At 45.0% G+C, this 144179-nt stretch overlaps 1 protein-coding gene and 1 pseudogene across 1 annotated transcript; one reads left to right on the top strand and one right to left on the bottom strand.

Annotated features, from left to right (window-relative positions):
- The first annotated feature begins 46254 nt into the window (after nt 1-46254).
- IL12B (interleukin 12B) lies at nt 46255-126555 on the top strand. The gene is made up of 9 exons (XM_078653738.1): nt 46255-46447; nt 59364-59445; nt 67833-68108; nt 71527-71635; nt 97808-97983; nt 100545-100699; nt 102007-102120; nt 119954-121642; nt 125467-126555. The coding sequence occupies exons 2-7, from the start codon at nt 59364-59366 to the stop codon at nt 102118-102120; spliced, it is 912 nt and encodes a 303-aa protein (XP_078509864.1). The 5' UTR covers nt 46255-46447; the 3' UTR covers nt 119954-121642; nt 125467-126555.
- Nucleotides 54715-56060, bottom strand: LOC144769577 (actin, cytoplasmic 1 pseudogene; annotated as a pseudogene).
- Nucleotides 126556-144179: the final 17624 nt, after the last annotated feature.

The raw sequence follows: 144179 nt of genomic DNA, 5'->3' as shown, positions 1-144179 counted from the left end.
TTTGGAATCCAGACAGGTCTTGCTGGGACGGATGGTTTCTCTTCAGTGGTTGTTGGCTTCTGGAGTACGTTACTTTGTCTGGATCTTATTTCATGTAAGTCCTGCAAAACAGCCAAGCGATCTTTGATATCAAAGGGTTTTTGCTCCACCACTGAAGTGTGACAATCAAGGTCCTGCACAATCATTCTAGTTCCAAAAAGGATTTCATATGGAGTGATACCCCCTAGAGAACTTCTTGGCAGATTGTTAAGACTACGTTAGACACTTATTAGATGTTTGATCCACCCATCACCCGAGCCTGGAACCCTAGCTGTTATAGATTGCTTTACGTCCTGGTTTTTTCTCCCCACTACCGAATTTCACTCAGGATGGAATGGACTAGAATACTGCAATGCAATGCCCATGCTGGCCATGGCCTCTTTGTAAGCTCGAGAGCTAAATTCAGGACCCTGGTCAGAAGGTAGCGTGCCGACTGCGTATGTGCCGATAAAGACTCGCAAATCTTTTATAACATTTCGAGCGTCAGCCGAGCGCTGAGGCCACATCCAAATGGATCTTGAGCACGAATCCACTGCGATCATGATATATTTATAATTACCATCCCTCTGTAAGGAACCGCAGTGATCCAGGTAAACGCAAGCTAATGGTTTGTCTGAAATCAATAGGGGTGTCTGCGCAGGACGTTTCTCTGCAAGGACTTTCATCTTTTGGTAGATTTCTCATTCCAAAACATAGTTTCTGGACTGTTTCCTCATGCGCGGCCACCAGTATCGCTGTTTTAATAATGACACTGTGGCAGAAACACCTGCGTGTGCAGAGGCAAGCCCTTCATGTGCTGCTAAAATTAGTCCTAATCTATGTTCCATGTTTGGGATTACTCTATCCCCCATTCCAGGGATTCGAGCAAACTGAACATTATTTGCATCAGTTATGTATGATTATTTCAGTGGAAAGCCTTTTGGTAGTGTGTTACCACTGTCTTTGCTTGAAACATTGACAGCTTGCATTATTTTGCCGTCTATTTTTGTTTTTGAACGAGAGATTGCAGCTACGGAAGCCGTTTGCACAGCTGCCTTCGCTGCTTCATCAGCTAATGAGTCCCCTGCAACGTGGACGCCATCACGTTGATGACTCAGTGTATGGATCACGTGAGCATTTTGTAGGTCTTGCGTAACTGAACTACTTGTTCCCATAGCAACTTATGCTTGATTGTGCCACCTTTTGTATCTTTGAAACCGTTTTCAATCCAGTTCTGCAAGTATTCATTATAAGATTGAACGCAATAATATGAATGCACACTATAAGTGTGGGGAATTCGCGATCAGTATTTTCATGCGCCATCTTGAATGCTTGCAGTTCAGCTCGCTGAGCTGTACAATCTCCTAGAGATTGAGTTTTAGAGACCATTCGTCGGATTTTTGCCATCTCGCCAGCGACCTTTAACGATCGCGCACGCAGCACTATAAGCTTGTTTACCCCCCAATTGTGGGCTGTGCTGATCCGTCAATATAAATGATACATTCCTACTGCTCTGGAGGCAGAATTTCAGTAGGCAGAGGACATTCATGTTCATATTGTAGAAATTCTTGTGTTTTCAAATAAGGGTCAAAAACGTATCCAACGTCTGTTGCAGCAAGAGAATTAACCCATTGTATCCATCTTGGATGTAAAGCCTTTGCATTCGGAATGCTCGCTTTTGTCACTGCCTCTAAGGCAGGTACAGGAGTAACAACCATTATGCGCTTACCCTGTGCGAGGGCTCTCTTTTGCTACTGCAGTTTGAACCGCTGTCAGAATTTTTTCTGTAGAGATGAATTTCATTTCTGCTTGTGTATACAAGTGCGATTTGTAAGCTATCGGAACCTTTTCTCCTTCATTAAAGGTTAAGTATGTGAATCCGCATTTTCCTAGAATGATTCGGATTACTAAGTTGCGTGCGATTACGCGTGTTTGCAAATGTTTTATTGCCAACATGTCCATTTGGACTGAACACAACATTTCTGTGTGTTTTTGTGTCCAATTAATTTGTTTGAAATCTGGTTTGATTAATTCGTAGAGAGGTTTAACCCTTTCTGCATAGTTTAGAATGCAAGTTCTTCCGAAATTTAGGAAACCTAGAATCGACTGTAAGTTTTTCAGCGTTTTTGGAGGTTGGAGCAGCGCACATTTCTCTAGAAAGTTTGCTGCCAGGCTTTTGCCTTCACTTGATAGCTCGTATCCTAGGAAAAGGACGTTGAGGTGGGCAATTCTCGATTTTTTTAATTGAATTTATACCCTTCAGAGGCGAATCCCAAAATAATGGTGTTCAAGTGCCTATCCAAGTCATCATCTGTTAGATAGATTTCATCTACATATGATAATGCCTCATCATCATAGGTTTGTAGTAACTCTGTTACTCTGGCTGAAAATAACGCTGGACTATTCTTGAATCCCTGGGGGAGACAATAGAATTGACGCTGTGTCCCCATAATTGAGAAAGCGTTCAAGTACCTACTTTCTGGTGCAATGTTTTGACAGAAGAAACTGTTAGAAATCTCTAATGTGGTTTTGTATTTTTTATGCACAATGTTATTCATTAGTGCTGCACTATGTGCATTTTGTACTGCAAACGTTTTGCAACAAGAGTTTAGATGTCTGTAATTCAAAACTAGACGATATGTATTGTCTGGTTTGGAGACAGGAAACAAAGGATTGTTCATGGACGAGGTGCATGTTTCAATTCACCTCTTGGTATTCAAGTTGATCTAATATCTCCCTCATCCTGTTTTTTAGTTTCTTGCTTAACTGGATATTGCCTTTGTGCAGTTGGTTGATTTTTTAACTGGATTTTATGTTGTGGAGAATCCTCATCCCATCCTATATAACTTTTATATAATGCAGGAGCCTGGGCTACTGCCCATTTCCTGGCATAGGTATATTTTTTATGAATTGGAATATGATTGGAGAAAGGTGGCATAATTATGACTTTGCCATGTGGGCACTCCCTGACAAATTCAGGTAGCCAGTCTTGTTCAGCTAAAAGTATGTCATAACCCTGAGAGAGCTTCTCCCCTAAGAGTGCTCTTATTTTTCTGGTTATGTCCCCCTCCATCCGGAGTGTTACTTCATATAACTTATGTGGGACACTAACCCTGGTATCTGCAGTTTCAATTTGAATGTACTCATTCAAGTCCACTGTCTCCAGATGATCCGTCAAGTTCTTGCGAGCTATAGTGACTTCTGCTGTGCTGTCCAACATTGTCTGAGCCCATTCCCCGTTCTTGAGTTGTGTCCTCAAGACCTGCTACCTTCTTTTTGGTGAATTGAGTTTTCTTATTTTTTGGAACATGTTGATCGTCTTTGGTCTTCACGAGTTCTTCTTTTTGTTCTGATCGTCCTCTTCTTTACGATTTCTGTGAGGAAGTCTGAAAGATACGAGAGGAACATGTATCAGTATCTTGATATCTACCAGGTTTTCTCAAAATATCCCTATTTCTGAGGTTTTACCTCTTTTCAGAGGGCTCTTTTTGAGGAGACCTACCTCTGGATTGAGAACGCTTCTCTTTAGAAGTTTGTTTACTACTCTCCCACTTCTTTTTGGGAGCAGTAACAGTGTTTTTAATAAAGACCTTTAACTATATAATTCTACTAAATTCTGTATATTACTTAGTAATTTATTGTCTGACATTGTTTCAATGTCAGGGTCAGGTCTGTAGTTGGCTAAAGCTAGCCATGTTGCTCCTGGTCTACCTAGTGGACCCAGCCTGGTAATGTGATGTGTATGTTTTAGGGCGCCTTTAAACCAGAGTGCATTCTCTTGGTATGTTAGTGGAACTTCAACATCCTCGAAAGGAATGTATTCCTCTGGAGCTTCATCTTCTTTGTAAAAGTGAAACACTTTTGATACTGGATTTGCTTCAGGGAAGCTTATCCATGAATAGAATACCTATGTCTGGTGATATTCATGTGCCTCTATCACAAAAACTACCCTACCACTTCTTGCTGATAGGCCATTTCTTATAAATTTCATAGTGATGGCTTTTCTTAAAGTTTCTGGGAGGATTATAGCATCCTTGTCAGTCTCTTGGAAACCTGTAAGGTTTAAAGCTTGTATGGCATTGCTGCCTGTAGCTCCACCGGTTGGGGTGTTTTCGTCTTCGGTCATTTTTGGTTAATGAAAGTTTGCAGAGCAAGTTTCAAAGAAACAAAGATAAGGTGCACAATATTTTGGTACACTGTATCCTTCAACGGTGAACAAACCAAAACTAATACATAGGATTTTCGTCCTACTCAGCAATGGCGGATACTTTATCCCTTTACCCACTCCAGAAGTTTATTGGAGTATTTTACGGAAAAGGGGGGTCTCTGAGAAAAGCATGACTGAGATACTTTTAGTATCTAGCGTTAAATTAGTGCCTTACCAAATGTTGGGCACCATGTAGTGTAGTTCCTATATTCCCAATAGGCTCTGCGCATTGGAATAATATTTCCTATAGATTAGATGTAGGACTGAGGTCGACTAGGTCTCTATCGAATCTACTAAACTTAATAGTGAGTGCCAGCTAGCTCAGAGGTCACTAGAAACGTTCTCGAATTCACAAGAAGGGATTAGTTTCTGACAACCGCATAAACATGACAACTTTGTTTCCCAGAAATGAGAAATATATCTCTAGAGTCGCGGAAGCAATAGATAAGTATTTCACTCAGTCAATTGTGCATGTTTCGTTTCAACAGAGTTTGTAGAGAAATAGAGAGACGGGCATTTTCAATAAAAAGGTTTATTGAACAGTTTTCTTTCTCATACAAGAGAAGTGAACTGCTACAATCGTTAAGCAGACTGCAAAGTATAATGCGTACAGCGAGAATAGCATTATAAAATAATACTGTAAAAGCATTGTATGGTTTCTAAGCCATATACAAATACATACATAAATAACATTGACTAAAAATACTCAACTGGTGCTTCTAAATACGCCTACCCCAATGTGCCTAACCTAAGTCTAGTACGCAGGAAGAAGTAAGTATTGTGTAGCATAGATTTAGTCATTTTTGCCAAGAATCCACCAAAGGTTTCTCTAGGTTCTAATCGGGCTCCATACCTTGGTTTAGAAAGAAGGAGTCTGGTATCTCTGTCCCAGGACTCGATTTCCCAAAGCCCCGCAAGGGGAGCTTGGAAACACTGGAGCTTGATTCTCGGCGAGAGAAAGGCAGCCTCTTGATCAGTGCGTCAGCTGGAGGGCCGGCTTCCTTCAGCACTTGCTATAGCGAGCTGCGTTGGGCAAGTAGATAATCAAACTGCTCCGAACCACTGTAGTTTGCTATAGCAAGTGAAGGTATATTTATACCTTGAAGGTGTTTAGGAATGCCATAGATTGGCGTAAAGTCAGGCATAATAACCTCAGTAAAGAACCCCTGGGGAATAGTTGTTCTTTGCAAAGTACATGAGTTCTTGGACAAATCAATATTTAAGCAAGGGGAAGTTCCCTAACTGCTTAAGCCGATTTCCCAAGAAATGGTTGTGATGTTTGGTACGGGTGGAAGTAAATGTAAATGTGTTTGTATTTATATAGCACACTTCTACCCAGAGGTCTCGTAGCGCTGTATTCATACCGCTGTGGAACCCATCCTGGCTTTCCTGTGAAATATCCACTCCTGGGCACCCCCAAGGTGAAGCCAGGCATCCAAGCGCTGCTGGGGCCAATGTGGAGATTAAGCAAGCTATTGCCCAGAGTCACAGAGTGGGACCCATGATTAGACTAGGCACCGAGTCGAGAATTATCAGGTCCGGGGAAATTGAGTCCAAGACCCGCCGAGGTGGGAATTGAACCCTGGTCCCGGGCCAGACCTCTGCATCAGGGTCTGCCGCTCTAACCATTGAGCTGCATGGGCTATGTCTAAATAAGGGATTGATTTCTATGCCTATATAAGGGTAATATGAATTGTACCTAAATAAGGGCATGAATCATGACAATTCACTCGGAGCTCTAAAAGCCACACAACATGCTAAGAAGGCATTTTGATAGGTCTGCGTGTGTATGTGTTGGAGATGGTGTTTGAGAGTGAGTTAGAGTGCTGTGTTGCTTTTGTGGTGTAACATTGTTGTGAAGTAGACATGGGGAAGCAAAGTTGTGAGGTGTGGCATGTTGCTTATATTGTTTGTGTGTGTTTAGGGCGGAAGGTGCATGAGTCAGGGGAGGTGGTGCAGCATATTGGTCATGTAGTAATGTTCTGAATTGTAAATTGTCCAATAGATGAGAGGCAGTTAGAAGAGAGTTGCTGTATTGCTGTATCTGTGTTAGGTGTGGTGGAAGAGGGAAAGCTTGGCATTGGAGTTTGATCCTTTGTGTGGTTTGAAAGGTGGGTATATGTTTGTATTTTGTGATGGTAAGTATTATGAGGTGTTGCGCTTTGAAGATCTTGTTGTGCTGGTGTGTGTGATATGTTTTGTTTTTGAGTAGTGAAAAGGGGTGCTGATGTATATGTTTCATGCAATGGATTTGGTTGTATAGTATTGTTTGTGAGAGGAGGTTGTTTAGTAGAGGGGGTGGTGATGTGTTTATGAGTAGAGTGTATGTTGAGTGTAGGAGGGAATGAAGTAGAGGTAAGAGTGTTTATCTTAGACTGGTTTGTTCCAAGAGTTCCAAGTGTTGTGGTGTGCAGTGTGTGTGTTGTGCGTTAGTGTTATTATGGTAGAAGGGAGAGGAGGGTGTTTGTTGGACAACTGATGGAAGGATGTTTATATGTTTGTTAGTGATAAAAGGTGGTCTGGTGTAATTACAGCAGGGAGTGTGTGTCTGAATGGGATGTAGTTATGTATGGTGTTGATTGACGCTGTGTTAGTGATGAGTGTATTGGTTAGTTGTATAGGATAGAGTTGTGTACTGTTTGCAGGTGATGGTGGATATGTGTGGTAGTTGGGATAGTAGGGCGTGTAGATGTGGTTTGGTTAGGTTTGTAGTGCATGCTGGTACATTAATCTGTGCATAGTGGATTAGTCATGCTACCCGAGCTGTAGTTGAACAACATCGGCCTAAGGGGATTGGCACGACCGGTCTGATTGGTTTCACTTTCGGTTTCGCATTCAAAGTGACCTGTGACTGGGAACGAGCCTACCGCTGTGCCTACAGACAGCCACCTGATCACCCACGAATGTAATTCTGATTGCTTTCGCCGGATTTGGAGAGCATTTGACTTGGGCCCTCTGGCCGGGGCTGTTTTCGCCCGTGGAGGCCAGGGGTTGCCATTTTTCCTGCTTGGCTTCATCGAATCACACTGACCCATCTCCCCTAATGGCGGGGAAACCGGAGGGTGACAGGCTGAAATCTAAGTACACTCGGCGAGGTGGCTCCACTCAATCTAACAATATGGATCGCTGTACCCAGCCTAAGGGTTCTCCCGGTGGAGCTGGCACGGGAGAGCCGCATACTTCGGTGATCGAGCCGACTCTGCAAGATGTCATGGCCGCGATCGATGGAATCAAGTCCTCATTAGGACACCAAATTGAGGCTCTCGCACATAAACTTGACACTGTGGCCATTGACGTCAATTTGATCTGGGCAAAACTAATGAGAAAGTTAAATCTTTGGACATTAAGACATCCAGTCTGACGGGTGATGTCACTGATTTGCAGACTGATGTCCGTCGCTTGAAGACCAACTGCGATCTCATTCTACGTCGTCTCGAGAATTATGAAGGGAGGGCCTCGACGGAACAATGTCCGTATCATAGGGGTTCCGGAAAAGGCAGAAGATACGGCAGCTGACCTCTTTGTTGAGGACTTAATTGTTCGCCATCTTGCACCTAAGGGACTGAGCAAGTTTTTCACGATCGAACGTGCTCACAGAGTTCCGGGTGGACAGCCAAAGTTGGGAGCCCCGCCGCGGCCTATAATAGCCAAAATCCTCAATTTTTGAGACAGAGACGCTATCCTGCAGGCCTCACGGACGAGTGGCCCTACAAAATTTGAAAACACCACTGTCAGCTTCTACCCGGACTTCACCCAATCGGTCCAGAGGCAAAGACTCGGCTTTATGGGTGTGAAGAGAAGATTGCGAGACATGGGCCTCAAGTATGCCATGCTTTTTCTGGCCAAGTTACGAATTGAACATGCGGAGCGGACTTATTTTTTCGATCGTCCGGAGGTGGTGGTGGACTGGCTTGACACTCTCTCGAATCATCCTCCATCGGAGAAGCAGTCTGGTGGAGCGGAGGGGGGCCCGACAGAACAAGAATAGGAGCCGGCAGATGGTATCCTGGGGCCTCGAACTGTGGTTCGATAATCCTGACAATTGACTTGATCTATATTTTGGGGGTGGCGGGGTCAGTAGCGGGTCTCAATCCTCCTCTGTGTTTCTTTTTGTAGCCTAGTTAGATGGGCGGCGACAGGCACACTGCAAGTTTGGGTGGTTTTCTACTATTCTGCAGGGGTGCAGGGTGGGGGTGTTGTAACGGGATGCTGCTGGGGGGGTTGGGGGGTTTTGTTGGGGAATGTGTGTGTTTCTTTGCAAGGCAATCTATTCATGTCTAGTTTGATCAAGGTGCTGTATTCTGCTCGGGGTTTGATCCTCTTTCTTTTTCGGGATGGGGGTAAAGGGCTGAAATTGCTGAGTTGGAATGTAAATGGTTTGGGGGATCGGATAAAACGTAGTGTCGTGTTGCAACTGTTGAAGCGTCTTTCCCCAGATGTGGTCCTCCTTCAAGAGACGCACTTGATTGGAAATACTTGTCGTGCTATGCACAGGAGGGGGTACCGTTTGGCCGCGCCTGCTGGGTTCTCCTCAGGCTCCAGAGGGGTAGGTATCCTCTCCCACTTGCAATTGATTCCACGGTCCTCGACGATAGAGGGCGTTATGTTGCTCTTACGGGTAGGTTGGAGGGCCGGACCATCTCTCTGGTCACTGTGTATGTTCCCCCTGGCATGCAGTCAACTACCTTTGCGGATTTAGGGCAGGTTCTCCTGGCTCTCCCTGAGGGATCACTGCTCATGGGTGGTGACTTTAATGCAGCGGTCTCTGGTATTTTGGATCTGCACCCGCCCAGGGATTTGAGAAGTGCACAAAACTGGCTATCTGATTTCCTTGATACCCTGGGTCTGGTTGATTGTTGGAGAATGTTGCACCCTGCACAGCAGCAGTATACTTTCCATACTGGTGCGCACGGTAGCCTTTCCAGAATTGATTATGTGCTGGTACCGGCGGCGCAGGCCCTCTCCGTCACCGAGGTTAAGCATTTGGCCCGTGGTATTTCCGACCACTCTCCTTTGTGGCTCCGGCTGGAGCTGAGCTCTGAGACTGAGGGCCGGGTGGCCCCGATCAATCCCTGGTACCTCCGAAACCCCAAAACTCGGACGGCCTTGGTAAAATCCCTTGACCAATATTTCTTAGAGAATGAGCGTTCAGTTTCCTCTGCCATATCTCTCTGGGAGGCTTTCAAGACCGTCCTCAGGGGGCAGGCCCTGTCATTGATAGCGAATGTTAAAAAACAGAAGGAAGAGGAAGTGGTTAAGATAGAGGCGGAGATAGCAGACTTGGAGCTAGAACTTGAGGGGGGGTGACCCACGCTGCGATGCATGTATTACGATTGAAGCAACTTGACTACAGGGCTTTGGTCACCGACGCAGCTAAGGCCATGAGTAAAGAGCAGCAGGGACGCCTTTATGATGTGGGGGATAAGGCTGGTAAATTAATTGCGTGGTTGGATAAGAAGGATAGGGCTAGTCGGTGGTGCCTGTGATTGAGACGGATGTTGGTGATCGGGTTTCTGACCCTAAAGAGATTGTTCAGCAGTTCGCAGATCACTTCCGGACGGTGTACTCCTCGGTCTCTGATAGACCGGAGGAGGAGTCACATCTTTTGTTACGGGATATCTCCTTGCCGCGACTCTCTGACATTGATAGGGAACAAATGGATGCTGTAATAACAGCGGATGAGGTAGCTTTAGCGATTCGTTCCTTGCGATCAGGGAAAGCAATGGGTCCTAACGGCCTACCTATTGAACATTACAAACTGAAACTTGATAACATTGCTCCCTATCTGCGAGATATGTTTTTGGAGTCACTGGAGTGTGTCTCTCTCTCCCGTGATCAGCGTTTAGCGACCATTGTGGTGATTCACAAGGAGGGGAAGCCCCGAGACAGGTGTGCGTCGTATCGTCCTATTTCCCTGTTAAACGCCGAACCTAAGATTCTTGCAAAGGTCCTAGCTAATAGATTGATCACCATCATTGGTGAACTGATACACCCGGATCAATCCGGTTTCATCCCACATAGGAACACCGCCCTGAATCTCCGGTGCCTACATGGTGTTCTCGCGAGAGCATCGACGCTGCGTGAGCCGGCCATCTTGGCGTCGCTGGATGCCACGATGGCTTTTGATACCGTGGAATGGTCATATTTATGGGCCGCGTTGGCTAAGTTTGGGTTCGGACCAGGTTTTATTGGTTGGGTTAGATTGCTCTACGAGAGCCCCCTGGCGCAAATTGTTGTTAATGGCCGCGTCTCAACTCCGTTTGGTCTCGAGAGGGGGACGCGTCAGGGCTGTCCTTTGTCGCCTCTCCTGTTCGCCTTGGCCCTTGAGCCCCTTGCGGCGTGGATCCGGTGAGAACCTTTGATGAAAGGTATTCGGTGGTCCTCTGAATTCGAAGATCGGATCTCGCTTTATGCGGACGATATATTACTGTATCTGACTTCGCCGCGGAAATCGTTGATAGTGTTATGCGATGTCTTGAATTCATTTGGTCGGAACTCGGGCCTCATTATTAATTGGACGAAATCCTATTTATACGTCCTTTCGAGCGACGTCCCTCTTCTCCCACGCAACTGTCCCATTCAAATAGCACACACGGGGTTTAAATACCTTGGTATTTATATCTCATTGGACCCCACAGTTCGGTACGAAAGTAATCTCCTTCCGCCCTTGTCCAGATTTAAGCAAGATGTCGCGGGTTGGCGTGGGCTTCCACTTTCGCCGCTCGGTCGTGCTGCCCTTTTCAAAATGATGTCTTTACCTCGTTTTCTCTATGCTCTTCAGAATACTTTCGATATCGTTCCCGCTAGTTATTTTCGGGCGATAGAGGATCTTCAAAGGAAATTGATATGGGATGACAGACCTCGTATTTCGCTCGCTAAACTAACACTCCCGTGGTACGACGGGGGTATTGCTCTCCCGGATATCAAGCAATACTATTGGGCATCCCAATTGGGAGCGATTAATCATGGTATGTTTGGTGCCGACCTGAACTCTGCCTTCGCTATGGATAGGTGGCTTCTGCCTGGTGGCAACCATTATAGGGCATTATATTCTAAATCGGTGATCAAGGCTTTGTCGGGACCTACGAGGATAGCAGTACGTCTGTGGCAGGATGCAACTAGCGCGACGGAATGGACGGGTCGTTTGACTCGGGCGACCCCGCTATTTGGTTCTGATAAACTTGGCAAACTGTGGAATACCAAGGGGTTCGACAAATGGGACATGATTGGTATTAGTAAGGTTGGTGACCTCTGGGTCAAGGATCAGGTGAAATCATTTGAGTCTTTGCGGGAGGAATTTGACTTAAGCAACTCGGAATACTTCCGTTATATCCAGGTTCGCCATGCTTTGAGGTCGGTTTTCCCGGTCGGGGAGGTAATTCCAGAATCGTCTCCACTCGAAGATAGATTATTGGATAGATATGTACCCGATAGCACCATCTCCCTAGTCTATAAAAAACTCATCAATGATAGATCAGACCTCCTATTGCATCTTCGAGAATTGTGGACACGTGACGGTCTTGAACTGGATGACGAGGACTGGCAATCTGTGATCTCCTCTCCAAAGGAGGTCGCGATCCCAGCTCGACTCCGGTTGATTCAACTTAAGATTCTGCATAGGATTTATGTCACGGGCCCTCGCTTGGTCCACATGGGTTTCTCCGAGGATGGTCTGTGTAAGCAAGGATGTGGGCAGGTGGGGACATTCCTTCATATTATCTGGGAATGTCGTGAGGTTGCGACCTTCTGGAGCGAGGTACATGAGGTGATGAATGAGGTGACGGGGATTGCCCTCTTGCCGGAGGCTAGACGCTGTATACTTAATGTTTGGGAGCCGACGGACCACAATGCAGCGCAAACACAATGGGTGACCCTGGGGACCATGATTGCTAAAAGGGACATTGCTCAATTGTGGGGGTCCCCGAGGCCGCCTACGGTCGCGGCATGGAAAGACAACATGGACTGGTGCATGTTCAGGGAAAAGACTGTGTACTTGGCCCGGGGCCGACCCCGGAAATGGTGTAAAATGTGGGGACCCTGGAATGGCTACCGGGGAGATATATGTACGCCACCTATTGTTGATGTCCCAGATGTCCCTATTTCCCCCTAACCCCACATTCCACTTACTGTGCTGTATATGCTCTAGCTTTGCCTTGCCCTCCCCCCTCCCCCTCTCCTACATTGATTGCTGATTTCTTTGTATTACTTTTCCTTCCCCGTCTTGGAATCGGTACTGTATGTAATATATTTTTCTGCCTTGCTGTTTATATAAAAGTTTTCAATAAAAATAAATATAAAAAAAAATAATCTGTGCATAGTGTTGGGGTTGGTGTACATTGAGTGTGTTGCTCTGTTTGTGGATGTGGATGTGGGCTGGGTATTGCTAAATGGGAAAATGAGCAACATATCTGGCCCTGGTCCTGGACAGTCTCAAAAAGGCTCAAACAGGCAACTGCCCTTGTCCTGTCCGCCCTTAACAGGCTCAGACAGGCAATTGCCCTTGTCCTCTCCGCCCTTAACAGGCTCAAACAGGCAACTGCCCTTGTCCTCTCTGCCCTTAGCCTCGACGCCCTAAGGCTGGCCTTTTATAACCCTAGTAATCAGCAGACTCCTTCAGCCAATGGGAACCCTAGCCCTAACACTATCCGATCACAGCACTAGCCCTAAAATCTAGAACCAATAGGAGACCAGGACCTTATAGACAATCTTAGCCCTAGTCCAAGCACCCAATCAGTTCAAAAACCCTGATCTCTACGTCCAATAGAGGCCCTAGCCCTACCAGTAGTCCCAACCCAAGTCCAAGCAACCAATGGCACAGGAAGCCCAAGGCCCTACTTCCAATAGAAAGCCTAACCCTACTTTTAGTCCCACAACTAGTCCAGCAACCAATCACACTAGACGCCCTAATCGCTACTTCCAATTAAAGATCTAACCCTAGCCCTAGTCCCACCCTACTCCCAACAACCAATAACATAGGAAGCCCTAGTCCCAAATTCCAATAGAAATCCTAACCCTAGCCCTAGTCCCAACCCTACATTGATTGAATCATAGACCCAGAAACCAATCAGAACCCTCAAATACCCAACAAATGAGGACACCAATCCTAATCCAATAGAAACACCAGATACAACCACCAATCAGTGTACACATGTACCAACCAGTAGCAGACCATATAAGGTCCCAGCGACCACAGACAAGGTTTGCTGGCCAGAGAGTTGGAAGCTGCTTCTCCTGTTCAGAATCTCCTAGGAGACAGACAGGCTCAATTCACACATTGGACTTCTGCAGGTAAAGGCCTCACTAACTTGAAATCTAACAATACTGTTTGAATAAAACTTTACTCCCTCTCCTGGCCAAAAAACGAAGTGCACAGGCCCTAGTAAGCACAGTTTAAACAGCTCATAGAAGCACCCTCTGATGTAGAATATCCCTGTCGCAAGGGAGGGCAGGGGAGGCTGGTTTCACTGGCTTGTGAACACAAAATGGTGGCTGGGGATGCACTGTTTTAACATACAGGTCTAAGCACAGAGCAAAGGAGAAATTTGGAGTGAAAACTGAATCTTCTCCAGGAATGAGAGGGATAAACTACAGAGGTTGGACAGCAAATCCCACAATTCAACACGTTAAATGGAAGCAATCATGGGTAGGGAAAACCACAAGTTTAAAACTCAAAACAGGTGACAAAATATGCAATTACAGGCAGGTTAAAACTACAATTATAAACTGTGACAACCACAGGTACAAAACCAGACAAATTCCCCCGTTATAGTTAGTTCAGCTAAATATAACTAACTAACGGTAACTCGCGCCCCCGCAATGCACTGCTGATGACGTCACATATTATATCACTCATGACATGGTCAGTGACTTCACTGATGACATCTCAAATGACATCACTGATGACATCACCGATGACATCATCAAGTGACTGTATTTCTGTAAAGTTTAAATATCTTTAATATATATAGGGAAAGGCATATTGAAGAATGAGTGGGTGTATAAGTGTCTGAATGGATGATTTAGTAGGTGCGTGACTGACTCTATAAGTGAGTGATTAAACTTATCTTACTGAATGCATGGGTTAGTGACTAAACTGTGTGAATGTCTGTATCCGTCTGTCTGTTGGTAAGTAAGCGGCTGCATGGGTTTGTGAATAGCTACTTTAGTGTCTATATGGGTTATTGTTTGGTTGTCTGAGTATCTGTATGTGTGCCTGAGTGTTGATTGGTGAGAGGTAGACAAAGGCCATGCCCCATTTCTCCACCACTCTGAAAACGCGCCATGTGGCAGTCAGTCTGGGTATTATCATTACTATTAAGTGAATTTGGACTTTATAGCTTACTCTGAGTGAGCCTGGACTTAAGAACTGCTTCTGAATAAGGATCGGTGTTAGGAATATATCTGAGAAAATCTTGGATTTATCAATAGCTGTAATGAGGTGTCGGCATTACCAAATGCTCTGAGGGATTTTGAACATTATTACCAATAGTGGCTTAGTCAATGCTTTCGTAATGGTTCTGGGATAGTTTGGACACTATCAACAATGCTGAGTAAGCCAGGGCCTGAGAAATAGCTCTCTTGGCCTGATTATGAGTTTGGCAGTGCAGGACTGAACCTCCAGACCAGTGGCCCGCTCCTGCATGGCCAAACCCATGTGCCCATCGCCTGCCATATTATGAGTTTCCTCATGTCTGGTGGGCTTTCTTTGGCGGTTCCACGGAGGTGCCTCTGAAAATGAGCGCTGCAATGGGAACGCCCAAAAAATGTCCTGCATGGCATGGCATGGCCTGTAAAGTTCATGCCATGCAGGAGCTGGGGTGCATGCACCCTGCAAGCATCCCCATGCAAATTGGCAACAGTGTGCCCAGTAGCCTTTTCAAGGAGTAAAGACATCCAGGACTCCGCTGGCGGTCCTGAAACTCATAATATGCATGGCGGTGCCGCAGCAGCACAACCAGCATACTACTGAGAACCTGACCTCTGCGCCACCTCTAGGAACGGTGGTTCCCTGGCGGCTGTGAAGGTGCAATGACGGTCCAACCACCAAAGTTGTGATATAACTGGCTATACTGCAACCATCGTGCCCCCGTGAGTCTGGCATTCCTTGGACTCGTAATTAGGCCCTTAGGGACAGATTCACAAAGGATTACTGAGACAAAAGTCAAACTTTACGACTTTCTGCAGTCACAAAGGGCATTTACGAGTAGTAAAGTTAGACTTTTGTCTCAGTTAAACTTAAGTTTTGGTCTTAAGTTTAACTTTTTTAGTCTCAGTTAATCTTAAAACCAAAACATAAGTTTAACTGAGACAAAAGTTTAACTTTCCTACTTGTAAATGTCCTTTGTGAATACCGAAAGTTGTAAAGTTAGTCTTTCGTCTCAGTTTACCTTTGTGAATTGGGCCCTTAGGTTTTAAGGCATTATTAGAGCTCTCAGCCACTCTAGAAATGATCTTAATCCAAGTCACTCTTGGCACCATGACCTTTTCAGCTCCTACACTGCTGAACTGATTCACATTTTGTCTCTCAGAGTCGACTGATAGAGAAGTTGAGGTTTTCTTTAGTCTGGGGACAGACCACAGAGAGGAAGAACATTCAGAAATACTTCCTCAAAGCAGTTATGAGGATCACCCAGTTCCCTTGCCCCATGGAGTTGTGGAACGTAACGCCTCCGCTTGATGGTCTACTTCTACAAATCTCACCGCAGCATTATACGCTTTCCTTATGACATGGAAATCACTCTCTAATGGAGACTGAAAAGAAAGGAAATATGGACTGCACTTGGGGAGAATAAGGAGCACACAGGGAGAGAAAGTGCTATTGCATCTGAGGAGAATAGGTAGACCACAGGAAGCAGGAAGGGCGCATCAGAGCAGAAGTGGCCACAGATGACAACAGTTAGGAGAACACACTGCTCAGGGACATACCCCGTGTGATAGTAGTAAAGGCAAAGTCTGTAAAAAGTCATGGTGCTCATTTGAGGTGAACCAGGAATGGTTTGGGAGTGTAAAAAAAACTTCACAAGTGAATTTACTTTAATTGTAATTATTGTTGCAGTGACACTGTCATATACCTTACAGTAATAATAAAAAAATAAAAAAATGAGATTGATATGGTTCGCAATGATGTATGACTTAAAACAGCAGATAGTGTTTACCATTTAAAACCCGCTGAGGACTTTTTTTTAACATATCAAACATTTCTGAATGGATTGACATCAAACCAAAAAAAGCAAGCTTTCTAAGTAGAGTTATGTTTTTCATGCCAGGTATGGTGTTAAGCTGTTCAGCGATTTTTTATAGATTTTTTAGATATTTATTTTTGTGAGAGTTAAAATGGGAAATCACAGCTTTTGTAACCCCTTCTTAACTTTTTTCCTGTGAATGGATCGTCATGGAACTTGTAATGCTGTAACCTAGCTAACTGAGTGAATAGATTACTCAGTGTCGTTCAAATTCAACAATGGTATCACAAGTCGTAGGTAAATCAAACAATGCTTTTCCGTAGGTAAATCAAAAATGATTTACCAATTGAAACACAGCCTCAAACATAACTACGTAGTAGCTATTGTCAATATATTTACTGAAAAACCACACTCAAAATTAATTTATGATCTGGATTGGTTAAAAGCAGGGTCACTGGAAGTGTTCGCTTCTACGGCCATGGTGTTTATGCATATTTATTGATTTACCGAATTTACCACATAATACATAATTTGCTGTATAATCTGCAGATTTTCACCAAAACAAATATTGATTCTAGATCAAACAAATCAAAAGTTACTAAAACATAGCAACATGTGTTGCTGAGTAGTAGAAGACCCTTCGCAAAGGTTAGGTTAGCCACCTTTCACTTGCTTATTGCTGTATCTAGGTGCCCGACAATGTTAACCTTAGGAGAAATTTCAAAACAATAAAGTAATAATATTGCAATATATAGTGGTTCATGCTGCATAATTTGCCAGTTCATGACGCATAATTAGCCAGCCCTCTTGCACAATTTGGCCCTTAGCTACCTCATAATTCCAGTCGCCCTGGTTGTAAGAACATCATATATTTTTAGAAAAGTCCTGAAAATAATTTTAAAAATACATTCACACATACAGTTATGGCTACAAGAAAATACCGAAAATCGACAGTTATGGTTAGAACAGCAATCCTCCATACCTCTCGCAACAGCCAGGCAACCCATGACCTGCAAACCAAATGTAATGCCGTGATGTAACAGATCAAATTACAAATGTTATAAATGATCTAAGAGATCAGACTACATTAACTATCATAAACAGTATCAATGAGATGTCTATGAATATAGTATTATTTGTTGGTTGGATATGTGTTCTTTTTTTAATCACATTGTGTTGTTATGTTACAGTATAAGTATTGTGAGGTCAGCCATTGTTTGTTTAATTAGCAGTCTATTTGTAAAAGCGTATCAGGAACTGAACATTTTAAATGCAATCAGAGTCCATTGTTAGATACACGTGGCAGGAGTAGATTCTAAACATCTGTGAGCATAACCACTGTGAATTGCTTGATCAACATTCCATTCAAGGAAGCTGAACATTCTTTTTGTAGTCAGCGCTAAAGTTAGATCTGCCTTGCTGGCAGTGGCTTCGCCGATCTCTGACTTCTACAGCTAAATTGTGTTTTTAATGAGGTAAAATCTGTTTTATCTGACTTCCTGTATTTTTAACTACATAATACAAAAATTTCACTTCTTTATACTACGTATCATCAAACAGCATGGTCCAGTATTTTGCTTACTTTTTTCAGTTAATCTTTCACTGTCTGAAAAAAGAAGTTTTCGTGTTAGTTGCACCAAAATAAACATATAAAATAAACAATATGTAGCGGGTAGCATAATTCTAGACTGCATTGTTAGGGTTCTAGTGATAGTGGTGCCATCATGTGACATTTGTAGATAGCTTTAGAGAGTCTTCATCCATTCATAGAGACTTGAGCTGCGTAGTTTTCCACGTCCAGCTGTGTATTCCTGCACATCCAATCATCTGAGCGTACCACAATTGTTGCATGTTGCATCCTCCTCTATTGTATAAAAATATGATTTAATGCAACAAAGAATATTACCTTGCACGTGCCCTTATCAAGTAAGTTGAATTACATAAAATGTGCTATCAGTGAATACAGTGACCTCCAATGGCCCATCGAGGTGTGATCTAATGCAAAGATGTGCTCTGGTCGTCTCCTTTGAGGTGTGATAACCTACATCTGTGGGAGTTAGGCATGCAAGTCTTCAGTATCTCCTAGTACTATCAATGCTATATCAATATTGTTAACTACTCTTTAATTATGCTTTCCCCCTTCTACAATCATGCTCCACCGCAGTGCATGAATCGCTCAGCACGCTCTGTCGCCTACATATTTATTCATCCCAGTCTCACATGCAAAGTGTCTTAGTTTCATCACCAATGCAAACCTGTCTCTAAATAATTCTATTGCAAAACTAACCAGGTGCACCTCCTACCAACCCCATCTGCTTAGGAAGATGAAATCAACCAAGACAACAGTGAATGCTCCTTAGACACTTCAGGGCAACAGGACCCCCCACCCCACACTTAGCATGCATCCCGCAAATAACACACTAGACACCAGTGTTAGATTGGGAAGAAACTGCTGCAGGTTTATTTTATTACATACAACGTTATGTAATCATAGTGGGTTATCTTATGGGCAATCGAAGGGCAGGCCGCATTCTCGCCACCTGCCCGCCTGATGAGCCAGGCAGCACCGTGGCGAACCACCATGTGCTGCCCCTTATGGTAAACATAATACTCACGCCCCTTGCGGGGCGTACTAGGCAAACCCCCGGTTGCACAGGCCCACAACCGCCCGAAGGACAAATGGGGCGCCGACACGTGTTCCCAGAACCTCCCATGAGGCCCCAGGTCTTTCTTAGGCTCTGGCACCCCTATATGCTCGCTGAGGTCCAGTGCTGAACTTCTCTGCTTCCGGATTGCCCTGTAACTCCGCCTGCAACGAAAATTAGAACATTAAAACGTTCAAACTGTCCTCCACAAGCTGACACACAGGGTGAGAGGTCGGGAGGGAAAATGTGTGTCCCCCCACGAGGACACTATGACGCGTCCGGTGCGGCAAAGAGGCAGAGAAGATGGCGAGGGGAGCTTAAGTACCCCTCGCCCTGCCTGCCGCACCGGACGTGACCGCTCAGCTCCTCCTAGCTCCCCTCGGGACTCCGACTGTCCGGGGGAGGAGAGAGGCTAGAGAGGGGTGGAGGAAGCCCTCTGTGTCTAAGGGGCCGCCCTCCTAATGGCCACTGCGTGGCCTCAGGCAGCCGCATAGACACTTCAGGGAAACAGGACCCCCACCCCACACTTAGCATGCATCCCGCAAATAACACACAAGACACCAGTGTTAGATTGGGAAGAAACTGCTGCAGGTTTATTTTATTACATACAACGTTATGTAATCATAGTGGGTTATCTTACGGGCAATCGAAGGGCAGGCCGCATTCCCGCCACCTGCCCGCCTGATGAGCCAGGCAGCACCGTGGCGAACCACCATGTGCTGCCCCTTATGGTAAACATAATACTCACTCTCCTTGCGGGGTGTACTAGGCATACCCCCGGTTGCACAGGCCCACAACCGCCCGAAGGACAAATGGGGCGCCGACACGTGTTCCCGGAACCTCCCATGAGGCCCCAGGTCTTAGGCTCTGACAGCCCTATGTGCCCGCTGAGGTCTAATGCTGAACTTCTCTGCTTCCGGATTGCCCTGTAACTCCGCCACAGCCCGGCCGGCGGCAACCGTCGCCGGATGGGCCCCCCACTACTTAGCCTCCTTCCTACCTGCAACCTTTGTATGTATGTCTATACAATAACCTTTCTCAGTTAGTAGTGCATCCATATAACCGGACTGCTTCCTGCCGGTCAGAAGAAAGGTCCCTCCCACAAGAGGGCAGAGAACCTATCCCTGCAAAATAGGCTGAAGCTGTTACCCAAAACATTCTTGCCGTCCAAGGCCACTCAAGCTGACATAAAAGGACTATGTAGATCCTACGCTGTGCACACTTTATTTACATAAGACTGAAGGGTTAATGCTATCCCTCTGCGCTAGGAAGTTATGCAGCTGAGTTCCATAAGGATCATACTCTGACCCCCGTGAGAAGCTTGTAGCACACCCTGTCATCTCTAACATAACTGTGAGATATACGGCATAACCTACATTTTTTAACGTTAATGCCTGCACAGGCATCTCACTTATTCCAAGGCAAACGGCATAGAAAGTCCAAGATATCTGTCAGTCCACGAGAGCCAGGGGCGTCATGTACTCCTGCTGCACTCGAGCCTCGTACACATCAACAGCCAACCACGCTTGCTTGATTCCTGCTAAACAGACATTATCGCCGGCCAAGGCCCAGACACAACTGCTTCAGGGTGAGGCTGGCGTACACTGTGCTTTAGTTTAAACGCTTGTGCTTCTATACCCAAAGAATACAGGCGATTATTGTAGGGATAAATACCAAAGTATTATGATAAATAACTAGTGAGGTGTACCTCCATTAGATATAACAGGATAGAAAGGAAAAAAACAGCTGGCTCCACATGCCCTCTTGAGTTTCGCCTGGAGACTGCTTAGTCCATGCTACCTCAAAGATAGCTTGTCTAAAGTTGACATACAACCACCCACGTAAGGGATTGCTTAGACTGGTACAAGGTGCCTCCAGGAATTGGAGACATCAAACAACAGGCCAACAGCTGACATTGGGAGGGGCTCCATGAGAATCTAAGGATACTCCAGTATACACACGAGGCTGTTCCGACACAGGCCAGGGGAGCCCAGCCACACATAAACGTGTTCGTGACGCCGAGCGTCCCATTCCTGAAAGAAACACACTGAGCAAAGCCACCCCCCCCCCTCTGAGTGAAACAAGCAAAAGGGGTGAAAAGTTACCAGACCGAACAATCAGATCCCCCGCAAAAGCTGGGAAAAATGTGATGGCCACTTCCCAATGAGCGCCACAGGCAAAACGCCCTGACGGCAAGTATGAAAAATGTATACTTTAAGGTGGCCAGGAAATTATCGCACAGCAGTAAAGGCTTCAAAAAGCTGATAAGAGCAATACCAATAGCTAAATACACAGGAGTAACCAGCATTAAATGAACCTCCATGTACACCTAGGAGAAGACCGCGTGGTGTCCTAGGGGATTTACAGGTCCAGGATGGCCTACCGTCTGCTCAGGCAAGGACGCCTCACACTCCGTTACTCATAGTTAGGCTGCCTGAGTCAGCATGCTTGGCCCCAGACAGCGCTGCTTACCGACAACAGATGCAATAATGCCCAGTCAAGCAGCACCAGCCCCGATACATACAATGTACTATAAGAGCACACATAGAAATATAGTACAGGAGCTACCTCTGAGCTCCGGGCCCAGATGACTACTACTGTAATACTTCCAAGGGGTGTAACCTGTTTATCCCGCCACATGGACCTAATGACACCTGGGGGGAACCATAGATAGACCCAAACCCTGGGGGGCTGCCCCAAATGCGCAACCTTACACCGGATGGTGGTTCCGTTGGCCCCCCAAGGGTGGGGCAGTTCTCCAACTTTGGTCCTGTATTGGAGAGAAAAACATCCATTAGAAGCCCCGCCCCCCTCATATACCAATCTGTAACACAGTAGCGGGAAGGGGGCCATGGATGCCCACACGCCACCCAGGCCAGTCCTGATTGTCAGTTACAAGTACAGCAGTACCACCGACCCTCCCGCAAGGAGATAATTGGGCAAGTGCTTACGTACCTCCAGCGCCTGAAGAAGAGGTAAAGTAAAGGCGTGGGCCTTAAAACTGACCTAAAAGATCTCCCACAAAATGACACCTCCAATGATACTACCTGCCCTCACCAATATCTGATGGCAGACCTTACAATCTAGGGAATTCTACTTGCCTTGAGTGTAGAAGTGTCTACCCAGTAATACTTGTTGTAACAGAGTCCGTAAACACGCAGAAATACTCTTCTACCAGTCAAAAGAACTCGTAGTAACATGCCATATTACTAATCTCTTGTCACACCTGTGTGCTACCTATGCAATGAGATGGTTACCTGCAAAGCACCAGTGACACCAACACCTGCGTAACCTTCGATCCTGGGTGTGCCTGTCGCCAGCAGTGAGGATTGGAATCACTATGCGGCCCAGGAACCCCTCGAAGAAATGGCCCACATGCCTGGCCAACAACCACAAAACATAAGGCTGTTCTCGCAGGGCTCATAATTAGGAGATGATTGATACCTATCAAATTTTAAAGCTCAGGAGCAGCCACATAGGGGAAAGCCAATGCACTACTTAATGGCTGGTGAAGTGAAGGGCGAAAATGGCTGGAAGCCGGGGATGCAAATGTGGAGCCTGCCAGACATGCGCTTGAGCTAATTAGCAACTTGTATGCCAAGACTACTCATAGTACAAGTCGCCGGGACTTGCCCCGCCAATCTACAGTGCGCTATGCTATACCCGCCGTCGTAGAGATGCCCCCTGGTGCAGCCGGGCAGAGGTAATAACAATATTGTTGTCCGGGAGACAGTACTCCCAGCATGCTCCAACCATGCGTATTGCTTGGTCTGAAGGAAAGTGAAAAGTATGTTTAGTCTTCCCCTGTGAAGTACAAAACCCTGTTGCAATCCCGTTGCGGAAGACAGAGGCAGCCACAGTCTCCCATGGGGGTGTTTGGGCCCAACAAACCCCTAAAGCTTTACTTGCTGTGGTCCTACCCAGGTAACCCTACCTGCTGCCCAAGGTCTCACAGTGTCTGTTCCATGCAACTCTTCTGCCTGGCCACTCATTAAACTGCCCTCCTCATGCCACAGCATGCAGGGTATGGTGCGTCGCACATCCCCTACAACATGCACTCAGTCACATGTATACATAGATCATGCAGTGGACGGCTTGCTCTAGTAACGTCCCAAAAGATGGGCACTCAATCCCATATATAGTTTAGCCACATCATACTTTGAGAGTACGCTGGTGGCCTGAAGTACTGGGACATATGTTATGGTCTCCCCCTGTCAAGTACAAAACCTGTTGCAATCCCTATAACAAGGACAGCGGCAGCCAATGTCTCCCATGGGGGGGGGGCACAATCCCTTAAAACTAGCTTGCTGTGGACCCACCCAGGAAACCCTACCCGCTTCCCAAGGGGGACCCTAGTTGAGGAACCACAAGTCCTGGTGCAATGATGGCCCCCGGAAGAGCTAACCCACCCGTGGTGTTGAAACGTGGGCAGGCCAGGACTGGGAGGTACGGTGTGCGAGTGTAGGATGCACCTGTGCTGATGTACCCTGCCCTTCCAAACATGCATGTGTTTGCATGCTGGCGCAGCAAGGAGCATGCCGGCAGCTGCCCGTTGCGTTGAGAATGAGGAGGACATGCAGGATAGCACTCAGGGAGTTCGCAGCCAGGGGATGGCCGGTGAACACGAGAAAGGTGCTCACAACTGGACTCGTCCCAGTACCACACTACCCAGAACACCTCAACCATGGCTTCAACCCGACCTCAACCAAATACGGGTAGTGCCCTCTAATGAATAAAGGGAAGCCCGTAAAAGCTTAGAAATATACACTCGGCTAAGAAGGTGTCAAACCAGTGAGATCTTGAGCATAGGTGACTGCCAACGAGTGCAGTGGAACCTACTACCTGCAGTTGGTACTTTATGAACCAGCACCCGTCATGTATCGCTTAACGTGAATGGTGCTACCTCTGAACATAGACTATGTTACCAGTAGTTGGACATGTGCCACCATAGCATATGGAATCTTTTGAACATGGCTTTGACTGCCTGCCAAGCATTCCTGAAATAACCTCTACTGGAACATCTGCATACCCCAAGTCACTTTTCTACCAGATGATGCCCTTCTGCTACTTCTGGTGTAGCATAATAAATTAAATCCAAGGTCGGCCTGGTACCTCACCAAGTACCACCAACCGAAGGCCGGTGACATAAGTACACTATATACTTTTATAATACTCGGGGATAAACTTTTTATTTTTGGATTCTGAAGCGTACGGCATCCAAGTGCGAGCTGGTTCAGCGATACTGACCCCCACACTGGAAGCCCGTCTGTCACCCATGGCCCAATAGTGAAACATGCTAACGAATTGCTAATGTTGGTTGCTCAGAGCACTTTCTAAGCTGTGGAAACGTGGCACTGCATGATGTAAGCACCTGTTAGTAACTAATTCCCAATAACCTCCTAGAGCTACTGCGGTGAAGACGCAAAGTTCCTCCTCAGTACTGGTCGTACTGTCACCAATACTAGAGACACCTCACAGGCCAGGGCAACGAACCAAAAACGCACACCTGCACCGAATGCCGATTGAAGGCCGCGCCCGGTCAGCCTAACCCCTGCCAAGAAAACAATACCTCATACAAAAGACCAACACTGTCCTCCCCACACCTTGCGCAAAATGGGGCACCATAACTGATACACTGGCCTCGAGTGGGGCCATAATGCCTACGACTAACGAGTGCAGCTAGGCTCTCATGGGACGAGGTCGCGGACGAGCCAGCGCTGTGAAAACTTTATGGCTTGTATGGGAAATTGAGAGACAAAATCGTCTGAACCATTGAACATGCACGGGAAACAAACACGACCCTCAATGCGAGTTCAATAATATCCCAGTGCTATGAATGAAAATGCAGGGGTAAAACCATAGAATGTAAATGCAAAACACCGGCGTGTACGGGGAAACTGTGAAACCGAGGGACAGTGCCCCCCGATGCCAAGACACCTCACTGCCCGAGATGCACACGAGCAAAATGTTCGCTAAACATCATTGAAAAATTATGCCCGGAAAATGCCGGAGGGCGGAGCCGCAGAAAGCGGCACAAGGCCGGCAAAGAAACCCGAGAGCAAATGCGTGTCTCTCCGCTCCCGGTATAGTCCGAGTTGCGCGGCCCAAGGCAGGTCCGTGCACCCTAGATCCGCGACAGTGACCCAGAGGGCGGCCACACAAGGAACCACGCATACACCAGTCTGATAAGAGTGGCAAAGGCGACTCCGCAAAACTGCAACCTGAAAACGCGCCTACAACATCGCATATATATAATGCCACATACATGTCCCCCATAAATAAAGAAAATTAAAAAGCAAAATGGCTGCACCGGTCGCTATACCCACATGCGCGGAACTTCTCGCAAGATATAGCCCCTGAAATGGCCGGATCCGGACGCCATTACCCACGTGCGCCGGACCTAAAGAGCCATACTTCCCCTGAAAATGGCCGCAAGCGGATGATGTTACCAGCAGACTGGGAATATACCTTCCTTTCACACTAATACAATAAAACCAGGAGGCATACATAGTAAATTAGTATAGTCATAATCCGCCTACAACCTGTTTTTAAAAAAGCGAGCAAAGACTACGCGAAATCATCGCATTACAAAGGCAAACCTCTACCATACCGTCTTTAAATTAAACTCACATAAGAACAACAAAACAAAAGAACAACAAATGTGTCGTATGGATTAAATGTACAAAAACTGCCGCGAACTATGGCAGGAAGCTCCTAGTGTACAACAGTTCTTGAAAGCTGGTCGGAAATACAAACGATCGGATGGTCACCTCACCCTTCTCCCTCCTTACGAGGGAGACATTAACAATTAATAAATAAGTAAAGCAGCGCCAACCACGGCAAAACCTCTACATAAAAATTGTATTTTCCGTTTAATTAAATATCTAATTGGTCACTCGTACAGGTAAGCAGTTTACTCAAAGAAGCTGACACCGATCCGCTCGCAGCGCACACTTACATATCTTGGCACAAGCCCCGGGCTGTGTTCTGCTGAGGAAAGGTTCACCGGCTGAACGTTCTACATCCATTTGGGCGGCCGCTCTACCGATGCCGGGTACTGATCACGCACAAGACATGCCGGATAGTGTTAATCACCTTGCGGGGTCCCACGCGTGACAATTGCCCGAGGAGGCATGTAAACAGATGGCGTAGATGCAACCAAGTGATAAAGCAAGCAGCGCGCGGAACGGCGACAACGGGTCACCCTAATAAAAGCGAAATCTGGCTGATAGACCTACGGCAGCTACTGTACCCGTTCTTGTAGGAAGCGCTGAAAGTAAACCTATAGCAACTTTCAAGGCGCAATGTATGCGCACATAAACACAATAAGTATTATGTCTGAATAACTCCAGTCTGGACTGTAAGAAAGACCGAGCGGCCACGGCAGGCCTGGGACACGGCAGCCCTGACCTCCACCATCCTATTAGGGGTACACAAACCAGAAGAAAAGGCATGCCAAAATAGAAGACACCACCCCCGCTGGAGAACACATTGTCTCAGCCCGGGCGGTGCAACAGCTTCACGTGCCTGCCCCCGAGCCCCGACGACCCTCTCCAAAATGGCCACCGGTGGGGGGGGGGGCACTCTGTCACACTCCTTCCTGACCGCAGCAGTCTCTGCGCTAGACAAACGTGACCCAGTCCCCCGAGCTCGATGCCACTGATTCCTCTGCCGCACACCACCACCCCAGCCATGAGGGGGTTCGCGGACCACCCCGGCCCCAACTCCTGCCCAACAAAACCAGTACGACCCGACTCCCACACGGAGCCACAGGCAGGAGAGGGGGGGAGACCTACGGCTACAGTGCCCACACTCACCGGAACAAAACCGACGCCAGACCAGGAAGGACGCGTCACAAGGACGATCCAACGGCATCAGAACAGCGAAGAAAAATGTGTGTACCCCCACGAGGACACTACGACGCGTCCGGTGCGGCAAAGAGGCAGAGAAGATGGCGAGGGGAGCTTAAGTACCCCTCGCCCTGCCTGCCGCACCGGACATGACCGCTCAGCTCCTCCTAGCTCCCCTCGGGACTCCGCCTGCCCGGGGGAGGAGAGAGGCTAGAGAGGGGCGGGAGGAAGCCCTCTGTGTCTAAGGGGCCGCCCTCCTGATGGCCACTGCGTGGCCTCGGGCAGCCGCATTCCCTACACACCCTCATGGAGGAAATGCAGTCCTAGCAGGCTTCCCAAATCCTCTGTTGTGCTGCTTGGCGCCACCCTGCATGCTACTGTTCTGCTGGACTTCAGTGCACTGGTGTTGTACTAACAATCAGAAGTGCGTGGAAAGGGTGTTGGTGTTGTGTGTGAGGGCCAGAGTGGCGCTTCTGTCCTGTCTTGGGTAGCAGTGCTCAGCATTTGGATGGAGGAAAGATGAGGGAGGAACGGATCCTGTCCACTTTATGTGACACCGCTGTGGTGGGTTATTCAGCAAGTGAAACAGGGATTTTATGTTTTAATATTTTTATTTTAGTGCCAACCAAATCTTCATCTTGCAGTGGGGGCAGCGATTAATATATCTCTTCTGTAAATCTTGCGAGGTCTAAAGAGGAGAGTGATGATCGAACTCTACCTGGGCGGTACAAAGGGTTTCTGTAAAATGCTTCAGAGTGTTTGATATTGACAGTGGTGTGGGTGCGGGAGGGGCCTGCAGGGATGTACTATACCGACGCCACCCACAGTGCTTGGTTTTGTTCGTCAGGTCTCTTCATCCAGTGGGTGAACGTGCTCACTGGTTTTGAGTAGCTCGGGTAGGTGGGGCGATGGTAGCTGTCTAGTAACAAAATTCAAATCTGGATTAAGCCTTTGAGCCTCCGTATGAGTTGGCCATACTGTAAATACCGTATGCTTGCAGCGGTATTACCGCTCTGGCTGATGCCAAGTTTACCTCGGAATGAAGACACCGCCCATGGAGCGAAGTCCAGATTGCCTATGATGGGATTAGCAGGGTTGGAAATGTTGGCCCTTTCTTCTCCACCCTGTGTCCGACACCTTCATCGAGGCCCTCGCTACTGAGTTTAATCCATCATCATTCTTCTGTTCACTAAGCCCCCCCACCCCAGTTTGGACCCAGCCATATGCAAATTAGTCTTGACCCTGTGCCTCATGAGAACAGTCCAACTCAAACTGCCAGGCCAGGTCCTCCCTGTACCGGAAACAAGAATCCTGGGACCGGTTTCGGAGTTTCACTCTTCATCAGCCAGGTTAGCTTGAACCCAGTGGCAAAGTGAGCAAGGGGCCCACGTCTGGGCATACCCTGGCCACTTAGGGCAAACATAGCAAACACAATAAGATGATGGACGGAGTGCTGGAACGTTTCAGACACTTACCCTCAGTCACAGATCTGGGTTTAATCCATCATCATTCTTCTGCTCACAAAGCCTCCCCAGTTTGGACCCAGGCATATGCAAAAATGACTTGACCCTGTGCCTCATGGGAACAGTCCAGCCTGAGCTGCCAGGCAAGCCCCTCCCTGGATCAGAAACAAGCATCCTGGCACCGGTTTCAGATCTTCACTCCTCATCAGCCAGGTTAGCTTGAACCCGGTGGCAAAGAGAGAAAGTTGTCATTTTCTTGCCTTAGTCATTTGATGCCTGCAGCCTGTCTCTGGATCACATAACTGGGTGTAGCTAACAGCTGGGCTTTGTGTATTCCTCCTAGACAGTCACACACTAGGGAGCTTAGGTGTGACTGGATAGGCCATCAATGGCAGGATGGGGGGAGGAGCTGGGCCCAGCCACACTTACAATAAGCTGTGTTCTGTCTCCACACAAGGGCCAGGAAAGCAGGGCATCTGGACACTTCAAAGACATGTCACTAGAATATTCATCCCACTTAAATGCACAACTGTGTTTGAAAGAAGGATCTCAGACACCAACTCTTCAGTTCACATCTGGAATTGTGTATACTGTGCCAGGAAGAAGGACTGTTGTGCTGCTACAAGAACTGCCACTCTGTTGGAATGCTGCTCTAAAGAAACTGTTGCCCTGCTGTGCTAACCTGCTGTCTGCTGTCCTCTTGCCTGGGGAAAAATAACTGGACCTGCAACTTCATTTTGAATCCAGGAATCACGAGTGACTCCAATGGCTAGTTTGCTGGCCTCCTGATCTGCGCCTCAGGGACATAAAAGGCTTCCCAACCAGCTCCAGGACCCAGCTGCAGCAGGTTCCGGACCACCAAGTGGTGCCTCTCAAGAGCTGGACAGTTAGGTGTCTGTTTTATGATGCCCTGAGTTTATATTTCTACCATATAGTGTTGAAGAACAGCTAGCATATTTTAATTCCATTGTCCAAGTCACCATAGATAACGTAGCCCCTATGAAACCGAAAACCCACCCTCCTAAACTCATTCCTACTATCCGGTATTCTCCTACCCTACGAACTGAAAAGAGTCAATGTAAAAAATTGGAACGGATATGGCGACACTCACACAGTGTACCTGACAAAGAGAGATACAAAGTCGCACTGTCCTCTTACCATAAAAATCTAAAATCCGCACGTTAGCTACATATTGCTAATCAGCTAGAGCTTGCTGGGAACAATTCTAGGACTCTCTACCAGATCTTGAAGACCTGCACAAACCCCAGGGCTTGCGACACTGCTGAAAGTCCCTCACAGTCGCTGTGTGATAATATAGCTTCCTTTCTAACCGAGAAAGTTGAAGCCATTTACCAGAAAATTATCATCTCAAATGGAATTCCATCTTATCACAATACAGGACACCCTGCCTCCCCTACCAGCACATTGCATCTTCAATGCTTTCCCTCACTCACCCCAGTAGAGGTTGAATCTCTCCTTACCAAAGTTAAATCTGGATCCCCTCTAGATGTAATCCCTGATAAGATCTCTTCCAGACTATCTAATCAACTAGCTATACCCATGTGTATCATTCTCAATAGTTCCCTGAAGGCTGGCAGACTCTCCCCGGAATGGAAAGCAGCTCAAGTTGTACCCATTCGTAAAAACCTTAAGATCCCCACTGCCGAGCTGTCCAACTATCGCCCCCATCTCTCTGCTCCCCCTTCAGAGCAAGCTTCTGGAAAAGCATATAAACAGGCATCTATCCGAATTTGTTGCCTTGATGTATCCCAGTCAAGTTTCCGGGACAAGCACAGTACTGAGTCCGCCTTGTTAGAGGTAACTAATAACATCAGAATGGCCCTGGACAATGGTCAGGCGGCACTGTTGGTGCTGCTTGACCTGTCGGCGGCGTTTGACATCATCTCGCACCATATCCTACTGGAGAGACTTCAGGGCATTGGCGTACAAGGGGTTGCACTAAAATGGTTGACGGACTTTCTAACAGACAGAATCCAGACAGTCACACAGGGCACCTTTATGTCTAAAGCCACAAAAGTTACCAAGGGAGTACCGCAGGGCTCCTGTTTGAGCCCTACCCACATAAACATGTATGTTACTCCCTTGGCCAAACTAATGAGGAACTTAGGGTTGAGTCCTATTTCCTACGCGGAGGACACCTAACTCCTCCTCACCTTTGATAAATCAAGCCCTGAAACACAACTGGTCTTTTCTGAGGGTATGAAGACCATTGTCGCCTAGATGAGGACCAAATTCCCCCAACTGAATGCCGAGAAATCGCAGGTCATGTTGTTTGGAGGAGCAGCCATTAGCTTGTCTCCTAGGTGGTGACCAGAGGAGTTGGCATGCTTCCTCTCCTAAAGAAGAGGTCAAGAATGTAGAAATCCAGATTGACCTGAATCTTACGCTTACAGCTCACGCCACTTTTACAGCCGGTACCTGCTTTCACACACTCAGCCTACTCAGAAGAGTATTTCCTTTGTTACCCTCCTCTACACGTAAGACACTCATGCAGACCCTGGTGTTAAGCCGTCTGAACTATTGTAATGCATTGTTGGTTTTGGCTAATGAGGTTTCCTTAAACAAGCTACAAGAAGTCCAGAATACGGCAACCCGACTAGTCACGAATGCCCCGCCAAGAATGGACTCGATTTCATTTCTCAACAAACTCCACTGGCTTCCTGTAAGAAACCCGGTGAAATTCAAGATCAGCTGCATTGTTTTCAAAGCCCTCAATGGTTTGGGGCCCTCCAACCTGTCCAACAAACTGACAAAGTACAATCCCCCTCGGCCCCTCCGATCTGGATCCAAGCTTCTCCTTTGCACTCTAAGAATTAAAAAGGCCTGTAGGGGTGGCAAAGCATTCACCCATCTTGCCCCGACCTTTTGGAACAAACTCCCCCTCCAGCTTCGAGACTGCCAAAGCCTCTCTCAATTCAGGAAGCTTTTAAAAACTGATCTTTTCTGAGGTCCTCCGGGGTGGCTGTAGCATACCATCCTAAGCGCGGAGATACCCCTTTGGGGTGATTCGGGCGCTATAGAAATTAATAAATATCAAATATCAAATACCATGTCCATCAATTGATCTTTTTGCATTTGTCATCCTGAGTGGGACATGTATGCCCTACCATGCTCTCAATGCCACTGGAGTCAAGCAAGCCTGGCTGATGAGGGGTGAAACCCCAAAAACCGGTCCAAGGATACGTGTTTCCAGCACAGGGAGGACCTGGCCTGGCAGTTCCGGCTGGACTGTTTCCATAGGGAACAGGGTCAAGACTGATTTGCATATGGCTGGGTTTAAACTGGAATGGCATGAGGAGCCAAAAAAAGATGGATTTAGGCCCAGATCTCTGTACTGGGGTGAATGTTTGACATTGTTCAACATTCTGTTCATCAATTGATCTTTATCCATTTATATTTCTACCATGTCACATGGTATTTATATTTCTGAGTGGATATGTTTATAAACTCCTATGAAACTGTGCACAGGTACAACATGGAGGACATGCCTACATGTATTAGGGAATGTCAAATTGCGGCATTAATCAACATCATTTCCCTGTCTTATTTATCTGTCAGTGGTAGAATAATGTGTCTACTTACCATGTTCACTGTTTCTTCTAGCTCCTATACCATCAGCAATTTCCTACAGGACTGTTTGGTTGATTATTGTGTTCATTCTCTCCTCACAAGGTTCCGGCTTCAATTTTGGTGCTGATCTCCTGCAGTGGCTAATGTGTCTCAATGGTATTTTAGGGAACTTCCCAACCCTCCTCTTTAGGTCGCTTTTTACAGTCTTCCACAATCCATGGATTGTGGAGACTGCATTTACATATGTGACATTGTGCCACAATTGTGTTGTCGCCTTTCCATTTGTGCTCTTTCCTCAAGATTGTATCTGCATGAACCTGGTGTTGCTGTTCTGAAAATGTAATTTTACACTTTTTGTCAGATGTCATCATGTTAGTATGACCACCAGTGTATGCCTGCATGGTGCAACTGGTAGGAGTATAGTGATGGATTAAACGTCAGCAATAAGTGGTCTTTCCAGTAGAAAAAATGGTTGCCAAGAGTTGCAATCTGGAATATTTAGTAGGGAATATCATTCCACCTTAATATGGCAGTCGAAATGTTGAGAACAAACATATTGAAAGGTAAGTGCATTAGTGAGTATAAATTTACTATTCTTAATGCCACATCTACATACATTGAACATATATATATGGCATGTGATCAAGACCGGGGAGACCCGGTCAAAATGCGTCATGCTGTCGTGGTGAGTCTGGAAATAAACGCACCTTATTCTACAAAGCTGATGTGGTCCGTACCTGTTACTTCCCTTGCCCCTGGTGGGCTATTGGAGTGCGTCCACAGGAGTTGTTATATATATATATATATATATATATATATATATATATATATATATATATATATATATATATATATATATATATATATATATATATATATATATATCACCAAGAACTCCTTCCTTACGGACGGAGCAGAGGCCACACAGGGGAGTACCAGGGAAACACTATTTAATGACGGCAAATGCATTTCGGCCTCACGGCCTTCCTCAGTGCCAAGCAGTGTTCAGGAGGTATTACAAACCCAGTTTTAAAAGTCCCACTTCATTGCCATTGGACAACGGCAGCTCCTCCCCCAACACAGGTGTTTCTGCTCACCGATGGTAGCTCACAGGTTTGGAGTGAACTACTGGTCCCAGAAAGCTGTTCACCTTCAGGTAAGTGATGCTGGGGGGAAATATGATGCCATAGTGATCAGGGCCGGCGCTAGGCATGGGCAGTATGGGCAGCCGCCCAGGGCCTCGCGCTCAGGTGAGAGGCAGGGGGGCCCCGCAGGGGGCCTCCCCCTTCACTGTGAAATGAATTACTTTCACAGATTGCCCCCCTGCTCCACCAGGGCCCCCTCCCCACACAATTAGAATATACATCAGAGATGTCTGGTGTCAGGCATTCCTGGGGGTGCAGGGGGGGGGGGGGGGGGGGGAGGGACAAACAGAGTGGGGAAGTCAAAGCGGCAGGGCCAGCAATTAGGGCTCAGAGTGTCAGGGGCGAGGGCAACACCTCTCTTAAGTACCGGCCATTCCCTGTCTGCATTTTGTTGCTAGGTGACAGAAAGCCCCTTTGTTTCCAGGACCAGCAGGACACAGGTAAGGAGCAGTGGGTGAGGGGAGGAGGGAGCAGCCAGATCAACTGATGCTGGGGCAGTGTTTTAAGAAAGGCCTTGTTACTGCTTCGAAGGCCCAGGGGAGGAGGCCCCCTTTCCCTGGGCCTCGATGCACTAGAGCAAGCTGCAAGGTCCAGGTGTGGGGCCCCCTTTCCCTGGGCCTCTAAGCACTGTAGAAATCTGCAAGGTCAGGGTGTGGGGGGCCCCTTCTCAGTAGCCACTACTCCCTCTTTCTTTTCCTTTCCTTTATTTGTTCCCCTGTGAAATGAATGCAAAATGAATACATGAAATGAAATGAAATGAATGAATGAATGAATGTGAAATTAATACAAAAAAGAAAAACTTTTTTGCTGGAAAGGTCATCTTTTTTGTGACATTTTTCAATTCCAAAGTGCAGCCTTGGGAAAGACAGAAATAAAAAATTCAAAATGTAAAAAATAACTAAAGCAAGACAGAGTGGGTCGAAAAGGGGCCAGATTGATTTTATTCACAGCCAAAACACATTAGTGCCACTACACAGAGTTTACCAGTGAAGCGTTATTTTTGTTTTCTTGTCTTTCTCTAAACAGCATTGTTTTCCCCGGGTGGGGAAGTGCACCATTTCTGGATGTACTGCAATACCTGCTTGATGGGCGGACTGGAAAATAAAGTGCATACCGCTGCACTGTATTCACAAATGTGGTCTTTTTAAACCATATTGCTTTCGTTTTGTAAGGATATATTCAATGGACATTGAAGCTGGTCCGTTCCAGCCCTGTAGTCATGGCCTTAACTTTTCATGCAAAAGCACTCATTCATTTCTGAATAAGTGCAAAAGCGTTAAGGTAACCATGTTGTTCCTGCTTACATTTCACATGCTTTAATTAATGTTACATTCCTTATGAGTGTTTGCTTTTTCCAGCATGTTGTCACTTTTTTTAGGCAGCATATTGCTCTTGTCTAGTGCATAATTTGAAATGAGTCGCCTCTAGGTGTTTGTAGCTGGCCACAATTGGGTTGTAGTTGACGGCAGTGTGAGTTTCTCTCAGTGGGGTAGTATGGTGTTCAGTGGGGAGAGGATGTGGCACTATGGTCAGAGCTGCCGAATTTGGAACTGGGGAGCCAGGTTCAGCCTTCATGACCAGTCCACCAGACCAATCTCCTGAGGGAGAATATTTCCATGCTAGACATTGGAAGGACCCGCAAGACCTTAGAAGCCCTGGTGTCTTAGCATCGGCAGGTGAACCCTAACAGTGGCAAGTGTGGGTTAACCTTGAAGGCCTGTCTACCACAATCCCTATTGAAGCCACCGCAAGTCTTTTGGGCAGGCCTACGAAGCAGCACACCCTAGAGCAACAGTGACTCTGTCATTGAGGTCACAGGACCCTTGAGCAGGGAGGCTCTAGGGTGGTACAAACGGTGAGATCGCATTGAGCGCTGACTTTGGGTCATGTGTGCGAGTATATTATGTTTCTAGAAGCACTTGCTGCCTCCTTCCTGGCGTCCAGGAATTTTCGGCAACAATAAAAATGTCATGAAAATCCGGTGATCAATGTTCTTCCTAGAGAGAGATGGAGGTTTGTCAAGTGGAAGTTTTGACTCATGGAAAGGTAGCGCAGAGGGTTAATGTGCTCGCTGCAAAGAACATGTCCCATGCAGATCACCAAGTCCACATAATGTAAATAGGCCAGTGGATTACTGCTTTTGTCAGAGAGATCCTATTGGTACTTGCAGTTTATAAGTCAAAATCCGAACATAGAACAATGAGCTATTAACTGTCATCTAAGAGCTGCATGCCAACTGCAAGGTATAATTTACATCGTTATGGTTTTTTCCCCAGTCTTTGATTAACATAATGTTGCGAAAAGGGTTCACTTGAACAGAAATCAATTCTGGTTATTAAAGAGTACTTCCAACCATGGTATTAAGTTCTAAATTCAGAGTTGGTGTTTCTCCAGATCAATCACTATTAAACTATACTGCCTACTAGTACGATTGTCATGTGATTCCTAGTCCTTTGTCTTATGTAATATTACCTATTGTGATTTCCACACGTATTATTGATTATCTCTGTGTAATGTGTGATATAAAGTTCTCTGACACTCTAAACTGGTATCAGTGGTGCTGTTTATCAAATTAAAGATTTTTATAAAGCAAAATGATGCCTTGGACTCAATTAGCACATAAATTAATTCAAGAATGGGACCACTCAATTATCTCATTCTCTACCTGATATATTGTATTTGCATGAATCTAATTCTTATATTCTAATTCTTATATTTCATTTTTTCAGATAACCCATGTTGGTTGGGTTATCTGAGAAAATGAAATATAAGAATTAGATTCATGCAAATACAATATATCAGGTAGAGAATGAGATAATTGAGTGGTCCCATTCTTGAATTAATTTTTGTGCTAATTGAGTCCAAGGCATCATTTTGCTTTATAAAAATCTTTACGTACCCAGATGCCATAGGTTTACCGGGTTACCCCTGTTGTTTAAGGAGTTTATCAAATTAAATGCATCTGAGAGAGAGTGTAGTTATGGAGACTTGAGGGGCACTGTTAAAGGGTGGTAGTGAGGGAATCCGTGGCAGAGCAAGTCATTGGGGGCACCAACATTGTCGCACAGGGCTCCACCAGTGCTAAATCTGGCCACATCTACTTCCTACAGTTCTAACACCAAATCAAAAGCGTTGATTTGACAACCCCTTGAATCTGTAGCATACCTTCAAGTCCACGTTAGGTCTCTTCAGGGATGCCAAATAAGATCAATAGTCCTGCGATGTCACTTTCTATGATGTCACTTCTTGTGATATTACCAAGGGCGGCTCCTTCACTAGGGCGGAGGAGCGACGACCCATTACTTTCTCGCAAAAGCAGAAACACAAAATGCTAAAACTACCATTTTATGTTTCTGCTTCTAGCACTGCGAGAAAGCAGAAGTGTTTCGTTGGGGGCGGGCGGGTCTGTTTTAGGGGAGGGGAGGATTGCCTTGCCAACTGCTAAGGGCGCTGACTGTTCGGCCAAACCAGTCTTGGGCACTCTGGCCATTCTCTATGTAGGCTGCAATGCAACCTACATGGGGAAAATGGCCTCCCCATAGGCGCCTGGCTGGTCGGCTTCCTGTTCTCCCCCCCCCCCTTTCCGAACTCCCGCGAGATCCTCCACCCGCGAGTCATGCCGGCTGCGACTGGAAGATACATGCAAATTAGAGGGGCCTCACATCTTCTCTTTCGCCCGGGGCCCCAGGAGTTCTAGGACCGGCCCTGATAGTGATCTTGCTGCATGCTGGACAGTCACTGGTGATGTTAGGACCAATATCCTGCTGCGATGTTTGTCACGCGTTTCCCCGGGTCCCCAAACCACATCAACCTCCGTGCCCCGGAGTCCATCCAACGGGGGCAGGTATGGCCGTTCATCCCGCCCAGTGCAAAGTGGAATCACTTTCTTCTCTCCATCCGACGCGCAGAGGTGGGCACCAACTTTTCAAAACCTTGAAAGACGAGACAAGCTGCTGAGGCAGCAACCAGATATATAATTGGGGCCAGCTTGCAACGTGGGGCCCTCTGAAAAGCGTCTCTGGTCGACGCCTAAAACATCACCAGGAACTCCTTCCTTACGGACAGAGCAGAGGCCACACAGGGGAGTACCAGGGAAACACTATTTAATGACAGCAAATGCATTTCGGCCTCATGGCCTTCCTTAGTGCCAAGCAGTGTTTAGGAGGTATTACAAACCCAGTTTTAAAAGTCCCACTTCGTTGCCATTGGACAACGGCAGCTCCTCCCCAACACAGGTGTTTCTGCTCACCGATCGTAGCTCACAGGTTTGGAGTGAACTACTGGTCCCAGAATGCTGTTCGCCTTCAGGTAAGTGATGCAGGGAGGAAATATGATGCCATAGTGATCTTGCTGCATGCTGGACAGTCACTGGTGATGTTAGGACCAATATCCTGCTGCGATGTTTGTCACGCGTTTCCCCAGGTACCCTAACCACATCAACCTCGGTGCACCGGAGTCCATCAACGGTAGCAGGTATGGCCGTGCATCCCGCCCAGTGCAAAGTGGAATCACTTTACAACCGTCTTCTCTCCATCCGACACGTAGAGGTGGGCCCCAACTTTTCAATACCTTGAAGGACGAGACAAGCTGCCGAGGCAGCAACCAGATATATAATTGGGGCCAGCTTGCAACGTGGGGGCCTCTGAAAAGCGTCTCTGGTCGACGCCTAAAACATCACCAAGAACTCCTTCCTTACGGACAGAGCAGAGGCCACACAGGGGAGTACCAGGGAAACACTATTTAACCCCTTCAGTGCTAATGACAAGGGTAACTCGTCATGGAGTTTCCATTGATTTCAATGGAAAGTCAATGGAAGTGCATCATGTGCCTTAGCAGCCAAGTGGTTAATGACGGCAAATGCATTTCGGCCTCACGGCCTTCCTCAGTGCCAAGCAGTGTTCAGGAGGTATTACAAACCCAGTTTTAAAAGTCCCACTTCGTTGCCATTGGACAACGGCAGCTCCTCCCCCAACACAGGTGTTTCTGCTCACTGATCGTAGCTCACAGGTTTGGAGTGAACTACTGGTCCCAGAATGCTGTTTGCCTTCAGGTAAGTGATGCAGGGGGGAAATATGATGCCATAGTCAAGTCAAGTCAAGTCAAAGAATTTATATAGCGCACTACATACCCAGAGGGTCTCAAGGCGCTTAGGGAGGGGAGGGGGATTACTTGTCAAATATCCACGTTTTAAGTTGCTTTCTGAATGCTAGGTGGTTCTGGGTAAGGCGAAGGTAAGTGGGGAGTGAGTTCCATGTTTTAGCAGCCAGGTATGAGAAGGATCTGCCTCCCATTGTGGTCTTGTTGATGCGAGGTACAGTGGCGAGGGCTTGGCTGGAAGAACGTAGTTGGCGGGAGGGGGTGTAGAAGGACAGTCGTGAGTTGAGGCATTCTGGTCCGATGTCGTAGAGTGATTTGTGTGCGTGGGTTAGCATTCGGAAAGTGATCCTCTTATTGACGGGTAGCCAGTGGAGGTCTTTCAGGTGACCATTGATGTGTTCGTTGCGCGGGATGTCTAATATGATCCTGGCTGAGGTGTTTTGGATTCGTTGGAGTTTCTTCTGGAGTTTAGCGGTAGTGCCTGCGTAGAGGGTGTTTCCGTAGTCCAGTCGGCTCGTGACCAGAGCATGGGTGACTGTTTTTCTGGTTTCGGTGGGGATCCAGCGAAATATTTTTTTGAGCATGCGGAGAATGTTGAAGCAGGATGAGGATACGGCGCTGACTTGTCTGTTCATTGAGAGTGAAGAATCCAGGATAACGCCTAGGTTCCGTGCGTGGTCTGTCGGGATGGGTGCTTTTCCAAGAGCTTCCGGCCACCAAGAGTCGTCCCATGCAGAGGGGGAAGTACCTAAGATGAGGACTTCTGTTTTATCTGAGTTCAGTTTCAGACGGCTGTGTTTCATCCATTCGGCAACTTCTTTCATTCCTTCGTGTAGGTTAGTGATAGTATAGTGTAGTGTAGGTTAGTGGTAGTATAGTGATCTTGCTGCATGCTGGACAGTCACTGGTGATGTTAGGACCAATATCCTTCTGCGATGTTTGTGGCACGTTTGCCCGGGTCCCCAAACCACATCAACCTCCGTGCACCGGAGTCCATCCAACGGGGGCAGGTATGGCCGTGCAACCCGCCCAGTGCAAAGTGGAAACACTTTACAACCGTCTTCTCTCCATCTGACGCGTAGAGGTGGGCTCCAACTTTTCAATACCTTGAAAGACGAGACAAGCTGCCGAGGCATATATATATATATATATATATATATATATATATATATATATATATATATATATATATTATATATATATATTGTCAAGGTACATATGTGAGGAGTTATATGTATATAAAATCTATGCATACTTATCTGTCAATGTTTTTGTCCCTCATATTATGCCTACATTATTAAGGTATAATTATATTCCCAACTCGATATTCATGACCCACAATGTTCCCAGGAGGATTTCATGAGCCTTGTTGGGGAACATCCATTACAAGGCTGTCATTACAACGACCTACCTTTATAACGCAACTGTTACAACGCAACTGCCTTTACATCGCATGCCATTACAATGCATGAACTTGCAATGCATGTCACTACAACGCATGCCATTACAATGCATACCATTACAACGCATGCCATTACAACGCATCATAAGGTAAGTAATGGAGATTTTTTAGTATTAGTGTGGGTATGGGTTTTGGGGTATATGGGAAAAGTAATTTTTACACCTACACTATCCAACATTTTCCCTACTGTTGCACTCACTGGAGTGGGAATAATAATGTTTATCCCTACACTATCCAACATTTCCTCTACTGTTGCACTCACTGGAGTGGGAATAGGATTTTTTACCCCTACACTATCCAACTCTTAGTAATTTTTACCCCTACACTAGCCAACACTTACCCTACTGTTGCACTCACTGGAGTGGGAATAGTCATTTTTACCCCTACACTATCCAACACTTACCCTGCTGTTGCCCTAGAAGTATTATGCGTTGTAATGGAATGCGTTGTAATGGTAGTTTTAAAAATGTGTTGTAATGGCATGCGTTGTAAAATCATGCAATGTAATGGTAGTTGCGATGTAAAGACTGCATTGTAAAAGCATGCGTTGTCATTGAATGCTTTGTAATGTCATATATTCGCCTTGTTCCTGATGATTTGTTCAGGAGCCTGACCAACTGTACTGAGATGGCTGAAAATGTTTGTCCAGGAAGTAGTGCGTATTTTTGCCTGCTTTAAAAAATCATGCATTTCCTATTCATGAACTGATAACATGCATGTGCGGTCATTCCAGGTCTGCCAACAACGCACCCAAAGAATGCAGGTCCCTCAAACACCCCAGGTTTGTGATTATGGGTGTAAAACCCAAATACCAATGTTTTAGTGTACCCCAAAATTTAGAAACCTTGATATTTTACCTCATAATGTTTTCCCACAGGAAATAAATATGTACAAAGCACCCCACACAACATCTGTTTAGCAGAATATTGAAACAAGTAACTGGGACCACTCAGTAACTGAGTTCTAGATCAGGGAAATTGTAAAAGGTTGTATTACAGAAATTTCAAAGTCAAGCGGTACAGAATAAATGCCATGAAGGCTCAAAGTGCAAAGTTAATACATAGAATTCAAAACTCAGAATTCACTCAAATGGCCTGATTACGATCTTGGCGGGCGGGTTACTCCGTCACAGCGGTAGGATATAATGGGATTTTTTTTGGGCGGACGGGATATCCCTCACAACCACTGTGACGCAGTAACCCATCAGCCACATTCGTAGTCAGGCCCCAAGTCTCAAATGAGCAAGAAAATCAAGAATATGTTGGACAGCATTCATAAAAGAATGGGAAGGCATATCATCTGGCTCAACCCCAGAATTAAGGGCTTCTTTTACAAAATTCTTGCATAAAAAAATTAACTAAAATACAGATTCAGCATGGTATAATCCCAAGTAACATTTTTTTGGCAAATCAGTGTAATTCACATGAATGGCATTATACGTGAACACTATCCCATTTTTAGGTCTCGCTGATCAAGCGCGCATGCGCTGTCAGCGAAACATTTAGTAACTGGCTTTTTGAAGGGCTTTCTTCTGCCACAAGCAAGTGGTTAAGCGCGCGGGCGCGCACTTAAGAGCACAGGTGCCATCTCGCGGGCACCCTTACAGCCGCAATTACTTTCACTTTCACGTCGCCGATGGCCGTGCAGCCAATGCTTGTTCATATAAAGATGGTGGTCACTCCGTTTCAAAACAAGTCTTCTGAGAACTGTGTCTCTCCTGCAGCTACTATTCCACTAGATAAAAAGAGGGAGAGATAGACAGAGTGTGCGTCTGCGCATGCGTGTCTCTATTGTTTGTCACAGGTTCCATGCCAGGGGCTGCTTTATCAGCCATTCATCCTTCCTAGTGTGAAAATGCGAATATCTCATGATGCGGAAAGAAACAACTACTTTTATGCACCAGGAGAGTTTTACCTTGCTGTGTGCACTAAAAACCGAGGATATATTTACTTCAAAAGATGCGCATCAACTTATATAAACAGTTTTCGACTCTGACCTTGCTCTACAACTCTCTACTGGGTCAGTGGGAGAGTTCTTTGACCACGACATTTATCCTGACAGATTTCCTTGCCCCGGGCGCCATCACTCACCAGTAGCACATGTCTCAAACCATATGCACGCCTGTGTGCTTCAGTGCCAGCGAGAAGGCGAACCCTGCCTGCCCCATCTATTCGGGGCCTCTTGCTAGCGGTTTCGGAATGTCACAAGCAAGGCCCCGAGGCCCGCACGTGTGGCTTATTTGACAATTATACTCGGCTCAATTAGCGGGTAGGACCGCAGGCGTGCACTGGCTTCAGTGACAGACTCTGGAATCCTCTGTGTCAGAGAGTACGGCGTTCCTGACATTCTTCCGGGAAGTCTCCCATGTCTCACCACATGGAGATGCCACTCCGCCTTTGAATCAAGAGCGGGAGAGGCTCCGATGCATCCCAAAAAGCCCTAAGGCAGTGGTGCTCAGTGAAAGGTCTGTGCCACATTGTAAATGACAGTTATTATATTGTATTACTTATCAATCGGGATGTGTACTCTTGAGTGTTATATCATGGTTCGTAATAGATCACTTAAACACTTCACTTCAGTGCTTAAATGATGCAATTCGATCTGCAGTCCAGGTAGTTGTTAGCGTTAGCGGCTTCAAGGGTAATAACAACGTACTGAATTTATTTTAGGACATTTGCAATGGAAGGACAGCGTTGAAAATGAGGCTGGAATGCCAGAAACGCCCCTTAAATTTTGGGTCTCCAAGATTCTGCAGTCCCTGCACTTTATGCCGAAGTGAAATCGAATCGACTGATCTCGGCCGGGCATTTGCAGATGCGTTCACGATAACTCAGAACAACCTCCATTTTAGGAGTCTTGGAACCTCTGGTTTACAAATAAAAGTGGTTCATCGGAGATCCCTTTTGCCAAATCTGGACGCGGTCAAAGGTTGTGTTAAGACGTGGATGTCCCATGCACGGTGTATAGGTGACTTGCACAGCCCTGAATGCTTGACTACATGTATCTAGTGTCCTGACTTTTGATTTTTGGCCCTGCATCATACTAATCTAGCATGTGAGTAGGGGTTTAAGCCCGGTCATGAGGATCTCCTAAACTTGTCCTGTGACCTGGAGGGCTTCAACAATTACATCCTCATATGCTGCCAATATACTACTGTCCCTTTCTAGGATTTAAAATATAGATCGGCGGTGGCAATTCTAATCTATAATGCGTAGAGACCAATTTTAACTGAGTTACTGGTCTGGAGGCCTACTCCCCTACTTTGGTGAAGCTCTGTATCTCTGCACTTACCCAGTTACTTGTGCTAACATCACTCGGGATAGCCTATAAAGTCTAACATGCATTTACTGTAAAATAGCAAGAAATAAAAATAACCAATAGGTCAAGCCTTTGGGATATTATAAGTGTTTAGTTATCCAGCACAATATCCTTGGTGCAACAACATCAACTGTTGCATGGCTAAACACTTATAAGGTCCAAAGGCAAGACCTATTGGCTATGCCAATGCTTGTTTAAGAAATCATCCCACTTTTCCGTGTCACTTACATCTGGAGATGTTTTGAGACAAAATATTCAACATTAAACAATGGCAAATTATGAACGTGCAAAACTGAACTGAGATACGGAAACACAGTGGAATACACCTTGGATGTTGCAAACTATCTAGTACACTAAAGATTTCATTAATAAGCTTTTGTATTCATATCTGCAAGATAAATATTACATCAACTGTCTTCACTTTCACAGAGCCTGTGGGGAGAGAACATGCGCAGGGAGCTCTATTAGGAGGGGGTGAATGCAGGAGTGGAAAACAGAGAAGGAAACAGCATCCACGTTATTCAACATGGTGGTTTTATCAAAATGTGTCAAAACTAAATCAAGCTAATAAATACACATATGAACCTCATATTAAATTTGTTTAATTGCATGTATACTAATTCATAATTTGAGTGTGTTAGATTCAACATAAACATCATTAGCACTCAATGGTATTTGTCACAAAAAATATGAACTCTTAAAAATACTCTAACATAATGTCTCACGATTCTGAGTGAGACATTTGTGACACCTGGATTTTGCTGGTGATTTTCGAGGTCCATTGAATCCGACACTACAAAACCTCATGTAAATGCCTGAAATTACGGCCTGAAGTTCTAGCGAGAACGGTATATTCCAAGGCAGGATTTAATCATCTTGTTTACGAGCCAGCTCATACTGAGGACCTCTGTGGCAGAGAATGTTGGACATGAGACCAGAAGAGGAGTAAGAACGGGGCTGGTGGGTGTTGATTCAATTGCGGCTCGCATTGTCATGGTTAATAGCTACCAGCAGGGGCATAGTTTGGTTAGTAAGATTGAGGGGGGAGGTTTGAGTTTCAGATTTTCCAACAATCACTCTAAAGTGTTGAAATACATTATAGGACAAGCAGGGCACATGATTGGGGCAAGGCTCTAGGGTGGTGCGACTGGTGCCACCGCACCCGGTGCTGACTTCGGGTGGGGGCGCCATATTTGCAAGTATATTATTGTTTGACAATCACCTGCTGCAGTGTTCCTGGCCACCGGACATTTTCAGGCAATTATATAAATGCCAAGATAACGTCTGTGATTAATGTTTTTCCTGGAGAGAGATGAGTTTTTTCTAGTGGAAGTTTTGACTTGTCCAATGGTAGTGCAGAGTGTTAATATGCCTGCTGCAAAGAACATGTACCATTCAGTTTACAAAGTGCAAATAATGTAAATAGGTCAGTGGGTTACTGCTTTTGCCTGAGAGATCCTTTTGTTACTTGCGGTTTATACATTATAATCCTAACATAGAACAGGGAGCTATTACCTGCCATCAAAGAGCTGTATACAAACCGCAAGGTATAGTTAAAAGTGTTATGATTTTTTCCCCACTGTCATTCATCATCCTAATGTTGCAAAAAGGGTTCATTTGGATAGAAATCAAATCTGATGATTAAAGAGAACCCCCAATCATGGTGTTAAGTTTTACATTCTGAGTTTGTGGTTCTCCAGACCAAGCACTGTTAGATGATACTGCCTACCGGTATGGATGACATTTGATGGGACTCCTACACCTTGTAGTCCTCTGCCTTATGCCACATTTTGTATTCACTGATGTACACACTTATCATTGATTGTCTCTGTGTGATGTAAAGTGCTCAGACACCCTACACTGGTAGGAGTGGCAGCAGCTCTATAAAACTAATTAAACGCATCTAAGAGAGAGTGGTTATGGAGACTGAAGTGGCACTGGTAAAGAGCGGTAGTGATGGAATCCATGGTGGAGGTGGTCATTGGGGCGCGCCAACAAACACTGTCACATTGGGTGCCACCAGCGCTAAAAGCCGGCCCTGATTGGGGCTACAGCGTCAGTGGAAAGAGAGACGAATGCAGTCTGGTAGTGGTACTAAGTGAGAGAAATCAATATATAGTCAAATAACCAACATTTTTGAAGTCTTCCAAAGTAGAGAGGGAGAGAGTGTGTGTGTGTTTTGGTCTGTGTCTATGTAACAGTTCCTGGTGAAATGTGACAGACGCCTCCCCATACCCGACTGAAAGCAGCTATACCCAACTGTTTACCAGAGAATACATTAATTAGGAAGGTGTAACACCCAAACACCCCCCTTAAAGCGACGCCGCTGGCTAGCAGGGCAGGATATGAGGAGAGAAGCTCGAATAAATCAGAAAGGGTAGCCCTGCTAATTGCAAATCACAGGTTTGCAGCTCCAATATTCAACAATACTGGACAGGCAGTACAAGGGAGGAAAGGGAAGATGAAGGGCAGAAAGGCAGAGGCGCAACACAAAATGAGGCTGCAGAATGTAACGAGGGGCCCCCTGAGTCTCCCGTATCTCACAGATATTCGTTAGTCTTGGGCTCAGTAGGGGGGCCTGGATGGAAGCCCCCCCCTGCGCCTCAGGGTCCTGTGTTACGCTCCTGTGAATAGTAAAGGAACAGCTGAGAAGTGAACTGTAGGGTAGCGTAGGGTAGGAGAGGGCACATCATGCTAAGATACATGGCGTTCGTAGTGGGACTGAAAGGCGATGCAGGTAAGGACTGAGGTGCCTCGCCAGGGTTACCTGTGACCCTTTCCCTGGACCAGCAGTGGACGAGGCAGGTGAGGGCTGAGAGCATGCATGAGCAGGACTGAATGAAACCTTAGCATTGCATGAGTGGGGCGCTGGGTCAGCAGGGCGCTGGCAGGTCTGTGCTGTAGCTTTCAATGCTGGAACGGCACGGGGCGCGGCAGGTGACAGTAGAGGTGCGCTGGAAGGGCTGCGTGAGAGGTCAGTGCGAGTTTACCACGTTGCGTTTTTGTTACGTTACTTTCAGTGCGCCACACTCCACCTCACAATGGAAAGCACGCTCTCGTGTACACGGCTATTGACATCAATTCACAATCACCTGAGGTGACGAGGTCCTGTGTCTGCACCTAAAGCAGAAGATGAAAGGGGAAGAAGGAGAACTATTGAAACCCTGCGCTTCCTCAAACAGAGATTTTCACTTTTAACCTCGTGATGTCATGCGCGGGCATCCCCCGCCTGTCTGCTTCTGAGAGATGAAGACAGAGCCCGCCCCGCCTGGGCCTGGGTTCAAATCTGCCCGGGGCATGGCCAGGTATAAAAGCAGCTCCGGCGGGAGCTGTCACAGGAGTTACAGGAGGGCGAGGTGAGCGCCATAGCCTATGAGGTAATACCACGAGCTATCCTGAGACACAGAGGTCGGACTGCGTGCCTGTCAGGTCCTAGGTCGCAGACACCGTGACAGTACACACCTGCAGGGTATGTTATGTTGTTGCTACCATAAGTTGTCATTTTACATTGATTTATGTTATTATTGTTACTTTTTCCATAACGTGAACCCCATCATTAAGCATGTTTTTTCTTTTCACTATGTCACATGTATTTATATACCGTATTTGTACCATTTTATGGTCCTGCGTTATTTATTTAATAATTCTATAAAAAAAGAGCCCGTTCATTAAGGTACCGGCATTGAAGAAAGTATTATTTACAGCAAGAGAAATAGGTGAGAACTGTGTATGAAATGCTAGCGATCTCTCGATCCTGTTAAAAAGCGTGCCTATTGTTTTTGCATACATTAATACACATACCAATGGATCCGATTCAGGCGGGAGTCTACCGACCTTTGAAGCCACAATTAGCTTAACTTTAGCTGTCTACCGCCTAAAATTGCCTGGAAAAATTAATACCCCGATTTTTTTCAAAATCTCCCATTTTCCAGTTTTAAAATTTTGGCTTGTTTGTACATTGTAAATTAATTCAGAGTGTATTGCAGAAAGAAAAAGCAGATAGGAGCAGTTAACGCCCTGAGCAGTGGCTAAAAGTCTGAAGGAAACCAAATATCTCGTCTGCTGTGGTGCACTTAGGCAGTGTTTGACACATGAAGGGCCAGATGTATGTGCAATGTATTTGGTAAAAAAAATGGTCGCAATTTGTGCACCCACTTTTATTAAATGAATTGCAATTTCGCGGTCCCTTGAGTATTATTTCAGTTGGTGAATGGGTAACCATCACCTTTGAGATGTTGGTAAAATATTAATGTTTTTCAACCTAATATCGGTCACAAAATATTAATACATACCGAATGGAATTGGTATTTTGAAGGGACACTAACCCAGGCTTCTCCAATGAGTAGCTTGTGAGCTACTGGTAGCTCTCCAGCTACCTGAAAGTAGCTCTCCTATGTGCATCCTTGTCATCTAAATTAGAAGCATTTGCTGATTTGAATTTAACATATGTATACCAAATCTGGAAAGCGTGTGTTTGAAACGAAAATGTGGGCATTTTGAGAATTCATAAGCTGATATTTGAACAGCTAAATTTCCAAACTATATTCTGAAATGTGAGAGATAAAAATCAAATGCACACATACAAACATTAGATGACTATAAAAGTTTTTACCTTGGTGCCAAGGCATTTCAGTTATGGCTTTTATCTACTATCCATGTAGAGGCATTCCACATTGGGAAAGCATTTTTTACATTATTGCTGGCAACCATGCCTGAAGCACGGAGGTGATCTTGCATATGGTGGCCACTTATGCATCTAGTCTGATGTGGTTGCTACTGCATTTCTAATAATATTAGTAGCTCAAGAGGATTTTCATTGAACACCAGTAGCTCTTCCTACAGAAAAGGTTGGAGACCCTTGCACTAAACACACCTCTTCCAAATACTAATTCAGAATGGTTTCCTAAACCTAATTAGCTATTCGGAAAAGCTTAGTAATGGGCTTAGTACATTTGGAAAAGGGTTTTACTGTTTGCAAACCCTCTGATCTACCAAATCAGAGGATTGTCAATTTAAAAACCCTTTGTATGTCCCTTAGTTCTAGGCTACAGTCACAAAGGGATCTCAATTAGCGTATGGGCTAATAGCAAGGAAAATAGTCAAAGTGGCAATGTTGCCCCTGCAGTAGTGAGTTATACAAATGCCACTGCATTTGAAGACCTTCAGCCAGGCCTTGCTAAAATATGAGGTAGAATAATACAGGTGCTAATTCTGTGTCTCATTTTCTACATGTTCTCCCCAAGTGGTATTCTGTACTGGCATCTAGTAATTACTTTGACAACTGGTCAACAATAGCGGTGCCCTAGGACTTACTTGCGACATTATGAGATATTATGTTATGATATTTGCATTTGTATACCTCTATCCTCCATTGTTGTGAGTGAAATTTGCTTCTTGCTGGAAAGAGGGCCTACAAATTATGTCCAACATCTTGCTCACCTCGGAACTTACGGGTGCTAACAGGCGAATCAGTAGGTGATGTAAAGCAAAAAGACAGATGGGAAGTCTGGAGCTGCCCCACCAGTGGGATGTCCTAGCACTGGAAATAAGCAATGTGCAGAGGTGCAACGGCTCAGAATTTGATATGATAACAATGTAACTAGAAGGGAGAACTTGCAGTATCAGAGGTGACCTAAATGGGCCATATTAGCAAAAGGTTTACCTTAGAGGTTCGAAAGAAGAGGAACGTAAAAGCTGAAAATGAAGAAGCACTAAACCAGAAGGCAACCTACCTAAAAACTTCATTTTAGACAGATTCCGATAATAGCCATTCAGCCTGGGATTTCATGGCAAATAAGGGGGCAAAAGTCCTGTGAAAATGTGATATGTCCAAGATCAAACAATTTGGTCAAGTAGGAGAACCACAACTCCAATACAGGACTTCGTGTTTTTAGCCCTGTTACTTTCCCCTCTATGCCTCATTTTGCTATTTAAAGATGATAAGGGATGAAACCCCCAAAATAACATTTGCTTACCCCCATAACAATGTCTTCTTGGTAAAACCATGAATATGCCGTGTTCTTCAAAGTGATAACCCGAAAATTGGCTATTTCACAGGGAAGGAAGCCTTGGGAATAGGGTGGTTGAGGTTTTTAACCTGTTAGGTACTTTTAGAGCTTAGTGACAGGAGGCCTTGGGATTGATTTGTGTAATTGAGGGGTTTTGCCATGGCCCAGCACCACAAGGCCCAGTGGAAGGAAGTTCTCTCCATGGGGTTGTACAGCCATGGGCAAGTACTGCGAGAGCCAGTGGTGGGGACGCGTGGGTATCATTTGAGTACTTCTGAAGTTCAAAGAATAATTGCTTCCAGTTAAGTTCCAGTGGAACATTAGCTTGATGGCCCTAGATTCCAGTCCACTGGTGCACAAAATCCCTCCAACTGTTGGCTGCAAAGTGACTTTTCAGATTGTACAAGGCTAATTTCTGTTCAACAAAAATCCATTTTTTGTGAAGGAGTATCTGAGCATTAGTTTTATGCTTTAACAACCCACATGCTTTTACTGCAAATGATTGATTGAAATTGTGCAATCTATAACTTATTGAACCTACCATGCGATCTGGCTTGAGTTGACGGTATGGATTGAACAGCAGAACTATCCTGCCTACCCCTTCCCAACTTTCTTAGTATCCTTTTCCTACATGGTCTTCAGTTTTACCCTTGCATTCTCGCCACTTTTGCGGCCCATTCTTATTGCAATATATATATCTGGAGATAAAATAGATAACAATGATAGTTTTTTGAGATTTTTGTTGCACTGAGAAAAATAAAAAGTAATGTGACGAATGCTTAAATTAATCTCAGACATTGGCAATTACTTGGCCAGAATTCCAGTTCATATTTCTGTTCACTGTATCACCTCTGTCAAGTACAAGCCTTATACAAGTAGTCTTTGTCCTGTTCAGATAGCAGCAGTCAGCCGGCACTGTTATGTCAGATCCCGTCTCAGTGTGCACAGAAGCGTCTACTCATTGAGGTGCAGAGGGCTTCCCATTTCCCAGTGAGCTACAGGGCCCATGCACGGGCATGTCCATTGCATTTCAGGAGTTTTACCGAGAAGAAGAAACTGGTAAAGGCCGGAATGCTTGGCTTAATTAAAGCCGGTGGTAATTCTTAAGGTTCCTATCTCTCTCAGAGAAAAATACTGGGCATTTGTGCATGTTTGGAGTTTGTGTTGGTCAAAGAGCTGATACTGGAACTGGAGTTGCTGTAAGGCCTGCAAGGCTGCAATCCTGCCTCGACTTGCTTTAAATGCCATTTAGGAATAGTGTAAGCAGCATTCATATTATTTGCCATGTTTTCATCTTGATTTGTTACTCTCATTTTATATTTGAAATGGAGGAAATTTTATATTTCAATGAATTTTGTGACATTTTATCTATCTGTGTATGTAAATAGTAGCCAGGCCAGTAAAATACTAGTCAGGTGGCTCCAAGGCTGCCCCCTCGGCACTGAACTCTGGCCGGGAGAGCTCCTGATTGAGCCCAGAGGGGGCCCCCTAAGTACCGTGCAGGGAGGCCCCCTCACTTTTCGTTACGCCGGTGCTCCACATCCTGTGATTCTGGGCAAATCACTTAATCTCTCCGTGCCCAACTAAATAAACGTGTCCTTGTGTAACGCAACTGGTGCTCATGTAAAGTGCTCTGATACCCGATACCTTCGGGTCAAGTTCGCGCTATATAAAATACTCTCGATTTTATTAATGGATTTGGTGACACTGATGAAAAGTGAACGCTTCTAAGTATGAATTTAAAAATGTTCATGACCTCTGGTTAAACAGTGTGCAGCTTTACCAACAGATTGATATTAGCGCCATTCTTTGACTTAATAAATAGAAGGATTTAGAGAGTGGCTCAGCACCTCAGTAAAGACAGTTAGACAGAGAAGCAAGCAAAGGTATGCTGGAGAGCCCACAGATGTGGCGCCCGTGTTATTCAGTGAGATACATAGAAGTGCTCCTTTGCAGACAGACGTTTTTAGGTCGAGCCTGGAATTCGCATCCGAAGGATGCGTCCAGGTGGAGACTTTTAGCTAGCTGACTCGGGGGAATGAAGGACAAGAAAGTGTTACGAGCTTTTGCTGCCAGATTTGGGTGCGCGAACGCGCACGTTCCGTCCCGCGCCGTGCACATGCGCACACAGACACACAGACACTCGCTCACACACACACCCTCCCCCCCCACAGTCACACACACACACACACACAGACTCCAAGACACATGCACACACGCACGCACGTTCACACACATACATACACAGCCCCCCGCCGCCGCACGCGCGCGCACACACATGCCCCCCGCCCGCCGGCTCGTCAAGAAGGCAAAGCCCCACTCACCGGCTTCCTTGGTGCAGCGGCGGCTCTCCTGTCATCGGCAGCTGCAGGGCCCGGCAGCAGGACTCTTCCTCCCTCCTTCGGCACCAGGGCGCAGGGTAGGCTCCTGCCTGCTCCGGTGCTCAAACAGCCGCGACTCTTCCGTGGGAGGCGGGGTAGGCTCCCGCCCTCCTACTTCCTGTTTCCGGTTGTCCCGCCCGGCCTGCCTGACTTCCTGGTCGCAGGCCGGCGGCGATGCTCGGTTTGTACCGGGCTGCGGCGGTGATGCGGGGGGGGGACACACGAGGGGTAGGCTCCCTCCAGAATTTAATTACTTAAGGCGCCCGCAAATTATGGGGCAGTGGCGCTTTTGCTCGCACGTGATGGCAATTATCAGGGCCGGGTGTACAGTACATGCTGCTGCACGCAATTTTAAACTTTTTATGTTTGTGCAACTGGTTTGCTGGTGTATTAGTGTGTTTGTATCCCCTCACTTAACTTGGTACCCTTTTTGAAAATACGAATAAATAATTGTTAGAAAAGATTTCATTAAAATCAATGGTTTTCTAAATAGAATGCAGCCGTTTCTTTATTTGTGTTGTTTGTTTAAATTGTTTGCATCTCATTTGCAAGTTATGTGTGAACACATTCTCTGAAGCAAATATTGTGGTAACACAAATATTTTTCAATGTACGCTTTACGCAGTTTTACCAAAATTTGTCATGGCGTGTTCCTAGACGTACTTTATCTTGGGAAGACGAGGGGATGAGTTAACCTTACTGGTATTTAACTCTTTGGGACGGTTGCCTTGGAATAATCAGAAGTGGTCTGTGTTACTCTGTTCTTTCAGCTTCTCACATTCTTTCAGCATGTCATTCTTTAAACAGCTGAACGTATTTCACATGCCCTAATATTTTTAATCTTTGACTCCATAGCAATATCTGAATAGGGAGATCCATGTTTGGAATGAATTTGAAGTCACTTTTTTTCTCCGTCTATACCTCAAAAGCATAAATATGATTAATATAAATATGTGTTAAGAAAAAACAGTCGTGCAGTGTGTTCAGTACAGTGTCTGCTAGATTCTCTTATCTGATTTTGGTTTCTTCTATCAGATCTCATCGGGTCCCCACACACAATATTGTCATTTATACAGCCCTCATGGTTGAGATGTGTTATGTTTTCGGGTAACAATAAATCTCTTCAAACCACTTTGTGTCTTCATGTTTATCGTAACAAAAGGTCACTACTACTGTAAGCCCAAGAATTCACCAACACTGCCCCACCTCAAACAAGAAGATAGCTGGCAGACGGCCAAATCACAACATTGCCTAATTCATCTTAAGACATAGATGGATACCGTTTACCACTGCCAGAGCAGCTTACTACAGATAAACAAGCATTTGCAATGCAATAGGTCTCGCTTTTATGTGAGTTTAAGCTATTAGTACTGTAAATGACAATGCCTTCTATGTATGATTTTAAAAATGAAAAAAAAAAGGCATTGCTATTTTTTACTTTTGTTACCTCTCCCATCAAACTGCAAGTCCGTGCTTCTTTCCTACCTTTCTTAAGCGTCTCATTTAACTATAGCTTCGTGCCCGTCTGCTCTACCTTTGCCACAGCTCCCATTAAATTACATATACGTTCACAGCTGCTCTACTCTCTAATACGCCTCCTATAAAACTATAATAGCAAGTCTTACAGTTTGCTCCTTGTCATCATTCCTATAAAGCTACCATTTCCTATTACAAATGTCACAAAAAGATGTTAATATTTCACTTCTGTGCTTGGATTTTCATCACAATAAAATACACTGAACATAATCTTCACAAAAGTTATTTACAAAAGTTTAAGCTATTGCCATTATAAATTACAATAACTTTTATTTAAGTATTAATTATTAAACAAAAATAAAACCCATTGTTATTTGTAATATCAATACATCTAAGGCACGTAAATACAACACATATTGCATTACAAATGCTATAGGTGTCACATTTGCGAAAGTTAAAACTATTGGCATTATAAATGACAAAGCTATTAATATAGCTATTTTCAAAACCAACACATAAATACAAAATTTACCATTTACAATACCAATAGCTCAAACTTTCCTAATGCGAGACCTATTGCATTGCAAATGCTTGTTTACATGTATGTGTATGTACTGTCGAAAAAAGCTGAAACATGCCCTTTTGAATGTTATGTTTGCAATCACCAGCCCTATGCATAGTAATTTGGTGTTTAAAAAACTGCATTAGGGAAGTTAAGAGTCCGGATTTGGGATGTCTGTCTGGCTGTCTTTAGAGGAGCCAATCACCATGGTCAAACACCAAGCTAGAGCAAGACAATTGGTCCAAGTCTGCCTCGACCCTTGCTAGGCCCACCCACTGAAAGGTGGAGTGCAGGGGATGTGTCAGGTACTCTGACTGCAAAGGCTGAAGCTGCATTTTATTTAACCCTATGAAGCTCACAAATTTTCATAAAACTGAAGTTATGAGTCTTATGACTTCTCAAATGTTTCCATCCCTTCGTACAGGATTAGTGCCTTTCATATAAATACAATCTACAGTTACAATTACATGGCAAATGATTTTTCACAAGTCACATCTCCTGGTTGAAAAGGCAGGTGCAGCTGCTCTGGTCTGTCTGGTGTTATACAGAGTGGACCTTTGCACTGATCCAGCGCCCCTATAGAAAAAACTGTCTCAACAATGCTACCCAACACCATGATACTCACCATTAATCATAAATCACTCACAAGGCCCATAAACCAACGAGACACATTTTGGGCAACTGAATCATGTGACCTAATTAATCAGAACCTATTCACAAACTATTTACACATTTATATACATCTGCAGTTTATCATCTCTTACCATGGTTTTTATGCAAATATCATTTTAATTAAGTCACTAAGGTAAATGGATCAGCTAATGGTAACTATACCATGAATAAACAAGACCAGCTTGTTGAATCAAAATCTAATTTATTAATTTTATTCTTCAAAGAAAAAGAATTTTATTCAATAAATCATTTTTTTTTCTCCTTTAACATGTGCACTTTATTTGAATGTCTTCAATTAAGTGTACAGGTAAACCCTCCCTCCCCACATAATGGCACCACATCTTACTGATGTCAGAAGAAAGTTTGTAAACCTTCAAACAGCTAATTGGGGATTGTCCATACGGACTAGAGGAACAAAATTGAAGATACGGACCAAGTGTTTTAAGGCGAAAGATACAAAAGACTTGTTGGGTAACATAACTTCACATGCAAGCAATACTATCACCAATATATGATTCCCGTACACGCCCCATGGAACTGGGCAGCCTTCACAGAGGCAAGTAACGTCCTGTAACAATGCATTTGAACAATTTGGAATGACAAAGTACAATCAAGTCCTCCATGCATTGTAGAACATGGGAATGTTTGCTCCACAATACTGCCATCTTCCTTTGTTCCAGTTTTCAATCCTGAGTCAAGCGCCAAAAACAAAGTAAAAAAGCCATGCCTCGTCTTGGTTCTTTTTTGTGAAGTTACATTTGTCAAGCTGTATTGAGCTACAGTCATTTAGAAGCATTTACGGTGGACAATTGAAGGCCCAGATTCCTCGTACTCCTGCTTGCTGATCCACATCTGCTGGAAGGTGGAAAGGGAGGCCAGGATGGAGCCACCAATCCAGACAGAGTACTTGCGCTCAGGTGGGGCAATGATCTTAATTTTCATTGTGCTTGGTGCTAGAGCTGTGATTTATTTCTGCATTCTGTCTGCAATACCGGGGTACATTGTGGTACCACCAGACAACACTGTGTTGGCATACAAGTCTTTTCGGATATCAACATCACACTTCATGATAGAGTTGTAAGTGGTTTCATGAATACCACATGATTCCATACCAAGGAAGGACGGCTGGAAGAGAGCCTCCGGGCACCTGAACCTCTCATTGCCAATGGTGATCACCTGACCGTCAGGCAATTCATAACTCTTTTCCAGGGATGATGAAGACGCAGCAGTGGCCATTTCATGCTCGAAGTCCAGGGCAACATAGCAGAGCTTCTCCTTGATGTCACGCACAATTTCTCTTTCGGCTGTAGTTGTGAAGCTGTAGCCTCTCTCTGTCAGGATCTTCATGAGGTAGTCGGTCAGGTCACGACCAGCCAAGTCAAGACGCAGAATGGCGTGTGGCAGGGCATAACCTTCATAGATGGGCACAGTGTGGGTGACACCATCACCAGAATCCATCACAATACCAGTGGTACGACCAGAGGCATATAGGAACAGCACAGCCTGGATAGCCACATACATGGCTGGGGTGTTGAAGGTCTCAAACATGATCTGTGTCATCTTTTCTCTGTTGGCCTTGGGGTTGAGTGAAGCTTCAGTTAGAAGTACAGGATGTTCCTCTGGGGCAACACGGAGCTCGTTGTAGAAGGTGTGATGCCAGATCTTTTCCATATCATCCCAGTTGGTAACAATACCGTGTTCAATGGGGTACTTCAGGGTCAGGATACCACGCTTGCTCTGAGCTTCATCACCAACGTAGCTGTCTTTCTGGCCCATGCCAACCATCACACCCTGATGTCTTGGGCGCCCCACGATGGATGGGAAGACAGCACGTGGAGCATCATCTCCAGCGAAGCCGGCCTTGCACATACCGGATCCATTGTCAACAACGAGTGCGGCAATATCATCCTCCATTTTGATCTTAAGGTGGGCGGTTCCGGGGAGATGAGCGACAGGTCCTTAGGCACGAGAGTGGTGAGGAAGCTCAGAGTGACTGCAATAAATCATTATTTTAATAGCAAATAAGCAGCATTTAATGAGGAATGATCAATTAAATTGACATTTTAAAGCAAATTATATAGCATGTTTTATGGCAAATAACAGTTTCCAATCCCTCAAGCTATTTCCCTAACTATTCTTTGCTCCACCTGTAAGGGAAAAATCATTTGGGCCTGTTATCCTTACGTGCGCCAAAAGAGTCCAACGACACGACACGCCCTTCAGGAATCGGAAAGCAAGCAGCGCCCTCCTGACAAAGGGGCCAAGTTTTATACCTTTTCTGTCTAGCTATACTCACTAAAATGTATTCTTTCTCTTGACATCCAGAGTTCTTATTGGCTGACAGATGTCAGTCCATGTCAGCTCATCACGTTTTCAAGCCAAAACCGAGCCTTTTCTTTGACTTCATTGTCTGACAAAATGCATGTCATTCGGCTTCCTCGGAAATGCAACATTCTTCATGTAACAGTCCGTTACTTCCTTAGCTTGGCAGACTTGCCGCATCCTGTCCTTGATTTTGTCACTCTCAGTGTACGTCCTGCACAAAAGTTATTTATCATATTTCTTTGACAACTGTCGATGTGGTAAAAGTTTCCACTTCCCAAGAACTTGCAGGGCTCCACACTGGACAGGATTCTAAACACCATCTTTAAAACGCTAGGCCTTAAGCCTCTTCCTGGGTAACTAGTATTCAAACAAACACAAGACATTAATTAATTAGAGAATTGAGACCCATTCTGTTACCCACCCCCTTTGCTAATTATTAACCCATTAATCTATGTTACCTAGCTGTGCACACAAAGCTGCGTTTTATAACAACCTTCTTCATTTAGGCCACAAAGAATCCTCCATGAGCTAATGCCACATAAAGACAAAAAGACTTAACATAAGCACACAAAATAGCACATGCCATTAGTTAAACAACCGCATTTAATACTGACAAAGACAATAGACAAGGTTAGCTTATTATTTTCAACACACTTGCAAGTGCAACATAGAGCACATAAATTAGTCCCTTGTGTCGTGTAATGCATTTTAAAACTAGGTTGATTAGTACTTTTCTACATACACTGATTAATACGATTATGATATTATGGAAGTTTAACTTTGCGAGTCAGAACAACATTTTATTCTGAACCTCGCTCCATCAGCACCTACAGGCTAGGGAGGGCTCAGGTGGGATGCTTCAAGGGATAGTCGGTCTCTGACCCATTGGAGGTTCGAAATGGGGTTGGCAGGCCGAATGAGGTTCACAGAGCTGTTAAATTGTTGGCCTCTGCCAGGATGTTCCACCGGGGCTGATTTAAGGGACTGATAGGAAGCTGGAGATAGGGTTGGCCAGCCGAATTAGAATGGTAGAAGGTTAGGTTGTTGATAGTGTCTTGTTCATTGAAGAGGGGCATAGGTTGTGGCTACAGCTTCGATGACATAATCCACCAAACATTAAATAGCTTCTAGATTCTTTGATTATTCGATTGTCTCATCTGAAGCAAGGTCAAGCAGTTGATGTGTCTGGAATATTTTTAGGAGTTATCGAAAGGGAATTAAAAACAGCGGCGGCTCCTCCAATACGGCGGAGCGCTGCCCCCCCATCACCACCCTCAAATAAAATGATAATAAAACAGGTTTTAAAACTATTTTATTACAGTTTTATTTTATTCTCCCTGGGCCCGCCCCCAGGATTCTGATGAGTTTTGGGGGCGGGTCCAGGAGGATGACACTGCTGGTTTGGGAGTGGCGGGCACTGTTTCAGTGTGCATGGAGGTTTGGCCTGCCTGATGTTTGGCCTGCCGTCTCAGGCTGGCCGAACCGTCATGCGCACTGAAGCTCTCTCCAGCCCCAGCTGCATTGCTTGGGCTGGAGTGAGCAGGCAGAGGATCCCAGTCTGCCTGGGAGTGCAAGTTGACAGCACTCAGGCCAATCCTGGCGCTGCTTTCATGCAGCGTCAGGATTGGCCGCAGTGCAGTCTGGGAGCTTGTGCCCAGAAGACGACTAAAAGTGCGCAACGCGGCTAGACGGTGTTTGGGTAACATATTTATTTATTTTGTCCCTGAACCCACCCCTCCACACCTCCCGCCTCCAGTTCTCTCTGCCACTTTGGCAGGGGATGGGCCGCTACTGATTAAAGATGGAGGCGGAGGGATTCTCTATGGATTCTTCATGGCGAGGAGCTCGTAGGCAAATAATCTTACGAGAGAACCCTCTGTCACCAATGGCAGCTGAACACCTGAAAATGTACACAACTAGCACTAGGAAGGCTTAAGAGAGGGTGTAAAGACTACTGCGGTTCATACAATGAGAAGCGCTTTACATGCATGGCATTTCAAGCCTATGCATAGCATATGCAAACTGGTCACTGAGCTGATAACCAATGACAGTATTCAGTGTCCTGCAAAGTACAGATGATAATGGGGAAGACGACCAGAGGCTGCAGTGGATGGCCTGGAGCACCATCATCAGGGCCGCTGAAACAAGTGGAGGACCACATCATGCAGCAGGAATGCGAAATGATGTGCCAGGAATGGTTGAGTCTTGCATTGAAGCAAATAAACAGCATATTATTATTATTACCCTTTCCAACTCCCAAAGTGAAATAGGTTGAATACATAATATGCTGTGTTCAGAAGAAAACTCAACTAAATGTGCACACTTATTGTAATAAGAGAAAAAAATAAATGTCTCTTTTATTCTCCCTTAAACTGTTCTTCGGTTTCCGGTTATTCTCTTTTAACACTAATGGGCCTCTGGAAGTAGCTCTTCTAAGCAAGAAACAGTGCAGCAGAACAGTGTTGTACACTACATGTACATTACGCAAATGCCTAGCTATCGTAGAAGCACTGCAATACCTTGAAAAGAGATTTTAAATATTTTGATATTTTATGGTATTACTGCTACTTCTGGAACGTAATAGTAGTTGTAGTACAAGTCAAATTTGCTTGAATAATGGAAAAAATTCTCCACAAAGACACATTCTTTTAAGCAGGGTTGAATTATATTTTCATATCTAAGGATATGTTTCTTGCTGCAGGCAAATGTATGTCGCCCATTCTACCCACAGAGGACGCCAACTGGCAAATTGGTATCTCCCTAGTATTTAAACGGATCAATAAACAGCTAAAAAATGAAAAATTCAGTTATGCAAAGTGTCTACCACTGCATTATTTGTATGTTAATTTTTATTAATTACTTTTAATCTGTTCGACCTAAAAGCTATGTTTTTCGCTTAAATGTATAAATTGGACACTGTATGCTGGGTTATGTGGCAAATACTCTTTCTCGTTTCCCACAGATGAATTTTTTTGTGCGTTTTGTGCTCGCTTTGGGCCTTTCTGCTGTTTCACTGGAAGGAAAATGGGAGCTGAGAGAGAACGGTAAGAAACCTCATTAATGTTAGTATGTTAAAAGTGCATTAACATTACAGAAACTTTATAGGCAAGTTGCTAACAGATTAAATATACATTACCCACAGAATGTGTGTACATTTCCTTTTTGCGCATCTAAATGATTATTACGTGCCCAAAAAGTGTCTTCTGGCCCAGTAAATTACATATAATGCCTCAGACAATCAGGATTCCCAAATATTTAAGGGAGCAGGTGACAACTGTAATTGTGGCTGTTGCATCAAGTGGCTGTAGTTTGTACAGTCCTACACAAAGGTACCTGTAAAAAAATGGGTGCAAATGTGCCAAAAATTCACAAAGTCACAACTTTCTCGGTGTACACAAACATTTTCGGTTCATTTCCCTCCCCAACAGCCCATCTATAAAAATGCGTGCATGGGGTGCAGTTTGTGTATGAAAAGGCATGGAATCACTCAATATTTTCTACGTTTATCTAAGAAAAAGGGGAAAAGTGCAGTGCTTTAAATGAATATATAGAAGTGCTTAATTTGAGCCGGTGTTTTCTGGTGTTAGCCACTAGCACTTAATTGTCAACACCGGCACTTATCACCGCCTATCACGCGGGGGCGCTGTTTGTCTACTTTAGAGCCGAACACAATTACAATTGTTCATTAATTCAATATGCATTTAAATTGACTAATACCTGCCACCATTGTCATTCTTATAGCTTTGGGGCCCTGGAAAATTCAGAATTACCACGCTTGTACTAGTGTGATGGTTTGCCGTTGTGTTGTTACTCTAATTGACATCGCTAACAGTGGCAATGAGCTGTGTAAGCGGAAGTGGCCTTATGACGAGGGCCCAGGCACTTACGTTTTTAACAAATTAAACACTGGGGAGCGGATGTGACATCACGCACTATTTGTCCTTTTTTCCAACGATATTATTTGGTTGACCCCTCGTCCCACCTCTAGGTATTCAGAAGTTTCTATTTTCTATTTGGGGGTTACAGTAAGATCAAGAGACAGACTACAGAAAATAACATGGCTCGTAGAGCTTAAGTTTCGTTTTTGTTCCTGCCACAGTCTTCACGACCCATTGAGGTCAGGGTTACACAAGGCAGTGCCTGTGGCGCCGTTGGGCGGCAATGGGTGGCATCTGCTATCACTGGTGACCTCAAATTGACAAAGATGGAAGGCCTGTGTTAGGCAGGGCTTTCCAACACTATTTTCTCCTAATATAGGGTGAGCAGATTTTGAAAACTAAAGACCAAGGTAGTCCACAGACACAGAAAAAGGACTACTTTTACTTCAAATGAGGGGCACAGAAGTTACTTAACTGACAGTGCTGACCAACATAGGAAAGTCTGATAATAGGGCACTTGAGGGACTTCTACTGCTTTCTCCCTCTGTATTGAGTATACCCAGGGCTTTAAGTGGGATGGAAAAACTGGGGGGGGGGGCCTCTCAAGGGGGCGTGGCTAATGAAATTAAGGGTGTGGCTTAAAAAAATGTAAGCTAAAAATCGGGGTTTAGCATAGCGTGCCGCCCAACTTGTATTTTGCTGTTTCTTTCATTGCATCCAGATATATGATACAACAAGTAACGTTATACCTACAACAAGTCAGGACTATTGGCTTTGTCAATGGTTGTTAGTTGATTAAGATAATTAAGCAGCAACTAGGGCTTGTATATAATATTGAAAAAGCTTCCATTTAAAGCTCTGGTGACACCACGACAATGTTGTTGCTCTTGAGTTTCAAAAAGAGAAGGGAAATCCAGAGCGAAAATGACTCTCTTCAAAGGATTTCCCTTCCCCTACAACGCTCACCTGACATGATGTCATGACATAACTTCTCCACTAGTGAGAAGTGAGCAGTGTGAGCACGTGCACATCGATATGCCTGCTGTCACTGCAGTCCGCCTGTGCCAGGGCACAAAACAGAGCCAGATAGAGACCCATTTCGAGGCCCCTTTAAAAAACTGCCGGTGCTCAGCACCGGAGGGACCTGGCCCACTTAAAGCCCTGAGTATACCCACTCTGTAAACAACGTTTTTAGTTAACTGGTTCATTAATGGGGGCCACTTGTATTTTGGTGCCTGGGTCTATTTTCTGCGACAGTCTGACCCTGTAAATGACGTCCATAATTATTTTTCGGGTACCTCAATGTCTTTGAAAAACAGCAACAATGCGATAGTCTAGGCAAGTTCCTCCACTTATGAGGCTTATAGAAGCCAAAAATATTAAAGGAGAGTCAGTCAAGGAATGGCAGAGCAAGTGGACTGGATCTACTCTATGCGCTTCTCCCAGCTGCACCTCTTCATTGTTATCAATTGCGCCCTATGGGCCTCATTTATGAGGCAGTGCATCACTTTTACGCCGCCGGTGCGTCACTTTTTGTGACACACCAGCAGTGTAAATAATGTGCCTTGTTGCACCATATTTACAAAGTGACGCATCTAGGTAGATGCGTCAATTTGTAAACCCCTGCGCCACATTATACCTGCGCCAGGTATAATGTATGCAAGGGGGGCGTATTGACGCAAGGAAGGGTCGTAGAAGTGACGCAGTGAAATCTATGAGATTTCACTGCGTCGCTTTTAGGACGCCGTTGCGTCAAAATCTTGCGCCTGCCTCACAGCAGGCGTAAGACTGACGCAGGCCCTTTCACATGGGGCTTGCCCCATGTGAAAGGGCGCATTGCTGGAGTTGCGTCACTTTTGTGACACACTCCAGCAATGCGTCACTTTTAAGCTTACAGATACGTCAGAAATACTGACGTATCTGTAACTCCTTGCGACATGATGCGTCATACATTAAATATGACGCATCATTGGTGTCGCAAGGAGTGCGCAGTGAAAAGTGACGCATCTCTTTTTTCATGCAGCGATGCATCACTTTTCATAAATGAGGCCCCATATTTTGAACATTTCGACCACAGCAGTGCATTACTCAAAAAATGCAAGGAAAATATATGTGCCTCTTTAAAATATTCCCAGTACTACAGATATATATTATTTGTGTATTCTTGACAAAATAGTGCATTGCTAAAGCACGTTAATGGCATTATTGGGCCTGAAGATCATGGCCATCAATATACATCAGCACAGGGCTAACATAAACGAGTACAGTTCTGCAACCCTGTAAAACATTACAGTGAAATTCTTAGTGCATCCCTAATGTATAAGTCCATTCATAATACAATATAAACAAGCATTGGAAAAGTCAACACTTATGGCCTTCACTGGTGTAATGGTCATGTTTTTTCTAATGGAAGCATATGTCACAAAGTAAAGTACAAGAAATGCAGCCACCTAAACATGGCTGCTGTATATATGCTCCCAATAAAAAGTTTAAAATTAAAATACATTCACTTAGGTGATCACTTTACTAGTGATTTTTTTTTTATAAAAAGAATTTCAGTTGTGCCATGCATTTTATTATTATTTTATTAATATTATTTGTGAAGAAGACAAGAACAAATTACCCCCCCAGATCAAAAACTTAAATTGGAGGCTGCTGCAATGTCACAGTATCGCTCTAGCACTTTATTACATCAGCTTTAAAAGGAGTGTAAACGAAAGCGCTATTTAACTGGGCACCCAAAGTGCAGGCAAAATAAATAGCAAGTATTTAAAGTATTTAAAGATATAATATAAAAAATAAAAAAAATAAAGAGCACTTTGAACCAACTTTGTTGCAGAGAAAGGAACTATTTCTAGACCAATGTGAACAATGTGCACAGGCTTTGTGAAGTCATACAAAGTGAAGGGAGCGAATAGGTAAAGTGGGCTGACCCACAGCCCATGCTGTATGCTGTAAGTGGGCGGATGCAAAATGTGAATGACAATTTAAAGGACCAATGGATGGAACTCACTAGCCAAACGCCAATGGCTGTATGTATATAATGTATGAATTTGAAGAAATACATAAATAAAAGTCTACAGAGACAGCTAAGCTGTCTCAATACCCAGACCTAAAAATAGCCTATTTTAACAAACAATAAAATATTGATAGCTCTATCATATTCTTAACATTATAGTCCATTATTGAAACTCTACAATGGCAGAGCTAGTGTTTTAGCAGCACATCATCAGTATCATTTAAGTGCATTGGTGAAAGAAGAGACTTTCAAATATTACGTTATTACACATAATTTGTCTGTGCTAGCATCCCTTTCTTCATAGTTGGCACCAAAACGAGTAAACTCACCCACTCACATGGTCAGACACCTCCTTGACCATGTCTTCACTAACTTCACAGACATCACTGTAGACAAAGCAAGCACCCCTACCTAGACTGACCACGTTCTTGTCCACTTCAGTTAAAATTTACCCACTCAACACAGAACCATACTCACCAAAACCACCCAAAGCAACTGAAACAAAGCCCCCAAGGAAATCTGGACCACAGAACTCCCATATCGACGCCTGCAACACCACAAAGAATTTGGCCATTTGTTTTGAACTTTAATATCTGGATCACCTTCCTTAACAAGCCACAGATAAACTGGTACACAGAAGACCTTTCACTCTCCAAATGCCACTGCAAACAGTTGGAACACTGTTGGAGATGCACTTACAGAGACACTGACAGAGACACGTACAAAGCAGTCCGCCAGATCTACCACCACAACGTAGGACCACTAAGCATACAGCAATCACTGAACAAATTGAAAACACCGCCAACACCGTAAAAGAGATCTTAACCATTGAGAAGGATTTACCACGATCTACAACACCCCAACCGGACCTCTCAGCACTTGTCATCCTTAATTGAAATGAGGTGGACACTCAAGAAAACACCTATGTCCATGGTGCTCTCTGTCCACTAACGAGCTCCCATGCCCGCACGTCACCTTCAACACAGGACTCAACCACATCTGCATCACCCTCACAGTGATCTTCAGTGACTTTCCTACCACAGCCACCTTCCTTAACTCACAGAAACATGCCACTATCCTACCTCTTCTGAATAACCCATCAGTGGACACAAATCATTGATGAGCTACAAACCCATCTCCCTCTTCCCAAATTCATTCAAAGTCTTGGAACAAATCATCAGCAAATAACTGGAAAACCATATCAATATCAGCCACCTTCTGGGCCCCTCCCAATCAGGATTCAGACTGAACTATATCACTGAGACCAACTCATTGGCCACTTATGTGTCCAATCCTGGGCACAGGTGACACAACAGCACACATCCTACTTGACCTCTCGACCGTTTTCCATACCTTCTGCCACCCATCCTCATCCAACACATCCACAATGCCGAATTAAGCAGACCCACCTTCTTCTTGATCAGCTCATTTCTCTCTGGATGCACCCAATCTGGAAGCCTGGCCCTGCACTCGTCCTCTACCTCCAGCCTGATCTGCAGGATCCATTAAGGCTCCTCGCTGAGCCTGATGCTCTTCAACATCTACATTATGCCGCTCACCTGCATTGTCTCCCTCTTCGACTACATCTCCAATGGCCAACAAAAGTCCACCAACTGCATGTTAATAGTCCCAAACTGGATGAGGACCAACTGCCTGAAACTCAACTTTGACAAAGCGGAAGAGGTGCTTTTTTGGAAAATACATCAGAACTTGGACCATCACCCTCCCCGTCAAACTCAGCAAGAAACTTAAGGCTCATGATCAACAAAAAAATGTTGATGTCTAACCAGGTCTACACAGCCTGCAACATCTGCTTTTACACCCTCAAAGTCTTGAAGAAAATATTTAGATGGCTCCCACTAAACACCTGAAGGTCTGTAACTCAAGTACTTATCACCAGCCAAATGGACTAGGAAAATGCTCTTTGCAATGGAGTCACTGTTCAACTCACCAAAAGACTCCAGATCATTCAAACCGCAACAGCAAGACTTACTCTCAGTCTCCAACTCAGTACTCACATTTTCAAACATCTCAGAGACCTCATCTAGCCCCCGATATAGAAACACACCCCTCTTCAAACTCCACCCCCTCATCTACAGAACACTACAAAATAAAGGCCCGTACACCTGAACACCCGCCTCAACTTCCACACCCCTAACAAACCTGACTGCTCTGCCTACCTCCTGATCATTAAAGTTCCCTGTATTCCGAAGAGCCAGGGCCCTAGGTTGGGCCTCTTCTTACATGGCTTCTAAAGCAGCAGCGGCTTCTACGCTAAGGCAGAGGAGCATCGCCCCACTTCTCACTAACCAGCTCAAACAGGAAAAATAAAATGTTAATAATGCAGCTTTATTATCATTTTATTTTACTATACTGGCTCAGTGGTTGGGGACGGGCGGGGCTTGGCTGGTCAGAGCTGGGGGAGGAGTGGTAGGCACTTTCTAAGCGTGCATGACAGTTTGGCTGCCCAGCCAAACAGTCATGCGCACTTAGCATGGTCTCCACCAGGCTGTATTGCACAGCCTGGGTGGAGAATATACACAGCCTCCCAGTCCCTCTCTGAGAGCCAAACCACAGCGCTCAGACCAAGCACAACTCTGCAGTAAGGTAGCGTCATGATTGGCTAGGCGGTTCTGGGATGCTGTGTGCTTCCTGCTGGCGGGAGAAGAGTAGAGGACACAAGGGAGGCGGCAACCAGCTGTCCTTAGGTAAGTGCTTTTATATTTTGTATTTTCCCCGTCAATCCCTACTCCCCCCTCCCCCCTCCCCCACCCCCACCACTATCCCCGTTTGGTAGCAGCCACTACTGTTCCTACTGTTCTAAAGCCTGGAACGACCTCCTGTTATGCATTAAATCTTCCACCTTCCTCCTATAATTTGACAAGAAAATGAAAACCTGGCTTTTGGACTAGCCCGTCTGAGGGTTACTTGCCTCATTCTCAGGCACAAGAATACCCCTCCCCGGGTGATAGGAGCACCATGCAAATCTTCATAGCATAACATACCATGACATAGCATAGCATGACTTAACATACATTTGTACACCGCGTTGTTGTTTTGGTTTAGGCTAAATAAATCACCATGTACACATATTCGTATGTTACTTGTCATTACTTCGTATATTACTAACATGTTACATGCAGAGTTAGAATATGTATTTATTCTACGTTTTATAAAGTGCTAGGCACTTCAAAGCACCAAGAGATGAAAATACAAACAGACTATTTTACTGTTTTATATGCGTGAGGGTCTTGCATGATTTGTGGCAAAGCCCTGAATCCACATTGTTCAATCGTTTCCCAAGGTACAAGTGGGCCCAGTGCAACACAGACAAGTTAAGTAGCACACACCAGTGCAAGAGAGAGCTAGAGACTAAAACAGTAAGAATGATTATAGCACAGTCTTAGCACACTATTAGGGAGGAATCAGGTATTCAGGGAAAATGCAAATTATATTTGTTTACCAGGACACGAAATTAGTGGAAACAGGACAGATGTGACATTCTGACAATTTGCATACATATAGGGTTTGATTACAAGCGCAGTGTTCAATTGAGGCACCTGTGCAAACACCGTGCTGCATTGGTGTCACAATTACGACTGGATGGAAGTTTTCCACCTCTTCAGAGTTGTCCCACCTGTAAATACTGGCAGGTCCAACTTGACGGTATTTACTATAGAAAAAGCCCAGAAAATACCCAGATAACCAGCTTTTTGTTAATAAGCATAGAAGAATCTGCATGTTGTCCTCTATTATTGCTGGAAAACAAAACTCGCAATAGTCACTATTTATCACACCCCATAAATAACCATCCCAAGGTCAATGTTATTTATGGGGTGTGATAAGTATTGCACCAGTACCAAGGCACACATTTTCGGGGCCATTTCTCTTTTATTCTTTCCTTCGTCAGGGATGGAGTACCTTCAAGGGGGAAATATTTATCCAGTGGGCAAAAAAGAAAAACTATATATATATATATACATATACATTTAGTCATGTGAAAATAGAATTCATAAAAGGATTTCTGAAGTACTCCTTGGAAAACCATGAGAGTCGGAGCTTCCCAGAATTACTCCTGGAAACCTTATTAAGTAAAACAAAATACATCTTGTCCAAACTTATGACGAAACCTTGGGGAGTGGATTTATATTTTGTTTTGTGAATCGTGTATATTATGTATAAAATAAGTGAACTTCAGAAATAACTAAATAAGAATCATCACGTTCAATGGCCACGTCTGCCTCCTTTGGAACCCCAATATGTTGAATCTGGCAGCATTACTACTGGGTATTGATTAGATTTTGTGTTTCCATAGCAGAACCTGCCTCTTTCACCCTGTGTTTTGTTACTTGTTGGTTGCGTTCTTCGCATTAGTTTGAGTTCGGGTGGGTGTAGATTTCCTTTATTGTTGGCCATCATGATACATTGGATGAAGGACTGCTGGGTAGGCAAAGGTAGGGTTGGGCTCTACACGTGTAAATATATAGCAAAGCACCTCCCTTGACACTTCTGACCTTTCCCTCCACGATTCCAGTTTATGTTATAGATCTGGCTAAGCAGGACTACGAGATTGTGGAACTTGTCTGTGGCGCTGCACCAGAAGACACCGCGAGAAAAGTAGAGTGGAGGAACGGGCGGAAGTTTGTGGGGCACGGCAAGAAGCAGCATGTCACAGTTAAGGAATTCCCTCATGCCGGAAACTACACCTGTCACATTGGCAAGGGACCGGCTATCGGCTACACCTTTCTGTACATCAATGAACCATTCAACCAGCTGGGAGAAGCCAGCGGCATCTTGAACGAGTGGAGAGGTACTACCGCATGTGTATGTGATTACACACCGCTGGCATCTGCTCACATGCTTTGTTATGTGCATGTAACCTGGGTGTAGCTTACCACAGGGACTCTTGGGTAGAACATTTTAATCTAGACCAGAAAATTGAAGTTAGTGGTGAGATAAACTTCCCTACCTTCACCACAGTTCACTCCCAATGAAGGTGGATGAAATCTGAACAAAATCTAAAGAAGTGGAGTACATGAGTTCTGCCATAGACCCTAAACCAGAAATATTATAGATGATGCAGGACCCATGGTACAATAGTACAGCAGGGGTCCCTGTCCCAGCAGGGAGCTGGATCTGATGTTCCATAGGTTCAACTTGTTCAAGGAAAAATACAAGCTTGTAGCTAGAAATAACCTGATCCCACAGCAGGAATACAGTCAAAAAAAGTGCTGCAGGCGGTATAGAGTGTAATCCCTATCAACCAATCAGACGCAGGCACTCTTTACATGTTGGTCTTCCTCTACCACATCCTCCTCATGTCTCGAGACTGAAACAGAGCATGTGCATCTTTACATGAGGTTTGGAACAGAGGATGGAGTCAACAGCAAAGAAAGAGGAATGCAGTGTCAACCACTGGCACAGTGCATCAACTGTCAGGGAGGTAACCTTCAGTGAAGGCCAGCAGGATGAGTTCAAAGGGTTAGGAAACTCAAGAAAAAAAGGGTTAATATAATCATTGAAAAGTAAGGATGAGTAAGCCTCGGCTCCATTCCATGTGTACAGTGTGCAAGCTTCCTTCATAAACACTAGATCTGTGGTTCATAATCTGTGGTTGATGAACCCTTGGGGGCCGATCACACCTACTCTGGGGGTCTGCGACTATTTCAAAATTAAAAGACTTGAGAAGATTAATAAAGTATACATAATGTAGCAAAATGGAAAATCGAAAATGTTACTATGTTCTACAAATGTTTAGGAATTTGAAAATGAAGGCTAAAAGTTAAGCTGGAGTCCTTATGGGAGCAGCTCAAATACAGCAAACAGAATATAGTACGGACGAAGATCAGCCTCAATTTAAATACAGACAAAAAGAGAGCATGCATTAGGAGCAAAAGAGATACTCTAGAGTCTAGCATATTCCTTCCTTATTTAGAATTTAAAATCCAATTTAGAAATGCTCCAACCTTCCCTTTAAAATTAAAAGTTTGTTTCTGGTGGGAATTAAATAAATATTTCATCATTTGAGTATTGGTCTGATGTATCCCTTTTTAGTATTTTTGTGTATTATTTTGAGGTTCAACTCATACAAATTGCTTAGACTGGGGTCCATGGCTTCCAGTAATGACTTCATGGGTGGGGTGGTCCCTGTATTCCACTAATTAGTCAATCGGGGTCCACAAATGTCAAAGGATTAAAGACGGCTGCACTAATAGTTCAGGCAATACTATTAAGACATCAACGCCATGCACAGTGTTGGGCAAGGTTAGAGCCATTTCATCAGGCTGCTGGCAGTCTCCTAAGAGGGGTACATGAACCCTCAGGAACGACGCCCCGGCGTTCAGGCTGGCACGTGTGACCGATGTCAGCGCTTTTCACCATTAATAGGGCAGATTGGATCGATCGGGGTTATTTGTTAGTCCTATAGGACAAGAGCCCTAAGCATAAAAACCAAAAATAGCAGTAAACTCAGAAAATCAACAGAGGCAAATTCGAACAGGAAGAGATTCCAAAGTGCAAATCATGAAGGTTTATTTAAAATTAAGAATCAATACTAAAGGCAAAGTTAAATGGTTAATCAATCATTTCAAATCAATAGGATAATAACATAAGGTACACCATCTCCATGAATATTCTAAGTATAAGATCAATGAACACTTTGCCAAGGATTCTGCCTCCAAAGGTATATGAAAAGCATTCAAAATCTTTAGGCATGAAATCAAATGACAGTCTACCATGGACTCTGTCTCTTTGAGGAAGGGAACAGGCATTGGCACCCACTCCAAATACAACGGTTCTTATAACATTTTAGCAGCAGAGATTCAAGTCCTGGCCACGGTGTGAAGTAGCACCATGGGCTGGACTCCTAAAAGGGCAACAATACAAGTCAATCATCATTTAGAAGTTTCCTTCGTGTAACAGGCTCTCTATGAAAACCATCCCAAATGTAATAGACAAGTAGGACTTTTAACCAACATGCAGTGAAAATGTCATTGCATTATTAAACAATAGTTGCTTGAAAATATGAATAGGACACAGTAATACTAGTGAAGACACCGATCAGTGAAGAAACATTGTGTGTTTCTCCAGCAAGACAGAAAAATCTCCTCTGCGAGCTCACAAATTTTTACGGCAAAAATAATCATCTCCGCAGAGAAAAGCATATTTCGACTATTTAATGAAGCAAAGGAAAAACACTGTGAGGCAAATGTATTAAGGAATTATGCAGCGCACCAAGTCCCCTTGCTGCACTGTGTGGTTGGGAAAGGGTAGGATTGTTTTGTATCTAACATTATACGGCACATTCCTGCCTTTTCCCTGTGCTGGTACGCAATGTGCTGCCTAGCGCCAATGCAGGCCCCTTGCACCATGGTGCAAGGGTACCTGCGTTGCATGCAGGATTGTTTTTGTGCAGGAAGGTACACCTTCCTGCACAAAAACCATCCTGAGAGGCACTTTCCTCTTTCTATGAATGCTGCAGAATGCAGCACACACAGAAGGAGGAAGTAATGAGGAGAAATAAAGATATTTATTTCCCAGTTAATACTCCACTGCGGAGGTGTATCATTTCGATGCATTCCCAGGTCTACCAGTAATGTTTAATCTCGGACTGTGCCAAAATCCATAGGGAACACCCACGCTCCACCCATGGAACGCCTCTCTGGGGATGAGTAACGCAAGGCAGTGATTTGCGCAATATTGCGTTACTAAGAAGCGCAATGTGGCCTTGCAGGGATTCGTTAATCTAATTTACGAGTTCTGTCGCTCTTGTGCCCCATTTCGTGGTGCAAGGGCGATGCAAGTCTTTGGCAATTTGGGCCTGTATGTACGAAATCATGAACAAAGTGCAACTTTTAAAAGTCAAATTTTTAATGCAACCAGCCAATGCCAAGTAAACTCGTTTTGAGACCTGTTTACGCCAGCTTAGACAAGTTTATTATGTTAAAGACTTATATTTAAGCTGTTTGTGAACTATCCATGTTGATTGAAAACATAAAATGTATTAATTATCCATTAGGTTAATCACCAATTCTCTAGCACATGTTGAGCAGAGATGGGCCCGCAGTCTGTAGATCCCTTCTCCCAGAGCCCTACCGCCGCTCCAGCCCCAGCTGCAATAGTGCAGAACAGAGCCCACTCACACTTCTCCTTAAAAAACACAGACTTGTGCTCCGTATATTGATTCGATGGCTCACACCCCTGTTTTTTTTCTATTGCTTATGGATCAGATGGACATTTCATTGACTGTGAGGCCAAGAATTACAACGGCACGTTCTACTGCTCGTGGCAGCTGAAGGGGCGAGAGGCGCCGCGCTTCTCTTTCGAGGCGCAACATGGGTAAGAGACCGATCCTGGCAGTGATTGCTGCTGCACAGGTGAGAGCTGGCAGATACTGCTATCCACTGCTGCAGCACAGGTGGGATCTAATTGATGACGGCAGCGGTTCCTGCAGCACAGGTGAAAGCTGGTGGATACCAACAGCGAGTGCTGCAGCGCAGGTGAGGGCTGACAAATACCGGCAGTGATTGCTGCAGCGCAGGTGCGATCATCATCTAACCGATGCCGGTAGGGATTCCTGCAGCACAGGTGAGATCTGACAGATACCGGCAGCGATTACTGCAGCACAGGTGAGACCTGACAGATGCCAGCAGTGATTGCTGCAGCACAGGCGAGAGCGGACAGATACCAGCAGTGATTGTTGCAGCACAGGTGAGAGCTGGTAGATACCAACATCGAGTGCTGCAGTACAGGTGAGGGCTGACAGATACCGGCAGTGATTGCTGCAGCGCAGGTGAGAGCTGACAGACAGGTAATAAACAAAAGGGGGAGGGAGAGGAAGAAGTGGATTCTGTCTCCCCTGGTAATATGCATAAACAAAAGGAATCCACTAGATTGGGTTCGGTGATCCCTACAGTGGTGGGGAGCAACCAGTGTTGTTTAAATACCCCTCACACACCAAAAGGCCCCTTGGTGTCATGCTTCATCATCGGGGTCTTTGCAAACCTCTACGGAATGCGGCGTGCTACGACTCACGACTACGTAGGAGCACTGAAAGTGAACTATGTGTTGGTGTGTGTGGGGTGGTAAAATGTGAGTAGTGAGGTGAAAGTGAAAACTAAAAAATACCTGGCTCGTAGGTAAACAAAAACTTTTATTGAGTCCTCGGCTGGTATCATTAAAAAGTGCACTAGTTATCCTCACCTTACTCACATGTACATGTAGATGTCAAAGTGTGCTCTACAAAAATAATTTATGGTGAAATGTACCTATCTGTTTTATTAAAGGTCAAAGTCCGTTGCGCCCTGTTGGCGATATACTGAACTTATAGTAATGGGCTAAGTAGCCTCATGAGCCAAGAGCGTGGTATTGGGGGTCTTCTGTTCTGCCCAATGTGGCAACGGTTACAGCGTGGCCTGGTTGGCTCTCATCCCCTCAACGCGGCTCTGACGAAGAAGGATAACTAGTGCACATCCTTGTCCTGAAGAAGGAGTCCTCTACTCCGAAACATGTTGACGCACTTTTGAGGTTGCCTTACCCTAATCAGAAGAGAACAACCTCGCTTGCACTTTTTAATGATACCAGCCGAGGACTCAATAAAAGTTTTTGTTTACCTACGAGCCAGGTATTTTTTAGTTTTCACTTTCACCTCACTACTCACATTTTACCACCCCACACACACCAACACATAGTTCACTTTCAGTGCTCCTACGTAGTCGTGAGTCGTAGCACGCCGCATTCCGTAGAGGTTTGCGAAGACCCCGATGATGAAGCATGACACCAAGGGGCCTTTTGGTGTGTGAGGGGTATTTAAACAACACTGGTTGCTCCCCACCACTGTAGGGATCACCGAACCCAATCTAGTGGAGAGCTGACAGACAGCATCAGAGATTGCTGCAGCACAAGTGAGATCTGACAGATAGCGGCAGTGATTGCTGCAGCGCAGGTGAGAGCTGACAGATAGCAGCAGTGATTGCTGCAGCACAGGCAAGAGCTGACAGATACCAGCAGTGATTGCTGCAGCACAAGTGAGAGCTGACAGATGCAGCAGTGATTGCTGCAGCGCAAGTGAGAGCTGACAGATAGCAGCAGTGATTGCTGCAGCACAAGTGAGAGTTGACAGATAGCAGCAATGATTGCTGCAGCCCAAGTGAGAGCTGACAGATAGCAGCAGTGATTGCTGCAGCGCAGGTGAGAGCTGACAGATAGTGGCAGTGATTGCTGCAGTGCAGGTGAAAGCTGACAGGTAGCAGCAGTGATTGCTGCAGCTTAGGCGAGAGCTGACAGATACCGGCAGTGATTGCTGCAGCACAAGTGAGAGCTGCCAGATAGCAGCAGTGATTGCTGCAGAGCAGGTGTGAGCTGACAGATAGCAGCAGTGATTGCTGCAGCACAAGTGAGAGTTGACAGATAGCAGCAGTGATTGCTGCAGCACAAGTGAGAGTTGACAGATAGCAGCAGTGATTGCTGCAGCCCAAGTGAGAGCTGACAGATAGCAGCAGTGATTGCTGCAGCGCAGGTGAGAGCTGACAGATAGCGGCAGTGATTGATTCAGCGCAGGTGAGAGCTGACAGATACCTGCAGTGATTGCTGCAGCGCAGGTGAGAGCTGACAGATTCCAGCAGTGATTGCTGCAGCACAAGTGAGAGCTGGCAGATAGAGGCAGTGATTGCTGCAGTGCAGGTGAGGGCTGACAGATAGCAGCAGTGATTTCTGCAGCACAATTGAGAGCTGACTGATAGCGGCAGTGATTGCTGCAGCGCAGGTGAGAGCTGACAGGTAGCAGCAGTGATTGCTGCAGCTTAGGCGAGAGCTGACAGATACCCGCAGTGATTGCTGCAGCACAAGTGAGAGCTGACAGATAGCAGCCGTGATTGCTGCAGAGCAGGTGTGAGCTGATAGATAGTGACAGTGACAGTGATTGCTGCAGCGCAGGTGAGGGCTGACAGATAGCGGCAGTGATTGCTGCAGTGCAGGTAGGGCTGACAGATAGCGGCAGTGATTGCTGCAGTGCAGGTAAGAGCTGACAGATAGCGGCAGTGATTGCTGCAGTGCAGGTGAGAGCTGAAAGATAGCGGCAGCAATTGCTGCAGCACAGTTGAGACCTGAAAGATACTAGCAGTGATTGCTGCAGCGCTGGGCAGAGCTGAGAGATACCAGCAATGATTGCTGTAGTGCAGGTGAGAGCTGACAGATACTAGCAGCGATTGCTGCAGCACAGGTGAGTACTTACAGATACCAACAGCGATTGTAGCAGCACAGGTGAGAACTTAAAGGTACCAGCAGTGATTGCTGCAGCACAGGTGAGAGCGGACATATAGCGGCAGTGAGTGCTGCAGCACAAGGGAGAGCTGACAGATAGCGGCAGTTATTGCTGCAGCGCAGGTGAGAGCTGACAGATAGTGGCAGTGATTGCTGCAGCACAGGTGAGGGCTTACAGATAGCGGCAGTGATTGCTGCAGTGCAGGTGAGGGCTGACAGATAGCAGCAGTGATTGCTGCAGCGCAGGTGAGAGCTGACAGATAGCGGCAGTGATTGCTGCAGTGCAGGTGAGAGCTGACAGATAGCGGCAGTGATTGCTGCAGTGCAGGTGAGAGCTGAAAGACAGAGGCAGCAATTGCTGCAGCGCAGTTGAGACCTGAAAGATACCAGCAGTGATTGCTGCAGCGCTGGGCAGAGCTGATAGATAACAGCAGTGACTGCTGCAGTGCAGGTGAGAGCGGAGGGATACCAACAGCGATTGTAGCAGCACAGGTGTGAACTTAAAGGTACCAGCAGTGATTGCTGCAGCACAGGTGAGAGCAGACATATAGCGGCAGTGATTGCTGCAGCACAAGGGAGAGCTGACAGATAGCGGCAGTTATTGCTGCAGCGCAGGTGAGGGCTTACAGATAGCGACAGTGATTGCTGCAGTGCAGGTGAGGGCTGACAGCAGCAGTGATTGCTGCAGCGCAGGTGAGAGCTGACAGATAGCGGCAGTGATTGCTGCAGTGCAGATGAGAGTTGAAAGACAGCGGCATCAAGTGCTGCAGTGCAGGTGAGACCTGAGAGATACCAGCAGTGATTGCTGCAGCGCAGAGCTCATAGATACCAGCAGTGACTGCTGCAGTGCAGGTGAGAGCTGAGAGATACAATCAGTGATTGCTGTAGTGCAGGTGAGAGCTGACAGATATTAGCAGCGATTGCTGCAGCACAGGTGAGAACTTACAGGTACCAGCAGTGATTGCTGCAGCACAGGTGAGAGCTGGCAGATAGCGGCAGTGACTACTGCAGCACAGGTGAGAGCTGGTAGATACCAGGAGTGATTGCTGCAGCACAGGGGAGATCTGAGAGATACCGGCAGTGATTGCTGCAGCATAGGTGAGAGCTGACAGATAGCGGCAGTGATTGCTGCAGTGCAGGTGAGAGCTGAAAGACAGAGGCAGCAATTGCTGCAGCGCAGTTGAGACTTGAAAGATACCAGCAGTGATTGCTGCAGCGCTGGGCAGAGCTGATAGATAACAGCAGTGACTGCTGCAGTGCAGGTGAGAGCTGAGAGATACCAACAGCGATTGTAGCAGCACAGGTGTCAAGTCAAGTCAAGTCAAAATATTTATATAGCGCGCTATATACCCAGAGGGTCTCAGGCGCTTGAAGAAGGGTGGGGAACTACTTGTCGAATATCCAAGTTTTAAGTTGCTTTCTGAATGCTAGGTGGTTCTGAGTGAGACGAAGGTGAGTGGGAAGTGAGTTCCAGGTCTTAGCTGCCAGGTAGGAGAAGGCTCTACCTCCCATGGTGGTTTTGTTGATGCGAGGTACGATAGCAAGGGCTTGGTTGGAAGATCGCAGCTGGCGGGGGGGGGGGGGTGTAGAAGGAGAGTCGTGTGTTGAGGCATTCAGGTCCAAGGTCGTAAAGTGCTTTGTGAGCGTGGGTCAGGAGGCGGAAAGTTATCCTCTTATTGACGGGGAGCCAGTGGAGGTTTTTCAGGTGACCAGAGATGTGTTCTTTGCGCGGGATGTCTAGTATGAGCCTGGCTGAAGCGTTCTGAATGCGTTGGAGTTTTTTCTGGAGTTTAGCTGTGGTACCGGCGTATAGGGTGTTTCCGTAGTCCAGGCGGCTCGTGACTAGTGCGTGGGTGACCGTTTTTCTAGTTTCGGTGGGGATCCAGCGAAATGTTTTTTTGAGCATGCGAAGAATGTTGAAGCAGGATGATGAAACGGCGTTGACTTGTCTGGTCATCGAGAGTGAGGAGTCCAGGATGACGCCCAGGTTTCGTGCGTGGTTCGTCGGGGTGGGTGCTTTTCCAAGGGCCTCTGGCCAACAAGAGTCATCCCAGGCGGAGGGGGAGGTGCCTAGGATGAGGACTTCTGTTTTGTCTGAGTTCAGTTTCAGACGGCTGTGCTTCATCCACTCGGCTACTTCTTTCATTCCTTCGTGTAAATTGGTTTTGGCGGTGTTAGGGTCTTTGGTGAGTGAGAGGATCAGTTGAGTGTCGTCAGCGTAGGAGATGATGTTGAGATTGTGTTGGCGAGCGATGGCCGCAAGGGGGCTCATGTAAACGTTGAAGAGGGTGGGGCTGAGTGAGGATCCTTGTGGCACGCCGCAGATGACTTCAGAGGCTTCTGACTTGAATGGTGGGAGGCGGACTCTCTGGGTTCTTCCAGTGAGGAACGAGGTGATCCATTGCAATGCTTTTCCTTGGATTCCGATGTTCCTTAGGCGCTGTAGAAGGGTGTTATGACAGACTGTGTCGAAGGCAGCGGAGAGGTCGAGGAGGATGAGGGCGACTGTGTCTCCATTGTCTAGTAGAGTTCGAATGTCGTCTGTTGCTGCGATAAGGGCGGTCTCAGTGCTGTGTTTGGCTCGGAAGCCGGATTGTGAGGAGTCGAGGGATTTGTTGGTTTCGAGGAAGGTGGCGAGCTGGTTGTTGACGGCTTTCTCGATGACTTTGGCCGGGAATGGAAGAAGCGAGATGGGGCGGTAATTTTTGAGTTCGGTGGGGTCAGCTGTGGGTTTTTTCAGAAGGGCGCTGAGTTCCGCGTGTTTCCAGCTTTCCGGGAAGGTGGCGGAGTTGAGGGAGCAGTTGATGACATCTCGGAGGTGTGGTGCTATGATGGAGTTTGCTTTGTTGAAGATGTGGTGAGGGCATGGGTCAGTTGGGGAACCTGAGTGGATGGAGTTCATCAGGCGGATGGTGTCCTCAGTGGAGATTGGGTTCCAGTCGTTAAGGATGTTCAAGGGGGGTGAAGGTCCTGCAGCGGGTTGGGTAGGTTGATCTCCGGGTCGGTTGTCGAAGCTGTTGTGGATGTCAGCGATTTTGTTGTGGAAGAAGAAAGCTAGGGAGTCGCAGAGGGCTTGGGAGGGGGTAATGTCATTGGAGTTGGCTGATGGGTTGGTAAATTCTTTGACGATGTTGAATAATTCCTTGCTGTTGTGAGCGTTGTTATCTAGTCGGTCTTTGAGTGCGGCTTTCTTGGCAGCCCGGATCAGTTGGTGGTGTCTGCGGGTGGCTTTTTTGAAGGCGTCTCTGGTGCTGGTGTTTGGGTCTTTTTTCCAGGCCTTCTCGAGGGATCGACAGAGTTTCTTCGATTTCTTAAGATCATCGTTGAACCAGGAGGCGTTTTTGCTGCCTGGTTTTATTTGACGTTTTTTCAACGGTGCTAGGATGTCGGCGCTGTTGGATAGCCATTGGGTGAGGTTAATGGCTGCTTGGTCGGGGTTTGGGGAATGGGCGGGGGGGTTTAGAAGAAGCGTTGAGGAGATCTGGTCGATGGTGATTTTGTTCCAGTTTCTTCGCAGGGTGGGTTGAGGATGGTTGAGGAATGTGGTCTTATTGTAGGAAAAGTGAACGCAGCTGTGGTCCGTCCAATGAAGAGCTGTGGTGTGGCTGAATGAGACATGTTTGCTGGAGGTGAAGATGGGATCGAGCGTAGTGAGAACTTAAAGGTACCAGCAGTGATTGCTGCAGCACAGGTGAGAGCAGACATATAGTGGCAGTGATTGCTGCAGCACAAGGGAGAGCTGACAGATAGCGGCAGTTATTGCTGCAGCGCAGGTGAGAGCTGACAGATAGTGGCAGTGATTGCTGCAGCGCAGGTGAGGGCTGACAGCAGCAGTGATTGCTGCAGCGCAGGTGAGAGCTGACAGATAGCGGCAGTGATTGCTGCAGTGCAGATGAGAGCTGAAAGACAGCGGCAGCAAGTGCTGCAGTGCAGGTGAGACCTGAGAGATACCAGCAGTGATTGCTGCAGCGCAGGGCAGAGCTCATAGATACCAGCAGTGACTGCTGCAGTGCAGGTGAGAGCTGAGAGATACAATCAGTGATTGCTGTAGTGCAGGTGAGAGCTGACAGATACTAGCAGCGATTGCTGCAGCACAGGTGAGAACTTACAGGTACCAGCAGTGATTGCTGCAGCACAGGTGGGAGCTGGCAGATAGCGGCAGTGACTACTGCAGCACAGGTGAGAGCTGATAGATACCAGGAGTGATTGCTGCAGCACAGGGGAGACCTGAGAGATACCAGCAGTGATTGCTGCAGCATAGGTGAGAGCTGACAGATACCAGGAGTGATTTCTGCAGCACAGTTGAGAGCTGAAGGATAGCACCAGTGACTGCTGCAGCACAGGTGGGAGCTGACAGCAGCAGTGATTACTGCAGCACAGGTGAGAGCTGACATATACCGGCAGTGATTACTGCAGCACAGGTAAGAGCTGACAGATAGCGACAGTGATTGCTGCAGCACAGGTGGGAGCTGACAGCAGCAGTGATCACTGCAGCATAATTAACATGAGGAAGAGGTGGCATGTGCACCGAAAGTGTTATACGCATAACTGACAACCCTGATGCATATTCCTTTGATCACTGCTGTACAGAGAGCTATGAAGTCTATTGTGAGTCCTTATATAGGTAATTTTGAAACCATGTCTCTGGAACCATTTACTTCGAATGCAGCATCTACTTCCACCTGACTAACTCTATCTCTCTCTAGGAAGAAACGTTAATCACCGGAGATATTATGACATTTTATTGTTGCCGAAAATTGCTCGAGACCAGGAAGGAGGCAGCAAATGCTTTTAAAAACAAAATATACTCAAAAACATGACGCTCCACCCACAGTCAGCTCTCAGTACGATCTCACCGGTCGCACCGCCCTAGAGCCTCCCTGCTCAAGGGTCCTATGACCTCAGTGAAAGAGTCACTGTTGCTCTAGGGTGTGCTGCTTCGTAGGCCTGCCCGCAAGACTGGAGGTGAGCTTCATTAGGGGTTGTAGTGGACAGGCCTTCAAGGTTAAGCCACCGCTATGGTCCACCTGCTGGAGTTCTGATTTGTTACCTTTGCCTCAAATTGTAAAGCGCTTTGATATCCTTCAGGATCAAGTTCGCACTATATAAAACTTTATAAATAAAATAAACTATCAAGTCAGACTCCAGGATCATATTCCACCTACGTTTTGGAATGAAGTGAGGCAGACTCTTGCTCAGCTTCTGTTGGAAGTTTGTAAGAATTCTTTAATCAATGCTTGGATTCCGACAGAGTAGAAACAGTCAATAAATGTCCCATTTTGAAAAAGCAGAATGCAGATCAATCAGTTCTTGTCAATTTTCGTCCCATCTTGTTACTTCCTTTTGTGGACAAAATCTTGGTGAAGTATGTCCACTGGTTGCTTGTAGGTTTTCAGGAACAACACCATATTCTCAAGCCGGTAGAGTCTGGCATCCGTCTGGCCCACACAACTACATCTGCCTTATTTGCAGTTCTAGATGATCTGTGCTGCCAGCTGACGAGGCGGATCTGGTTGCTTTAGTTCTTTCAAACATTTCTGTGGCATTTGTTACAGTTTTACATCCCACTCTCTTCACCAGGATCAGGGGTTTTGGAATTGGAGGAACAGCCCTTAAATTATTCAGATCGTATTTAGAGGACATACACAAAGTTGTCTATCTTCCTCCTTTCACGTCATTTTCAGAGCTTTTGGCCAAGGAGTTTCTCAGGGGTCTGGCCTTACCCCCACCCTATTTGATATTTATATACGTCCATTGGCTACTTTAACCACTTCTTTTAGTGTCACCCGTGTGAATTATGCCGGTAACACTCAACTAATCATTGCCTTGGACAAGACAGCAGGGCTTAATTTGAGCCAGAGCCTGCCGGTGCTCAGCACCGGCACTTAATTATGGGGGCCGGGTCTATCACACGGCATTAAGTGCACCTGTCCTCCCGCCTTAGAATTTAATTTTTTTAAAGTCGTGACTCGTGCGTGTCACTGCGCACTGACTGGTGACTCTGGCACACACAGAGAGCGTGGCGCTGCTGTGCTACTGCTGTCAGTGTTGTGCCAAACTTGTTGATTCACTTCGATGATGCATGCACTGGCAGTACTTACTGCTGTGTCGGTGACGTCACGTGCCTGCTGCTCCCAGTTTACTCTCAGTCTCTCTCTTCAAGAGTTCCCGGCCGCGGCGCGGATCAGGGCCCCAGTGGGCGGGACACTGTTGAGTGTTGTTGCAGGGGCCAGGGCAGGGCACTGGGCAGGGCTTTGCTGCGGGGGTTGGGGCTGTGCGCGCCAGAGGAAGCGACGCGTGCGCAGATTGCATGCAATTGAATGCATTGCAATTCGCATTTTCTCTGCCCGCCCCAGCATACCCACACCTCTTCCTGGCCCTCGCTCAGTATCTAGTATTCGCCGCCCAAAGTTGCTGGACTCGGAGTTGGGAGCGCTCAGCAGGTGAGGGCGAGGCACGACTCGCGAGGCAGGGCCTGGCACCCTTAGAGTGATTAATTAATTTACTGGTGGTGGCCAGTCAGGTTTTTAAAATCATCCTGATTGGTCTACCTAGCACTGCTACGAGCAGCGCCTGGACAAGATGGCCTGCCCTGGGGGTAGGCCGGCGCCGGCCGAAATAAATAATCCTCATGATGAGCAGAGCTGCGCTTCCACAGGCAGGTGAGGCGAGGCAGGCAGGGCTGGCACTGGGCAGGGCCTGGCTGGGGGCGGCGGGGCCGCAGGGACAGGATTACGTTTTTTAAAAATTAATTCATTGTTGATTGGTTGGTTATCATGAAGATTGGCCTGGGAATGATAGGCGGCGTAGGCCGGCAGACACATATATCATGAATTAACTAATAAATCTGCGCAGGTGAGGGCTACAGATTTACTTTTTTATGTTCATGGACGTCACACTGCTTAAATGTTGTTTCTGATGCCCTGCTGGCTACTGGTACTTTGATCATCACTAATCGATGCACGATCATGTTTGTTGTTGCCAGCAGTGTGCACTGGCTATTTGTTGCGCAGTTGCGGGCTGCCTGGAATCAGTACAGGATGCAGGTCCAGGGCAGGATTCGGTTTCGTTTTCAGGGCAGGCTGGGCACGCTCATAAAATCTGTGGGGGTTGGGGCTGTGCCAGGCAAGCAGCGTGCGCAAATGTTCTGACTTACACAGTAACATTTGCAAAGCAGGGCTGGGGTTTTCTGAAGCAATGGATACGGCGTGAGGTGAGAGCAGTCCTGGGTGAGAGAGACACACAAACCAAGTACACACTGAAGGCAGGAACAATTTATTTATATGTATTTGTGCAATTTTATATAGCGCGAACTTTCCCCGAAGGTGTCAGAGCGCTTTACATAGGACCCAGTTTCAAACATAAGGACTGAAGGTTACAAGCGGCAAATTTTTGACTTACATAAGAACCAGTTGAAAACATATGGACTTAGGAATACATGCGTTATAAAAAAGGTACAAACAGAAAAAATTGCATATGGTACAACCTTTATTTTCCCAGTGCAGAGAGACTTGCTATGTCAGAGATGAGGCAGACTGGTGATTAATGTTGTTCCTGCTGGAGAGAGGTCAGAGTTTTATCTAGTGGCAGTTTCAGTTTTTACTACCATTAGGTAGCCCAGAGGGTTAATATGCCTACTGCAAAGAAAGTCTACAAGCATATTGTATTGAACTGTATTATATGTGGATAGCTCAGTGGGTTGCAGCTTTTGTCACAGAGATCCCTTTGTTACATGTGGTTCAGCCGCAACTGAAGCTGAGTTTGTGGTGGAGGGTGCTGATTTTTAGAAATTAAATAATCGCTTTAAAAGCACCTGCTGCAGAGTTCGAATTTCTTGTTGCTCAAATGAGTGTGATTTCTAATATTTGTTTATTTTTATTGACTTCATTGCATGATTTTGGTCGCAAGAAAGTGCCGCACATTTAGTCATTGAATGACTCATAAATCCACTGAATGTATGAAAATGTCACACATAAGCAATCTGAAACATTGGCAGCAATGAGTGTGGTAGCAAACAGCAGCAGTGCACCAGGCTGCCTAATCTTATAAAACCAGTTCACTGAGCAAAGACAGTACAGCCAGCCAGTCCAGCCAGTGTGTGTTCCTGCCGGCCGGCTGGACCGCCCAAGCCACAGTGTGTGGGTGAGGGCAGCTAAGGTGCCACAGAGGGGTCTTAGGTCACAGTCACAGACAGTAAGAGACTCCGGGGTCAGAGAGCGGTGGCGTAGTTGGAGAGAACGCATTCCCTGCAGCGGTGTCTGTTCCCACTTCCCAGGCTCCTGTTGAAAGATTCATGGCGGCTGAGGCCAGCCCTTACCAGGCTGAGCCCCATGGCCCAGCCGGTGGTAACTCAGGCAGCAGGCTGAAGGAAGAAGTGCTGGCACCGGCCCTGGCCATAGAGGTTTGCCTCAAACTTCTGGCAGCGAGCAGGAGGGTCCTCGGAGGGGTGCAGAAGGCTCCAGAGGGTCTAAAGTAGAAGAGAGGCTCTTAGCAGACAATGCTTCAACAAAAGAGGCAGCATGGCACTGTGGAGAGAGGTTCCTAGAACAGGGACAGCTTCCAGAGGGAGCTATGCCCGGGGGTGTGGACAGGTGTGCTGATAACAGCAATGCTGTGGGAGGCGACAGGCTGGGGCTGTGGAAAAGTAAATTTTGTCATGTTCTGTGTCCCTACGTGTCATCCATCAATGTTATGTGTGCATGACCAATATGCATATGTTATTCCCCATGTCCGATTAATGACGCAATTATAGTTGTGTCCTCCTCTAGTATGCTAGTTTCCAGTCCTCGTGAATACTACGAATATCCGGCCTATGTAAAGCTACGTTGCCACGTTTCTCAGTGTGCACGTTATTTCATTATAAAGTCCCCGTTTCCAGGCCTCAACAGGGCCCGGACATCAGATTCAGCTCCTGTCTCCTGAAGCCTCGCTGAGGAGTGATCCAGCCCCCACCTGTATCCTCGACCTTTCACTTACTTCCTGCCTCGCAGTGCCCAGTGCAGCTTGGCTCTGCCTCTGAGTCTGCCAAGACTATGTTATGATTCCAGCTATCAGTTCAGTCTTCCTTCTCTGCATTCCTAAGCTACTGAACTGCATCAATAGTTTCCGTCATTGTCTAGCCTATTCGGCTCCACGTTAGAGAAATACTGTATTTAATGGTCATTTAATATTCTTCATCACGCACTACATGTAGAATAAATGCATGCTCCAGTCTTAGAGTCAATTAGCTTTTCCCCTCATGACTTCTAGTTTATATCAACATGTTCCCTAAACATCAGATACTAGATAGGGTTTAGGTACATGTCGCTCCGACCCTCCAGACTTTAGTCTCTGCTCCTAGCACAGAGTTCATAGCCCCCAGCTTCTCCTAGTAACACGTCATTGCCAGTTTGCGCGCACCACCAGGTTAGAGGTCCCGGCTCCTTAGGTAGCCCCCTCCAATGTTTCCGCCCATTTCATGACATATTCTGTTACGTTTGCATCACATGTCTGAGTTACACCTTCTTTTTACTGTTATCTTTCGCGACTGCTACGCGTCACGCCTTCTGCTCCACCCACTGCTACGCCTACTGCAATGTAATGCTATGTGTTTGCGCTATGTATATATGCTCGTGTATTGTTATTAAAAGTTAGCGCGCTCATCCCAGCCCCAGCAGCTGCTGGGCCCTGTCATCCTATTCCTATGCAGGTTGTCCTGTTCCTGTCCTTGTGCTGTATTAAACCTGCAAAACTCCTACTACCTCGAATCTTGACTCCTATTTATTGAGCTATCTGTTATGATATATGTCTAGTCAAAAATAGGGTATTATTTATTTATTTACCACATAATGGCGCCCGAATAGGGACTTGCCCTTTCCCCACGCGTCGGTGAAGCCACGCCGACCCCCTGACCCTCTGCAGTCGTGACGGAACTCTTCTGCGCAGTGGCAGATATTTCTGCTCAAGTATCCCTCAGGCCCACGGAGGAGACGGAGGAGGCGGTCCAGCATCCAGACGAGACGGTGGAGGAACGCGGCGAGTCCCGACCAGAGCCCAAGCCAAGAGTCCAAGGTCCGAGGTATCCGGAGGTCCACCCGTAACTGAAGTCCGAAGTCCGAAGTTTGTCGTCGTAGCAGTCCAGTCCAGTCCGAGGCCTTCCGTTCTTGCTGCCCGGTGAGTACCGTTACTGGGGTGGTATCTAGACAGGGTCAATTTAATTGACTCTGGTCTGTGGGTTGGTGGTACACAGTCCCACAAACGAAGTGTCCACTTCGGTGGATGCGGGTCCTGACGTGTCTCTTTATGAGACCGGTAAGTTTCGTACTGTTTCAGCAGTGCATCTAGTTTCTGTTCTAGTCAGTTCTGTTCTCGAGAAATTTCTCAGTATTCTCAGTATTCTCAGTATTCTCAGTATTTCCAGGTAGTATTCTGTTCGAACTGTTATTTTAAATGTTTTTCATGTATTTTAATGTCGTGGTATGAATGGAGTATAAGTATCGTGTTCATTGTGTATTGTATTGTGTCTAGATTACAGTTCAGTCATGCCCATATTTTCCAAGTTACGTCAGTTAAAAACTAGAAAGGGTCTGCTGGAAGCAGCAGTTCCCGTCCCGCCCAGGGACAGTCCAGGTCACTTTATGTATCAGAAGCATGGCATAAGCGCCATATTGTATCTAGATTTATGGGTAGAGTATACCAAACAGTTAGAAGAAAAGTATAGATGGCCCGTATCGGGTACATGGGATGCCGAATGCATCATGCGAGTAGAAGAAGCATTATGGAAAAAGAAAGCCAGACAATCACAGAAAGATGCCATCGAGTTATGGCGCAAAGAAGCTCATAAGAGAACCGAAAAAGAAATCAGAAAGTCAGAACTAAGTAGAGAATCCCAAGAACGAGCCCAAGAAAGAGAATTAATCGAGATAGGTGAACGAGTTAGAACTGAGCAATCAGACAGACAGAGGAATGCCCTCATTAAGGGTATGTATCCTCTTCTTGCTGAGGGCTTGCCAAAAACGACCCCGGAGGCATCCAGTAATTTCCCGCCACCGTTAGTTCCGACCAAGCTACGTCACAAACCGACCGCAGCTGATATTTTTATTTCGTCCTATCTGGACGACACAGTCCCCGAATATGCAAATCCTGTTCGCGCTCCGCCAGTCCCTGTAAATCAGGTAATTCCTGCTCCTCCAGACACCGGGGTGCCCTTAACAGCTCCCCCGGGTCAGCCCGCCATACAAGTCCAGCCCACGTTACAATTACCGACCCTGCCAGGACGGAAAGCATCAGTTGATGATTCTAGTTTAGGGGCCGCAGGAGGAGGTCTTCCTCAAACCCCGCCGCCATACAAGCGTTTATCAGCACTCGAATTACATGCTCAAGCATCACAGCGTACTCCCAAGAGTAATAAGTCTGTTGCAGAAATCAGGCAAACCCTTGGCGAATGTGTCTATGACCCAGTTCCAGGCGAGTTTAATATGGTTTTATATTCCGTACGCGTAAGGAGAGTGACCGAGTATCTAGTCACCCTGCCGAATATGAAAGAAGATCTAGACAGGATATATCGTTTCATCCGTACAGGGGATGACCCAGAAAGTATTAGTGATGCCATGTCTCAAAGGAAAGCTGAGATCCAGCGTATGATATTAAAGTTCTTAATTAATTGTCTAATAAGAGAACAAGATTACCCGTCTAAAGACCCGGAAGAAATGAAAACTCTAACAAAGTGGAGTGATAATATAGCCGAAGGAAAGCACAATACCATTGGTGCCATGGAAAGTATGTACAAGAAAATTCGTAGAGAGATAATAAAGATACACGAACAGCGTAAAGCCGCACAAGTAAGCGAGAAAGAAAGTACCTCTGATCCTGAAGAGGAAGACGATGAGAATACTGCCAGAATAGCGTATGTAGGAAAACCCAGATTTCCAGATCGCCATTTACGTCTAGAACACAAGCCAATTTTCCATCATTCAGCACCAGAACAAGGTTCCCTAGAACAAGTACTTCAAGCTACCGATCACATTCTGAAATCACGAATCGGTTACAGTGAGTTAAGTACCATGCATGAACAGGAACTAGCCCGATCAGCAGTCCGATGGATTACTGATTCTACCACTTTTCCAGACGAAATAGTGGCACAAATGTTTCTGAAATTGCCCCCAGCCGAGCAGCGACTGGTGGGTATGTATATGATTCAGCACCTCATTACTCTGTATGAGGGTCAACATTCTGATCCAGGCCCGTTACATGATATCCTGAACGAGTTACTCCAGTACAGATGGAGAGGTCTAGGTACCGATTTAATTAGTGTCATTCTAGAACAACGCCATAAATATAGAACATTCTTAAACCCGCATTTTGTTCATGTCTCACCCCCAGAAAGTAAATCATTCTACATAGACAGACAGAATCCGTTACGAGAAGTCCACCCAGTCAGAGGAACGGGTGGCGAAATGCAGCGAGTGTTTGTATACACTCCGATCACAAAGATGGAACTCCTCGAAATGAAGAAATTAATTCCCTGTCATGACAAAGATCCAGCAGGGTTCCATAGAGAATTAAAAGACATGCTCCGTATGGGAGAATACACTTACCCAGATATCATTAAAATGTTAAAGGTTCTGCTACCCGCAGGGGTGTATGAAAAGCTAAAGGAAAAAGAATGGGAGGTGGGAGAGAAAAAGATAGATTGGGCAGTTCTAGAAGCAGAAGATAAGATACGTGTACCAGGTACTGGTCTTGGAGAGAAATGTAAAGAATTACCAGAATTATTAATTCAAGTTTTACCCAGATTATTAACAACGAGAAAGGAAGACTGGGATGCAATCTCAGCCTGTAAACAGAAACAAGATGAAGATATTAGTGATTTTTATTCTAGGTTTGAAAAGTGCTTTAGTATCAACAGTGGTCTCAAGACAAGTAGTGAGTCATACCCTCACCTTTTCGTTACCAAATTAGTCGAGAATTCAAGCCCACAAGTTAAAAACCGAGTTTTGAAAGTCGAAAGCACCTGGCAAGCAAATACTCCGTCCCAGATGCTCCAGATGCTCCAGTACCACCAGAATAGAATCAGGGAAGAGCAAGAACACGAGAGAAAACGTATGAAAGACACGAAAATGAAAGTACTAGTTGCACAATCTGTTCCTCAAGACAGTCAGAAGAGGGGTCCGAATCAAGCCAGTCATCCTGCAGCTCCCGTTAAAGGGAACTGCAATTATTGTAAACAGCCAGGTCATTTTATAAATGAGTGTGCAGTTCTGAAACATAACATAGCTACTGGTAAGACTAAAGAAAGACCACGTCCGCCTAGACAAGAGCAAGTTTCACAGATTCCTCAGCCACAGAATGCACAACAGACAGTTACAGTACCGCAGCCTATTGCTGCAACACAGCATGTTACATCGCAGATGTACCAGTATGCACAGTCTGAGTATCCAGAGTATCAGCCATATTCATGAAACAGCCTAGAGAGGGAGGTAGGCTTGCCTCTCATCGAGATACCTGTAGATCAAGAGGGTCCCTATGTTCATAGTCAAGTATTAGGGAAAGACAGAAAGTTTTTGATTGATACAGGGGCAAGTAGGACCACCATCAGTCACGCCGAAGTTCCAGGGGCTCCGCTCTCAGGCTCAAGAAATGTTTCCCTTGGATTTTCAGGAAAGCCTATTGTAAACGAGATATCTAAGCCAGTTACTCTAGAAGTAGGTCCATTGTCCCGCACTACTGATCTGTTACTTACTAAGTCATGTCCAGAAAATCTATTAGGCATTAAAACACTGAAAGAGTTAGGTGCAGTTATATGCTGTTCCCCAGAGGGAATACGTCTGTTCCTACGTGACTTTAAGGGTCACTATGTATTACGAGATTTTGATCCCAGACTGTCTAAGGTCCCGCAGCATTTATGGGCGCAAGGTCCAACTGATGTAGGTTACATGCAAATCACACCCCATCGTGTGACCCTGAAACCAGGTGTAGTGTTACCACGAATCAGACAGTACAGATTGCCACCTGAGGCTGTAGCAGCCTTATCCAAAATTATTGACGAGCTCATGGCTCAAGGAGTAGTTGTAGAAACTGACTCCAATGTATGTAACTCTCCGATCATTCCAGTCATGAAACGTACTGATCCAAATGCACCCCCAGTATATCGATTAGTGATTGATTTACGAGAACTTAACAAATGTATTATTCCTCAGTACCCAGTTGTCCCAGATATCTCTTCCCTATTGACAGCCATTGATTCCGAAGCCACGTTCTTCACTGTCATAGACCTCAAGAACGCATTTTTTAGTGTTCCCATCCATCCAGACAGTCAGTTTCTTTTCGGATTTTGTTTAAATGGAAGGAGCTATATGTTCACACGCGCTCCTCAAGGTTTCACAGAAAGTCCTAGTATTTACAGTCAAGCACTCAAGAGACAACTAGACAACATTCACATGCCAACTGACACTGCCCTGCTCCAGTATGTCGATGATCTACTGATCACAGCCCGTTCTGAACGTGCTTGCGAGCGAGCGTCACTGACGGTTCTGTATTTCCTAGCCGAGATGGGGCACAAGGTATCCCCTTCGAAGCTTCAATTCTGTGTCCAGCAAGTGGTCTACTTAGGACACTTACTGTCCAAGAGGGGTAGGCAGTTGACACCAGACCGTATCCAGTTGATAGCGAGTCTTCCTCAGCCCAAGACCCAGAAGGAGGTACGTGCCTTTATCGGCCTTACTTCTTATTGCCGACAATGGATTCCTCAGTATGCATTTCTAGCCAAGCCACTGATACAGTTAACGACACAGGAGGCAGCCGTATCGACTGCTCTCCCTTGGACATCTGAACATACACTTAGTTTCAACGAGTTAAAGAAAGCTTTATGCCAAGCTCCAGTTCTAGCGACACCGAACTACAGTAAGCCTTTTACACTTTTCGTCACTGAACGCGAAGGTACAGCATTATCTGTTCTCACACAAGACCAAGCAGGACAATACAAGCCCTGTGCTTATTTTTCTAGCACACTAGATCCAGTCGCCCAGGCTCTGCCTGCGTGCCTCAAGTCAGTTGCAGCCACAGCACTAGCTATCAGACAAAGTGATTCCATAGTCTTAGGACATACCCTGCAGTACACGTTCCACACTCCGTGGAAGTTCTTTTATACCGAACACAAACTCAGCACTTGACAATTGCACGTTTAACAGGTTATGAATTGACACTGTTCCAGCCACACATAGATATTAGACGCTGCAACATCCTGAACCCTGCTACACTGTTACCATCAGTTAATTCAAATTCTGCCACACATGATTGCGTGGAAGTAGTCAACATTACGACAAAGCCAAGACAAGATCTGACAGATATTCCGTTACCAGATCCTGACCTGACACTTTATGTGGATGGTTCATGTATGAGAACTAGTACAGGAGAACTAGTCGCCGCGTATGCAGTGACTACTGACACTGAAGTTATTGAAACACACCGTATTGATACCCTGTCCGCTCAAGCAGCAGAGCTAGTTGCTCTGACACAAGCCTGTATACACGCCAAGAACCTGAAAGTTAATGTTTACACAGATTCACGTTACGCATTTGGAGTTGTACACGACTTTGGAGTGCTCTGGCAGGAGAGAGGTTTCATGACTTCTCATGGAACCAAGATTCAGCATGGTCTCCTTATTCAAGCTCTGTTAGATGCCATACACTTACCGACATCTATTGCTATCATGAAATGCAAAGCACATACGAAAGTTACTGACACTACTTCTCAAGGTAATGATCTAGCAGATCGCACAGCCAAGCTTACAGCACAGACTCCAGACATTCAAGTTAATCCGACACAGACACACACTCCAGATCTGACTACATGTATGACAGTTAAGGACCCTACTCAAGATGTCATAGATATCCAGTTACATGCTACTCCCGATGAAATCAAGAAATGGTCCGAACAAGGAGGGGTCCAGACAGATCAAGGATGGTTAACAAAGGGTAGGACCGCATGGTTTCTCCCCGACTCTATGGTTCAAGTCATTATCAATACCGCACATAGTCCAGCACATTTAGGAGAAAAAGCTATGTTAGACAGTATCCAGAACATTTGGTTCAACAAGCATTTACGAGCTGCAGCCAAGCAGAAAGTCCGTACCTGTATGATATGTTGTCAGTTTAATCCAGGTAAAAGTGTCCCGGTGGAACAAGGTGGTTTCCAGCCCCCTGACCACCCTTTTGAGGTCCTCCAGATGGATTATATTCAGATGGAGCGATGTCGAGGTTTCAAGTATGTCCTTGTAGTTGTATGCGCTTTGTCCAGATGGACAGAAGCATATCCAGTCCCAGATTACACAGCCGCGACCACTGCCAAACAGTTGGTTCGTGAATTCTTCCCTCGATATGGACTCCCTAGAGTCGTATATTCTGATAACGGTCAGCCATTCTCATCTGAACTGATGAAGCACGTCTCCCTGTTGTTGGGGTACCAGTGGAAGTTTCATTGTGTACGCCATCCTGAAGCAGCCGGTCTAGTCGAGAGACATAATCAGACTCTGAAAATCCGCATCGCTAAAGTCTGTAAAGATAAGGGTGTGGACTGGCTAGTAGCTCTGCCAGTCGCTTTGTTTTATATGCGCATGGTCGCACATTCCAGATCAGGTCTGTCCCCGTATGAGGTCGTTTTCGGCCGCCCCCCTAACATGTGGGGTACTCCTAGACCCCGAAGTATTACTGATGTTTCATGTAATATGCTGACAGATTACCTAGCTTCCTTGATGTCTGCCCTCAACTCATGTCGTTCACAGGTTGCCGCCGCATTTCCAGACAATACCGAGGTGGCACCGCATGAAATCGTTCCAGGTTCGATGGTGCTCGTCCGGAACTTTGACAGATCAAGTCCGCTGGAGCCACGTTGGAAAGAGCCCCGACAGGTCCTCCTCACCACCCGTACAGCTGTGAAATTGGAAGGACGCCGCGGCTGGGTGCACCTTTCGCACGTCAAGAAATTCTACGGATTAAAGCCGGTCTCTAAAAACATTTCCCAGGATATCAAGACTTGTCAAAACATTGTTCCTAAGGACTGTCCCGCAAATGACATTGATTCAAAACCCCCCTTGTTAGAGAAAACTCCGCAGCAGGAGTATAAGCAAAAACTACGGTCTAGTAAATTGAGTCAGTCAGTTTGATTGTATAAGTCCTCCCCTAGGTGAAACGGTTAGACTGTTTCTGACATGTATAAAATAGACCCCCATAGTGAGAGAGTCAGTCATAACTCAATTCGATGTATCGTTTTTCTAAGTTTCATATTATTTCTCAGCCTTTTGATTTCCTGCACTAGTTACGCATTTTTCCTGTGTTTCCCAGTTCCTCATGTAAATAAGCCTTCTAATGTTACAGTAGAGCACACGTTTAGTGATCTGCCTCCTCACGAATATTCCTACCGCCTCGCTATGCGTAATAACTCATTTATCCGCATGTTACATTATTCACACCAGACCAGCAATGCCACTAATTGTTGGGTGTGTGGTCGACTCCCCCCTTTTCAGACACCGAAGGGAGTTCTGCCACTTTTTCCTTATCCTTTTTCACATAATGGTTCGTGTGGAGCATGGTCCACGTTAACGTCATCCTCAACAGATATGTCTTTTCTTAACAGTACATGTTTCCCAGACAAGCAAGGTTTCCCCCACAGAACAGGTTTAGATCTAGAAAATGAAGTGTACAATTTAGGTAATTATTCGTCGAATTTCATGGTCCTGAATGTTCAGTCTGATACTACTCCAGACTCACCTGCTATTTCAGTATTACCAGTCAAAGGCGAATTATGTGTTCGTAATTATGGTTCTGTACACGTAGGACATAGTGATTGTACTACTATTATCCAGTATAGTGACAGTGGGAAATCTATCTTTAAAGCTTCACGTCATTCTTATTTTGTTTGTGGTCAAACTGCATATGTTCGTCTGCCCCTCGATTGAGAGGGAACCTGTTACATTGCCTTCCTACTGCCACCTGTTTTTCTAGCCCCACCTGACTACCATAGGAATTCCTTCCTAGTACATACCAGACACAAGAGAAACCTCCCGATTGTCGATTATACTGAAACTGCTGCAGAGCAATTCATTGATATTGATAAAGGTGTTTTCCCTTATTTAGGTACAGTTGTAAACAGTAAACTAATTCGTAGGTTAACAAGAACCCTTGAAGCTGTAGTAGATGAGACTGCCTCCGCTCTAGGTAACTTAACCGAAGAGCAATCCTTTATGAGATTTGTCGTTTTACAGAATCGTCTCGTCCTTGACGTCATACTGGCCGATAGGGGCGGGGCCTGTAGAGTCCTCGGATCCAGTTGTTGCATTTTCATTCCAAATAACGCGCCGTCTGTTTATTCAGCTATAACCAGACTTCATAAAATTGCCCATCTATTACACCAAGATCCAGGCACCTGGACATGGTCCGGTTGGTTCTGGAATATAATTTCCGCCTGGGGATGGAAAGTCCTGTCCTTTCTAGGTATCGCAGTAGCGATCATATTCAGCTGCTGCCTCTGTATACAATGTGGCCCTGCGATTTGCGGCATGTGTGCTACCTCTTGTATTCCTAGTCCCAAGCCCCGTTCTAAATCTCGTTCCAAGACAATTCGAGATGAACAAATGGTACTGTATGAAATGATAGATGGTATCATGAATATTGATGTTTCCTGATGGAAACGTAGTGACAAGGAGGGAATGTGGAAAAGTAAATTTTGTCATGTTCTGTGTCCCTACGTGTCATCCATCAATGTTATGTGTGCATGACCAATATGCATATGTTATTCCCCATGTCCGATTAATGACGCAATTATAGTTGTGTCCTCCTCTAGTATGCTAGTTTCCAGTCCTCGTGAATACTACGAATATCCGGCCTATGTAAAGCTACGTTGCCACGTTTCTCAGTGTGCACGTTATTTCATTATAAAGTCCCCGTTTCCAGGCCTCAACAGGGCCCGGACATCAGATTCAGCTCCTGTCTCCTGAAGCCTCGCTGAGGAGTGATCCAGCCCCCACCTGTATCCTCGACCTTTCACTTACTTCCTGCCTCGCAGTGCCCAGTGCAGCTTGGCTCTGCCTCTGAGTCTGCCAAGACTATGTTATGATTCCAGCTATCAGTTCAGTCTTCCTTCTCTGCATTCCTAAGCTACTGAACTGCATCAATAGTTTCCGTCATTGTCTAGCCTATTCGGCTCCACGTTAGAGAAATACTGTATTTAATGGTCATTTAATATTCTTCATCACGCACTACATGTAGAATAAATGCATGCTCCAGTCTTAGAGTCAATTAGCTTTTCCCCTCATGACTTCTAGTTTATATCAACATGTTCCCTAAACATCAGATACTAGATAGGGTTTAGGTACATGTCGCTCCGACCCTCCAGACTTTAGTCTCTGCTCCTAGCACAGAGTTCATAGCCCCCAGCTTCTCCTAGTAACACGTCATTGCCAGTTTGCGCGCACCACCAGGTTAGAGGTCCCGGCTCCTTAGGTAGCCCCCTCCAATGTTTCCGCCCATTTCATGACATATTCTGTTACGTTTGCATCACATGTCTGAGTTACACCTTCTTTTTACTGTTATCTTTCGCGACTGCTACGCGTCACGCCTTCTGCTCCACCCACTGCTACGCCTACTGCAATGTAATGCTATGTGTTTGCGCTATGTATATATGCTCGTGTATTGTTATTAAAAGTTAGCGCGCTCATCCCAGCCCCAGCAGCTGCTGGGCCCTGTCATCCTATTCCTATGCAGGTTGTCCTGTTCCTGTCCTTGTGCTGTATTAAACCTGCAAAACTCCTACTACCTCGAATCTTGACTCTTATTTATTGAGCTATCTGTTATGATATATGTCTAGTCAAAAATAGGGTATTATTTATTTATTTACCACATAACTATGGAAAGATGCTCCTATGCCAGGAATATTCAGGGACAGCCTGGGCTTGTGGAGAGAGCAGTACTGGGAGAGAGGTTCTTATCTTAAGAATCTTCAGCTCAGGGAGGGACAGGCACAGGCTGGGGCTGTGGATGACTTGTGCAAATTCTTCATTAGGTATGTTTAACTGCAGTTTCTCATGATGTAGAGTTAATTACTTGAGCCAAATGCACTCAGTGCATTTTACACCGCCTGGGTGCTGCTTCAGGACTGAGGAGGAATACTTCTGTGATATCTCTTTTAGTGAGTTTCTTGTGGCTGTAAAATCCCATTTAGAGCGCTGTATTATCAGAACATTGTGCTTGTCTAACCTGCCTGCAGCTAGACAGTAATGTTTTTTTGAGACAGACTGCATGTGTGATTTGAGGCTGATGAAATATTGAGTGCCGGACACTAACCTGGATGTACATAGAAGTAGAAGTAGTAGGGGAACCTCCTATCAAACCTTACTATGAATAAGGCTCCCTTGCTGAAATTCATCTGTCTTTTTGCAGTGCCAGTTGAGGAAGTGGGTGGAGCTAATAGAGAAAGTGGGTGGTGCCAATGAAGGAAGTGGGTGGGGTCAGAAAAACGTGGGTGTGGCCTCCGACAAAGATTTGAGCACCTGCACTTCACATTTTACAAATTAAGCACTGCAAGACAGTGGCAGCCCCACTTGAAGTATTTCATCAGTGTATGTCGGTGGGATCTTTTTGGCTTTATACCAATGACTCGAAGTGTAATACTGACAAGACGGAGGTTCTGTGGGTATCTTGTTTGCCAGACCTTTTCCCTTTACGTTTTTGCCTCCTACCGGATCCTACTCCCTTCTCCCAGTTCAGTCTGTGAAAACAGGATGCATTTAAATAAGAAAAATGAAAAGTGTCCTTTTCATTTTTTAAAGGTAGGCAGCACTGCCTGTTCTTAAAAAGTGTTGGCGCCCATATTCACAAAGGGGAACGGGTCCATTGGGGACCCCTTCCCGTTTGCGACTAGGTTACCTCCTCCTGCATGGAGTGGGTAAAATATAAATGCTTTGCAACCACATACCAGTCGTAAGACATTCATACATGCCACTGCAACTCGCTATTGGGAAGGGACGCCCTTGAAACGCTCCTCCCTTATAGCGAATTGCAAACCCTATTTTGCGAGTCTGTAATAGGTTACTGAATTGCAAAATAGGGTTGGTACATACCGACAGCCGTTTTAGCAGTTGCAAACAGCTGGATATCCCAAACAGGACCCTTCGTTCTCTGGGTGCCTCCCTTTTTGCAGTCCCTAAATTATTTTGCGCTCATCCTGGCAGGAGGGCTTTTTGGTAAAAGCAGAATACTTTATCTATCACTTTGTGGGAAACTTCTACTCCTTTGCTTTTTAGGAAGGTTTTGAAAACGTGGTTGTACAGCTTATAACTATTTTCCAAAAAGGAATTAGGAGATGAGCTGATTCTCTTGATGGGAGTTTTTGTTTTATCGGGTCTATGTGTGATGGAGTAGTTGTAGTTTCTCTAGGCGCCTTAACATCTTTTTTCATTTAAAAATACTTTAGTGGTATTAGAAAATGCACAATGCCACGACACCTTTATGGTATTTGCACGCTTATAAATTCTTAACATACCATAACATAATTTGATGTCTGCACCTTCCTGTGGGCAATTCTGTGATGTTCATTTTCATGCATTTGAACTCCCTGGGAAGAGAATGTCATCTAGATGATTACTATTCATAATATGCTGTACAGTTGTCTGCCACCATCTCTCTGGATCTAGTCAAAGCTTTATGAAATTAATTAAATACATCTGTATACTTTACTGTCTTTGTGTTCGAGCAGTCAAGCGTACTCTGGAAGATGGTTAATGGTTTTGGTCCATGCATAGTCTTATATGATTAATTAGACTTGATAAAGGTCAGGGGCATTCCCTTAGAACGGAAAACAAAAGTAGAGCTGTTAAGAATGAATGCAGCAAAACTAAAAGTATGTCGTACTTAGGGTCGAAATATGGCCCAAAAGTTCTTCTGCTTTAACAAATTGAAGCAGGAGTAAACCACTCATTTAAATGGAAAAACCAGCCTGATCATGTGAGGACTCGTTCGTTTTCTGGATCTCCCATGTCCCTACTCAATGGAACTTCGAGTAATAACAAGTAACCTTTGAACTTGATGCAGTCTTGTTATTAACAATATGGGGGCCCCTGGAAATGTTCATGGCTACTTGCAGCTAACAATTTTTAGTTCCACAGGACAGGCACTTCTCTCGAAATCAACCTGAAATTGTTATATTTTTTCACTGCCCCATAAGTATAGAGTGCCCTGTACTCCACCTTGGAATTGTAAGGCCTACTGGAGAAATGTCAAAGCTCCCTTTCCAAGGAAGAAGGTTCTTGTTTATTGGTAGAGGGTTTGTTACCCTTTGCTGGATCACCTTTATGGTTGTTATTGTTGCATCTCTTGTGACTCTTGGCACTGTTCCTCCACCATTTGTCCTTGCTCCTTGGCTGTATTAGCTCCCATCTGGGACAGGGCATGCAGCTGGCCTACTTAACGTTTACTGGCTTCCTAGAGCTGGGGGCTTCAGCTAGCCCGCCAGCCAGCAGTAGGCACTTGAGCAGAGCCTACCGCTGTTTGGTCATAGGCTTAGCTATGGTGATGGGCAACTGCCATTTTTCATCGTGATAATAATCACGACAAAGAATATCCCCCTGCTAAAAAGAAGTGAAGAGATCAAGGAGTGAAGGGTCTAGGTTCCAGTTTACATTTTGTTCCGAGGCGCTGGGCAGGATTCAACTTCTAATCAGTGGCGAGGCCTGTTTCAGATTTCTTGGCTGGGACCAGTGAGGCCAGAGATGCCAGCTGACCTTTGGCTATCACAATATATGACCTGTTCGCATCCTTACATGGGCTGTTCATCAGAAATAGCTCTTTGCTAGCTTTTATGGTGTTGGAAAGGTCTAAGGACCCGTCAGATGCTTATCAATCAAATTATGGTTTATCCTTCCTGCAATTTTTAGCTTATTTATTGTGTTTTGTATTGTAATTTTTAATGATGTTTAGGGGTTTTATTGACTAATAAACGAATACTTAACTGTAATCATGGTTTATAGAGTAAATAAGAACACCTCCCCAATTTCTTGGTGTTGACCTACTTTCTTTCCCATATATTCTCCATTTCTCTCCACTTGAATCTGTTACATTGCTTTTCTGGTCAACCTCTATGATCTTCACTAAGGTAGAGCAGAACTGGCTCAGCCGAATGTTCTTTCAGGTGTGATTGGTTAAGATGTTTTATTACTTGCTAACAAATTGATGTAATTGGATGAATAATGCCACACCCTCCTGTGTATCTCATTTCAACCAGAACAATAAAGTGCACGAATCACAAAATTATGGATGGTTCTATATACACCATCACATGCTTTCACGCTGAGGCCTGTCCTTATGGAGAAGACCACAAACACATCAAGGTCTTCCTGGAAGCTACACAAGGGAAGAAGTACAGCAACTACACCACCACCTTCTTCATCAAAGATATCAGTAAGTACCAAGCAGACATCATTGAATTAGGGTATGGCGGGAATCCGAATATGCCACAGAGTCGGAAGAGGTTGAAGGAGACATTAGACCAATTCATAGTAGACAGTGTCATAGGGATCTGCAAGCGGTAGAAAGAAAATGGCAATCTGAGAGTAATGTTACATGGAACATAGAGTTAAGAAAGTGTCACGTATGATGAGGAAGTGCTGATATAGTAAAAGTAAGTCAAAAAAAGTGTAACGGAGAGAGAAGCAAATTACCACCAGAATGACAGGGTCCCTCCTGCATTAGGGTGACAGTAATAGGAGAATATCTCCTACCAACCCCACAAAAACCACAAAACCCTACAGATTTTATTTAATCATTCCGAGTTCTGTACCTTCAGAATGGGGGTAACATGGTAATACCACAAATGTCCCCCTCATTGAAAGATGCAAAATCAAATCACAGAATTATACAATTGTTACCACATGATTTCGACCAGGTCTTAAATGGCCAAAATCACCCAGGCAAAAACCTGGAAGATCAGTAATCGCCTCTGAAGATTGATCCCCGATCAGGGGGAATTTCCTGTCTGCATTTGAATCATGATTCCGTTACGTCTAAGAAGAAAAAGCTATCACTTTCGGGAAGGCTATAACTAGTGTGTTAGAAGTTGGCACTGAATTAGGGGCTACCCTACGAGCTTCAAAGTCTAACTTTTTCATCCAAAGCTTCTTAGCTACATGTTACTTTCACCTGAGCTCATTTCTTTTGAGGTTTCTCATTCTCTTTTTTTGGGGTCTGGCATACAGCCTCATCCTCATGTTTTCCACAAAAACATAATAAAATGCATATGAATACAGAGCTACATGCAGGTGCCTTTCGTTGGGTCTCTTCATCCATTGGTCTCTCCATGTACCAATCACATTTTGCATCCACCCACCTCAGTACATGGGGCAATTGGTTAACCCACTTCAGTCATTGGGCCTTTTTGCTGTGAGTGATGGCATTTTCCTTGTGCACGTGTGCACATCCACCGAGAAAGTAGTCATCTTTAGGCTTAGGGCTGGTAGAGCAAACCTGCTTATATTTCTGCTTTAATTTAATATTTGTATTGATTTTTGCAGTGGGTCATTATTGACTTTTTTTCAATCCTTCAGATTTCTTTTGTTAGTTTTACACTTTTAATGCATATTGCATATGTTTGTAAAAATGATTTGCTGTCTTGCCAAGGGCAGACCTATTGACTTTGCCAGTGCTTGTTTTCTGAAGGCAGGGTTGTCTGTTATATCTGAATGACTGTCAGCCCTTTGTTTTTCATTCTCCTCCCTCTAATTTTCTTGATTCGCTTTATTTATCTCACCACTGCCACCGATTTCTTCCACCAAGCTCTCAGTCACCCAGGAGTGATGTTCGTCTCAATGTTTGGTGGTTTTGATTCTTCCCACTGTCCCCAGGCCCTGAACACTGTTGCTTGCAAGGACTAACCAGATTCCATTCCTCTTTTTTGACTCTCTCTAATGGAACTGTGGTGGAGCAGTTAAGGCTTATTGTAGACGGCGTCAAAGGAATAGGAAAGAGGTTGCACCTCAACCACTTCTGACTGATACTGCGGTCAATACGCTACCAGGGAGGTCACACCATAGCAGGATGGAACAAAGGCACATTTGGTGCTCCTTGACTATGCAGAGTTTATCTTTTCATCTGGTGGCACCTCTGAGGCGCCACCTGGGGTGTCTTTGATGTCGATGCTTTAGAAGCAGGAGATCCAGAGGTGAAGAAAGTGACTTGTGTCAGCAATAAGGTGGATGGTAGGGCAATAAGATCCCATTAACCATCACTACTTGTTTGTCTTCTTTTAACCCTGTGATGGTGGCTCTGAATAACATGTAGAGCACATCCAAACACTATTTGGTGTTTTGGGGGTGGGAAAAGTCCTATGATGAAGCATACCACAATTGGTGGGTGAGGGCTGCGTTTTTTCTAACTGAGGGGTCTCTGTCTTCTGTTGGCTCATATTTTCTATTAGCTTTTGGCACTCTCTAATCAGCATGTGTACTGTATAGGTTGGTAAACCTCCTAAGAAGTACATTAAAGAAGTTGTATCTCAACTACTTCCAACTGATACTGCTGCCCCAGAGTGTAGTATGAAAGGAAAGCGCTTTGGGTTCTCCTTGACCATGCAGAATTTAACTTTCCATCTGGCATCATTTTGGAGGTGCCACCTGGATGGTGTGTGGCACAGGTACCACCAGGTGAAAAGCTTTACGAGTAGGAGAATTCAAAAGTGAAAATGGCGCGGGACAGTACGGCTGTGACGGGGAGTCTCAGACTTAATTCTTTACACTTGCATTGGGTAAAGAGTGGATAAAGCTGAAAGAAATGAAATTCTGGTCCATCAGCATGCAGTTCTGTCTCGACCATGTAGAGTGCAAGTCATATATTGCTGTAAATCAGCCAGTACTGTAGCTCACAGGGCGAGGGCAGCCCCAGATGCGAGCTGATGTTGCTGCCTTATTGACACAATTTGTCGAACACATATTCTTGTCACATAAGGTGCCTTTCTTTTTTCTTTCTAGTAAAACCAGACCCACCCGAAAATCTGAAGAAAAATGGAAGCTTAATAACTTGGCATTATCCTGCATCCTGGAGCAACTGCCCCTCGTTCTTCCCTCTATTGTTTAATGTTTCAGTGTTTGAAGCAGACAAAGGGCAGCACAGTCACCTGCCCTGGGTAAGTCATACTGCTAGGCAGCGATGCCCTGCAATAGAGCCTGGTGGAAGCCAAAACCATCCCTGGCAAAAGAATTCAAACCAGCCTCACCTGCAAGACTAGAGTGGGGTCATGATTGGGTCATGGAGGCCCACTGTGCTCTGAAAGCAGCTCCCAAGTCTGCAGCCCACCAGGGAATGGCCAGAGTGGCCTGTCCCACACACTGCTCAAGCTGCTTGTCACCATCCATATGTAGTGCTGTGTACACACCCAGCGACACTCGCTAAGGCATATACGCATCATGCATTAATACACACTACTCAGTACTACGCCCAAACTACCACTGGCATACCCCTAGTCACCACAAGCACACATTGAACCGAGTCTCATAGATGCACGAGCGAACGTTTGGGTATCATGCAAAGAGGTTGCTCCATCCACACACACACACACACACGTATATAAACATATGCATACATTTAAGAGTAAGACTCTAGTTCCAAGGATCCTTCGGGTTTTCATTTCCGTTCTAAGAATATTAAACGTAAATAAGTAAATACATGCACAGACCGATAGGCATGAACATTTTCTGTGCCCTCTTCTCCTACACGAAAGTACGTTGATAGGTATCAGACACTGTTGGACCCATGCTCTGAGAAACACCTGACACTTGGGAGCATATTTACAAGGGGATATCACCACTAGAACGTCACTTTTAGTGATATTCTGGTGCCGATATCCTGTCAATATCCCCTTATTTACAAAGCGGCATTAAGCCACTTAATGCCTTCCCTGCGGGGCTCATTCCCCTGCTGTGCTGGGGGGGGCGTGCACAGCGCCGTGGTGCTCATGACGAGCTTGGCTCGTCATGCAGCACAGTGCCCGGTCCAATGGAACGCCCAGCACAGCAGCGGAATTATCCCCGCGTGGGCGCGGCGCAACGGTGATGACGAGCTCAGCTCGTCATGAGCACGGAGCGGGTTAAAGTGGCTTAACGCCGCTTAATAAATAAGGCCCCTTTTCACGCTTCACTTAGTGTGAAAAGGACGTGCAATGGTTGTTACAATTTTTAACATCACGTTCCGACATTTTATTGTGAATATATCCCATAGTGTGCCATACACAAACGCACACAAAGTTCTGGGCATCACATGCACACAGGGGCTTATTTACAAACCCCTTGCACCGCCCGTATGTCACTTTTCCCATGTTAAAAGTGACGCACTGACGGTGCAAGGGGCTTGTAAATAAGCCCCACAGTGGCCCAATTCTGCTTGTGCGGTAATTGTAGTTTTCTGGCTGTTTTCTGATTTCTCTTTGCTTTGCAGACCCTCTTCAACAGCACCAGCATGCACATGCCGAAGGTGAAGAGATTCTGCATCCAGGCCCGGGATAAGTTCCACACCTCGTCCTGGAGTGAGAGGAGCTGTCTCTCCGTGTAGGTACGAGACCCTAGCCACTCTGGCAGAAGGAGCCGCGGGTACCCTGTAGTTGTGGGCATTCGGGAGTTGCCAGCAGGGAGGAGGGATTGGAGAGCTCCAGTGACACAAGGGCACCAGTTACAGGGAGGAAGCTGCAGGTATAAGTGGCTCTGTGCTCCACCCTTGGTGGAGGTGCCACACAGGCAATGGAACAGGAACGCTGCAGTGTCTGCGAGGTGCAGGCGGGAAGGGGCTGCTGGAGAGCTCTGGCACAGGGCACATGCACGTACCTTGGGGTGATGAAGGTCCGGGCTCCGAGCAGCCCCAGACACTGGAGAGCTGTGTGCAGCAGTGAGCCCCAGGCGATACAAGGACCACAGACATGGTGGCACCGCGGACCAACTTCCGTCTTTGCAGCATGCAGTGGAATGCCGATGACATTGAAATAGTAGACACTTTCACAAACAGCGTTTCTTTAAACAACCACAAACATTGACCAATGCCCCTCGCAGGGTGGAGTTTAATGCATCATACTAATTCCAATCTGAGTACCCTTCTAATCACTGGGTCACCACCACCTCTCCCAGCAACTTCATAGATCTTTATAAATTGGGCGTACAAAAAATGAATGTGCCAACAGACAGTGTGTCCAACACCATTAAGGCTACACAGGGCATAGCCTGCTTGCTCCACTACTATCCCCTCCGGAGTCACCCTCTGTAGTAACCTTATAGATTTCTTTTGCAATAAATTAGACACTATTAGTAAATCTTTCCAAATCAGTGCTCAATTTGAAACAGTGGTTTCCGGTGCTCCGCGCTGGCACTTAATTTTCAACACTGGCACTTTTGACAGTCTACCACACTGCGGCAATGCTTGTCTAATTTTGAAACAAGCACAACAACAGTTGTTTATTAATTCAACAAATCCACAATCACCTGAAGATACCCGGCTCCGTTACAAAGTCATATAAGCTTAGAACCCTAGGAGTGTGGCCCTATACAACCAAGTGTTTGTTTGTTAGACCATCACCCATTTTGAAGCAGTATGCTTCACCATCGGGTCTCATCCTAGTGCCTAAAAACGAGGATGGTCTCGATCATATTCCAGGGAGCACTTATGATATGAATTGCACCTGTATTCTCAGAATGAACATCCCTAGGGCAACCTAGGTATCCCTTTTATTGACTTTTGTTCAGGTACGGTTAACAACCAATAGGAAGGGGTAAGCAATGGGATGTAATGCTCCTATTACCCTAATATGCTTTTTAACATGTTTCAGGCCGTAAAAACTGGCCTCTAAGGGTCCAGGGCTTTCATCAGGACAAACTAGTGCCCAGGAAACCGTTTATCACGCTAATCTAGGGGGGCATACAATCATTCAACACAAAGTTTCTTGCGTATGATAGCGAGAAATGTTCAAACTTGATTCCTGTAAGAGAAGGGCAGAACATATTTCATAGAGAGTATACATATGCTCGGGTGAACTCGTCATCCACTGTGAATCTTGTGCTTTCTAAGGGTGGGCGAACAATTCCCCTTTGCTGACAGAGTTCGTAGAGTTTTGCCTACTCCGCAAGGAGTTCTGAAAAACTCTGCGAAGTGAAGCGGAGCAGAGTTTTTTCTCTCTCGTAGCTCGCCAACATTAAGTTGACGAGCGGTTGTGAGAAAAAATTGTATGCTAGACCTTCTCCCGACGAGATTGCTGCTCACATTGAGGAAGCTGTCGCTTGAAAAGAATGTCTACTCAAGCAGCAGAAAGCAGCAGCGGCCACTGGTGCGACACGTAGTGCAGTTTGTGCTGATTTTAGAGCACAGGACAAACCACCAGCACTAAAAATCAGTGTGAGCAGCGTGATTTCACAGACTCCGCCTCTGGCAGAACTCTGCAGAACTCTGCAGAGCTCAGTGGAGTTTTTCCAGCACTTCGAGGAGTTCCGCGGAGTAAAACTCTGCGAACTCCGCCCAGGCCTAGTGCTTTCACACTGTGATTCTGCAGGTACACGTAACACTCTTAAACTGCAGCATACACATCATTCCTCTATTAACCAAAATTGCTGGATTTGAATCTCAAGTATAGACAGTGGTTCCATAATGTGAACAAGTGCATAGACATGTGCTGAGGACAAAAGTGTAGGTAAACGTAGCATAGAGACATATAGTGCACACTGTTATATGACACACATGAGAAAACACAGTAGACATCCATTCTTACCCAATTGTGGAATCCCTCAAGGCAGCATGGGAGGAGGAGGGGTAAATGCCCCTATAGTCAAACACTGTGGAAGAGTAGTTGTGGCATAAAAATGGACTTGTAGCAAATAAAATATCAGCATAACGAAAATAATTAAGTGAAATTAACCACAATGAAAAATAAAACAAACTGATAACCAAAATGGCGGACCTTTCAGCCCTCACTCCTGCTGACTTCATCTCAGTTAACTGCCAGGAAGCCTCTGCATAGAAAGGCGTCCTCTCGGGGCACCTGCGTGGGACGTCTAGACGTGATTACATCATCACAGGAGGACTATGCCTCTTGGGTAAATGGGAATTGTGATTTTTTTTCGGACGTAGCGGTGTACTGTGCATGCCAGTGTATTGTATTGGACAAAGATGACATAGCCAAAACAACTTTTTTTATACTAAAATAAATGTACCTCAACAGCAACGATGTCCTAGAAAAAAAATCTGTATTGTTTAATTTATTGATAAACTTTCTAATCTCAACTGATCGTAATCATAGGATGCTGACAGAAAAGTACATTGAAGGTTGCTCCAAAAAGGCCTGCATTATTCAATAGTTACAGACTAGCGGTGAGACGAGGAGAACAGATGATATACTGTCTTGGAAAGGGGATGAAAAAAACAAAGGTCCCGACTGTTATAAAGAATAATAAAGAGAATCATAAGCTGATTCCAGAGTGTATCATCATTTAAACCCTTTTTATGTGTGCCAAGTCTATAAATCCATCGCTGTTCACGCCCCCAGTAGGGTTATTTGTATGTCATTACTGAAGGTAATGTTGTCAATTCCCGTCCAAGAGAGGTCGCTATCATGGTGTCCTTTATCTAAATAACGTTTGGTCAGTTTGGTGGAGGACCTCTGGCTGCAAATATTCCTTAATCCATAGTTCCATATACATTAAAGATGACTAATACCTGCCTCGCAGCCTCCCAAGCCATCCTTGTAGCTTTGACTGCCTAGAATACTCAGATTTGTTGACTGGGACAATGGATGTTGCAAGCGGCACTGGCCTCTTGACAAGGGCCGTCACTTATTTTTTACAAGTTAAGCACTGTTCCAAAAGTGTCCCTCCCACCCTGTCCGACCAATTTCTCCTCTCTCACTGCTCCCACTCTCATTAATTCCCCCCCCCCCCCCCCTTCCGTTGTGATCCTCTCACTCCTGGTCACCTCTTATCCTCAGGGGTTTAACCACTATTGCCAAAGTAGGCGGTGAGTGGGGGCAAATTGTATAAATGTCCTGTTGCTGCTAAGCACATGGCATGGATGGCGAGGTGGTTCAAATGTAGCACCAAACAGCAAATAAATAAGCCCCAAATGCTGTTCAAGCATTGTTAGAATCTAATGGCTACCATAAAGAGGGTTTTTCATTCTTAACAAAATTAGGCCAGTGGGATAAAAAAAAACATGGAGGCTCGAGTTCTACTTAATAAAGGTTTTAAGAAAATATACTACAGAATATACCACACATGGGAACAGGTTACAGAAAATGTTCTGGAACTCTTGAGAGAAAAAGAGTCTCTCAAAAGAGTTGTTATTAATTGGTCATGTTTCTATGTTTCAGGTAAATAATTAGTTTAAGCAAATACATACTTACAAAAAATCAATTGTGAAAGCTCAATGAAGAACCTTATTCTGTAGTTTAGTTTCAATTACATCCGTTTGTGGGTATTTTGTTTCATAGTCTGAAGAATCATCTGATGCTTGCCTGGGCTGTCTAAATTCAATGCTTTTGTCTTTATTGTGTTATTAGGTTACCTGGTTTGGTGCACATTGTCGAATTCTTCTAGGTCTGCTCATTTTGAGCAATGCCAGTGTTTTGCTGCACAGGTTCTAGTCTTTTCAGTGATGTGGTCTGTTTTACTACAGACTTTGCTCGGCTGCTCTGTTTTATCTTACAACACATCTTTACCAAGGGCAGACCCAACGCCCACATTAAATATATGTTAAATTATTGATCACATTGCTGGCTGTGGTGAGACAGCAACAATAGCACCTTAGAGGCAGGGACAATGTGAAGCTCAAGTTTTAATCAGTCTCTCGCAAACACTGGCACACTGCACCACAGGCCCTTTATAAACATGGAGGCTGGCAGATAACATCACACCAGCATGGTATAGCACAGTCTACCAACATCTAAACGACAGACCTTCACGACTGAAGGAAGTCCGCAAAACATATTCTCCCAAGACTCACCAGAAACCATACCACTCAAGAACCCACTTCTGGCTTTTGAATCGGATACTTTTTTAATTTCATTTCTCTCATCATATGCCTGGCCTTAAAAAAATCTAACATAAGATCATTTTTAGCTTAAAGAATGGGGAGTCTCCTATCTAAATTGAGGGTGTTGGCAGGTATGATGAACCATATCAAGGGAATACCAAAACAGTGAATAAAAGTAGATACAACATAATCAGATTTTTAACATTTTAAAATGAGAAATAAATGGGTGTGCTGGATATTTGTTAAATAAACTACTAATTTGTAGATGCAATCTCTTTGATATAAATGGAATATTCCTCTCTCAAAAATTAAATTACATTTTACATATTATCTAACAACCTTAGGGAACTGTGTAAATGACGGAAAAGTACAAACATACCACAAATGAGTAGCTGTGGGAGAAAGTGAAACTGAAAACATCTAAGCTTCAGTAGAGTCCAGCACAGAGACAGCTTTTAAATAACATTTGTTCTTTTATGACACATTCATTGCAAGAAAATAGATCCAGGCCCAGAGAACGAGACGTTTTATTTGGTTTTTAATTCTTTCTTCTCTTTAGGACCTAGAAATTAGTCACCTTTCTGGGTTCATCAGAGGTGTTCATACTGGGAAAAATACCATCACGGGCAGGTCATCAGAAACTCTCAGCCAGCCAGTAGACACACATGCGCAGGAGCGGCTCATGTTTGGGGAAAATAGGAGGGGCAGGGGAGGGTTGGGGGGTGAATGGGGGATGACAGAGACAAATAGAAAAAAAAGTATCTGCTGCCCTCCAGCATCGCGTCACGCTCTTCTGCTCTTCTCTACTGCAGGCAGACAGAAGCTCTCAGCCTGCCTAGTGGCTAATCCTGAAGCTGCTCTCATGTAAGAACAGCTTCAGGATTGGCCAGAGCGACGATGATTTGCGCTCCAGGACAGACTGGGAGTCTGTGCCTGCTCTCTCCAGCCCAGCAATGCAGCTGAGTTGGAGAGAGCTCCACTGCGCATGTGGGTTTGGCCGACCTGAGAAGGCCGGCCACACCTACATATGCAGTTAAGGCGGTGCAAAGAACTCCCCCTTTAGCCTGTCACCACCTTGGCCCCACCCCAAGCCTTGGCACAAGCTAAATAAAATAGGTTTTAAACCTGTTTTATTATCATTTTATTTTTCTCATTTTTTTAAGTGCTGGCTGGGAGGCGATGCTCCTCCTCCATAGCGGAGGAGTCGCAGCTGCACTAAGGCCCGATTTACTAAAGTGTCACCCAACAGAGTTCGGCAGCCAGAAATGCTGCACTGCTTTGCATGACAGGGAGGGAGTAGGAGAGTGCCATATCTACAGAGATTTAGCTCTCTCTTCCTCTCTCCCTAGCGCCGGTACAGAATTTTGCTGCTGTGCGCCACACACACACCTTTGCGCCATAGTGCAAGGGTGTGTGCAAGAGTCTGGCATAGGTTTTGCACTGGAACGGTTCCCTTCCAGTACAAAATACTATGCCTAGACAACATTGAAAATGTTTCCTACTTTGTCTGTACGCTGTATATTGCAGCACACAGGCAAAGTCGGAAAAGAAAGGAGAAATTACAACATTTCTCCTTTTAACGCCTGGTTACAAAAGGCTCTTTTTTTTTTTTACACAAAAAATAATCACTCATGCCTTTTCTATTTTCGGTAGACCGGGTTTTGCATCAAAAAGTGAGAGCAGTTGCATGGGAAAGACAATGTAATTCCCCCTTGGCGCTAAGTAAGCAAAGAAGCAGGTTGTGTTTCTTTACATTACTTTTTATTATTTTCCAGTGCAAAACAAGTTTTGCCCTGTAAAGTAAATAATGAAAAAAACATTTTGTGCAGGTTTGCTTCACTTTTATGATGCAAAGCCAATGCAAAATGTTAGTAAATCACCCCTTCAGTTCCCCTTAAGATACCCTCAGAAACCCTTAGTTGCCCTTTAGATACCATTATTTGGCTCTCAGACAAGACCAGTTAACTTTCAGCCTGCTGTCAGATAATCTTTGTGATTTCCTCACAAACACCTCCAATAGGGCCTTAAGCTCCATCAGTATACTCTTAGAAACTCTTAGATTCTCACTACCTTTAAATGCTCGCATTCAGCTCTCAGAAACCCTGCCCTGAAGAGACATTTAATCTTTCTTCTGTCCACCCTACATTTGGTCCTAAAACTCCCCAAAGCAGCTCTTAGAGGCCATCAGGGTGCCATCAGAAACCTTCTACAGACCCTCAAAAGACCCTTGTTTCATCCTCAGAGACACTCTGAACTAAACATTAAAGCAGCTGCGGCCGGCAGTGGGAGTACCTGCAGGGCGGTGATGTGGGAAGGGGGAAGGGCAGGGGGGTAGTAATGTATTGATTACGAAGTTTTACAGGTAAGTAAACATATAAATAAATAAAACTAATTTTGTTGCGTGCACTGCATAGCATTTGGTGATACAGTGCGCGCAACGAAATTCGTTTTATTTATTTAAATGTTTACTTACCTGTAAAACTCCGTAATCCATACATTACTACCCCCCACCCTGCCCCTTCCCCTCCCCACGTCACCGCCCTGCAGGTACTCCCACTGCCAGGCGTGGCTGCATTAAAGCTTACTTCCTCGCACAACCAGCTGCCCTTCCATCCAGTCTTCAGAGCCCACTTCTAGCTATTCAGCTTTTCTTCCAGCTGAGGGAACACCTATCCATAAAAACACCACATCAATCAGCCCTGGTTCCCCTAGCCACCCCTGTCCTAGAACATGCAAAGGAGGTGGTGACTAACGCCTCAACCACTCTGCCTGGTCATTGTTTTCCTACTGGGAAAACATGGATTGGTTTCTGGTCTTGAGAAAGAAAGAACACTGAAGAGTTCTTTGTATTCTCTTATGATCACCCCATCTCTCTCATGCCTGGTCTCTTAGCCCCACACAGTGTGCTCTCTACCAAATCCTCCTAGTTATACATTCACTAGATGAATCCCCGCCTGACTTAGGAGCGTCCCCTGGCACCGGATCTGTCCTGGTCTCTGTCAGGTGAGGGTGGGAGTACTACCCTGCTGAGGAGGGGACTACCACCCTCACGCTGCTGGACTTTTTAATGGCATGGCTCATACCTTTTTTCCTTTTTAATATTTATTTTGCCGTCTTGCTTAGGTCATGTGGTTTTGCTTTCTTTGCATATGTGGATGACATGAAGTAAATTTGTCAGTTACCCAATCACAAACCAATGTTCCAATTAATTTATTCTGAATTATGATAAAATGAAGGTGCTGCTTTTTGGAGGTTCGCCTAGTCTCAGGTTATTGAGTCAACGACAGACCATAATTCCATGCATTACCTCAACCTGTCACCAAAGTCCACAATTTAGCGATACATTTTTAACCTTGTCTATCAGAAGAAAATAAAATCAACAAGTTCACCTCTACTTGCATTTTCCTTATTGACATCTTGAAGAAAAGCATACTCTTCTCTGTATTTCCTTTTATAAAACCATGACCCAGGCTTTGTTATCTTCCTGCTTGCCCTACTGCAATTCCCTTGACCTCAGCCTATCTTCGGATCTCCTGTACAGACACATTGAGGGTGCAAAATGTTGACCTGAAACAACTTTTCGCTCATCCACAGACAATTTATTCTTAATTTCCTTGTGTTGCCGCTCCAGTCTAGGCAGGCAAGCCTTTCCTTGCTTAACTATAATAATGTGAAATTATTTCCTCCTTCACTTAGATCTCTGTACAATCACTTTATGTTTTGCAAGAAACTTAAAACTTGGATATTTGCTTCCTCTCACTACCCCGTCCCAGTTTTTAGCGTCTCCCTCAGCTCTTCCTCTGATAATTGAAGTCAGCATCAGGAAACACTATTAAGGGCCGGCATCAGCCAAGACCTTATGAAGATACTATAATTACATATAATATGGTGAATTATGGGGCTCTCAGTGAGCCCTATTCATCCATTGGTCTGTTGTTCTGCCATTCACATTTTTCTTTCGACCACTACAACAATCAAAATGGGCCAATGACTGTTATGTTATGTAATGCCGATATGTCTAGTGCAACTTGTGATGGTACCCAGGCACTTTAACGGGTGCGAAGATGTGTGATCTGCGGGTCTTCAGCATCTTGTGGAATTCAAAAATGTGGGGGAGGCTCTGATTTGTTGAGGGAGGTCATTTGGGGTGCAATGTAGGAGAAAGAGAGACTGCCTGCTCTTCTTTTGCAGATACGGGGAATGTGTGAGTGAGAGTGAGGCACAGCGTAGGTGACTCAGGCCACTTAAGCCACTGGCTAGCTTCACAGATTAGTGACCTCATTCTGCTCTTTCAGACCAAACCCAATAAACCAAAACAAAGATCAACAAAGCCCAAAGGCTGGCAGGTAAAGCCCAACTTATTGGGTTTTTCAATGTTTGTTCAATTAAGCAATGATGGAATACTGCTGTCTTATATTTTTAGACCTGGCATGAGCTAGGTCCTTTTGTTTTTATTAAAAATATATACACAATACATACTTACAGGGGTTTTCAGTCAGCCCTCTTTATCCTTTAGTGTATTGTAATGTCATTAGAGGGAGGATGTGGCATAACAGCCTGAGCTTCTGACTTTCAGCGCTGGTGGTAACCAGGTTCAAGTATCTGCGTTGGCATGAACATCCTGTGATTCTGGGCAAATCACTTAGGGCCTTTGTATGACAACTGTAGGACCCTGGCTGCCCCCACCAGCAACCCACAGCGCTGGTTGTCCAAAGACCGCCGTATTACGAGTTGACCACGGAGCTGGCGGTGTGAAGGCAGTGCAGCAGCGTTAAGTACTGTTCACAAATATATCAATGCCTGTGTGTGCATTTCAACTGCATATTTGTTAGATTCACACAAATGCATGATATATGTGGAAGAATACCATATACCCATTACCAGGGTTCAGCCCACATGTGGCAAGTCTTGGCAATGAGTATATGCTTCGAAAAGGACTCACCTGTAGATCGCCACAAACCGGACCGTAATCCTCGTCATGAAGATCCTGCTGCTAATGTGGGACCTGGGGAAAGGGATCCACATCGGAATCTGCCTGGAAGAAGAAGAAAGGGGTGAATATACACCTTAGTCACGGCCTCCTTGAAGCAGGCAGTTGTCTGCTCGTGGAACTGGCAACTCGTAATACGGATAGCCGTGCAGCTCCCCTTGTACCACCCGATGGTGGCTGCCAATACCCGACCGCAAACCCTGTGGTCGGTGGTCTGCTGGAGGTCTCAGCTGTCAAGCGACGGTCTTCGCAAAGCCTATTCGCAGAACTTGTAATACGGAGGACGGAATGCCGAGCTCACCGTGCTCGGACCGCCACCACCGATACAGCAGTCCATTGAACCGCCAAACTCGTAATAAGGCCCTTAATCTCCGTGGGCCTACAATTCAGCGCCTTGAGACCCTCGCGGGTGATATGCCGCTCTTTACCACTCCTGGATTTATTTATTCATATTTTCTTCCACCCTACCATGTATCATTGGGTACAGGTCAGCCCACTTCAGTCATTGGCTTACCTGACTGTGAGTAATGGCATTCTGCTCTTGCACAATGTGCACATCTGCAGCATACTAATCCCTTTCAATTCAAATATTTATTAGGGAAATGTGTGCTTTTACATTACAAAATGTGTAAATATAGTTGGTTTTTAGACAAAGCTTGTTTGAGTGTCAAGGGAGTGGCAACTCCCCCAACATTGCTAGCAGGCTGCTTGTGTGACACATGTCATACAAAACCATTCACAAACAGATTAAGCATTTGCAAAGTCGAAAGGTCGACAGCCAACATCAGGTTTTTTAATTTATAACATTGCAGAATAAAAATTTTATTTACAATTTCATTTACTATATAAGTAAATAGGATAAAAATAGGGAAAACTGAAAAGAACAATTTACCATTCATCTAGTCACCACACAGCACCCAGTTGACCTGCTTCAAGGAGTTTACCTCGAAGGAGTGCTCTTGCAGAAAGAAGCCCGCAACCCCCCGTTCCCAAGGTGCCTTGACTCTCCAGAGAGAACGCTGATAGTTGCCTGCAGGGGTCATTGTGCTGAGATGATCTTGGGGAGTGTTTTTTTCTGTTTAAATTAAGACTCACTTGGCAAAGCTAAGAGAAGCTACAGCAGTAAATGCTTAATAGGTTTAAGAAGCGTTGGATACATTCTGTGACAGCAGTCACGTGGTTCTAGGTTGTGACTCACTACATCGGTATTCCACCAAATATCGACTCAAAAATGTCATCATATTGTCATCAAAATATAATGATTACAAAAAGATAGTGAACAAAAATATCAAAGTGAAGTATACCATGTTTTACTGTTTCATAAAAATATTGTAGTATAACATATTGTTGACTAGTATATTTTATTATTACATTGTTTTATTGCATTATGGTTTTATTTAATTATTTAAGTTTTTATGAAAATGTATTTGTAATTATTTTTTTTTAAATATGAAAGTAAATCATATTTTTTAAGTTGTTGGGTTTATTGGGCGTTAAGGTAGGTCGTTTTTTTTTTTAATTATGTATTCGTTTTATATAATTAAAGTCAATTATTATGTTTTAATTGTTATTTCTTTGTTTATGTTTAATTTCTTTTTTAAATGATGCAATATATTTACATTTTTGGTTGTGGATTTTATTGGTGGATTGTGGAGGTATTATTCTAAATAAAATGCATATACATGTATTAATTATGTAAACATTTTAATTTGAACATAGTTTTATATTTGCTAATTATAATAGAAAACTGCATTAACAAATCTAATGTTTTTAAAGGTCATGGGGTGTACTGGGGTTTGGGTGAGTGGTGTTTTTTTTAAGTACATTAATTATTGCTAATTGCTTAGATTTTTAACTTTGTAATGTTTGGCATTGTTTTTTTTTTGTTTACCTGCTTTATAAATCTGATTGATTTACTTTTATTGTTGGGTATGTGGAGATTAATGTTGGATTAAGTGAGACGTCATTAAATAAATTATGTAATAATTTATATTAATCTATAAATTATGTTGATTTTTTTTATTAAAAGTTTTTATTTAGCCTGTATATTTTTTTAACTTATTGATGTATTTGATAAAGCAATCATTTTCTATAAAATAACTATTAAGTTATTAATATCAGTTGTGAGATACAATAGGGGAATGGGTTGGTTATGTTTTCTTAAACAAATAATTAAGTTATAAGTAACCACAAACTTTAATATGTAAAATGTCAACATTGTAAATTTATTTTTGGTTTTGAAACTCATTTTTCATTATACTCTGGGCTTTTTTTGGTTTTTGATTTTTGTTTCTTAATGTGGGAGGTTAGGAATATTGTTTATTAAAACTAAATATTTAATAGTTTGGATAGTTTTGTAAGACCACCAATATATTTATAGCATTTTCAACTGTATTTTAATATTTGTTAAATATTGTAAGTTTCTTTATTTGATATGAAGGTTTTTATAGTTTTGTTTATATTTTTAAATAATTGTAAATATGCACTTATATTATTTGGATGTGTTAAATATAACCCCTCCGATCTATGCTCTTTCCCAAGTATTTGTTGGTCTGGAGTTAGAATAGTAGATCTGCCCCACTCCCCCAAGTATGCCCTTTCCTCAATGTGTCTTATACCGAAGTTAGGAAAGAAAATGTGACCCCTTCCCAAATGTATGCACTTTGCCCAATGTTTGATAGATTGGAGTTAGAATATTCCCCCAAAGCATGCACTTCCTTCATTTATTTAAAGGTTATACATTAATGTGAATATATTATTTTATAAATAAAGTAATGTTTGAAAAATTATAATTTATTTTAAATTATAATAATATCAATTGGAATTTAATCCATAAACCCATCAGTATAATTCTGATATTTTGGACCAAGATATTTTGACAGTTGATATGTTTGTACTTTGCATTATAAGTATGTTAAATCGATATTTTGACTGTTGGTATTTTGACAACACTATGTTGTTTACCACAGTATTTTTGTAGTCGATATTCTGTAATGAAACAGAGTGAGAGTGAGTGAGTGTGTGTGTGTGTATGATAGAGGGTGTGAGCACGTGCTTGTGAGGGGGAGAAAGAGTGACAGTGAATGAAAGTTAGTGTGTTTGTGGGAAGAAGCAACTGAGAGTGAGAGAGCTGAAGAGTGTAAGAGCGCATAAGTGAGATTGAACTGGTAACAGAGTGGTTGAGTAAGTCAATGAGTAAGAGGTTGTCTGTAAGCATTAATGTATGGGAGAGTGCGTGAAGGGGTGTGAAACTGACTGAGAATGTGAGTGTGAGTGAGTGTAAGATTGCGAGTGAAAATTCAGAGTGACTGATAGTGAGTGTGAGTGAATGTGAGATGAAGTAAGAGTGAGTGATGAGTGTATGTGAACCTGAGATTAGGTGTGAGTGTTTGTGTATGTGTGCTTGAGTGAATGTGAGTGCATGTCCAATTGAGTGAGTGTTAGTGTGTGCATGTATCAGTGTGCCTGTGGGTGTGTGTATTATGCTTGTGAGTGTGGACCTGGACCTCGCATTTTGAAGATAATTATTGGCCAGTAGAGGAAGCCATTTCAAAATGCTGACCCAGGCATACCTGAGGTAATTCTTTGTACAAGTGAGAGCATGTGTGGTATATGGCAAAGTGGCCGCCCCTGTCAAAATGATGGCCCTGGTATGCTGGAGTTCATTTTTGGCAAATGGGGCAACTCTTGGCAAAATTGCATAGTGGAGTTAATTCATGGCATAAGGGAGATTAACCATTGTATATGAGCAGTGTCAAGACCGATTTGCATATGGCTGGGTTTAAACAGGAATTGCATTGGTAGCATAAGAACTATGGATTTAGGCCCAGGTCTCTGTAATGGGGTGAATGTTTGACATTGTTCAGCATTCTGTCCATCAATTGTTCTCTTTGCATGTCTCACCCTGAGTTGGATGGCTATGCCCAGACATGAATCCCGTGCTCTCCATGCCACTGGAGTCAAGATAGCCTGGCTGTTGAGGGGTGAAATAACGCAACGGGCCCCAGGATGCTTGTTTCCAGTCCAGGGAGGATCTGGCCTAGCAGTTCAGGCTGGACTGTTCCCATGGGGAGCAGGGTCAAGACTGATTTGCATATGGCTGGGTTCAAACTGGAATGGCATGGAGAGCAAAAAAAAATATGGATTTAGGCCCAGGTCTCTATACTGGGGTGAATGTTTAACATTGTTCAGCATTCTGTCCATCAATTGTTCTCTTTGCATGTTTCACTCTGAGTTGGATGTGTATGCCCAGACGTGAATCCCGTGCTCTTCATGCCACTGGAGTCAAGATAGCCTGACTGATGAAGGGTGATACCCTGAAACGGGTCCCAGGATGCTTGTTTCCGGTCCATGGAGGACCTGGCCTGGCGGTTCGTGCTGGACTGTTCCCATGGGGAGCAGGGTCAAGACTGATTTGCATATGGCTGTGTTCATACTGGAATGGATTGGGGAGCAACGAAGCGTTGGATTTAGACCCAGATCTCTATACTGGGGGGTGAATGTCTGACATTGTTCCTCATTCTGTTAATCAGTTTTTCTTTTTGCAAAATACTGACCCTGGAATACTATATGGAATTTTTCACTTGTGGGCCACATATTGTAAATGAGGATTCTGAGCATAAGGGGATGCCCTTGACTGAATATTGGCCCTGGCATACTTAAGAAAATTCTTCACATTAGGGGTAGATCCATGCCATACCCATATTTGTTTGCAGTTTTATATAGCGCAATTGGAGCTCTTCACATGAGCACAAGTTGCATTACACATGGACAAATTCATTTTGGGTTTTTTAGGCATAGGGAGATGAAGTGATTTGCCCAGACTAATTGGATGTTGAGTCAACTCCAAGACTCGAACCTGGTTCCCCAGTTCCAAAGTTGACAGTCCTGGCCATTACACAACATCCTCTCCCCTCTAAGGGAACACTCGTGGCAAAATTCTGGCCCTGACATACTGAAGTTAGTGTTTCAAATACAGGGGGGCCCATGGATTTGAAAATAACAGGGTCAACTGCTGTGATTTGTAATATTTCCTTGGCACACTATTAAAATACTGGAAATTCACTAGCTCCCTTTAAGAGTTCATGGTTTTTTAGCAAGTTAATGTGAAAACAAAGCTTAAAAATTCAATTCACTATTAAAAAAAAAATCTTATGGTGGTAACCTCTAACTCTCCGCAGACCCTCCTCCTTCACTAGCTGGAATTTGGGGTAGTTATTATGTTCCATCTTTTTGTTTTTACTCCTCATACTTGCAACCGTATCTGTTCATTTGAATGAGAAAGAGCTGAAGATGTAAGCTTTTTGGGGACGGGTAATACTGTGACCTTGTATTATAAGGAACAAAATACACTCTGCGGTACGTTAAAAGGATATTGCAGGTCATCTCGTAGTTCTGTGAACATGTGAAAGCATTCGCCTTCAGAACACTTTCCTTGTCCCTGAACTCCTCGGTGACTTGCAATGTTACTGTAATGTATGGCAGATGCCACTTTATATGATGTAGCATCACCTCTGGAAGGGTTGTACAGTGATGCAGACCCCCGACTGGGTACTCTTCCTACTGATGGTGGTATTTACAGAAGACCAGTTGTGAAAGGGTTCGGGTGCATCGAGTTGCAGCATCTGGACACTGGACTCTTGGGGCAGAACGAAAAAACAAAGACGTTACAAAAAAAGGGACCAAAATGCGCAACAAGAGACAAACAATCTACACAAAAATGCAACCGACCGGAAATGTATTCGTTCTTGCTCACAGTATGTCAAGAATCAACTATACCATTACGGGTGGATTTCGCGTTCAGCATTTGTAAATGGGGACCTGACATGCCCCTTGCGGTTACCAGTGTAGTTTAAGAAAAACAAATACAAAATGTGTTCTAGGAAATTAAGTAACAGTCACAATGTATTGTGCAGCGCTCTGATGCTTTCTAGCTTGGGTCGCTCTATAAATTAGCAATACATTACCTTGGTCAAACCTCGAGTTCAGAGAGCCCCATAAATATTCACTACTGTCCTGTAGCTCCACCTAGCGGTACTACATGATGATGACATTGCAGTGTAGTATCTGCATATATTTAGGTCTCGTCCTTTTCCATTGCGAAGCAATGGGAAATGGGGGAGAATTCAAGTGCTCCATCGGATAGTCAAACCACCGCTTTTTTCCGTGGCGTTTTCTTCGAGTGCACGTACAGGCACGCGCATTTGGCCCATACACTTTCATGGCCATCTGTTCCTGTTGCTAATGGCCCTCCCCCCTCCCCCAGCACAGAGCGCGCATCGCGGCCGCACAGCACATCAAAGGGCTTCTCCCAGCGTGTGCTGTGCGGCTTCTCCTCCCCTAATTATGTGGCCGGCCGTACTTGTGTTTCCTGGCCGCTTCCCGGCCGATCAACTTGTATCAGTTTGCTTACATTACCATGGTTTAAGGCACACATAATTTCCTGTATCATGCCTTGCACTCCCTACCTTCTCGGGACATTCTTTGCACTTGTAATCATAGCAAACAAGGCAACTTTCGGATCAGCTACGGTCAGACAGCTATCTTGTTCGCTGTCCTTGTTTTCGACGTTTTATGTTCGCTTCCTAAGCCTTACATCAGTGACGGACCTTCGCTAGCCTTGCACACCAAAGCCTGTGATGTCACTTATATCACAGTTGCTTGAACTAGATTACCTACCCATGCCACCTGAATTTGGCACACATTTTATATTCTCTTGCTGGACATCTCATGCCGTATCGTTATTTTTACTCCTCAATTTCCACACCTGGCATTAGTTTCTTTTCATGCCTTGCACCATTTTGTCATGCTTTACTCTACTCATGCCTTGCAAGCCCTGAACCTATTATCTTCCCTACCCAATCTTTCCACCTGATATCTTCACATGCCATATACCTGTATTCTCCTCCTATGCATATGCACCCGTTATCGTCTCTCACATCAGGAAGGTTTTGTTTCCCATGCCTGCTCCTTGCATCAATCTCATGCTCTGCACCTGAAATGTCACATCAAAGGCTCTGTGCCACTTTCACCCACACAGCAACACTTACAGACACACAACGCCACTCACACCCACGCAAGCCCACTATCATCCACGCAACACCACACTCACCCACGCAACGCCACTCACCCAAGCAACACCACTCACACACGCAACGCCACTCATCCACGCAACCCCACTCATACTCATCCACGCAACCCCACTCATCCACGCAACGCCACTCATCCACGCAACGCCACTCACCCAAGCAACACCACTCACACACGCAACACAACTCACCCACGCAACGCCACTCACACACGCAACGCCACTCACACACACAACGCCACTCACACACGCAACGCCACTCACACACGCAACGCCACTCACACACGCAACGCCACTCAGCCACGCAACGCCACTCAGCCACGCAACGCAACTCACACACGCAACGCCACTCACACACGCAATGCCACTCACACACGCAACGCCACTCACACACGCAATGCCACTCACACACGCAACGCCACTGACACGCGCAACGCCACTGACACGCGCAACGCCACTGACACGTGCAACGCCACTGACACGCGCAACGCCACTGACACACGCAACGCCACTGACACACGCAACGCCACTGACACACGCAACGCCACTGACACATGCAAGGCCACTCACACACGCAACGCCACTCACACACGGGTGCAGATTGTGGGTGCAGATTCAGAGAAAACTCAGCAGCACCACCACCATTGCAATGCAATAGGTCTCGTTTTAACGCAAATTTAAGCTATAGGCCTTGTAAATGGCAAAGCCTTTTATTTATGTTCCAAAAACCAGAATGCAAAAATAAAGGGCATAATCATTTACAATGCTAATAGTTCAGACTCGCGTTATTGCGAGACCTATTGCATTTTCAATGCTTGTTTTCTCAAGCAGCCTAAAGACGCCGCTAATGGATTCACCTCAGATATCCACCGGCGCCTGAAATTGTTGCACTTTCGTAGGCCGAGGTTTACAGGCTCTTCTGGCCTCCAATCATGCGGGGGAATAATATACAGGCTTTTTGGAGAGATGGGCATAGCAGAACACTAATAGGGAGCGCCAGATCCAAGCTACAAGTCTGATCTGGTATTTAATAGCCAAAGCTGGATCCGAGTCATTGACATATTTAGCATGTATGGAATCATGCAACAAATGACTTAGAAACGCATAATAAGGTCTTTAAGGCACGCTTATTTCTTGAATGTGTACCTTTTAATCTAGCAATATATACATATTATAGCTCCTCATCGAGTGACGTTTATTCTAATGGTTAATGTTCCGAATATGAAGTTAAAAATATTAATTGACCCATACAGCCATATAATGTCCATACAATTGATCTCAGATGTCTTCTTTTCTGTTTCTGGCAGATCATTGACCCAGGAGGCTCAGAAAAAATGCGGAAGATAGAAAAAAATACAGAAGCAAAGCACGTGTGCCTGACGAAGCAACTAAACCATCGCAATTCTATTCGACCCCAGCAAGGTGGTGATAACCAGTACCACATCCAGTATTCTCACCCCATCTGTCTCATGACATTCACCCCACAATACGGGGCCAATACTGCCAGCAATCCATTGACCCCAAAAAAGAGAAGCAGACCTCCCAGCACGAAAGGCAGTGGTGGCAAGCAATGAGAGGCCATGGTCATGGGCAGGGTAAGAACCACATAGATGAGACCATGGCGCAGAGCAGGGCATTGACACGCAGTGACAGGCCATGGCAACGGCACTCCCAAAGGCAATGACCCAGATCAAGGTGTAGACTCTGAGAAATGTTGACCAAGACAAAGGATTTGACACCATCAACACAGCCTGTGGATCTCAGTACTTCCTCATCCCCTACAGAGAGGCCGTGGCATGCAAAACGTTATCAACCCCAACAAGAAACCAAAATCCAGAGCATTACATGTTTCTCCAATGAACAGTCACCCCCTGAGCAATGATGAGCCCCCAGTAAAAGACCATGACCCAGAACTAGGTATTTGCACCCATTGAGGGGCCCAGAGATGGGAGATATGCTTTACATTGCATGCGATACATCGCATGCCATTACAACGTGGTCGTTAAAACGACAGCGTTGTTACATTGCAAACCATTCCCACTCAAGTCATTACAATGACTTGCTGTCGGGGGCAGAAGGTGTTGGATTTAAAATCCAACACCTTCCCTACTGTTGCACATACTGGAGTTGGAATATTAAATGATACTATTCCAATATCCAGCACCCCGTTCAGCAAGTCATTGTAACGACTTGCGTTGTAATGGTATGCAATGTAACAATGCGGTTGTTGCAACAACCGTGCTATAATAGCATGTGATGTATGGCTTGTGTTGTAACATTGCATATTCCCCGGAGTAGGAGTAAAGTAACAACCCAAATGAGAAAGTGTGACCACAAGCAATTTATCAACTTACATGTGAGACCAAATTGCAACATTATTCGTGAACAGCACACAGATAATGCCCCTAGATTTTTTTCACAAGATCAATGGGGTTTCCTGGTGGTGATCTGTTTATTCCTAGTGAATTTATTTAGTTTATTTAGTTACCTAATATGAAATCCCACCCAGTATGGTCAGTGTAGATGTTGAAAAATATTTTTTAGGAAAGAATGGGATTTTGCCCAGGGCAACAGATTGGAGTTAGGATCAAGATTATACACTAGTTAAATCATTATATGTTTATCCAGCAACTATGAGCATTGTTGTAAGCATTTTACAGAAATTGGGGTAATTTATTTTGAGAGCAGGCACCATACCAACTTGACAAACACAATCTGGATATATTATAACACAGTGTTAAGAGGATATGTGACCAACTCCTGGTAGCACCGGCACATACACCCTGTCATTTTCCAGATAGCAGCATCATACAACATGTTCAATGTTCAAAAACACAAAATATTATAAAATTCAATGTCGATTTAGAAAAAGCAAGAAAAAGGTTATATGCAAAGCATGTAAAATTTGAGAAACTCAAATTGAATATATGAATGTTTCAAGTTTTAAGGCAAAGTGGTAGAAATACTCACAGGAACAATAGATGACCCTTAGTCGGATGTATGACATTACAACTGCTTGAGGAAACACCTGATGCTCTTTTTGTTTGTGAGACCTGGTTACATGACACTGATACTAGCCTGCCCAATCTCACTCTCCCTGATGGCTATTTGATCAAACAAATTAACAGAGAGACACGAGGTGGCGGGATCGCTGTTATTTTCAAGGAGCAATATACATGCTCCTTTATTAGAGCTGACATCTGTGACTGCGAATGCGCCAGATTCCAGATAGCTTTCTGTCCGCAGTTCACGTTCTCTGGACTTTATATTTACCGGCCCCCGGGACCTGCCTCTAAGTTTATTCAATCTTTACTAGAGGTAGTGAGCTCCCTAGTAATAGGACCATCCAATTTTACTGTCCTAGGAGACTTAAATCTGCATTTTGACCAGAATCATGACGCTACCATCAGGAATCTTTTAAGTGATTTAGCGGCCCTTCAATTGAAATCTTTTGTCCACACTCCCACACATGTGGCGGGGCACATACTCGACCCTCTCTTTTCTAATATCTTGGAGCTTAGAGTAGACGTCCCTAAATCCATGGGATGGACGGATCACTTTCTGATTAAAGCTACCATGCAGGTCAGGGAACCCTTCAAAACTATGGGGTTGAACCGGGTCCTCAAAAGACCGTGGCATAAACTCAAATCTGACGATCTCCAGTCAACATTGGGGATGTTTCCCGGTGGAGATGAGCCAGATGTTAACGCCGCATACTCCATTTTCCAGGATTGGATCGTGAAGGGACTCGATGACCTTGTCCCTGCCAAATGGACTAAAGGTCGTAGGTCACCATCTCACCCTTGGTATAATGATTCCCTTAGAGCCTGGAGGAAAGAGTGCAAGAGAGCTGAACGCCTATGGAGGCGTGAATATAGGGATGAGCATAAACGCCTGTACTTGGCCAAGCTGAAGCTTTAACATAAAGCTATTTGTTCCGTGCGTGCCGCTTTCTATGCTGAAGAAATTAAGGTCAGCCCCAACCCCACCAAATGTTTGTTCAAACTTGTACAAGAGCTTCAGAATAGTAGAGCTCCATCCTCCAATATCACCTCGGCACAGCAGTGTGAGGATCTGGCCACTTTCTTTGTAGAGAAGGTAAATACAATATATAGCTCCTTTCCGCAGCACCCTTCTGAGTCCTGTACTTATACTTGCCCTAGTTCTGAGGGGGCGGTCCTGGCCTGTATTCCCGAGATTACTGCCGATGAATTGGCTATAATCAGCAAAAAAGTTACATCTGGAAGCCCGGCAGATCCTATGCGGCCTGCCCAATTTGTTGATTCTCTGAATTTTTTTCTGTTACCCCTCAGATCTCTTCTTAACCTGTCCTTTTCCACGGCAACAGTTCCTGATGCTTGGAAACAGGCCTGGGTCTCCCCGATTATAAAAAAGCAGACGCTGGATCCATCCAAACCGGAGAACTTTAGGCCAATATCCCTTCTCCCCTGGGTTGAAGCCCATGCTAACTCTGTGCTTGAACAATTTGTGCACCAAAATGACATCCTGGACCCATCCCAAAATGGGTTCAGACCGGGCCACAGCACAGAATCTGCATTGCTGGCTACTACCGAATACCTCCGAGAGATCCTTGACGCCGGTCAGAGTGCAGCGCTGATCCTGCTTGACCTCAGCGCTGCCTTTGACACGGTGTCGCACAGGATCCTGCTCTGCCACCTGGAGGAATTTGGTATTAGGGAGTGTGCCTTGGAATGGTTCCGGTCATTCCTTCAGGACACATCCTTTTCGGGTTACTGACCCTCTTTTCCTGTCCAAGTCTCACCATATTGGTCAGGGGGTCCCCCAGGGCTCTGCGCTTAGTCCGTCCCTTTTTAATCTTTATGTGCAGCCGCTTGCGGCGATCGCCAGAGAGTGGGGCTTGACGCTGGTATCATATGCTGATGATACTCAGCTGGTCGTCACACTCTCTGAGAGTCCATCTGCCGCTGCTACAGATTTAGGGATGGAATAGCTGCAGTTGCTCACTGGATGACCAACAACTGTCTCCAGCTTAATGCCGACAAAACGGAGATTCTGCTGTTGGGGAAGAATATGACCTTGTGGAACGAACGCTGGTGGCCTCCCTCTTTAGGTATGATGCCTGCTCCTAAGGCTTCAGTGAAAAACTTGGGTTTCTGGATGGATTCCTCATTGGGCCTCCAGACCCATACCAAGAGAGTGGCAGCGACTTGTGTAGGTCTACTAAGGAGCCTTCGCCCCATCTTGGGCTTCTTCGAACCCGCTATGCGTCAGCTTGTGGTTCAAGCTATCATCTTGTCACGCTTAGACTATGCCAGTGTCTTACTGTTAGGTGCCAACAAAACTGAAGTAGCCCATTTCCAGAGAGTTCAGAACTCGGCTGCTAGGACCCTGGTTGGTCTTCCCCGGAGATGCTCTGCCAGAGCTACGATTAAAAAACTGCACTGGCTTCCAGTAGAATCTCGTATTAAATTTAAGGCACTTTCAGCCTGATTCATCAAGCCGAAATCGGCTCGCAAAGGGCCAGATTCTGAGAATCTGGCCCTTTGCGAGCCCTATTTTTGCATTTGGGATTCATCATCCCAAATGCAAAAATCGGTAATAGCGATTTCGCTATTTTGCGAGAAATTACATTTAAGGAATCTCTATTTGAGATTCATTAAATGCAATTCATCATCCATTTAAAAATTGCGAATTCGCAATTTCGGCCCGCTATTTACCGCGAGGTCAAACCTCGTGGTAAATAGCGAAAACTTACAAAAATGCTTTTAAAAGCATTTTTCTAAGTTGCATGTTGCACACACACATGTCCTTTGGACATGTGTGTGCGCAACACCTGTTTCAATTTGCATTTAAGGGGTGCTACAGGGTGTCCTTTGGACACCCCTGGCACCCTTTAAATCGCTATCTTATTTGCGATTAGCTAATTGCTAATCGCAAATAAGGAATACTCCCCATTCATTCCTATGGGCCTTTTGGCCCATAGGAATGAATGGGGAGTTATTCTTTATTTGCGATTAGCAATTTGCTAATCGCAAATAAGGAATGTGTAGGAATCGCATTTCTTTATGCAATTCCTACATGAATCCCGTTTTGCAAGTCCTTAATAGCGATTCGTTATGAATCGCTATTAGGGGCTCGTAAAACGGGAGATTGATGAATCAGGCTGTTTGTCTGGCATTTAAAATTCTTAAACTTCAGAGCCCGGCCATTTTGCGCCCTCTTTTGGCTCCTTATGTCCCACAACGTAATTTACGCTCCCTTGGTCAGCACCTTGCAATCATCCCTAGGAGCAGGCTCACCGTATGGGTGGACGCTCTTTTCGGGTGCTGGGAGCTAGGCTCTGGAATTCCCTTCCGGTTACCATCCGCGGTATTGAGAATCTGCTTGCTTTTCGTAAAGCCGTGAAGACCATCCTGTTCTCCTCCTCCTAAGGCTTGTGCCCTGTTTGGCCCGCTCCATTCATGCCACCCTCATTGATCGCTAGCGCCGGGACGCCTCTTTGCTGGGGCAGCTGTTGCGCTCTTACAAACTAATAACATAACATAACATAACAACGCATGCTTTTACATCGCATGCCTTTACAACGCAAGTATTACAACGCAGTCCATTACAACGCATAGTGCTTTGGGGTGCTGGATAGTGAATAATTTAATTTACTATTCCAACTCCAGTCCCCGTGGACACTAGGGAATGTTATTTGATAGTAAATTAACCTATTCCCTATCCTAGAGCGCCCCCCAGAGCAATGCGTTGTAATAGTTTGCGTTGTAATGGTTGCGTTGTAAAGGCTCTGCGATGTAAAAGTTGCGTTGTAAAGGTTGTTTACCCCCTTAGTCACTTTAGGTCCCAAAAACAGCCACCAAAGGCTGATCTTGCACTTGAATGGGAAATAGTGAGGAGCAGAGTCCGTGATCTTCCACGTTGGTACACGTTGGTGTTTGCAATCTTCTGGTTCCTTCTCTGGAGGATTTCAATAACAGCTCTAAGTGGGAGATATACCTCCATTCCCCTACTTCCTTCTAAAACAAAGAGTCCCAAAAAGTTTTCTCATGCTGGGAAAGTGACTTATGGTCTTTCCTACAGCCGTCAGTTCCTCTGGGCAGACTTCAAAGCACAATGTCCCTTTTTCATTTTGTGTCCCTATAAAAACAACTCCTCAGGGTAGTTCAAGTCTCTGGATGCCAGCAGGAGTCCGGATTCCTCCAGTCTTTTTTGTCCAGTAGGCAGGCAGAAGCTTTTTTTCTTCCAGATGTTTATTCACAGGGCAAGGACTTTTCTGAGGAAGTGGCGGCAAGGTGCCAATTTTATTGTGTGCATTAGTAAAGGATTGGAGAATTCCCTATACCCAATTTTGACTACTTTCTCTGATAACTCCAGTCTCCTTTTTACATATTTCTGAAAAGCCCTGATTCTGCAAAATCAATCCTTAATTGGCCACTATCATCCCCAGCATAATATACCTGCCCAACCACAGGCCAAGTTGGTGAACAATATACTGATAAAGGTAATGACTAAGAGAGGTGTCAACCTTTAATTAGAAGCCATAATCCTAATCAATCTATCTGTCTCCACCAGGAGGCCATTGATCAGCCTTACCAAAAGATCTTGATCCAGAAACAAGACATTCCAGCATCCATCTTTCAACAACAGATCACATGAGTCGCTGTAGTCATAGAGGGCCAACATTTGATTCAATCATTCCTTTCCACTGTGCCTCTATCATGGTCCTTGCCACCATCTGCCTAAATCTAGTTGACGGATCATGAACAACTGACATCATTTTCACATAAAATCTATATTTTTAAAGTATCAAAGATTTTTTTCTAATTTATTCTAATATATATTTAATAGTATTTAATGTAAAAATGTCGCCAAAGAACCGAATAAAATATATATCAAACATTTACACTTGGTTTGTGGGATCAAACATTTTGTTGCACTATCAGAACTGTGGCTGTGTGGATGGAGTGGCAGCCAGAGCTTGAAACATGTAGCTTGATTTAAGGTTGGTGGTAAAGGGAAAGCCTTTAACATCTGGGAGGAGTGCTAAATCCAGGGAAGTATCTACTGCTCAGTGGTGAGCATCCGACCGTCAGTGATCCCACCTTGTCAATATCGTATTTAACACATGATGCTGCATAATGCCCGGCGCTAAGTCAACGGTGGCGGGAACACCATTACATTATTTCTACAAATAGACATCCAAAATGTGATGAACATCTCACTCTCAGATACGCATTCACAAAGGTGGGGCGTAACTCTGTTCAAGTTATGATGGAATTCAACCTACCATTGTGGCATAGAGAATATCACAAGTAAACAATAGGACTACTCAGCCTTATGCCAAATGAGTCTTTCTAGGTAGAGATATAAGCAGTAGCAGCTGGCACAGGTAAGAGCGGTGAGGCGGTGGGGTGGGGCGGGCTAAGAGGGAAGCCAATAGATAATGGGATAGAAAATAAATAAATAATAAAACCACTTACCTTGCGCTCGCCGCATCGCCGAGTTCTGGAAGTTGATTTCTTGTAACGCTGTGGGAGTAATATTCCTTATAACATTATACACAGTGGAAATGTGTGCCTTTCTTGGACTCTGAAGAATAGGAAAGACTAACTGAGGAACCCACCAGTCATGCAACAGCACAACAGTGCTGACTTACCTGACGGTGGATACACTAGTCATAAATACACTCATAAAGAGGATTCTTGTCTCACTGCTGTTCAAATGTTGATACGTAACATTGATGTGACATCTAATGTGAATGTGTACTGGTTGCAGTACAGCTAGTTTTCAGATTGGGGTTGGCACATTGACTAAAAGGCTGATTTAGACTTTGGCAGTCAGAAGTAAGTCGTTGATTTGGCAGAGTATGTTAAACACACCATACCGAGGATCCTCACCCCCCCAATTTAGGAATTTTCCGTCAGTTGCTGACAACTCTAAACATTGGCAGGACCCGCTGTCACTGTGGTGTAGGAGAGTAAGGTGTGCTTCCTATGGTTACCCCCACTTTTTGCTGTGATTCTCTGGTTTTTCGACTTTAGTGTGGCTGTGGACCTGCTAATCAGGCCCACAGCCCAGCTGTTCTCTCTTTAAATTGATACCATGGACTTTAGGTACATACCATATTGATTACTGGGTCACCCTTGTAAGCCCCTGTATAGTGTACCCTAGGTACCCAGAGCATTGGTGCACCCTAGGCCTACCAGGGGCTGCCACATGTATTGTGCCACCCCTGGTTTGCCTTCCAAACTGACACCACAGGTCTGTTCTTACAGCCTGGGTAAGGTGGTGTAATCACCCCTTACTTAGATATAGTATACCTGTATTTATATACCTATATAGACACATATACACCTATAAGCCACTCCTAAGACAGACCTCGACAATCCTGGAGGTAGAGTGCTTGGTTTTATGTGAGAGGGTGCCCTAGCATAAGCTGAGCACCTCTGCAGCTTTCAGAACCATCTCCTTATAGCTGTTCTATGATATAGCCATACCATATACTCTTAAGTGCATTATAATCCTTGCGGTTAATGCTAACTTTGGTTTGGCTTTATTAAAACATGTAGTGTAAGGTGTCAAACATTTTGGAATACTACCCCCCCCCCCCCCGCCAGTCCTGGTGGTGGGGGTAGCATTCCACCCTTCTAGAGGGAGAAGACATGTAGTTACTGGTTTACCCGGTTAAAGTTAAACAGAGCCTCAGCATCACAAAATGGATGCTGATGCCACAGACACGAGTCTGCCCTCCTGCTGCTGGACGAAACTCTGGCAGGGGAGGCCTGGACAATAGGTTTCCTGCCCAGGGAGGTGCTGGCATCTCCCCAGACAGGCTCTTAGGGTATTGGGGCAGGGAGGGCTGCATCCAGTAAATACTTTTTTTAGGACACTGCCTGGGGCACACAAGGTGCTCCATGCATTTCCCAGTTCAAACCGGTTGCTGGGGCACTCAGCCCCAGCTCTGGCGTGAAACTGGACAAAGGGGAAGGGGTGTAACCACCTCCACCCCAGGTCCACCCATAGGATGGCCCTCAGAGTTAGTCCCAACCCTAAACGTACTATAAGTATAGAACCCCAGTCCCTAGGACTTTAGATTACCCTGGACGAAACTCTGCAACATATATTCTGGACCTTCGACATTCCATTTCGACTTGAAGATGGAAGAAATCTCCCTTGTGTTCAAGGAGTGACCACCCGGTCCAAACAGGCACCAACAGTATCTTTGCCGGTCTGCATTTTCAAGGCTCCCACCGGATCCCAAAGAATCTGAGACACAGGACACAAACTTCCAGACATCTCTGACCCCAACCTTCGCTCACAGCAAAGCTGAGACCCGTGGTGGACACGAGAGACGTGGGACCGGAACTCCTGGACATCAACTTCCCGAGGTATCCCGAAAATGTGCATTGGGGTGCTTGAAGCCCCAGACCCGAGCACCTTTTGCACCGAAGCTCAGAAGCCCACACTCCAGAGTGTCCCGTGGGCCCGCTTTGTGAATTTCCGCTTTACGCGTCTTTGCAGTTCCTAGTCCGTTGGCTAGTGAGCCCCCAAGAAGACTATCCTTTGTTTCAACTTGCTTTCCTGGTTGCTCCAGGCTTGCTCCAACTTCCCTGCAAAGTAGAAGTTCCACAGACCTTGCTGGTCTGCACCGAAGCCAATCTTGACATCCTGCATGGGTTGCGTTTTCCAAGGCTTGTTGGGTTCAATCTGGATACCGACACTGCAGTCAACTAGATCCTTTGTGGGACAGCTAGAAATCCAGCTCCTGGTTGTGATCAACGCCTCCTGGACCTCATGGCTGAAGAGACAAACTTCACCTTTTCACCTGAAATTACCCGACATCTGGTGGCATCTTTCTATCGCCGCCCTGGTCACTGGCTAGTGGCCCAGACTCTGTCTCCTCCGCTTTCAGGTTCTTCACATCTCTGATCCACCCTTGGATCTGCCCGGACACTTTTCCTCTGGTCGCCTGCAGCACTTCTTCGCAGCTCTTCATTGGAATCGACAACGAAACCCGACATAAAAAGACACCTATGTACCCGGCTTCCCTGGGTGAGGTAACACGAGTACTCCGGTGCTCCCATGGGTATTGACTCTCCAAGTGTCCTAGTCTAAAAGGGTTCCATCGCAGTTCACCTCCTTGTACCCATTTTCTTTAAAATTGTAACTTGTTTGTTTCCCATAGAAAGTCAATGGTAACCCGTGGCTGTGTTTAGACACTGCACGCGTCTCCCGTGGGCCTCCTACATCCTAACCTTTGGTTGTCTTGAGTAGCCCCAGCGATTCCACAGGCCCTAGACCTGCTTTCTCACGTGGTTCTTATACCACTATTTTAGTATATGGTTTGTGAGGCCCCTAGGGCAAAACGTATACTATGCAACTTATCGTATGCTAATTAAGTTCCTTGTATTGTACTTTAACCTCTAACCTCATAAAGAGTCCAGAGGGGTTGTGTTTAGAATAAATACATATATATTTTATATAAACCTTGTGTGGTGTGCTTTCATTTGGTACTCAATGGATTATAAATGGTAAAATAGCTTGCTTAACTCATCTCCAAGTCTTAGCCTGAAGGCTGCTCTCCACAGCTACCACTAAGGATAGCTTTCTATAAGGTTGACTTTATAACCTGCCATCAATAAGGGGCGATTAGACTGGTGCAATGAGCCCACTAGAACTAGTGGACATCATATACCAGGCTTACTTCTCAAATGTGGTTCCTGACAATTCATTAATTAAAAGTTTGCCAGATGGTAACATCAAAAGGATGGTACCATCCGTCAAACTTATAACATGCTTTTGTTTTTCAAAACTAAAAACCCAAAAAGGGATTTTGTCTTTGAAAAAAAGAAAAACTAATGACCCTGCTCTCCAGATGATGTGGCGGTCATTAACATGTTTTTACTGTCCCTTCTTGCCACTTTATTCACATCGGTAAGGGAGAGTAAAATCTGGCCATTTGACCTCCGACTCTAAATTGGGCGGTCAGAGGAGTATGTCCGTAACAGAGATGGAGAAGTGTCCATCGCATGCATACTACAGATCCGCCAGTCTATATATCAGACATGCAGGCCTTCCGTTTGACAGAAAAGGTACTCTGTTGCGACAGAGTACCCTCTACACCAAACTCTAAATCATCCTGTAAGTCCTTTGTGTAAGGGGATCTAGAAAAACAATCTCTGTGTCTCTAGAAAAATCTAGGGAACTGATCAGTGAGACATAAAGTATAGTGATTTCGAGAGACCTCAAAGATACCTGTTGGACACATAAGTCCAAAAATCTGTCTTATGCTAGTTAAGATTTTACTTACTCAGTTGCCTCTGTTTACGATAGAATTCGCTTATGCATGGATTCTATACACCACGTCAACATAGATTTTGTAGCAGATCATTAGTGACATTAAATCTTGCTAATCTTCTTTTCCCGTATTTTCTATAGGCATCAGCATACATTTGTAAAAAAAACTTTATAAATTACTGCACTGTTACTTGCCATAATTTATTTAGCAAAAGAGGCTGAATAAATAAAATCGGTTATGCCATGTGCCAATTTAAGGATTGTTTTTGTGAACAGAATTTGAAACCTCTGGTTAAGTGAAGAATGCCAGTAAAGGAAATGTATCATATTTAAGACCCTTCCGTGTTTTATTTGTGTATTCTATTTCTGAATTGTATTGTGGATTCTTTATTTTGCAATCAGTGTCAAAGGGAATTGTTTAAATTGGATGATTGTATAGGTCAATCAATATACCAAACTCTAAATAAACTAGTTACATTTAATGCAAAGAGCTACGCATGCAAGGGTTGGGAAACGTTAGAGATTGCAGCAGTCACCATTTCCCAGGCCGGGTCTCAATTTCCCGCCTTTTTGCATGTACCCCTGTGTACTAAAACTTGCAGACGCATCATGGTGAAGTGGGTGGGATGTAACAAAGAGCAGGCAAAGAGTGAGAGGTACAATCCTTCAGAAAGCATAAGCACCCCCACTTGCGTTTAAGATATTGTGAAAGGACTTACTGGTTGAGCCACCACAGTTTCTTCACTGGAATGGGTGCTGTAATACAAAGAAGTCAAAATAAAGTGGCAGGGAATTGAACGCAGAAGTTGGTAGGCAGCACACACAGCTTACATGCTAATGTTGAGGTCGTGCTTCTGATTCCAGTGTGATTGTTCGTTTTTTGGAATGAGAGCTACATGGGTGCATTGAATTGGCAGCTTCATTTTGCAGCTGGTGACGTCATCACGTGGGACGTCCATGTACTTGTTGAATGAGGATGTCTGGAAATGGTGCCTGTGAATTCCCACTTGACAATCCAAGATACTCAGAAATGACAGAGTAGGTCAGATGTGTAACACTGACAGAACAAACAAGTACCAGTGTCACGGTCTTCATTTCAACTTTTGATTACAGTGCCTCTTGTAGGTTCTTGGTTAATTTAAAGTAGGCTTCCTATTCAAGGCGATGCATGTTTAAGACTGGGTTTGCAGACCTGTCCATTAATTGTACACTTCTGCAATATACCGTGGGGCTGCACCTGTGCTGCCCTTTCCTTCCTCTTGCGTGCTTGTGTTATCTCTCTGTGAAGTGCAGTAACATTTACAATGGACTAGGGTGGCAATGACATAGACGTGATGATACACACAAATTGCAATAGTGTTAGTGGCAATAAAAACATCCCTTCGCTGTTTTTGTCAAGCCAACCATATATTTACATTGGGGTATTCTATCGGCAACAAGTGATACAACTTCAATACAATCTTACAAACAGGACACACACAACACATGTTTGTGCAATCCCAGTGGCCCTTACATATACATATATGTGTGTGTGTGTATGCGACACAGCAAAAGTGGAATACTTCCGATTCCATGGGTCATATTGCATAAAGTGCCCCGGGTGTGCAAAGGGCATTTGCGACCACTTTGCGTGCCCCAGGGGCTCTTTGGTATTACAGAAGGGACCGCAGATGCTTGTGCAGCCACTTCTGTAATACCGATAGTGCTGGCGTACATAAAGCAACAGCGCTATCTGCAGGGGGCATTCTCTCATTTGCATGGGGTTGTGCCCTACGCAAATGAGGGAATCCCTTTGCCTCTTCACCCGCGCCTTATAACAGGCGCAGAGGCAAAGAAGCCCTCATAAGGCGCACTGAGAGTAAGTCATCTAAAAGATGGTGCACTGTCAGCGCTCTGAAGGGGGTAAAGGGGACCCATGGACCCCCCAGACATCCCCTTGCAGGCGGGTGCAGTCAATGACTGCCCCCGCTGAAAGGGGATCTCTAATCCCCTTCAAAGGTGCAGGCGGGTAGCCGCCTGCACTGTGACAACACGGAGCAGCTGTATAGCAGCCGCTCCGTTTTTCACATGAGTGCGCTGCCCCCAGGGCAGCGCACGTTCGCGGCTGCCCAGAGGGCAGCGCATTCATGGTAATAGGGCAAATTTTTACTGTTGCGCCCGGCACAAACAATGAAAATGCATTTTTACCATAATACGGACCCATATGCAAACCATGCAATCCTTGCTTTGCCCTAAGATGTCACATATTGACACAATCAGTATGCTGTCTTTTTCATATGTTAAATTGACTGTCAGTGTTTCACATACTTGTCAGGTATAGAAATGTTTGAAGGTTTAATGTCTCACAGACATTGCATAATGGAACACATAGGAGATTGCATGTTTGAGTTACCCATGCTATACATTGACAGGAACAACATGACATGTTTTGTAAGTGTCACTTGTCATGCTTTCCTTACATTTTAGGCAGAAGTTTCTTGAAAATATTAACTTATTGAAAGATTGGCGACTTCTGACCCAGGACAAATATCGTCTGGTAGAAATGAGCCAAATCTCTTTGATGCGATTGATGTATCTAATGTGAAATATCACCACAGACATTTCCTGCAGTAGGAACACCATTAAACACTGTGTTGTCAATAGAATCACCTAAAACTGTTTGACGCCAGAGAAGTGGCTTCCATTTTTGGCTGATTATGTTTTTAGTTCCAGGCTCAAATTTAGACTCAAGGGTCCTTTGACAGATGCAAAGCTATACTCCACAGGCTATCGGATCAAAACAAGATAATAGAACCAATAGAGGAACCAATAAGGCGTGTACTAACATACAACAATGAGGCTGTAGACATCAGATGAATATTTCAAAAGCTTTGAAACATAATCAAAAAATATACTGAAATTGGCCACTGGCAGGTGCAAAACTAATATCACATTTAGAAGAGTACCCTCCCTAAAGCATAAACCGATCAGAAGCCACTTTACCATTGAAATAGAACAAACCTGTCTGGAAAACTCACAGAAAGGTTTTACAAGGTGCAGGACTAGCAAAGCATGCACCATTGAGAAACACATGAAGGGGTCCAAGGACACAGATGGTGAAACACTGAGGATCAACAAAAGAACTAAATGTGGATCTCAGTATGTGATCCACATTTTGGAATGCCCTGTGGATTAAGATGTGTGGGGAACACCATGTCTCCCTTGATAAAGCGTGTATATTGGTACACCTAAGGTTTGTTCAACATAAAAATCCAACATATGCACTTGCCAAATATTACAACAAAATACACACTAGGCAAACATTGAGTTACTATAGGATTGATATGGATACTAAAAACAAAAGAGGAGGAAATCAGAAATTACTTCTTCAACAACTAGAATCAAAATATATCATAAGGTTAAGGAGAAGACAGCCATATGATCTCAGCAATGATGAGAAACTCTGCATCCACTTATGAGGTAACACGGAATTATAAAAGAAAAATATATTATTGAAAATAAGATACAAGAAGTTAACAAGATCACAGTCTGTGGGACTAGACCAAGCTTCCAAGTACAACAACTAAGAAAGATAGGTTGAGTTGATCGCAATCGCCTATTAATACATTATGTACCATGAATTATTGATTATGACAGATCATTTGGAACCAAATTGTATTGTAATTGCATTTATATAGCGCTTACAACCCCTGATGAGGCAGCGAAGAGCTTTTTCGGCGAGTATCATGCTTTTTTCGGCGAGTATCACGCTATGGAACCCAAAAAGGATTATTGGTGAATTAGTATTGTGAAATATGAGATTCATTTGAGCAGTGGATAATTTAATCTGTTATTTGGATTGAGAAGGATAGTGAATGGACAGAAGAGAAAAAGGTTTGCATTTATATAGCGCTTGCTACCACTGATGAGGTGTTGAAGCACTCTTTGTCGAGAAGCGGAATGTGTAACTTGAACAATATGCCACTTAGGCTACAAGTTGAAGTGATAGTAGACTACTCCATCACTCATTGGGAAAAATAGGATGATAAATGATTGAGAAACATTACATTACCACTTAAATAACCTCACAGCAGGACCGGGGAATCCGCAGCGTACTCGCTGCACCAACTAAGTTCACCCTTTGTGGCACCATCCAGTGTTCAAGTTGACGACCATCATCCAAACTAACTCACCCATCTCAGCCGGGATGGAAGTACAACCGGCGTTGAGGTGAGCCTCCGTCTTCCTCTATGCACTTCCATGTACACGTCCCTACTCTTTATCGTGTTTGTATTCCAACTGATGATTTGCTGGGCTTTTTACACACTCTTGTATTTACAGATTGGTCTTCACACAGTCCATCTGTCCAATAGCCCTGAAGAAGTCGTGGGTCCCTAACCTGATGAAACACGTGTTGACTGGGTATCTGTTCTGCATTAAACAAAGAGAAAACACAACATTGGATTACTGTCATAATACTGTGTATATGCATGTTTGAACTTTAGACACGCAGTATTTGTGCTGAATACTAGGATCACATGTGCACAGGCCACCTGAACCAATCAGTAAATGATGTCACACACTCAAAGACTGAACTCAGACCAATTTGATTTGTATAAAAATATTATTTAGTTATATTTCCTAGAACCAAGCAAGCCTGGTTCAGGTCAGTGAAATAATACTTAACAAAATCTTATGCAGTGATTTACAGTTAAATGCAGCTTCAAATGCAGTGGGTTGAATTACAGGTAAGTCAACCGTTTGAAATTACTTTTCAGTTACTTTACAAATGACTCTGCATGTTACTTTTTAGACTACTTTTTAAGTTACTTTTGCTAAGCAGTGTGAAACGCCCAGATATCACACAGAGACATTTCTTAGACAAAAGGTAAGTAATTCACCTTTAGTACAATTGCAGTTTTTCAATGTTTCATACAAACCAACTCCACACTTGGAAGAATTTTCAAGGAAAAGCAGTGCAATCCTATGGAAGGAAATGAAGTTAACAGTTTGCAGGCAAGTACTTATTTGTGGGAGTTGGTATTCTGGGGTTAGAACCAGGGTTCCCCCAGGGTCAAGGATGAACTCTAGGAACAACCTTGGTGGCACTAGGGCAGCCAGGTGCAGAGTGCTGAGGCCCAATGTTGTCCAAGGGGGGTTAGGGGGCCTCCAGTTGGTGGCTGCTCATGAGCAGGCCACAAGGTTGTGGGAGCAAAGCTCCTGGTGTTAGGCTCAGGGCAAACGGGGATCCGAGTTAGCAGACAAAGTGCACGGGCGACAGCATAGGGGTGGCTGGGTGCAAGGTGCTGTTTTAGTATTGTTTGCCCTATTGATTTCAATGGGAATTCTCCAGTTGAAACAAAGACTGCAAGCTAGGGGACGAAGATCTTCTGGAGGTAACCACCAGTTGGAGAGGTAAGTTGGGTGTGCCTGGGGATGCTGGGACACCAGTGGTTGCGACGCCCAAGGCAATGGGACGTCGGGTGCAGTGGTGTCTTTAGGCATCAGTTTTTCTTGCCAGCTCTGGTTGTGTTCGGGGGGATCATCCAGAAAGGGGCTGCGGGCATCAATTGGAGATTTGAGGAGGGTCAGAGATCACCAGATCTCAGGTCAGGATCACCGGGGAGACCTCCTCGTGGTGTTGGGCCCTCGAACTCGGGCCATGGGAGTCGGGTGAAGAGTGGTGCAGACTCGCAGATTTGGCTGGAGCCAGAGTCTGTGGGTGAGCAAATCCAGTGCTTACCGGTGAGCAAATCCAGTGCTCACCGGAGACAAAATCTTGGTTTTGGAAGGCAGGGCAGGTCCTTCGGGTTCTTGAGGGCTGCGGGCTGCAGGACACACTGGGATTTTGCTGGAGCAGATTTGAGGTGCAGACAGGCTGGTAGGGCCAGGGCCAAGTCAGTGGGCGTCCTCCTCTTCTTTGTTCAGCACAGCTTCTTCAGTCCTTCTTCTTCTGGTTGGTTCTTGTCTGAGGAGGCAAGGTTCAGGGTTGCTCCTAAATACTGGATGTAGGGGCATTAGAGTTAAGTAAAGGTCAGGACCAATAGGACCCTTCCTTGAGGTGGGTACCCCCTTATTATGCCACCCTCCAGTGGGAGGGGGGCAAATGTCTCTCTCTGGTGGGCTGGGTCCCCCCATCTGAAAGATGGCGGATACTGAGAGTTGTGCATCACCTCGCCTCCCCCACCTGAAGGGTGGGATTTGCAAAGGTGGGCACACCTTCCTTCCTCACTTGGTTTTCCCGACGATTTTCTTGTCCAAAGTGGGGGGTAGAACCAGTGGTGGCCATTTTCTGGAAGCAGCAAATAGCTGTAGTAGGTCACAAAAGCAGCAAGCCTTTGAAGCTTTCCCTTCATTGACCCTGCCCATCCTTGGGGAGGAGGCTTGGCACCTCGTCCCAGGATGTGCATTGTTTCAGACCCCCGAGAACAGCAGAAACATGTCAGGTGGTGGCAGCTGGTGAGCAGCCACTCAGCCAGGACACTAGAGTTAGGTCGTTTTTCAGGGGGCATCTCTAAGATGCCCTCTGAGTCCATTGTTCAATAACTCCCACACTGGCATCAGTGTGGGCTTAATGTGCTGAGAAGTTTAATACCAAACTTCCCAGTTTTCAGTAAAGCCATTACGGTGCTGTGGAGTTCATAATGACAAACTCCCAGCACCACATACTCTTGAAGGCATGACTGCACTTATAATGTCTAAGAATTGGTTTAGATACTGTAGGGGTATCTCATGTACCTGTACCCTCATCACTTGTATAGTGCACCCAGCTAGAGAGTTGGCTGACCTATGCCAGGGCAGTGGGTTGTAGGCATGGCACACAAGGATGTGTGCCATGTCGACTCTTCACTTTGTTCTGCACCAAAACATGCCACCTGCCATGGCAGTGTATGTGTGTAAAGGTACAGGGCCCCTAAGGGTGGCACAATCAGGGTTGCAGCCCTTAGAGGCCTTTCTTGGCCACAGTGCCCCTGGTACCTCTGGGACCATTTACAAGGGAATGACATGTGGCCAAAGAGTGCCAATAGGGTATTGTATTATTGTAGTTTAGGGAAAGAACATAGGCCCTGGGTACCTGGTCGACAGGAACCCAGGGCACGCTCAGTCAAAGTACATCAACAGTTTTGCAAAAAGTGGGGGCAACCATGCAAAAAGAGGACACTTTCTTACAAGAAGTAACAATACTTATATCATGAATTGAATAGATACACTGTTTGTGTTTTCCTTTTTCAATTACATACGAGTGTGCCACATGGTGAATTCATTGTTTGTTTTTTGTTTTTTAAATGTGAACATTTCCCAACATGCATCACAATAAGCAGGTTTGGGCAAGTATAAAAAGATGGCACTGAGAAAGGATTTAATAGCCGTGACCAAGACCGCAAGGTTGAAACATGTTGGTGTTATCGGTTTGCTCTCACATTATGATGATTAAAGAATTCACTCTACGATTCCCTGAGTGCTGCGTTATCTTTGGATGAAAAGATAGATAGATAGATAGATAGATAGATAGATAGATAGATAGATAGATAGATAGATAGATAGATAGATAGATAGATAGATAGATAGATAGATAGATAGATAGATAGATAGATAGATATGTTTTAACACACGGCTTGCACTTCATCAAAGCCTGGGTTACCAGTGCCTTTAAGAAGGTCAACTTAACTAAGACAGAATTCCTGTTATTTTGCTAAGAACAACAAAAAAGAAACAGTAAAAGCCTGGTTCGACAACATGAAACTTCATGGTTTTGAACTTTCTCTGAATACCAAGTCACTTGGATTCACCTGGACACCAATCTCCCACTCAAGGAACGCATTGCCAAAAACAAAGACGGCCTGGTACCAGCTCTCTCTTCTACAGAAAGTTAGTCTTTTGCTCCCAGAAAGTGACCTCAGAACTACTCTTCAAACCCTTGTACTTTCACATTTGTATGGTGGTAACGCCATGCTCCATCGCCTCCCAGATTCCACACTGGCACCTCTTAAAGGCATCCTAGTTGCCACATCACTTCTCCTCCAGGGCTTGTAGAAATACGATCACATCACCCCCAACATGATGGAACTCCATTGGCTCCCCATGCTGGGTTACAGCATCTTCAAAACACACTACATCATCTGCAAAGCTGTCTCGGCCAGCAACCCCTTTATCTTGCAGAGAAGCTCACCATCTTGGTAGTTCTCAGCACACCTACAGCCAGGTAACCATGAGACTAAGGACTAAGGGCCCGTTTACAAGTTTGGCGGTCCATTGGACCGCTGAACCCGTGGTGGTGGTCCCTAGACTAGCAGACTGTGGGTCCATCCTCTGTATTACGACTACAGAGGTGGGACCGCCACAGGACCGCTGATACCGCCGGGATCCTTTATCCCATGGTGGTGGTACAACGGTCAAATGCCATAATATGCTGGCGGTGCAGCTTCTGCACAGACAAGCATATTATGATTTTCCTCACCGCTACAGTTTTTATGGCAGTGAGCCAGCCATGAAAAGTGTAGTGGTTAGGAAACAAAAAGGGCCTTACTAGGCCCCCTGTTGCCTCAATGCCTAGGGATATATGCAGAGGGGCACATTGTGTGCCCCCCTGTGCACCTGCACCCCTTGGTTCCCGTAAGGCATGGACTTCACAGTCCATGCGGTGCGGGAAAGGGCTTTGGTAGTTCCTCAGTGCTGCCTTTCTAGTTGTGCATTTTCCCTGGATGCAAGTCTAGCGCTCCGAACCTGCTGACTGCCTTCTGATGGACTAAGGACTATGGCAAGTGAGTGCTTTCATAGGTGCAGGAAACCAGAAAGAGAGCTGCCACTGCTTCCCCTCCCACCTGCAGCCATGCTCTTGCTCGTGCTCTCCCCAGTTATCACACATTCAGTTCATTTTTGTGCTTCTTCCGCTAGTGGTCGAAGGCTCTTAAATTAATGTGAACTATGTATAACTGAACGATAGCAGCACCCACGGTTCCATAGTAGGGGTTTTGCCATATGTGGAAGAAGCGTCTGAGTCCTCCATCTCAAAATGTCCTGTTCTGGCCAGAGATGGGGTAGTCGGGTGCTGATGCTGAGGTTTTTCTAAAGATATTTGATTCCATTCGTTTCATTGAGGAAGCTGAAAAAAGATCTTTGGATCTCACAAGGCCGTTCTGTGTGATTTGTGATGAGACTTGCTTGTTGATTAAAGAATGACTTATCAAGAGCAGTGTCCTATTCCAGATGGATGTGTTGTCCAGTGATGGTGAAACCTTCCGAACAGCAGTCTTTCTCAGCGAATGCAGAAGACAGAGCACCCATTTTATTCAGCATGGATGGTGCCACCACACAGGCACCACACGTATTGGCTCTGATCACCATACTAAACTCAACAAAACATTTGCCTACTTATTTATTTATTTATTTTTGGTTTGGTAAATAATATTTTTTCATTCTTGAAATAAAGTATATTTCAGGTAACATGGACCCCAAATTTAAAGACCGCTCCTTACATCTTATTGCCCGGTGCATACAAATTACACAGATCTACAGGGGCGTTGGCTGGACTTGCCTCGTTATCTGATAGAGAATGCACAGGGACAGGCATTTCCATAATGGGTGTGATCCTTTCCATTAAGAGTATAATTTTTGTAGGGAGTTCATTCAAGTCTATGTGTATTCTCTGCCCCATATGATCCTCCTGGACTATAAGTAATGTTTGCAATTAGGCAAGTCGATTTGTACCATTTTCAAAGGTTGATTGCGAGGTGCTCAGAAGCAGTCGTTTTATTTCTGTTTGTGAAAGGCTGCAGGGGAGGGCACAGTCTGATCTTTGGGGAATACTGTTACAGATTTGGAGGGAGAGGACAGCGGCATAACTTGGTCAGTAAGAATAGGCGAATGTGAGCTTCAGCTTTTCCAACAACCATGCTCCCTGGTCTAGGGCTCCATCACAGCGACCCCTCTTGATGATCTCAAGTGCTTCCATGGTTTTGTAACCGATAATGCCCATGCACTGAGATCCAACCACATTCACAGGCAAGTTGTTTTACATTGAGATAAGATCCCTTGGGGTATTTTTGTGTTCTCTTTGAGCACTGGTGCAAAAGACAACCCATTACCTCTGCAGTATTTGCACTGTTAGTGTTGGTGCTCCCCTTTCGGGCTTATTTGCAATGCTCCATAGTGCCTTTGTGTTCCTGGACTTACTTGCATGGAGAAGTTGTGGCCGGAATTTATCATCTTCACCTCGCCTTGCGTCCCACATCTTTTAAAATATTTTTTTGTAGGTTTTTGATATTGTGTAAGAGGCCGGTATCACTTGGGCTCCGTATGAAGAGTCTTAGCTGCTAATTTAATTCCTTCTTGGTTGACCTTCCTGCAGATGTAAACCAGCAAGGGTACCTTCTCTTAGGCATAAGCGCATAGGTCTTGTATGATTTATGATTACACTCATTACCAGTTTCTCTACTACCTGCTCCCATACTCTTATTGAGCAAGCAAAGAGTGTGGACAGGGTTTCCATCAGCAGTCAGCAGCTCTCCATAATGTTGTTAGCTAAAGTACTGTCCCACTTCAACTTTTTTAGAATAACTATGGTGGTTGTATCTCCTGGGTCTGCCCCCTTTGCATGCAAAGCTCCTTTGTTAAGTAGCTGCAGGTGTTGTGGGAGGTGATCGCTTTAAGGACGTTGATCATTTTCATGTATTTATAAAGAGGGAGGCTGAGCAGGGTATAGTCTAGTATAGTCCCTAATTTAGTTGAAGTGTGTGTGCAAGATGGTGGTTGGTCCTCTTGTGTTCTTCCGTTAGTAATTCCCAAACTAGCTTGGCTATATATGCTCAGCAAGATAAATCAGACATCAAGGGTGAGGGAGTGAAGAGGTAGTGCTAAAAAGCACTCTGATGGATGCATCCTCCTCCATGCAATGGTTTTAGAAAACAAAAGGATCCACCTCTAAGAGGTTTCCTGTATGTCTAGAGGTGTAAGGCATACACAGTATTTGTTAAAATACCCCTCACACACCAAAAGGGCCCTTGGTGTCATGCTTTATCCTCAGGGTCTTCCCGCCCCGCTGCGGGACGGGGCGTGCTGCGACTGGCGACTACGCTGGAGCACTTTAAATTTGTACGTGCTATGTGAGGTGTATTTGTAGTGAGTGAAGTAGGGTCAAGGGTGAGTGGAAAGGTGATGTTAAAAAATACCTGGCCTTATGGATTCAAAAAACTTTATTGGTCATAGGCTGGTACTGTTAAAAGCAGTGTATCGGAGAGCCAATGCTATTAATGTGCTGGTTCTCCTGGGGGTGTCAACATGTTTCGAAGCTGTAGAAGCTTCTTCGTCAGGACGGAGTAAGATCCCTCTGTCACTCACTATGTTGCTATCAATATGTGAAAAAATATATACAGGTGATTTAAAATGCAATACCTATGTGGTACGAGTATATGTGATAGCTCTGTCAGTATTTCTGAAAATAACCTAGAAAAGTAAGGAGTCAATGCCCCAGGAGCCTTTGGGTCGAGAGGTGAATGAAACTCTCATATGAAGTCGTGTAGTCCTCGCTTCCTCTCTCTCACGCGGCTTCCACGGGGTTTCCTTAAGTTCCAGAACTATCAGTTTGTTAGCTTTCCTCACTTCCTGGATGAAAGCTTCCATCACTACACTGATAGTGTTGACAAGAATCTTGTGCACACGTTAAGCGAGGTGTATACATGTATCATGCTTAATCCAAAGAACACAATAGATAGTAAATGAAATAAAGTGGGCACGATAGAAAGTCTTTTTGTTCTTCAAAGGATTGTATTGGACCTTCCTTTGTTGAAAGGTAACTTCAAAAGCAAATGAGCTCGTGACTCTTCAGGGCTGGGGGTGAGATGAAAAACATAGTACAGTATGGAAAAATCTGTACATGGCGTATTGTCTGTGAAATGGTGCATAGCGCAGAGGATCACCTTACGTGAGTGAAAACCCTTATGGATGTGAAAGCGAGAAAAAAAGAAATACATCTCACATGTTAGGTAGTGACATCACTCATGAGATAGGTAGAAACCAAGTGAGGAAATATAAAAATATAGTTCCGTGAGTACTGAGAAGAAACACAAGAAATCAAAAAACAACCAATATCAATAATCTAGAAGCACAGAGTCGGTACTCTGGCTAGGAACCCAAAAAAGAGGATAACGTGACGCGTTAGATGGTGAGAATTGGACTGGTAGGTAACAGTATCAACAGTAAGAAATATATAGGTTTAGACAACCATACAGTCTGGAAAATAAGTCTAATCGGTTATGCCAGCAACATAAATGAAAAAATCAAAAAGACGTTCCATTCAAAAGAACAAGCAGATTGGCTAGTTAGACAGAGAAATTCAATCAACATTTCATTCATGGAGAAGGGTAAGAACCCGAACGATGCACAAAAAGCAAAACATTACTACTTAGTGAAAGAACAGTGTTAAAACGGTCGAGGGGCAGTCAGTGACAGATATTATCAGGTCATATAACTTACATGACATGCGTGCTGCGACTGGCGACTACGCTGGAGCACTTTACATTTGTAAGTGCTATGTGAGGTGTGTTTGTAGTGAGTGAAGTAGGGTCAGGGGTGAGTGGAAAGGTGATGTTAAAAAATACCTGGCCTTATGGATTCAAAAATCATAAGGATCATATCCTTATCATCGTTTCAGACACCTTGTCATAATAATGTATGAATTTTCCAACCTTTGCAAACATTGTTTGATTCTGAACATGATGCCGATTCTATTTGCTGTTATCACATGCTTCCTGGCATTTACTCGTTCTGTTGCCGCACGTACATTTTGCGTCAACTTTGTTTTTCTTATTACACACACGTAACTTTGAGTTCCTATTGTTGAAATTTCGTGTTGCTCTCTGCTTGTAGCTTGACTTTGTATATGATTGACAATAGTAATGGAGCTTTATTAAGAATAGTCTGATGATTTGTACAGAAGGTTATGCCTATTAATATTCTTTCTCATTACTTTCACTTTGTAGTAACTCGACGGAGACAGTAAGATTAATTCAAGATCTTTATTACGAACTCCCACGGGCACGTACTACATTGCCTGTGGCTAAAATGCTCAACAGTCAACCAACCAACTGTCACAGTCATCCACGTCATAGCGGACATCACGAGACGCTCAATGCGCGCCTCGCGCTCAGCCAGCGCGAGGCAGGGCAGGCCACTACATATCTCCTTTCCTTAGAGCATGGAGAAAAAGAGAAAACAGCGAAGGGAAGAAAGAGAGAGAAAGAGAGAGAGAGAGAAAGAGAAAGAGAGCGAGAGAGA

This window comes from Lissotriton helveticus, chromosome 7, assembly GCF_964261635.1.
Source record: "Lissotriton helveticus chromosome 7, aLisHel1.1, whole genome shotgun sequence".
Taxonomy (NCBI): Eukaryota; Metazoa; Chordata; class Amphibia; order Caudata; family Salamandridae; genus Lissotriton; species Lissotriton helveticus.
The sequence above is the reverse complement of the archived record's forward strand: the minus strand, read 5'-3'. Positions and strand labels throughout refer to the sequence as shown.

What these genes read in the sequence shown, in the direction of transcription:
- IL12B (XM_078653738.1), top strand. Translation starts at nt 59,364, where the DNA reads ATGAATTTTTTTGTGCGTTTTGTGCTCGCTTTGGGCCTTTCTGCTGTT. An exon ending in TCTTTCGAGGCGCAACATGG is followed by an intron (nt 71,636 to 97,807) that starts GTAAGAGACCGA and finishes CATTTCAACCAG; the next exon opens with AACAATAAAGTGCACGAATC. An exon ending in AGCACAGTCACCTGCCCTGG is followed by an intron (nt 100,700 to 102,006) that starts GTAAGTCATACT and finishes TTTGCTTTGCAG; the next exon opens with ACCCTCTTCAACAGCACCAG.